Source organism: Natrix helvetica (genome assembly GCF_964273705.1).
Source record: "Natrix helvetica genome assembly, chromosome: 7".
NCBI lineage: Eukaryota > Metazoa > Chordata > Lepidosauria > Squamata > Natricidae > Natrix > Natrix helvetica.
Genome location: NC_138558.1, coordinates 49,067,470 through 49,189,365, shown reverse-complemented (window position 1 = coordinate 49,189,365; position 121,896 = coordinate 49,067,470). Strand labels below are relative to the sequence as shown.

At 41.6% G+C, this 121,896-nt stretch overlaps 3 protein-coding genes across 6 annotated transcripts; 1 reads left to right on the top strand and 2 right to left on the bottom strand.

Annotated features, from left to right (window-relative positions):
* Positions 1-454: 454 nt before the first annotated feature.
* Positions 455-10,447, bottom strand: SPATA4 (spermatogenesis associated 4). 2 transcript variants are annotated; one of them, XM_081960137.1, is made up of 7 exons: positions 10,268-10,447; positions 8,883-9,048; positions 7,409-7,538; positions 6,915-7,033; positions 4,825-5,045; positions 2,792-2,908; positions 455-641 (listed from the first exon to the last, which is right to left on the bottom strand). In XM_081960137.1, the coding sequence occupies exons 2-7, from the start codon at positions 8,981-8,983 to the stop codon at positions 463-465; spliced, it is 867 nt and encodes a 288-aa protein (XP_081816263.1). In that variant the 5' UTR covers positions 8,984-9,048; positions 10,268-10,447; the 3' UTR covers positions 455-462. The 2 variants fall into 2 exon arrangements, with proteins under 2 accessions (XP_081816263.1, XP_081816264.1); XM_081960138.1 differs by lacking the exons at positions 8,883-9,048; positions 10,268-10,447 and adding an exon at positions 7,630-8,790.
* Positions 10,448-15,767: 5,320 nt separating this feature from the next.
* Positions 15,768-59,222, bottom strand: ASB5 (ankyrin repeat and SOCS box containing 5). Of its 3 annotated transcripts, none has more exons than XM_081959529.1 (7): positions 59,005-59,222; positions 27,441-27,520; positions 24,042-24,149; positions 22,862-23,012; positions 22,634-22,768; positions 20,380-20,571; positions 15,768-19,932 (listed from the first exon to the last, which is right to left on the bottom strand). In XM_081959529.1, exons 1-7 carry the CDS (start codon positions 59,198-59,200, stop codon positions 19,805-19,807), a joined length of 990 nt encoding a protein of 329 aa, XP_081815655.1. In that variant the 5' UTR covers positions 59,201-59,222; the 3' UTR covers positions 15,768-19,804. The 3 variants fall into 3 exon arrangements, with proteins under 3 accessions (XP_081815655.1, XP_081815656.1, XP_081815657.1); XM_081959530.1 differs by lacking the exon at positions 59,005-59,222 and adding an exon at positions 38,376-38,657; XM_081959531.1 differs by lacking the exon at positions 59,005-59,222 and adding an exon at positions 31,171-31,278.
* A 47,191-nt stretch (positions 59,223-106,413) lies between these two features.
* Positions 106,414-114,603, top strand: SPCS3 (signal peptidase complex subunit 3). The gene is made up of 5 exons (XM_081959277.1): positions 106,414-106,845; positions 108,233-108,308; positions 109,551-109,625; positions 111,737-111,852; positions 114,194-114,603. Exons 1-5 carry the CDS (start codon positions 106,703-106,705, stop codon positions 114,324-114,326), a joined length of 543 nt encoding a protein of 180 aa, XP_081815403.1. The 5' UTR covers positions 106,414-106,702; the 3' UTR covers positions 114,327-114,603.
* Positions 114,604-121,896: the final 7,293 nt, after the last annotated feature.

Sequence of the window (121,896 nt, the reverse complement as noted above, 5' to 3'; positions counted from 1 at the left end):
TGGTGAATTAATGTTGTACACTAATGTAACTTACAAAAGATAATTTGACTGGTTCTAAAGTTCTGAAAGATCCATTCTAAGAAGCTTCCTTGGTTGATGATAATGTTTTACCGTGTTCCATTGATTTCCATCAATTTATAAATGTACTCTAGAGTATATGTTTAGCTATATTGAACATTTTACATTGTTTCTAAGCAATTAAGAAAACACTTGACAATGAGACTGGAGCTGATTCATTTTATTAAAATTATATTGACTAAGAATTCTAGGTTCTGCATTACTGTATAATAAAAAATTACATTATAGCATGACAAGGAGGTAAACTTCCAGTAATGGATAAAATTATTTGGATTTATTGCATTTTGTTATACCTGTATAAATAGCATGTTAGCAATATGTCTTTTATGTCAATATTAATTTTTGCTGGCTTATCTGTAAGGTTTGTGTTTCTCAAAATAGGACTCATATTTGATTATAAATCTTCTTTTGTATTTCTAAACTTCTTTTCTGTAGTTCTTTAAAATGTGTACTTGAACCTTCAGTATTCATGTTCACATCAAATGCGAACTTCTCAGGTTGTTTCACTTGAATAGTTTTGAAATGAACATCTGTTTTACCTCTGATTTCCGTGGATGGTACACCTAAGAAAGGGGGGGGGGGGGATTTTAAGCACACAATTTCATTAATAACATAAAAAACTGTTTTAGCTTCTAAAACATTTTTTTAAATGTGAATTATTAAGATTCCTCTACCTGTGAATAGTTGAGAAAATTAAATACTTAGGCACACATTTTCAGCAATATATCAGTTTCTAATTATTAATGCGATCCATTTAAACTCAAAAATGGCTCATTGAAATATGCTAAATATTGTTTAAAAAGTGAAAATGTAGGACATAATTTCAATAAATACATTCAGGTGCAGTTCACTCTAAGAACATTAGCAGGAGAGAATATAAAATGCAGTAAAATATTAATTTAAAAAACTGTCAGAAAACTAAGTTTCCATTTCAACCAAGATTATTTCTGATTACTAATTAGTCCTAACAATCCAATTGCTGGTAAGACTGGGTAAACAATTTGATCTAAGAAGTGAGTAGTGCAACTTACTTTACATAATGATAAATAGATATTAAGCATTAACTAGAAGAAGATTAGAGAACAAGAAACAAATAGGAATTCTATTTCCCTTTACTTTCAGTAAAGGATGAAAGGGAATTAATATTTACTCATACATTCCTGGGAATCTCTTCTCCAACCTCCAAATAGTGCCGTTTGCTATCAATTGCTGGTGTCCAAGAATAAATAAATATATAGGCAAGAAGAAGTATCAGCTTCTTTTCGGAAACTGGCATGGAGCAGTTGGCTAGTTGAAGTGACTACAAGATCTGTCTGCTATTTAATATCCACACAGAGAGCTCACACTGAAAAAGCAATTTCTTCTTCCTCTTACCTGCCTGAAACTATCCTTCCAGGGGTTCAACACAACTAGTGGAAGTAACCCTTTTTATGTTTCATAAGAATGTACAAGGGGCAACATGCAAGAGAAAGCAGTAATTGCTTTGTCTCCTGCTTATATCTCCTGACATGAAACAAATAGGTTCAACCTGTGAGGTTGCCTGAAATGATATTCAGAAGACAATTCTGACATTTCACCCAACCTCCTTTTCCTTTTCTCCCTAATAATACAAACGATAGTGGCAGTTATGGAAGGTGCAGCTATATTTTTCTTCTGCTGGAGAAGCAAGAGATGAACTCAAAAGAGGTTGCAGATGCTTTTTTGTGGTAACAGCCATTGTCTCAAAACTACTTTTGCCTCTTTTACCTTCATAGTCCGTGACATTATACATATGTTTGTAACCTGTTATATGCAACAAGGAAGACTTTGCTTTATAGGGAAGAGGGAAAGTGACCAAGCAAAAAGGGCTTATCACATTTCCAGCTGATTATTATTCTTTCACTGAATGGCTTGGTAGATAAGATATTGAGGGACAAAAGAAGGCTGATTTTCAAAAGAAGAAGTCTTACTAATAGGCTCATTATTGTGGGTAATTTGAGACTTGTATCTGCTTTCCAACAAGTCAGAGGCAGCCTTAAGATACTTTAATGAGAACAATCTTTTCTGCTCCACCTATAGGGTATGCATAGATATAGGTGCGTGAGCAGATATCAGTTATGCAAACTCACTTCAGGAATCATTATGGAACCAACACTCCCTATTTTGATGCCGACAGAGGATGAATAACATAGAGGCAATAGTGGAACTCACTCTTCCTCAGCTTTCAATATTGCTCCAAGAAAAAGGCTCAGAAGAGACAAAATGGGAAAAATAAATTTGTAGACATTTCCTAAATGGTTGTCAGGGGAAAAAAAAGATGAAAAGCAACTAATTGTAAATTAAATTAAAAAATGAAAGAAGAAATATGACACGGTAGGAAAATAAACATTCTAGAAAGGAAAAAAGAGTATGATAAGTATAGAATGCAAAAAGATGGATAAATCAGAGATTAGTATAGAGAAAGAAAGACAGAATTAAGAAATGGGGAGATGAATTATACAAAAACAAAAAAACGGAGTATATTCTGCTCAGAGTTTTGTTACACTGTTAACAAAAGTTACAATTCGGTTAAACGTCTAAAAGGAAAAAAGACATAAGCGTGAATCAAACCATGTATATTCAGTAATAACTATTTCAACAGAACTTATTCCTTAAAAAGTGTTTCTTAAGTTTATCTAATCCATTTGAATAGAACTGTAACCTTTGAGTTTCAGATCCGAAAAAGAATGCTTACTCTTTGGCACAGGAACAGATTTTTCCTTTGGAAGATTAGTTGTACCAAACGAACGAGTCAAAATAGAAGAGTGATCAATGGCAAGTTGTCTCAGTGTTGCTTTAATACCAAACCGTGCTATAAATCAACAGAATCATTTATCGTAAGCAACAAGTATGTTATTACATATTCCAGCTACATTGTATAAAATTTATATTTCTAAACCACCCATCTCCCTCATAAATGATTAAATTCTATTTATGATTATTAAAGAAAATATTTCATTAATGAGACAATTGAAAAGGATATAGCTGGAGATTTTGCAGACATTGATATTCTAAGAGGTCTTATAAATCTATTCAAATTTAAAAATAAAGCAAGTCTAAAGTATGTACACGGTGACAATATTTTTAGGTAAGATCTGCTCTTTTAATACACGAACTTTAAAATAGAAAACAACAATAATTGCAAAACAAACAGTTAATAAAATGAGGTGATAATAAAACAGTTACTTACAATGCAAGTAAATAGTCAACTAATCAATATTAAATATTTTCCCTTACAAGGGTGGGCCTTCTCAAAACAAAACTAACAAACTAGAAAACCTGTACCCTGTTGTGTCATGGTTTCAGAAATATGTCATTACCTAAACTGAAAAAGAATGATCAACAGATGGCCCAGAAAAATAAGAGCAGGAGCGACTTCCAACTTCCCCACTGATTTTCTTTGTGGGTAGCTGACAGGGAGCATTGGAAATCTTCCTTCGTGTTCCTCCCTCCCTCCCCTTGCCAAGAGGCTGGTAAGTGGCTGCTGCCAGGTAAGGTTGGAACAAGGAAATGCATGAGTGGTCAGTGTGCTGCAGGTTCAAAGGGACTGGTGGTGTATGCATCATTTCTCAATTGGCTTTTTCCCTGCAAGATTGGAAGATGGCAAGGAGCATCAACAATCATTATCAGTTCCTTCCCAGTTCTCACTGACTTGTGGAAAGCTATCAGGAAAGCATCAAAATCATGTGACCACAGCCAAGTGCAGCCGTACAGCGTCAGAGCTGAACCAGCAAAAAATATTCCCAAATTTTATTCCCTCAAGACTAATTGGTCCCAGTGTTCTGTAAGTTGGCGTATTTGAGCTATTTCTTGAAAACATTTTGCCTTATGTAGCGTTTCAAAGAATTGAAGCTTACTAAGTTTCAAACAGACAAAAGAGTTTTTGCAGTATATAGATCAGCGATGGCGAACCTTTTTTGGCTCGCATGCCACAAGTGGGGGGAGCGCAGGGGGGGTCGTGTGCGGGGGGCCATAATGCAATGTGCGACCCCCAGTGCGCTTGCACGCTCAACAGGCGCAACCCCCCCATTTTTACATGCTTTTTTCGCACTCCTCAGGCTCCAGAGGCTTTGTAGGAGCCTGGGGAGGTCGAAAAGAGCCTCCCGTGCCCCCCCAGAGGCCCTCCGGAGGCTTCAGGGACCTCCCGGAAGTGACTTCCGGTTTGCTCGGAGGGTCGTTTTAAGCGCTCCGAAGGCGTCAGGGAAGCCTCAGGACGGTCCCTGAAGCCTCCAGAGGGCCTCTGGGGGGGTGGGGGAGGCTCTTTTCGCCCTCCCCAGGCTCCTATAAAGCCTCTGGAGCCTGGAGAGGGCGAAAAATGCCTTTTAAAAACGGTGAACTCAGCTGGCCAGCACGTGCATGCGCGCTGGTCAGCTGACAGGGCAGCGCCTCGCATGCGCGCTGGCCAGCTGACAGGGCAGCGCCTCGCATGCCGTGACAAATGGCTCCGCATGCCACCTATGGCACGCGTGCCATAGGTTCGCCATCACTGATATAGATGAAAAGCAAACTTGGTCTCCTGCAGGAGGTAGCCCTGTAACTCTCTGAGTTCTTATCAAATTGATTGTGGATAAAGGGCAAGCCATGGAAAGTCCTTTTAAGGTGAGTTTGAAAAGTGCAGCTAACTTTATTGTTTGTTTGTTTTTGAAAATACATGTATTCCTATTAAGTTACGCAGACAGGGAAATATTCTTATATTATTCAAAAAGATGTTCTCAGAAAGATACTTACATGGATGTTGTTCCCTCTCCATTAACCTTCGCTGCCTATGTATATCAAGGATGGCATTTATTTTTTGTTTATTTTTATAAATATCAGGTTCTGCCATTATTTCAGTCAGACCGATATTGTTTTTAATAGCCCTTGAAGCAGTTGATCTAGCAACCAGTGGTAAATTGTCCTGGTAAATACGATCAGTAAAATCAATCTCTTCATCTTGAATATGTTTTATACTACAAGAGAAAAAGAGAGCATATTACAGTTTCTTTCGCTAATCAAGCAATAAAGCAATGCTGAGCTGTCTGTGTGCTTATATGTACAGGTGAAACTCAAAAAATTAGAATATTGTGCAAAAGTTCATTTATTTTAGTAATGCAACTTAAAAGGTGAAACTAATATACGAGATAGTCTCATTACATGCAAAGCAAGATAGTTCAAGCCGTGATTTGTCATAATTGTGATGATTATGGCTTACAGCTCATGAAAACCCCAAATCCACAATCTCAGAAAATTAGAATATTACATGCAATCAATAAAACAAGGATTGTACATAGAACAATATCGGACCTCTGAAAAGTATAAGCATGCATATATACTCAGTACTTGGTTTGGGCCCCGTTTGCAGCAATTACTGCCTCAATGCGGTGTGGCATGGAAGCTATCAGCCTGTGGCACTGCTGAGGTGTTATGGAAGACCAGGATGCTTCAATATCGGCCTTCAGCTCTTCTGCATTGTTTGGTCTAATGTCTCTCACCTTTCTCTTGCCGATGCCCCATAGATTCTCTATGGGGTTCAGGTCAGGCGAGTTTGCTGGCCAATCAAGCATAATAATCCCACGGTCATTGAACCAGGTTTTGGCGCTTTTGGCAGTGTGGGCAGGTGCCAAGTCCTGCTGGAAAATGAAGTCAGCTTCTCCATAAAGCTCGTCTGTGGAAGGAAGCATGAAGTGCTCCAAAATCTCCTGGTAGACAGCTGCATTGACCCTGGACTTAATGAAGCACAGTGGACCAACACCAGCAGATGATATGGCTCCCCAAATCAACACAGATTGCAGAAACTTCACAATGGACCATGCATCGTGCAGTGTGTGCCTCTCCATTCTTCCTCCATACACTGGGTCCTTGGTTTCCAAATGAGATGCAAAAGTTGCTCTCATCAGAAAAGAGGACTTTGGACCACTGAGCAACAGACCATGTGTGTTTGTTGTTCAGGAGCGGCTTGATAAGAGGAATACGACATTTGAAGGTCATGTCCAGGATCCGTCTTTGTGTGGTGGCTCTTGCTGCACTGACTCCAGCCTCAGTCCACTCCTTGTGAAAGTCCCCAACACTTTTGAATGGCCATGTCCTGACAATCCTCTCCAGGATGCGGTCATCCCTGCTGCTTGTGCACCTTTTTCTTCCACACTTTTCCCTTCCACATAACTTTCTATTAATGTGCTTTGATACAGCACTTTGGGAACATCCAACTTCTTTTGCAATTACCTTTTGAGGCTTTCCCTCCTTATGGAGGGTGTCAATGATGGTTTTCTGCACAACTGTCAGGTCAGCAGTCTTTCCCATGATTGTGATTCCTGCTGAACCAGACTGAGAGACCATTTAAAGGCTCAGGAACCTTTTGCAGGTGTTATGGCTTAATTAGCTGATTAGAGTGGGACACTTTGAGCCTAGAATATTGCATCTTTTCACAATATTCTAATTTTCTGAGATTGTGGATTTGGGTTTTTCATGAGCTGTAAGCCATAACCATCACAATTATGACAAATCAGGGCTTGAACTATCTTGCTTTGCATGTAATGAGTCTATCTCATATATTAGTTTCACCTTTTAAGTTGCATTACTGAAATAAATGAACTTTTGCACGATATTCTAATTTTTCGAGTTTCACCTGTATATTCTTAAACTGAAACTCAAAATAACTTGAAATTCTATAGATTCACAAGTCAATGATGACATTTGTTTGGTTTTTTCCCCCCTTCCCATCTAATTTAGTTTTTCCTCGGAAAAAGTATAGTAGTTGATTATCTTGTCTTCTATATTACTTAATGCTAACATTTAGGTATTAACATACAAATTTCAAATATAGCACTGAAGAAACATACCGACTGTTTGTCAGCATTGTATAAATATCTTGTACAAACATTTCTGCAGCTCCTGGTTTACAATGAATTGTCCCATCTATTAGCTCTCGTGTGGGCTTCAGGTTTCTTTTTGTAAAAAACTTTAACAAAGGGGAAAAATATATGAATTCATTTTCTTATCCTCAGTTATTTATCACAAAGGGATAAACAGTTTACTTTACATAATGCAACAATTGCCATCAGTATAGACTACAATGCCTGACATAATATATATGTAACAGAAATGGAAAGAGACCACTAAAAAAAATATAAATATGTAGTACTTCCGTGGAGTCGCTACAAATACCATTATTATATTCCATTTGAAAAACAATCGCATAAATTTATTTGTCGATTACTACTGACTGTATACTGATTGCCAGTAGTCTAAACAAGAAATAAGAAACCCGTCTTTTATTGTAACTTTTAAATACATTAAAAATGATAGAAGATTCATAATTGCATTTATTATTCACCTTTTCAAGCATTGTCCAATTACTGAGTTTGATACTTAGGGAGGTTCCATTTACAAAGGAATGCATATGAATGTCTTCTGGGAAGTACCGAGAGAATATTTCGGCAATCAGGTAGCCATTTGAAAAATCCCTATTTGAAATAAAATTTAAAAATTGAATGAAAGACTAATTTTTGTAGGATTTTTCTTAAATTATATCATTCCCTAACTGTAGATTCTTACCTAAGAAGGATGATTGTTTTGGGTGACTTGTTCAATTTTTACACTTATTTTCTTTTCCTAAAGGAAATCAACCTTGACTGTTCTTTGGAAGGACAGATACTGAAGCTGAAACTCAAATACTTTAGCCACCAAATGAGAAGAGAGTCTTTGGAAAAGACTCTGATGTTTGGGAAAGATTGAAGGCAACAGAAGAAGGGGATGGTAGAGAATGAATAGTTATTGTAGATAGTTTCATTGATGCAGTGGGCATGAGTTTGGGCAGGCTTGGTGAGACAGTGAGGGTAAGGAGGCCTGGTATGCTTTGGTCCATGAGGTTGCAAAGAGTCGAACATGACTGAACAATAGCAAAATACTTCCTTTTAGAAAAAGGACTAATAAAAATCCTTTCCCATTGTAGTCCTCATATCTCAGATAAATAAAACAATTTATTTTGTTATGCAACACCAAATTCAAATTTCCCTTCCTCAAAAAGGATCAAAAAGCAAGAATTAAATGATAATCATAAGATATAACCAATTTCCATTTTTTCCTTCCTAGCATTTTCTTACAAGTGCAAGGTCCATTTTTTCTAGATCAATTGAGTTTTGATCCAATGTTTATAATAGGAACTGACCAACTGGCTCGGTATCTAAGCCCTTTCTGTGTCTCCTAAAAGTTCACCCTTTGTCTTTGGAGTTTAGACCTGCATTCATCCGGAATCAGTTCAATACAGGTACAGGGTTTAATTTGAAGGAAAGAGTTCTGGAGTCAGTTTTTCAATAACTGCACAATGGTTTCAATAAAAGTACAAATTGCCTTAACACCACAAGTCTCAGGTCTTAAGTCACACATTTTAAAGAAAACCCGCTTTTTAAAACAGCCAAATTGTAGAAATTCGATAACTAGCTAAATAAATTTCCAAGTAAACAACTTAAAAAGTCACTATGGTTCATTCAATTAAGAACACAATGACACTGTATGCAAGGTATAAATCAATGTATTTCTTTGTTAAAAAAGATAAAGTATATTGGGGTCAGAGCACAACTATGGGGCATATGTGAATTTTGTTGAGATTCTTTGGCTATTTCTAACAAACAACCCTATTAGCCATTCTGGATTTTTTTTAAAAAAAAACCTGGCATTTAAATATATATTTTCTATTTCCTCAGTATGCCAAGTACCATCAGATTCTTGGCCATCTGATCAAGAGCAAGGAAAGTCTTCAAGAGGAAGAAAAATAATGCCAATCCTCTTCCTGAATGTATTTGTCTTACCTACGGAAGTTCCTTGGTGAAAAAGTGAGGTCAAGACTCTGAAGCCATCGCAGTACTGTCAGGGGCAATCCAGTATGCCCTGGACATGTGGAGTATGACATGAAGGCAAGAGAATTCTTCTAAACTGAGAACTCCTTAAGTTTGCAATATTTTTCCACTTGTTCACCTGTCACATTTTACATTAAAACACCACAAGAAATTAAGACACTATTACAGCCACCTATTTTATCTTATCAATCAATTTTGTCACATTAGTTAAAAACACTTATAAGCTATAAACTCTCCATAAATTGGGCAGCATTGATTCCCAAGGTTTTTTTTTTATTTAAACATTGTCTTGCATATGAAATTGTATCTTCCTCAGCAAATGTTTAAAGAAAATAGTATCTCTCTACTTAGCACTACCACTCATTACAGTGATTCTGAGAATTACAATTGCAATATAGCTGATCATTACCACAGTACCTTAGAGAGGACCAGGCAGCCATTCCTGTCTGACTAGAAATACTTCCTTGGTACCCACTAGACTTCTTTACCCCATTAATTTCTTTTTAGAAAATCATTTAAAAAAATTGAAATGCTGTAAAAATAAGACAAGACTAAACTAGTGTGTGGTTTTCATTTTTCTTCTTCTTTCCTTCATATACAGATGTTCATCTTTAGAGCTGTCATTTCAAAATAAAAATGGTGATTGGCTACAGCACAGGGCTTTGTTTGAGTATTTGTCCAATTGCTTAGCAAAAACATAAAAGATTAAAATGTGGTGATAGAAAATGTCCTGAATGTTAAAAAGAGCCTTGGGAATAACCTTGCTGATTTATGTACAATAAAAGGAAAAAAATAGAGAAAAATAATAGAAGAAAGAATGTTTTGAGATAGGAGTGGCAATGGGAAAGAATAAATATGAGAAACATTTTTATTTAGAAATTATGGATTTGTTCATTCTGTCTAAAATTGAGAGCTGAGACATTTTACTCTCTCCTGTATTCCTTAAACCAATGACTATATTTAATTTGGAGAACAGTGAATTATGGATCCCTCCAACATGTGAAAATAGCTGCAGCAATGAATTCAGCAAGTTGCAAATTTGTATTAGATCACAATAGAAAAAGCTGCTACGGTAGCAGGAGTTGCTAGCCAATTCTGTGAGCCCTTCCTTTATCAAATGCTAGTTTATCATTACAATATCACTGGATATTTTCAGCTCTTTAAACAACTAGAGAATCAAGTGCATTTCACCTGTAAGTTACCTGATCTATTATTATGTACTTTACTGTTATTATTCCTTTCAAATCATTCCAAGAATTTCCTAGACTTATCCCATCCATTGAAAGCTTGCAACGTTCTCCAAATTGTAAATGCCCACCAAGCAAAGCTTAACAGACCTTTGTTGAACTCCTGAATCTTGCCAGATCAAGATCCACTTATCATTTGCAAATCCTAGTGCTGTAGATTAAGCTAGAGACTTTAGTCGGGGGAAAAAAAACCCGGAAAAAGGCGATAGTAAATCACGTCCATCCCAGGACTCGAGCTGGATTATTTGAAATGGGCTTTCTCCCCTCTCCCTGTAAGGTTGCCGCGTCTTGGATTGCCATAACAACCATCACCAGAGCAACCTCTGGAGCGAAAGTCCCACCCACCAACGCTAAAAAAAAAAAAAGTCAAGGCCAAGTGCGCATGCGTTTCAATGACGCCTGGGCTGGTATGTACTGTTTTGAACCATAAACGTTTTTAGCCGCTCTGGCCTCTTTTTCATAGTAGTGGGTTCGTTTCCGATGTCGTGTTGTACTACATCAGGAGGTCGCTTATCAGTAGTGCGAAGTTAAACGAACCAACCCACCCACCCGTACCGCTTAACACAAACTTCCCAGCCCCTTGTGTTCCAGTTATCTTTTCTCGGGGTTGCGTGTTTCTTTTTATTTCCAAATCTAAAAAGCGACTTTTCCGACTATATATATAGTCGGGGAACTATATATATATCGATCTGACGATGCTCTGGTTCCCCTCCTTTTCTGTATGTAGGAATAACCTGTTCGCAGTCAATTTGATAGCTGTACAGGCTGTTCCAATTCCGTTTCTGCGTTGTCTCGAAATACCGAAAGCGAAATACTTCCCGTAAAGAAAAGGAAAGACGAAAATTGGCCCTGGGATTCATTTTTTAAAATCAGTTTCGGGGGAATTGAAAGCAGAATTGTTTCTGTGACGCTTTGCTTTTTTTTAACTTTGGGAACTAATTTGATAAGTAATATGATACAAAAAGTTTCATTGTACATTTTAAATGGATAAAAGGACTAAAGTTATCCGAATTTTACTGCCCTTCTCCGAAGTTTCACATGACTTCGGCAAAATATTTGCTCTTGAACACACGCATTTCCAGCTGTGATGCTTGTAGGAATTATTTTTAAAAATTATTTTCTATGGGTGTGTCTGTCTGTCTGTCTGTCTTGACTCAGGGTGAAAAAAGCCTTTCTTTGACAATGCAAAGGATGTGGAATTATGCATACTATTGGAGGTTTTTTTGAGAGTGTTGCAAAAAGAAGAAAAAGCTGCACAAAGCTTCTTGAAAACCAGTTTCTAATTGATGGGAACAAAAAATTATCACATTTCAAACCAATCTGCTTGGGGGGGGGAGGGGGTTAGACTAGATGACCTATATTCCTACAAGATCCCTTTCAGCTCTGTTAATTTGTATCTGTATCAGACTAAAATGTCATAGATACAGCAGGTGAATTTTTTTTTAGAAAATATTCCTGAAGTTGCAATAGATCAGGGGTGTCCAAACTTGGGAACTTTAAGACTTGTGGACTTCAACCCATGCTGGCTGGAGAATTCTGGGAGTTGAAGTCCACAAGTCTTAAAGTTCCCAAGTTTGGACACCCCTGCAATAGATGATATAAACCATGTGTCCAAAGGTTCAAACTGGGCCACATTTTGTTTGTATTGTTGGAAGGTGGCGTCCCGCAGTTTCATGAAATTTTTAACCAGACATTCAGTGATTACTGAAATGTTCTTGTCCTGAGGGATAAACTGTTGGAAAGTTATAGCATTATATTAGTTTAAAAACATGCAATTTTATATGAATATTATATTTCATCTGATATTAAAGTGCAGCACTGATGTAATTAAATTTGGGGTTGAAGAGAAACTGTTGTTTTTGTTTTAATAATGGGAGATGATAGGCATAATGGGTGGCATTAAACATTAGTCTCCATAGAGCAGTGATACCTAACCTTTTTGTCCTCGCGTGCCGAAAGCATGTGACAGCTCCCCCCCTATGTACACCCATAATGCAGAGCTCTCCCTGGAGGCTCTGCCCCCTTGAGCATGCCTGCTAGGCCCCTTTTGGGCCTAGCAGGCCTCTTTAAAGCCTCCTGGGACTAAGCACAGAGGCTCCCCCCATGGTCCATTTTTGGTTTCAAGAGGCCAAAAATGGGGTGCCGGGCAAAGTGCTCCACCCCACCCACACACCCGTTCTCCCCTACCCCCGTGCATGTGAGTGTGACCCTCACACGCATGCACACGTGTCTCCCGCATGCTGGCCGGCAGGAGATGCAGTGGAGCTGAGAGAGGGCTCTGCGTGCCACCTGTGGCATGCGTGCCATAGGTTTGCCATCACGGCCATAGAGCATGACTGAACCACACACCCTTTGGCCTTAATAAATTTAGAGGAAAAGCTTGAAAATGAACAAGAATCATAGGTATGGAAAATAAAAATAGAAAGTACATCCAGGTAACATTAACAATAGCTGTCAGGCTACAGGTCAGAATCCATTCTGTCTTAAGCAAAATATTTCAATAAAGGTGGATTGGATGGCATAACGATAGATGTTAGTTCAGAATACATAATTCAAGTATGCTAATCAGTAGTTCTTCATGAACTTAGAGAGAGCTATGGGGCAGTCCTGGATCATATATTCTTCAATATTTTCATTAATTATTTGGAGAAATATGTGTCAGCCTCTACTTTCCTTGCCTGCTATCGGCTGCTATAGAAACGGGGAGTGGGGAGCGTGAGATATTTGGGAGAGGGAAATTACTGGTGCTGGAGGAGTTATGAAGAAGGGAGTTTAGTTGTCACCATCTTCTGTGCATGCTGGTGGCCTGTGTTTGGACTTGGTCAAGGCCAACCGTCTTGCATACCAACTTGATGAGGCTTTTTGAAGATGCATCCCACACGACACCTTTGGGAGTTGCAGATTGGACATTGGGTTGGGGAATTGTAGGGAGGGTGCTGGGAAACATTTGATATGTACATGTTCACGCCTTTTTGGCTCAGATCTTGCTTTCCTTTTCGCTGCTTTCAATTCATATCTAGTAAAAGTACTTTATTCAAATGGAGTTGAGGTTTTTCTTTCTTGGATATTGAAGGGGGCATGCCTGCCATTAAGCAAGATCTAACTTCGCACCCATCCCGAGTTAAAAGCTTCCGTGGGGGGAGTACCCAAATGTCTAACCCCTGCAGCAAGCAGGAGAAGACAATGGCAGGGTTCACAACCACCCGACAACCAGAGGATGACTGGCAGGCAGCTGAAAGAGAGGATCTCATGATGACCCATGCTTTACACCTTCAGGCAGCTTGGGAGCAATGCCACTTCCATGTAAGTCTCGCGGAAAGGGAGAGAGTATTAGCTGAGCAGGCGGAGCGGGGAGCAGAAGACCTGGCTAGCCCTGAAACATCCCAGGGAACAGCTACCAGAGCTGGGTAAGAGGAAGGGGCCCCAGCCGCAGCAGCTCCTCCAAGAAGGGGGGAAAAACCCCGAAGGCACCGAATGCCAAAGATTCCTCCTCTTGGGGTGAAGTACAGAGGAGATCCCAAAGAACTGGGTTTTTTTTTTTTAGTGCAAGTTTGGGATTACATGCAAGAGTATGGTGAGGATTTCCTATCAGAAGTAGCCAAAGTGAGAAGTGTTACTATGGCTTTGGAAAGCAAAGCGGCTGCCTGGATGGTAGCTTTGCGTGATGATTCCCCCCTGCTGAGGGATTACAAGGTGTTTATGACAGCCCTGAGGAAACGCTTTGATGGCCCCCTCTTAAATCAAAAGGCAAGAAGCAGGATGCAACCCTTAACCCAGGAAGGGAGGCTGAGTACACTCAGAAGTTTCGTGAGCCATTTGTGCATATGCGGGGGTGGTCCAAGGAGGCACCAAGAGCAGGAAAGGAGGGGCATTGGAAACCCAACTGCTATGCTAGACATGGCCCAAAACTAACCCCGGCTGGTGGGAAGGAACCTGACTGACAGCTAGGGAGAAGCTGTGAAACCGCCCTGGAAGGCGTGGAAGATGCTGATGTCCTTCATCCAGACCAGGACAAGAAGAAACCCTCCTTTTCTGTGGGAGAAAGTGAAATGGATTCAGATTATGACCACTTGGTAAGTCCCTCATTCGCTAGCATTGCATTGCCAATTACAAATCTTTTAAAATCAAAGGGGGAAGCAAAACCAAGGCCTGGTAAGCCTTTGAAGTGGACTATGGAATGTCAAGCAGCCTTCGATAAGTTGAAACAACTGTTTGCCGCTGAACCCATTTTAAAACACCCTGACATGGATGCATCTTTTGTGGTCCAAGCAGATGCAAGTGACGTGGCAGTGGGGGCAGTGCTGCTCCAGGCAAACACAGATGGAAAGCTGCAACCTTGTGCCTACATGTCTCGTAAACTAACAGAAATGGAAAGATAATGGGCAATTTGGGGAAAAAGGAAACTTTTGCAGTCCGGGGGGGCCTTGCTAACTTGGCGGCATTTCCTTGAAGGAGCTAAGCACCCATTTGAGGTATGGACTGATCATAAAAACCTTGAAGTGTTGAAAACCCCGTGGAAATTGTCACCTAAACAAGTCCACTGGGCACAACATTTTAACTGGTTTAACTTTACACTAAAATACATCCCTGGGGGAAAGAACTTTATGGCTGATGCCTTATCCAAGCTTCCCCAGTACAATGGGACCAAATCGGTGGTGATTCATCCAGTCATTCCAGCCAAACACCTAGCTGCTCTGGTGATCACCAGGAGCCAGGGAAAAGTGGACTTGGAAGTGCCATCTGATTTGATAAAAAGACTGAGGGAAAGCCTTACATCTGATGAATGGTTCAAGATACACTCTGATGAGTACACCATGCAGAATGGCCTTGCGTGGGTTGGAGCCAAACTATATGTTCTTGCTAATCTAAAAAGTGTTGTCCTTCAGCAGGTCCATGACTCAAAATTGGTGGGGCATTTTGGGTTCGTAAAGAGATAACATTTGGTTAAAAGACAATTCTGGTGGCCTTCATTGAAAAAAGACATAGAATCTTATATTGCTTGTTGTCCCGTATGTGCAGCTGCAAAGAGACCACCAGGGAAACCTCAAGGACTGCTTCAAAAGTGTTACCCGACCTGGTGCCCCGTGGAAGGAGAGATCTATGGATTTTATTGTCGAGATACCAGAAAGCCAGGGTCAAGGCCAACCGTCTTGCATACTAACTTGATGAGGCTTTTTGAAGATGCACCTCACATGACACCTTAGGGAGTTGCAGACTGGACATTGGGTTGGGGAATTGGGGGGAGGGTGCTGGGTAACATTTGATATGTACATGTTCGTGCCTTTTTGGCTCAGATCTTGCTTTTCTTTTCGCTGCTTTCAATTCATATCTAGTAAAAGTACTTTATCTCTATTCAAATGGAGTTGAGGTTTTTCTTTCTTGGATATTGAAGGAGGCATGCCTGATAATATGCTTTTAACTGGAGATGACACAAAATAGAGTGGAATAGCTCATGGACTGCTGGACAGTAGCTACTGGACAGAAGTCCAATCCAAAACGATCTTGCTAGGAAATATGGGCTATCCGTACAAGAACTAAATAGAGACATATGCAAAGCTCTTCATATAGGAAACATAAATCAAATGTAGATGTATAAGATGGAATACTAAAAATTTAAAGGTTTCCCCATCCAGTCATGACCGACTGAAGGGTGCAGTGCTTATCTGATTCTCAGCCGAGGGAACCTGTATTGTCTGAGAGACGTTTCTATCATCATGTGGCCAGCATGAAAATATGGAATGAACCTTCCCACTGAAGTGGTACCTATTTATCTACCAGCATGATTTCTAACTGCTAGATTGGCAGGAGCTGGGGTGAATAATGGGAGCTCTTATTCCAGAGCACAGAATGATGAGTTTAAGAAAAAAAAAATCCAATTGAATTTTAATTTCTGCCTGGAATAAGGGCTTGCATTTGATAATGTAAATGTTGTGTTTCGATTATATAATTATATCAATTGAGAAAGCTTCCTTGGAATTTTCATACAAAGTAAACCAAAAGAGTCATAATCCTATAAAAACCCCAGTCTCAATATATTTGAAAATAACTATTACTATTGTACTATTGTTGCCATTGTTATATATTAAAATCCAGTGGTATCAAATCTGCTTTGCGCTATTTAATAATAATAATACTTTATTTACAGTCACAGACCAAAACACGAACAGTACAAAAGAGACACAGCAGCCAGTCACCAAAAGCCCAACTAAGGGAGGTTACAGCTCTCTCCTCTAATGGTCACAGCTCTCAAGAAAAACCTGGAAACCTGAGAGGTGATGTACGAGGAGACATCCCCAAGGCAATGCACAAACAAATCACAGCCATCAGGACCAGAAGGGACGATTTCAGGAAGAGACAGTAACCTAGATTTGTCCGCGCTATACATAGGGCAAAATACAAGGACATGCTCCGCTGTCTCAACCTCGGCTCTGTCACAAGGGCACAGTCTCTTATTAATCGGGAGCCTTTTGTAACGACCATCCAGAAGTGCTGAGGGCAAGACATTGAAGCGAGCTAGAGAAAAAGCTCTTCTATACTTGGGAATGGTTAGGGTATAAAAATAGGAAGCCATCCTCAATCCATAGTTATTAACTTGGTTGAGAGTCAGGGGGGAGCAAGTTTTATTGGCTCTGGCTCGTAGATATTGTAAATCAATGTCCACGAGCCGTTGGACTATCCTAAATTGGGCATCCTTGAGGTCGTAGTTTCCCAAGGCATCCTCCGTGAAACCTAGCAGATGAAGTTTCTTCAGCAGCTCTTTCTCCCAGCGAGAAATATGGGAGTCCGTGAACACCAGGGAGAGGTAGCTGCCAGGAACTGCCAGAAAGAGCACCCGAAACTACCATTTAAAGATGTTTATCCAGGCCATACATTCCACCGATCGAATGCCTAGTTCCAGGTATATCGGGGCAAAACCAACACAAGGGGGAAGACCCAGAAGTTTTCTAAGGAAAGCAGCCTGGGTTCTTTCAATGCAGTCCTTGAAGCCCCGTATCCATATGGGAATGCCGTAAAGAGTTTGGGCCAGCGTTTTGGCTTTGTAAATACGTAGGGCTGAAGGAATGTATTGAATGTATTGCTTTGCGCTATTTATTTATTCTTTTATAATAATCTTATTATTTATAAGTGCCCATCTTTAATTTCTGTGCATTTTAAAGTAATATGCAAACATTTATGATATTCTTTTGTAGTGACTAAGGTAGTAGTAGTTAAATCCCTGTTTTGTCCTGAATTTCCTTGGTGATACCAGGGCTAGATAACAAAAGAAAAACAAACACATTTACAATAGTAGGTCTTCATAAAGTACGTACGCCAGAGAAGTCTGAAAATAAAATGACACTTATTTGTTTAACCAGCTTTCAAATTTTATATATGTGTATCAGTTTTAGAGAAAGAAAAAAATAAAATGTACTTAACACATAGACAGTCATTCATCTTTACTCAGTATACATCAAACAATAATTAAACTAAACAATAGATTTTATGCAAAATTTACAAGTTCTAGACATTCTTCCCTATTCCCATTATCTACATTATTACTTACATAGCATTTCATGAAATTTTTAAAGACGGGAATACATTGTAGGATGATTCCATTCTAGCTCTCAAAAGACCAAAAATCTCCTAAAAAGCAGTTAATCTCTCATTCTTTCAACTGCAGTAGGAACATAAAGAAAGTAGCTTCTGTGGGAACAGCAGTATTTAAATAGGCAACCTGCTACTAAGAGCTGCATATTATTTCTTTACAAATGAAGTAACTGAATATTTTTCAACTAAACTTAATTCTTACAGAAAATGATGATCTTTATTAGGCCAAAAGTTTGGGCATATAGCAGAAAATGGGCACACCTAGGACAAAAATTGAATGATCTGATTTTATTTAAATTTAAAGGTAGCCTTCTAGATATGAATGTTACTAAATGGCTGTTCAAAGTTACGACAGACCCCCTCCCCCCGAAGCTACTTATGACCCCTTTTAGAAGTTATGGCCATTGCAGCCCCTGTGGTCATTCACCCTTATACCCAACCTCAGAGATATTGCAGTGTCCCCCCCTCCGACTCTTCCCCGCCCCATCCCACCGGGATCACACAAGCCTTGGGCCTATTCTGCACAAACCCATCATCCATTGCACACTTAGCTTTTGAAGATCTCCAGATGACAGGCTATGGAGATCACATTAAGAAACAAAATGGAGCAGTTTGTCCCTTGCTCATGGCTTTGTGAAAGCAGTGGAGAAAACGATGGCCACTTCCGGGAGGCATGGCCCACCCTCTTTCTCCAACATAAAAAATAATGGAGATCTTCAGGGGACAGCAAGCAGAGCATAAGATGACTTATTGGGGGGGGGGGGCTTTGGGACGCCCAGGGCAGGTAGGCCTGGGCGTATGCTAGACCTCCAAAGGCCACTCCCACCTCTGCTTAACAACCCAGGTGTTGATTTAATGGCCACATCAGGGAGGACAGGGGGTGTTAAGTAAGGCCATCTCCCTTAATGGCCATCACCACTTCCGAGTGTAATGGGCAGGCTCCGTTACAGCAGTATTTCAAGGATTACCTGTATATATAATTGCAATTAAATTATTAAATGAAATTAGTATAATCATCTCCCAATATTGTTATGCCTATAGCCTCTCGCTTCAGTTGCAGTTTAAGAAAAAAAAATAGTCTGGAACTGCATCCAAATCTTGGAAAGTTCCTTGTGAGCTGGGATCACAAGTTGGGGAATTTATACAGAGAAGAAATATGGAAAGGGTTTGGAGGCATTAATTTATTTGAAATCCCACTTCTCTTTCTCTCCACTGCCATTCCAATACTTTTAAGAAAGAAAGAAGATATTCACACAGAATTTATAATTTGCAGTGCAATATACAGTCTCCTGGAAATAGCAATAGCACTTAGACATATATACCGCTTCACAGTGCTTTACAGTTTTAGAGTCAGCATATTGTCCCCAACAATCTGGGTCCTCATTTTACTGACCTTGGAAGGGTGGAAGGCTGAGTCAACCTTGAGCCATTTAGAATCAAACTCCTGGAGTGAACAGTGAGTTAGCCTATAATACTGCATTCTAACCACTCCACTACCACAGATCTTGGACTGAGCAAAAATACATTTTAAATGGAGTGATTAATCAGTAAGGACTATATTGTAAAAACAAAAAAATACAACCTTTTCAAAATATTAAGTCTGTGTAAGTCCTTCCTAAAACATGCTTTGGAACAGGCAAAGGAGTGCACAAATCCCGACTTTTTAAATTGCTAAGGTAGGTGTGGAGAAAGTTGCTGCTTCCTCAGTCTGCATACGTGTGCATCTATAGCCACTGCATAAGTGGAAATGGTTGAAAGCAGCTTCTTAAATATTTGGTTGCTATAGTCATTAAAAAAAAGGCCTTCACACATATTACCTTGCATTCCAGAATACTTTTTTCAAAGGATTTGTATAGCTCTGTAAAATATGAACACATTTATATTTCATTTTAGTAGTACTTCAAGGAATTCCAAATTATGTTTGGCATGATTTTAAATTTTAATGTGCAGGCAAGCTTGTTTAGGCTGCTCCCTATCATATAGTTTTCATGTGTAACATGTTGTAGAATATTTCTTCAAGTTCTGATTCGATTCACTATTTTATTGGTACTGTAAGAAATTTTTCAAGATGTTTGGCAGTTGAAGTTGTGGTACAAGATGCAACCTAGACTTTCCTATATAATTTCGGATTCGTAGTCGACATAGCTGGCAAAGAGAACATGGAGTAACTGCAATTGAATAAAAAATGACATTAGGTATCATTAGATAATATTCTCAAGAACTTACATATTATACTTATTACATTATATATTTTTATCATATTCAAACAGACATTTTAGTTGAATAGATTTATTGGGTGCACTGACATGCATCTAAGAGATATGTAGTACATATGTATATTTTTCGTAAAGAAAATTAAATAATGTTTGCAAAGTTCAACAAAACTTTGAATGATTTGGGAAAGAAAATATAGATTTATGGTAAAAAAAAAATATTCCCAGAGAAAGTGCAGCTTACAACCTGCTATAGTCAGAGAGGAGGATGAAAAATTCTTCTCCCCTCATTCTAAATCTAATATATGCGCTTCCTCAGCACTGAGAGAGAGAAAAAGGAGCAGCTTGGGCTTGATGCTTTGAACACAATAGCAACAAAGAAAGAAAAAATACAAACTTTACCTTCATGTAATAGCAATATTTTTTCCACCAAGCTGCTAGAAACAGCGACATCTACGGGTCGTTCAAATTCAGAATTTTTGGCATTTATATCTGCTCCAAAGTCAAGAAGTATGTTTACTATTTCAGTATTAGGTAGCCTTGCAGCTGCATGCAATGGAGTTTCCAAAAACTTTCCTTTTTGAACATTTGCCCCTATGGATTTATAATAAGAGCACATTTTACATTAACCTAAAGATATTTTAACAAAGAATCATAATCAAATCACAGTGTCTAATTTTTGTTTCTCAGAAATAAACATTTAGCAATTTATTTCATTTATATTCTCTTTTTCCACACCAGTGAATACTAAAGACAGTTAATGTAACTTGGAAATAATAGTAAAACTAATTAAAGTATAAAAGCCCAGTAAAATAGATGCACATTAGTTGTTTTTCTAAGGCAGAAACTAAAGAGAGCTTTGCCAAAGTCAGATAATACATTAAATATCTCGGGAAAACTGCAGGAGTAAACCTCCTGTATGTCAGAGAAATGAGTCTAGCTAGTGGGGACATCTTTAGAAGTGTGTGTCTTATAGATATTACTAGTCACATAGTTTCGTATCAGAGGTACTTACTTCAAGAATCTAGGTATACATCACATCAGACTAGATTACATTAGACTAATATATCTAGCGTTTAAATATATAATGATGAGTAGAATGTGTGCAGTGGTGAGATGAGGGGTTGAAGAAATATGGTACATGTTTCTAGATGAATTCCATATTGATGGAAGTGGGGAACTAATCACAAAAATAATGGGTTCAGGAAGATATGGAAGGGGACACATTGGTGACAGGTCCCACTTCTGGACCTGCGGGCTTGATGTTTAGAACACTGATAACCTTAACTTCTTGCTGCTGTTAGTAAATAATAGGTCTGACTGTAGATATTGTTCATCCATACCTTGATGAATAAAGAAAGTAATTGGTGTGTATATTTCTAGAACCTGGTTGGGTTAAGGTAGCAATGTCACTCTTTTGGAGATATGGCCCAACTCACATTAAGAATACATGTTCAATTCCTAATTTGTTAACTGGTCACCTTGAACTTAGATTGTTGGACATCAGTTAACTTAGATCAGGGGTGTCCAAACTTGGGAACTTTAAGACTTGTGGACTTCAACTCCCAGAATTCCCCAGCCAGCATGGCTGGCTGGGGAATTCTGGGACTTGAAATCCACAAGTCTTAAAGTTCCCAAGTTTGGACACCCCTGACTTAGATACTGCTGCTGCTGCCAGACTGCCAGACAAAGGCATTCTTCGGCTATGAAATATTTTGTTCCTGTTTTTTATTTTTAACTCTTATGTTTGTTTTGATTTTTGCCTTGATATTTTATTTATCACACTAGCTGGCAGCATTTATATACTTGATTACATTTTTAAAAAAATAAATAGGATCAGACCTGATATTAGATGGGAGGTCAGCATGAATTCCCAAGAGTGTATACTAAACTGGGAAGTAAAGAAAACACCCTAAAAATGTATTGACAAATCACTTAGAAATTATTACTGAGGAAGTTCTTGTGCATGTCCCTGCAATCTCCAAGAACCGAATTGAAGGAAGACTTTGCTTTTTTGTTATAGAAATAAAATATAATCAGTCAATCAATGTGTAGCCTGAGCTGATTTTGCAGAGATATAACAATCCTATCCAGAGTGATCAGACAGAACAATGCAAGTTTATTTATAAATAAATAATCAATGAATCTTAAAGAAAAATGACACTCCGTTAATAAGAATTAAGTTATAAAAGTATGGGTCTTTAAAACAAGGGACCTCACTATATTTTTGTAGATATAATATGGATAGTGAGCCATGTATTGCTGAGTTGTATATATGAGTGAATTGAAAAGTGGCTAAATTTGAAATATACAGTATATTTGATATAATAGAGATTAATTATGACAAGTATCAGTTGAAACATATTAAAATAATACATTCTTTTATAATCTTTGTAAATTAATGACTTCCAGAAATCTCCTGATAATGTTGATCATAATGAGAAATAAGTAATATATTTTTCAGGAAAAAAACTACACTTAAAAATAATGTTCTTTTTTGTTTATCTGAAATTATTGCAGAGCTACTTAAAGTGGCCTAATTTAAAGAAACGTGTTGGTTTTATTTATAGCAAATAAACACCATAAGAGGTATAGTGAAAGCCTGGTTGAGTTCAAGAAGAAATGAACTAAAAATACATCAAACAATATATATTACCTGAATGCAGAAGTTTGTGAACACATTGTTTCTGCTGTGAAAAGCAAGCCACATATAGAGGTGTTCCTAGGTGAGGAACATCTAGATCAACTTCTATGCCCCAAGAAATCAGCAATTCTAGACAATCATTGTGACCTTAAGAAAGCATAATGTAATTAATCCCTAAAACGAAATCTTAAATTTTTTAATGGCTGATACATTTTGTAATGTACCTATTCTAAGGCTTACCTCTACTGGCTGCTTCATGAGTTGGTGAAGGAAAACATGTCTCCCATTGAATTTTTGCCCCATATTCCAATAGAAGTTGTACACAAGATGCACTTCCTCTTGAGCAGGCATTAAATAAGGGTGTTATCCCATCAATAGTTGTGGCATTCACCTAAAATATTGGTTACATTTATTGGTGGGGATAAAATACATGTTTACAAATTATACTTTGTATCTACTGCTCTCTTGCATCCAAATTTGATTTGGAGATACGAAAAGGCCAGGGTTTGCAGGGTGACATTTTGATAACATTGCATAATTTTCTCATGTCAAGATGCACCAAACATCTAGGTACCTCTTTTCCTATTCTCAAACAATTCAGAATGCAATTAAGTAAAGATTACATATACTTAATTGTTGTGGCCCAGCAGGAGCCGTTGGAGCTGCCACCAGACTCTGACAGCGAGGGTCCCTATGAGTCGGCTCTGGAGGATGTGGAGGACCCTGGCCAGGGTTCTGACTCCGAGCAGGGATCAGAGAGGCTGGTCGGCCACCAGGAGGCGCCTGAGGCATGGAGCAGTGGTGAAAGCAAAGGGGGGGTGCTCCTAATGTTATGCCTTGGAGCACTGGGGAGGAGTCACGGGACAGCAAGTTAGACATCAGCAGTGAGTTATTAAATGCTCATTACCGGTGCGCTAAGCGGCGTCAGGAGCAATTGCACAATTACCGGAGGAGCAATCGCACAATTACCGCTGATGATAATTAGACTCCTCTCCAGACTTTAAAAGGACTGCTTGTGCACACGCCCTTTTGCAGAAGTCAACGCAGGAACTATTGTGGGAGTACAGTCTTGTGAGCGTGACAGGCTGGATAGCTGCTATTGCGTATCAGTGCCGGAGGGTTCTGAAGGTCTAGTCGTGTTGGATTGCTGCCAAGAATCTGTCTGTCTGTCTGTACAATAAACCTCGTGAAGTATCTTTGGCTCGGAGTGTGTCTATGTTGGCGGGGGAAGAGGGGGGTCAGAACACTTAATTACATACTGATGTATGTAATTTTAGTAAAATGTCATTTTAGTAAAAAACAAAAACAAATAGTAATAAGTCAGACTTCCAGTAGGTATGAAACATTTTACCTAATGTTTCTAAGAAAAGCTTTCTAGCTTTTAACCACAGTTTAAAGTAATATCAGTGTGATCACTTACATTTGCTCCAGCTTCGAGAAGTATCCGAGCACAACCTACATGATCTCCAAGGCATGCCTCGTGCAATGGTGTCACTTGATCAATGGTTAAAGCATCTATATTGTATCCCTAAGCCGAAAACAAAAAAATTAACATTCAAAACAAGTCTCCTAACTATTCAGTTTCTTAATGAAAGACCAATTATATAACAAGAAGTCTTTATTCAATATTTGTGTAACATATACATTTAACAATTTTTCAAGAGCAGGGGTGTCAAATTCAATTTCATTGACGGCCACATCAGGGCTGTGGTTGACCTCGGGGGGACCGGGCAGGTTTGGCTGACTTGGTGGGTGTGACCAGCTTGATGCCACTTCCCAAATTGCTGAATGTTTCCTCTTACATTGGATAGACCGGGACGAAGTGACGGGCTGGCTCCTTATATTTTCCAGGATGGTCCCGTGGGCCAGATCCGACATCACAGGCCACATCCGGCCTGCAGGCCTTGTGTTTGACACCCCTGTTCAAGAAGAATGTAATTACGAAAAAAAATCATATACTTCAAGACATTTTGGGGTTTGATTAAATACTGGAAACCACAGTATAAAAACCATGTTGTTTACCAGCTAATTGCAATTACTATTTTTACAGTTATTTGGCTTACTCTTTGTTTTTTGTCCCATGCCAGATTTCAGAAAAAATCTGATAGAGGTTCAAAGCAAATCTGTCTTTTAATATGTGGAAACAGAATCAGTCGCACAGGGTCCAATTGCTCTGCCTGTCAAAAAGACAGTCTGGGTTGTGCTACAACATGATTTATTTAACCACAGATTATAGGAGAAATCAGTGATTCAGTTCAGGATTCTCAAACTTTTTTCTGAGCTCATTTATTTGTGGCTTCCCCTCATTGTCACTGATAGCTGAACACAAGCAATTTTACCATTTGCATTGCTTATTAACTAAATTGTATCGTATAAAAACTAGAAATGCTCCGAGGCCCACACTCACCACTTCTAGTTTCTAGAAGTTATAGAAACAGATTCTGCTTCATGTATAATGCCAAGTCATAAATGTTGGTTTATAAATCTGAGTCCACAGATTGTGCTAAGCCAAAAGTAAACCACTTTAGGACTATATGTGAACCCAGCCATACTGTCATTTCTGGCTTGCTCAATAAATCATGGCGCATATGAATGCAAATAGCCAAAGGCCTTGATTCTGCATTGCTAAAATCTAAGTCACAGCAACAAAGAAAGATTCAGCAGGGATTCTCAAACTCTTGGCTATGACTTCTAGAAAAAAACAGCAAATATGAAGGGAGTTGTAAGTTTTTGGGTGACCAGGAAGATTGAAAGATAGTTGAGCAAGGAGTACAACGTCTAAGAGATCTGATTCCCAGAAAAGATAGGAGGCAAGGAATTTGTGTCATATATAGCACATGACTGACAGGGAGAAGCAGCTCATCCCAAATGGGGGCCCATTGTTAGAATTAGGAAGAGAGGACACTACCAAGCTCACCTCTAGGTATCTCTAATTAAAACACTGCCAGGTGATGCAGCACTGGAAGCCAAATGGCTTACTCAAGACCAAGGTTTCAACAGCCGCTTTCCCCACATTCAGCTGGTTCAGACATGGGGAGGACCTCAGATCCCATCATATTTACTCAGCTGGCTGGAGGGCTTGGCCTGTGGAACCTCTAGAACTGCAATGTAAAAATCCCAAAACTACTGAAGAAATGGTAATTCTGGCAACAGATATCAGTGTTGTTGATGATAATGTAGTTAGCGGCATCATTACTCATGGAGGTAATTACATACATTTTTGACATCAGGGGAGTTCCCAGCACTGCAAATTTGGAGATCCTCTGAAATATAGAAAATTCTAAAGTTTTACTGCCATGGGCACTTAAAGAGGTTTTCAAGCTTTTAGCTATCTTAAACATGAAAAGATGGCAGTCTATGCTTAGAATATTTTTGAATTGGCTTGTGGCATGGGGATATGCATGCTGAAATTGTTTTAAGTCACCTTCAAGATTTTCCCATGCAGAAATATGGGATGTAACTTTAATAAGAAAAATAAAAATGCAGTGAAAAATCTGTTTCACAATTTAAACTAGCCATAAGTTGCACAGAATATCTACAGTTGATATTTAGTATATGAAGCACAGTGTCTGGGTATTAAAAGATTCAGTAGTAGAAGGCAGAGGGGTAACTAACATATCCTTCCTCATCCACTTTAACTACTTCAACTTGGAAGCCATTCTTGGATAAATTGGAGTAATAAGCAGTTCTGGGTTATGTAGCCTGCAGAGTCATATTAGAGTCATCCAACCTGGGACCACATTGTGGTTAAGATAATCTCATTCTGTAACCATATCATGATTTTGGTTACCTACAGCCTTGTACCTGTTGTGTGTGTGGTTATTTAAAAATCATGTTGGGTGGCTATGCCCTGCAAATGTAGCTAGAATACTGATTGTAGAACAGAGATACGTATAAATATCTATCACAAAACAAAGCTCATGTGCACAGTTATCATAGAACCTTTAACAACAATAAGAATTAGATGATTTTATCACCTGAGCCTGGATAGCAGTTACTTGATTGGTTTTTATATTGTAAAATTGATAGTGTTCAGAACCCCTAAAACACTATGCCTGGATATTTATTACTTCATTAAAGTTGGGGCTAGGAGGCAATGTATCTACCGTATTTTTCGGACTATAAGATGCACCAGAGTATAAGACGCACCATGATTTTGAACAAGTAAATTAATAAAACGTTTTTGTACTCTGCAGGCCTCCCAAATCCTCTGCAGGCCTAGTTTTTTGCAAAACAAAATAGCTGGGGGGCATGCAGAGCTTTGGGAGGTTTGTAGAGTGCTCCTGGGGGTTGGGGGGGGCAAAAATGAGCAAAAACAACCCTTTTTGCAAAAAAAAGGGGAGGCATGCAGAGGCTTTGGGAGGCTTGTAGAGTGCTCCTGGAGGCTACAGCAGAGCAAAAACGGCCCATTTTTTGCTCATTTTTACTCTCCCCCAGTTTCCAGGCGCACTTTGCAAGCCTCCCAAACCCTCTGCACATCCATTTTTGCAAAGGGGGCAGGGTTTTGGTAGGCCAAAAATTCTGTATTCAGTGTATAAGATGCACCTAGATTTTCACCCTCTTTTTTTGTGGGGGGGGGGGGAAAGGTGCATCTTATACTCTGAAAAATGTGGTAATCCTGATCTGTATGTCACCATCACTGTCATATTTACTGTGGCGAGATTCTTGGAACTGTATAAACAATTAAAGAAACCACAGAAACCAAAACTTGTGATTAATGAAGAATGAAGTAATATCTTTTTCATGTTTAACAAAGCAGTAAAATGCTTTTACAGTTAACAGAATGAACATTGATTTTAGTTACATTTTCACATTTTACCTGTGCAATTAATGTTTTGAGAGAAAGAAGGCGCCCTTGGCTTGCTGCTTCATGCAGGGGTGAGCGATCTGCCCAAGAGCCTATGGAACAATACCATGGCATAGTTTAAATTAAATAATTTTCATTAATATAAAACAACTAATACAAACAATGTACCATACATAACTATATGAATCACATTAAATGAACAAGCCTGCTCCCTGCTCTCACCAATTCATTCATTAATCGAATGTGTAGGTCGCTAAGTGCATATGGGATACCTCAGGGGTGGGGAAGACCATGGGGGGTCCTAGTGCAGGAACAAGACCACTTGCCTCTGGTCACCCATCTACTGAAATACCTCATGCTCCTCTTCCCATCATTTGGGGTTCCCACAGCTGCTTGGAGCTTCTCCACACAAACGCCTTATCATCAATCACTTACTTACTTTTCGAAGGTCTCCAGAGCTCCAGAACTTGCTGGGCCACGACAGAAAAGGCCTTTTTTCAGATGCTGGCAAAGCTGTTTTCCTTAAATCTCGTATTCTTACACACACTCACATTTGTTCAGAGGATGGTATCGTCTATAAGAACACAAAATCTATTGCATCTCTGAAGGCCTTGTCTGGTCCCAGCCTGGGCGGTGCACAGGCACCCTCTGTACACTGCTGGGCAGTTTGAATGAACTGCTTCGGGGATTGTGGTGCAAAGGCGGCAGCAACAATCAATGCAGGGCATTTTTCACGCTCGTTTTGACTGCAAGGTGGATGGGCAGCTGTAGCAGGAGAGTGAAACGGAGCAGCAGCACTGTCACTGGGGATGGCTGAGCACCTCATAATGAGCCAGTTGAGGGCAGTTGTAGGGCGCCATGCCTGGGAGCTCTATGCCGTCTGTTCTCACTCACCTCCTGCAGTGTCTTGGGTACCAGAGCCTTGGGCATACTCCCCGTCTGGTGGGCGGGTCCCCCCACAAATGCCAGTATTGCCAGAAAAGTCTTCTTACTCTGGGTAACCCCTGCAGCCTGTAGGCGTCTACCTGTCCAACTGATCTTCCCCGGGGTGCACCTGGCAAGCGTGGGTTTGCTGGTGCACCAAGCTGTCCATCCATCTCCATGGTGGCCAGCATTTGAGAAAAAGATAGCTGCTTTTTTGTCATGTGGCCCAGTCTTTTCTGGAGCTCTAGAGATCTTTGAAAGTGAGGGACCAGAATCAGGTTGGGGAGGAGCACGTGGAACCCAGTGGGCTACCAAAGCAGATTGTGGAGACTGGTGGGACAGGATAGAGGGGGTGACTAGGCAGGGGGTATGTTGTAGTGTCTCTGTGGTTGGTTGCAAGGGCAAATGATACATAACTTAGGGACTTTGAGAGGGTTATCATAATTTTGAACTGTCACTGTCATAACTCAAGGACCATCTATGCTACCAAAGTTCTCATTGTCACGACCTTTAACTGGTTGAAACAGTGCATCATAGGGCAACCATGTTTGAACCAAGTACCTTCAAAGGACTAATTTACAGAATATATCTAAAATCTGGGACCTGTGACTCCCTAGGGAATAACATTTGAGAATATTTGAGGTACATTGTTCAAACGTTGCCCTGCTTCAGTGCTACTAACCTGCTGCTGTGCTCACATCATTTTCATTTTCATTATTCCATTTCCCAGCCAGTTTTGCAATCCTTCAATCCTTGCTCCATCTAGCAGAAGCTACTTATTTGCCTGCTAAAAGGGGAAGGGAAGAGGAGGGGAAGGAAGGATTTCTGATGCTCCCTGCCAGATCCCTACAAGGAAACTCAATGAGGAAGCCGGTGGGAAATTGGAAGTTGCTCCTGCTCCCACTGCTTTTTTGCGCAATCATTCAGTTTCTTTTTTTAGGAAACGAAGTATCTCTGAAACAACGATCCAACGGGCCATGAGGTTGTATAGGTCTTGCTAAATCTAAATCTCATCCCTCAGTGAATCATTCTCTGAATAGAAAAAACTGCTAATGGTATTCTCTTTTTTCATTTATCCACACATGGAAATGCTTTCAAGTTGTAAACCTAAGAATGAATGAAATATTAGAACTGAGCTGCAAGTTCCATGAACTGCAAGTCAATTAATGGAATTCACTTAATATAGTGCTGCAGCCAGGGGGAAATGGCGCCTATTTCTTTTACCATATCAAAATACTGGTGTGTTATTCAGCTCTTGCCCTATTGCGCAAACTAAGCAATTCAATGCATGGGTTCAAAACATATTGCTCAACAGCTGAAGAGGAATCCAGAAATACATATGAGCTTTCCAGTGTTCATTCCCTGCCGTAAATAAACTTTCTGATTTAAATTAGATGTACATGTGTACATAGTATTTGATTTTAGCACTGCACAAAATTCTACCACAGGTTATGGTAAAAGGAACAATATACTATTTATATCAGAAAATGAAATATAAGCCACGTATCTTGCAACAAGTTATTGTGTGAGCAACGGACCCCAAGATGTATGGTTGCTATTTACAACTTCCTTCATCCATCCTCTGCAGAGAATTCATTACACTTTTGTGCCAATTTGTTTTGCTGCCAAATTAGCTTTAAGAGCTGCAGCATTGGGGGAAGTGTACCAAGCATATAAAGTGCCTGATTAGTATCCCTAAGGCATTCTGAGCTTGCACTGGTACTATTAATTTTGTTAAAAGCAGAATACTGCAGTCAAAATCTTTCCTACTGTTAGTTTTCATTTTCTCTTGCAAGACATATCGATTCACATCCTTGCTAACTTTCTGTTTTCTTCCCTTTAAATGTACATGCTGTGCTTCTTAGAAAATTGTGGCATGTGCTATTATTGCAAAGCCATGACATTCATTATCTCAATGTCAGGATAGAATCCAAAACACTACACTGAACTAATCCTCCATGTCCAGGGTCTCTATTGTAGCTATACTAAGAGCAAATATAGACTAGTTAACATCTCACTTCAAAAGTACTCCCTGTGGGCCTCCTTTTCCTATTTATTAGAACTAAAGGTTATCTCCCATATTTTATATTGGATTTTAATCTATCTTGCAGTACCCTGTTACGTTTGCATTTACAAAGAAAAAGGGATTGTAAAATGTTAACATAATTAATTTGAAAATATAGTAAGTTACTTCTTAGAGGAATGATTTTTCCTGCAATCCCTCCCCCTTCTTCCATTTAATTTCTACAGGCTATTGGAAAAAATATGAATATAAAGCTGTACTCTTAACATTTTAAAACATCATACATAAGACGCCAAAACAATCATGATTTCTAGACTTCTACACCAAAGTGCAACAAGAGACAGATTTCATCAGTTATGTAATGAATTCTTGTATTTTAATTATTGGTGGCAGAATTGCAAGTACCCTAGAAGTAATAGATATGATTTTTATATACGAAAGCCTTTCAGTACCTTACTTCACTTTATCAAGTTTTCACAGCACGGCATGCACTGTATAGTAATGGAAAGAGAATCAAGTTCCAATTTAATCTAGCTCTTTAAATTTAAGGAGAACATATTAAAGGTTAGTTGGAGAAAAAAGTACAACCGCTAACATTTCCTTATGATTTTTTTTCTCTCAGTGACTGAAATGCAAAGTACTAGTGTCTATATTTAGATTCTGCATTGCAAGTCATATGGTATCTAATTTACCAGGAACAAGAGCTACAGTTCTGTAAATATTGCAGAGATCAAAGTTAAAATGCTACCATAAACAGACAAAAATAAGGAAAGTTTTAAACATTGTATACAGTACCTAAATCTCCATCTCCCCATGGCATTTCCAGCCAATTATGACTATAAATCCTGCTCATTTTAAATAAGAAAAACTCTCTTTAGCTGATTCTTGTTAATAACACGTCAGCCATATTTGGAAAGACCTTCTTGCACTCAGTATAAAATGAACTTTCACCTGTAAAGACACTGCAGAAAACAAATATCCAAAGACCTAAGTTTAATAATATTTCAGCTTTCATTGCCAAGTCCTGTATAGTAGAAATGCTATTTGCAACATTGCATAATTTAAAATATATACAGTATTTCATTTTATAATCAACTATGTGATCTAAACTTTAATGATTTGAATTTGGCTATGAATTCAAATATCTTCTGTGAATTTATATTGAATTTATTAAGTAAATTTTGCACAATAATCTCTTAAACTCATTTACATCTTTAAAAGAGAAAGATGTATTTTATTATATACAACTTTGTAATAAAACAACTAATCATTACAGAAGTTAAATGTTTAATTAAATTTAAATTTTGCAATATCATGTTATGAACTCATAGACTAGACCTCTATCATGTACTGTGAAGATGGTCACATGTAATTGGACAATAAACTCAATTTCCTAAAAAATGTCACTTGGATAAAAGTATTTCTGAAAAATTCCGTGCCCTCATATTATTACACAAACAACGATCTGCAGTATTATCTTTAAATATTTTGTAAGAAATTACTCTAAATTTCCTGACTTATACAGAAGATATATTTTTTCTATACTTCAGAGATTGATGTAAGGCTTTGTGATAACTTATATGCTCTGCCAATGAAACATTACTTGTTTGAATAGACTTTTTTGACTAAAATATCTGAATCAGTTTAAGAAAGCAGAGAGAAGGGCATTTTCCCTACAATCCCAAAAAAATGGAAATGTATTTAGTATTTTAACAGTATTTTAAGAGGTTACAAAACTTTTTTCTTTTTTGCTTTAAGTGATCTGACACTTCATCTGAACCCAGATGAGTTAGTTTACAATAACAAAATGGACATACTGCTTACAATCTTCAAGTTTTCATAGTAAAACCTCACTTCTCAAGTAGAGTAACTCTTGCTTCTCTTTTTCAGAGTTCTCCTTCCCAGGGAAACATTAAAAAATATTTGACTAGAACTTAATTTTAGTGTAGATCTTATTACAGACCTACAAAATAATAACCCTGACATCTTTGGGAAGTTTTGCAACAGCATAAAGAATACATTATGAATGTGATAGAATTCTGGTTTTTCAATGGACTTTCAGAATGTTATTGCTAATCATTCAGTCTCTTTTTTTATTGATTGAATATATGTTAAAAGAGAAAACATTACAAAAACACTCTGAGAAATACTCCCAGTCCTACCCAGGCAACATTTTAAAGATACAGAAAATAATTCATGCTAATATTTAAATACATTTTGACCACATAAAATAATACTGATTAATGTATCTATTATGTTGACAAAGAGCAAGTCAGAAACATAATGCATATACGTATTATATATCAATGATTCAGTTAAGCATCTGGGATTGCACTGTCTTTCCAAAATTGAAGGATATAGAAACATAACAGGAAGCTGACAGCAGAAAAAGTCCCAGTGGTTCACCGAGTCTGCCCTTTTTGTTTTCTTTTTAATTTATGCATTTATTATTTTTAATTATTATTTATTTATATTTTTGGATCATCACATAATCACCCAGATCTTCAGACTGGATTTGGCATTTTTGTCTACTATCGAGTTCTTTCCAAGGACCTCGGATAAGCAGATCTGGATGTCTGATGGGTTAAGATATTGTCGCAGGATGGAAGCTGTTCCGAGTAAAGCCACCTTTTGCAATTGACTGGTGAATTTTGTCAATGTTGATGGTGCTCAAATGGTGCTCCAGTTGTTTTGGGATTGCATCCAAGATGCCCACTACCATTGGAATTACACATTTGCTTGCTTTTGCCAGAGTTTTATTTCTTTTTGCAGTTCTTTGTACTTTGTTATCTTCTCTGGTTCTTCCCTTCTATTCTGCTGTCCACAGGTACTTTTCCATCCACTAGCCAAACTATTTCATCTTTGGTTCTAGCATTATACCCTCTCTGGTGCTGGATGGGATTGTATTGCCCCAAACAGACCCTATGCAAAATCTGGGGGTCCTCCTGGATTCAGAATTCCTGTTCAAGGAGAAGGTGGCAGTTGTGGCTAAGACGGCCTTCATATCCTGTGCGCTTGCATCCATTTTTTACAACATTCTCCAGAAAGGGAAAGTTAGAATCTGGACAGCAGCAATCTAGATAATGGAAGGTCTGCTGGTGATCACTGTGTCCTTCAAAACCAGGGAAACAATCCCCTCCTTCAAAGAAACCAATACAATCACATAAGCCTATCAACTAGTCACCTTATTGGCTACGTAATAATCCAGAAGGACCAGACTCTAACAAACTGGTGTCTGAACTTACAATTGGAAGGATATTGTCCACTTCATCATAAATGTGTGAGACTAAGCTGAAGCCATCATATATAAAAGTGATGAAAGAGGAGATCACTTCTGGTTCCTGCAGGCGATGGACGCGCTGTCTGCCGCTCGTCTCCTTTGTGGGCTCCGTAAGGAGCACAGGGGGCCTTGGAGGGGTCTCCTGCTGCAGGGCGGCTTGCTAGAAGCTCGGCGGCAGCCGGCGGGAGTGTTTTTCAGCCTCGCCCCAGGAGCCGGGGAGCGGAGGGGGAGCATGGTACAGCTTCTGGCTGTCCGCCCTTTCGCTGAATGGGCTCTGGGAGGAAGGAATTAACCCAAGGAAGAGCAGCTGAATGCTGGTGGTGGGGGAGCCATCCTGATCTCCTTAATCGTCGTTAAAGGATAAGCAGCAGACTATTGTAAATTCGTGTTCAACTTATTTGAAACTGAAGATTAGAGAGGGGTGTTTCTTCTCTTTACCCCACCCCCTCGGATTAAGCGGCATTTGAATTAGCTCTCTCTATATTGGAATGGAGAGAGAATAAAGGCTGACTCGTCACTTGAACTAACTATGTGAGAAAGATTGCTATCACAATTGCAAGAGATGATTGCTGAGCTGTTCTTTTTAAAAAACTTTATGGAGATCTCCGTTTTTCTCCCTGTGAAAGGAGGAGCCAAGATGACACCCTTCTGTATTTGTTTTTGCACTTACAAATGAAGTCTGCCTTTTGAAACTACCTTCGGGGGAAAAAAATCCCTCTGGTATTGTTTTATTACCCTCTCTGAGGGAAACCTGGACCTCTCCTGTTACGTGGTCTTCCTGGACTTTGATTATTTGACTTTCCCCTTTCTGGTGTGCCTCGGTGCCTTGGAACTGTGAAGGAGAATTAACTTTTCCCTTTTGGATTTGCCTGCCTCCTTGGACCGGCACAGCTGCGCACTCCGCTGACGCCATTTTCTTTGTAAAAGACTTATACCATCTCTGAACTCAGACAAATGGGGCCTAAGAAACCACCAACGGGCAAGTCATTTTCGGCTCCTGCATCTGCCACCTCCAGTCCAAGCATGCAGCAAACCAAAATTACTTCATTGTTACAACAAGAAGGGTCTGGAGAGAGCTCAAAAGAACTATCTGTTACCCAAATGTTTCAAGAAATAATGAGGGGTCAAAATGAGTTGAAATAAGAGGTGACAGATCTTAAAGATGAACTCAGAGGTGTTCAACATCATATTTCAGAAAACAAACAGAGAATTGTGGTGTTGGAGGAGGGGGCAGCTGGGCTGGGGGAGGAGGTTAAGGCAGTCCAGAAGGGAAATGTAGACTTGGAAAACTTTATGGCAAAAATAGAATTTGAAAGAATGTCCTTTTTTCTCAGATTCCAGAACCTACTAGAGACAGAAAATGAAGACCTTAAGGATATTATGAGTACAATTTTAGCAGAATACATTAAGAGAAATAAAGAACAGTTGTGGTGGGATCTGGATCTGGTTTACAGGATTAATTCAGCATATGCTAGAAGTCATAATGTTCCAAGGGAGGTACATGTTAAATTTCTCAGGAGGACCACAAGGGATGAGGTGCTAGGGGCCCAAAGGGAGGGACCACTAAAATATAAAGATGAAGAAATCACCATTCTTAAGCAAATTCCGAAAAAGATAAGAGAAAGAAGGAGGAAGTATTCCTCCTTATCAAAGAAATTATACAATAAAGGAGTTTGGTTTAGATGGTTATTGCCAGAAGGAATGTTGATCTTCTGGGAGGGAAATAGAATTAGAATTAATACAATGCAGGAGGCTGAAGCCTTCATTAAAAAACACTTTTAGCATTATTGGACAGTGTGTTATCTTTTTATTTTATTTTATTTTTTTCTATGGATGGAAGTTTTGTAAACATTTTTTACTTTTTAAAGTGAAAGTATCGGATTTTCTTCTTTTTTTTAACCTATGGATTAAATCTTTTCCTTTATTTCTACAATACTTGTTGGGATTGATTTTTTTCTTTTTCTTTTGTTTCATTTAAGAATTTTGTTTCTTCTAAGCCTGAAACATAAAGAAGATATAAAAGGAATATAAAGAGGGTTGTAATCTTAGAGGGAAAAGAAGTTACACTGCCACTTGGAGGTTGAGACCTGGAAACATTGCTTTTTCTTTTTTCCCTTTGATCATTTTGACCTTGCACTTCAAAGGCTTTGGCTTGTTTATAGAAGAAATAAGGAGAAGAGCATGGGTTGTTTACACAGGTGCTTTTTGGATGCTTGTTGGTAGCTGGAAAGAAGTGAAAACAAAGATTTGTTTTTAAACCAGAGTGGCAGTGTTTACTAATTGGAAGGATGGTACGACATCAAAAAGGAACCATAACATTACAACAGGTTATGGTTGGAATTCAAAAATTATTAGAAACAACAGAGAGAATTGAGAAGAGGTGGGAAAATATTGAAAATATAAATTGTAATGTGGTAAAACCTAATGGAAAAATGGAAGATATCCAGCAAATGGAAAAAGTGGAGGCTAGAGTCCTAAAAACCCAAGGGAAAAATGAACAAAGAGGCAAGATAACTGTGGATATTGACAGTGAACTGAGTGCGGTTGGAGATGGAAAGAGTGGAACAAGGAAAGGGAAGATAGATGGAAATGTACTTTACTCCAGATTTCAAGGTATAGAAGAAAAAAAAGAGAAGAATTGATGGACTTAAGGAGAGAAACTTTGACAAAAACACTACTGATAACCAAAGATAAGCTGATTAAAGAAGCTGATGGAGGGTTCCGAGATTTTACAAGATATGTAACAAGCAACAAGTTGCGAAGAGAAGTCCAAATACATTTAATTAAGGAAATAACCAGAATACTAATTCCACAAATGGCAAAAAAAATAGGACTACACTATTACTGGAAAGACACAGGTTGAGATATGAAAATTAATAATAAAACACTAGTTAAATTTAGTTAAAATTAGAGCATTATGTTAAAAATGTAGCGATAATGGATAAAGTTAGATAAATAATTGATAATGATAACAATGTATACATATGTATTGGTTTGATTGGTTCCAGCCTAGTCCCAGAAAACAACAAATATCAACTAAGGTTGGAAATGATTTGACTGTGACAGAAGTTTCAGAATAACATCCTCCATCTTTAAATCAACTGCTCTAAGGTAATGATGAGATCTAGCATATGTTCAAAAGTTTCAGAGAGCCAGGCAGTGGTTACCAGGAAAGCAATTAATTTCTAAGCCTTCCAGGTGCTACCTTTCAGAATGGAGGTTGAAGCTCCCAATACTAGTAAATGGGGACTCCAATACCAATCCAGAAACAACACCTGGAGTCTCAGTAAGGGGCTATGCTGAAAAGCAGGTTGGACTGTACTGTACATAACCAAGATCTCCATCTGACAAACTACAGTTTGAGTAATCCCTCCAAAACAAAGATTGCAAGTTGGGACCAAATTGTATTTTGCAATCATGATTTAACATTGGAGGGAGTGGGGGAAGAATCTCTGCATTTAGCTTTTCATCAACCCTTAAACTATGATTGATGTCAGTGTCTTTACATTTCCGTATTATTCAGTTTATGCACTTTAAATGATCAACTTGCTAAAATGAATGAATATAAAGTATTAAAATGAAAACATGTTTTTCTATCATTTCTTAATCTTAATCAGTGATAATGTAAAATATTAAAAACAACTTCTTTTGAGGTGAAAATATTACAACGCAATTCTATAAATATCAGTTAACAAGTAATTTGAGTTCAGTGGCATTCTTGGTGAATTTGTGCAATTTTAACCATTCTTTGGATGAAAAGGAGTATCCATATTAATGTCTTAAATACAAAATTTATTTATTTATTTATTTATTTATTTGCACTTCTAGACCGCCCCCTCTCCCAAAAGGGACTCGGGGCAGTGTGTGATCTCTAAATTAAATATACTTCTACTCTGTATAGTAAAAGGAGTATCTTCTATACATAGCTTTTACTTTAAAGACAAAAAGTAGTGGCAATATCTGATTATTGTAAGGAAGGTTTCTATCAAGAAAATGGCATAATGGAAAGTATTAAATCTGTTTTCTTTTGCAGGTTAATATTTCTCTGGATCAAAATCTGCTTTTAAAATATAATCATTCAGCTATATGGTTAACATATCTGGTTTTAATCCAAAATGAACAAAGTCTGTAATAATCTTTATATTGGGATAATGACTATACAATTTCAGAATATCTTAAATCAGATCAGTTGAATTGTGAAATACAAGGAGGTAGATTTGTTGTTATTGTTAAATATGTAAGCAATAAGCAGTGCAAGATGTATTGTTTAGAAGAGGTTTCACAGCTCCATGTTGTAAGACTATTTTACAGAACAGATTAGATATTGACTCATTTCTGCAATTATATTTACCTGCAGTCCTTCTTTTCATTTGCACATAAGATATATTTATTACTATATTTGTATTTACATATAAGCATTCTCTTTCCTTCTTCCCTCTAAATATTACTTAGCAATCTTACTTAGCTATATTATATATTAATGCACATGGACATACATAAACACACACAAATACACATTTTGCCTATTGCAAAACCATCTCATACAAAATGCACATGGCTTGTTTTTAAATAGTCTGCTAAAATTGCACAAAAGCATTTGTCCTAATATATACAATAAAAATCCATATTTACATTGAAATTTTACTTGAGTCTTAACAAAAAGTGGACACGCAGCAAACACTAGTGTCCTACAAGCTGCTAAAACAATGAGTTTACTAACCTTGACTGGTGAGAATGCCCCAGTTAGCCTTCCGTTTCACAGGGCGCTCTTCTGTGCATTCTAGGTTTCTCTTTGAGAGATTCTGTTTAATGCTGCTCCTCTCAACAGCAGCATCTGTGGACATTTTCTTTAAACTCCTGCCAAGGCCTGTGTCATCAACGCTATTCCCTGCAGAACATTCATATCTGCTAACTAATTTCTTTCTTCCTTGACATTCTGGCTGTACTTATTTTAGAATAGCTTCCCGTAGAACAGTCACTACAGTTAAACCCATTCAGCAACATTTACTAACAGAACAGGCAGCTAGAGTGAGGGAAAGAAAAGATTGCATTGGCATGTTCTATTTATAAAGTAAGAAAAAATCAGCTTAGCTATGACATGGGTCTGTTTACATTATTTAAATGGAAGACACTCTTGGTTTTTATTCAAAGCTGTGCTAGAAACACTGTCCCATGATGACTCTAATAAAGACCTATCTAATCCCAAATATCCTTTGAAAAAAAATGGGATTAACACCCCCCCCCCACCTAAATACATGTTTGTATACAGTATACAGATACTGAGCTTCTAACAGTTCCTTAACACTTGGTTATGCCAGCAAGGCTGGGGGCCCCAGGAGGAAGCTGAACTTGTAATGTAGCTCTGCTATTATTAAAATCTCTTTACCCATCATTTTTCTGTTTGTTCTGTTTTTATCGTTTTAATATTTTCATAATTAATAATAAACATTTTTGTATTTATTCGGTTTTAGCTTTGTTACACTATCCAGAGTTGCTTTTGATGAAATGAGCAACTAGGATGGATGAATAGATGTATGTATGTATGTATGCATGCATGTATTAATGCATGGACGTATGGATGGATGGATGGACAGATGAAGGTAGGTATGGGAGAAGAATAGATCAATTATCTCTTCCTTGAATTGTTGCTGTTGGTATGTAAATTTCCTAAGTATTGTCTGGTTTTCAACCTATCTCAAATATTACATATATTTAAAATATATTTTAAAATATATGCTTATCCTGACTGGGCGGAGGGACTGAAAGGATATATGCATATTTGTAATCCCAACATTAGAACAGATTAAGTGAAATGATTTATATACTACAATCCCAAATTTTCTAATTTCCCAACAGAATGTCATGTTCATTGTTGTACTGCTAAATGATAAATAAATAAATAAATAAATAAATAAGTAAGTAAATAAATAAATAGGCAACATTAAAAATAAAAATATGGTTTTCTGCCTGGATGGTCTTCTGTGATGAGACGAATGACAGAAGAGGGAGTAGCGAGCGAGCTCCCATATTTGGGCATACCAGGGGTTGTAACACAAATACATACCTATTTCCCTGGCTCAGCTGATAAGGAGGAGAGCCTGTGGCTTCGTGGCTAATATAACTGCCTAATATGTAATACAGCCCTGGTTCGAATCCCAGTAAGGGTATGGCTAGCTGATGAGAGCTAAATAGCTTGAAATGGATCTATACTAGTCTCCCTTTATTTATTTATCAGCACAAATACAACATATATACCAGGGGTTGTAACACAAATACATATACATATGCATATACATACATACATACATACATACATACATACATACATACATACATACATGTATTTAAAATTTTTAAAAAATGTTTTTGGGAATAGGTAGACAGACTTCAAATGTTAAATTCAAGTCTGCATTCCAACAGCCAGAGCCAAAGGTCAATATGGTGTTTAAGAAAGAAAAGCAGACATATGTTTAAAATTAAGGAATATGGCCTCTCTGCAATGCATCATAGCCTAGGAATTTTCCATAGCAGAATTCTTTTGTAGTTCCTTCTCATAAACACTCCCTTCTATTTTTTATTACAGCATATAGGGGCGACACTTATTTTTATTATATTTAGAACAACCAGGACTCAGAAATAATGAGTAATCTAGTTTAAATAACTCTTGAGGTCTACTAATAGATTCCAATCTAGCTCTTGCCCTCCATTCTTCTCAAATACACTCATAGTGCTTACTTATGAATAATATGTGGCATGGATTTGCACTATATGTAGGGCTTGAGACAAATTACTTGTTTGTTTAAAGCATTTATACTGAACACTTAGTTACACATTATTAGAACAAATTTAAAGATCTAATTTACTATCAGACCAGTCAGCCCCATGCAACCAGGACAGTCTGGGGTAATATAGCTATGGTTGTTTCCATGGGTTATCACTGTACCACCTTTTTTCACTGCACCACCTTCCTCCAAACATGGAGAAAGCCAGAAATATAAAACATGAGAAATATCTTATATCTCTTATGCAAAAAAGGAAAGAAAAAAACCTAAACAGCAATTTAAACTCAGGCATCCATTTAATCTGGGGAGCATTAGGACATTTAATATATGTGGCCAGATGAGACCCTCCAGGGGGTAACCTGGCATAATAATTGTCTGATGGAAAGTCTTAGGCCAGTGATGGCGAACCTTTTTTGGCTCGCGTGCCACAAGTGGGGGGAGCGCAGGGGGGTCGAGTGTAGGCGTGCCGCACCCATAATGCAACGCGTGACCCCCCAGTGCACATGCGCGCACAACGCGCGACCCCCCCCATTTTTACATGCTTTTTTCGCCCTCCCCAGGCTCCAGGGGCTTTATAGGAGCCTGGGGAAGGCGAAAAGAGCCTCCCCCGACCTCCCGGACGCCCTCCGGAGGCTTCAGGGACCATCCGGAGGGTCGTTTTAAGCACTCCGAAGGCATCAGGGAAGCCTCGGACGGTCCCTGAAGCCTTCGGAGCGCTTAAAACGACCCTCCGAGCAACCCGGAAGTCACTTAATGGCCTCCGGACGGTCCCTGAAGCCTTCGGAACGCTTAAAACGACCTCCCGAGCAACCCGGAAGTCACTTCTGGGTTGCTCGGAGGGTCGTTTTAAGCGCTCCGAAGGCATCAGGGAAGCCTCGGACGGTCCCTGAAGCCTTCGGAACACTTAAAACGACCCTCCGAGCAACCCGGAAGTCACTTCCGGTTTGCTCGGAGGGTGGTTTTAAGCATTCCGAAGGCTTCAGGGATGGTCCCTGAAGCCTCCGGGGGGGCGGGGAGGCTCTTTTCGCCCTCCCCAGGCTCCTATAAAGCCTCTGGAGCCTGGGGAAGGCGAAAAATAGCTTTTAAAAAGGTGAACTCAGCTGGCCAGTGCACGCATGCGCGCTGGCCAGCTGACAGGGCAGCGTCTCACGTGCCCTGGCAAATGGCTCCGCATGCCACTTGTGGCACGCGTGCCATAGGTTCGCCATCACTGTCTTAGGCTATCCTAATCATCTTGTCACAGTATAATCTCCAAGACACAAACTGGCACCAAAATGGTACATCTAAAATAGTGTATGCTTTATTAGAAAACACAGCAGCAGGAAAAAAAATACAGATGGGTGACGTATGAGCCACGATGGTGCAGTGGTTAGACTTCAGTACTGCAGGCTACTTTTGCTGACTGCTGGCTACCTGTAATTTGGCAGTTCAAGTCTCACCAGGCCAGTGGTGGGTTTCTACCGGATCGCACCGGATCGCGCGATCCGGTTGAAGAATGAACCCGGAAGTAATTTCCTGCCCCGCCCCCTTGGCATTTTTTGCATCGGGGCTGACTCCCCGCCGCCACTGCTGTTCCTTGTCTTCTGGCCGCGGCCCCACGCCGTGGAAAACATAGGCGCAATTACAGCCCGGAGCAGGAGCAAAGCCCCTTTCCCAACTGGCCTTTCTTCGCTTGGAGGGCTTTGGAGGGAAGCTTCTGCAGAAGCCCGGGTGAGTGACAACAAGTTCCCACCGTTACGAAGTCTCGGAGACTGTAATTTTCTGAGCTGTGCGCGCGCGCCTGTTTTCCACGGCGTGGAGCAGCGGCGAGATTCTGTGTGGCCGGCAATGACTCAGGATGCCATCCGGGAAGACGAGGAACGCGAGGGGGGACCATTGACGGCCTCCGCAATCATCGCTCGCCTCGCAGAGCCTCGCTGCTGCTCCACGCCGTGGAAAACAGGTGCGCGCGCACAGCTCAGAAAATTACAGCCTCCGAGGCTCAGAACGCTTCGGAGGGAAGCTTCTGCATAAGCCCGGCCGAGTGACAACAAGTTCCCGCCGTTACGAAGTCTCGGAGGCTGAAATTGGAGGAGGAGGAGCTTCCGGTGATGGCGGTCACCTCCTGAGCTCCAGAGAACGCCGCGGAGCTCCCCGATGGGTTAGGACTGCTACCGGGCCTCATGTCATCAGAGGCCCGAGGGTCTGATAGCCTGTCCACCCTGGCTTGTTTTGAGCCCGTTTTGGGCTGCCAGGGTGGTCGGAGTAGTCCGGAGTCTGGCGGAGAGTGCGGAGAGCGCGGAAGGAAGGCTGTTTAGAACGAGGAGAAGGCGGGGCTGCAATGGCGGCAACAGCGGCAACAGCGATAACAGCAGCACAGAGCAGCACGGAGCAGCACGGAGCGGAACAGCAGCTCAGAGCGGAACGCAGCGTGGTGGACTGCGGGTTGCCCCAGGGCGAATGATGCAAGGTGAAAAAGATTCTGGCATGAATAGCGCTGGGGAGAATAACAACAAAATAATAACAACTAAAAAAGGTCGGATGGGTGTGAGGCTTGAGGCACAAGAGATTTGCATTGCTGCTGGCAACTGGCCTAAGACCGGGGAGGAGAATAAAGAGACCAAGATATGGCTAGGAGTTGGTGAGTTAGCCAGGAGAGACCAATTGGAGGCGGCTATGGCGACGGGTGAGGGAAAGGAAGGTCGCCATTGCCTGGACTTCTGCTGCTTTTTCTATCATACCCTGGCTGCTCCCAACGTTCCTATGCCCCCCCCAGGCCCTGCCAACGCCAGCAGGGGACACCAAACTCTAATTATAAATCTCTGTGGACCTCTAGGAAGGAACCATCCTGAACCAGTTCGAATAGTTTCCCACCTTTGGGTCATCCTGCCATGGAACATCTTGAACATCTTGAACAATCTCTCACCTTGTGGTCATTTTCGTCGTTTTATACAATTTTATGAAATTAAGGGTATTCGATCATTCCCACCCCCTTCTTCTCTATCTAGATATTTTTAACATATCCTTCCTCCCTCTAAGACCCCGACTCATAAGCCATCAACTTTTATTAACTTTTAACAACTTTCTATCAACCTTTATTAGCATCCTGATTCCCATTGGACTTTTAACGAACTATTTATTCGAGGTTGGACCTGCTCCGCCTGCGGGAGGCCCCTCTCTCGCAGGTGTGGCCCTTGGCTCTTTCAAGGGCCTGCCTTGATGACGGGTTTGTGAACCCCGAGAGGTGGAAGAAACGGAGGCTGAGGGGCTTTTTAATTAAATGTTTTTTAAAAGTTGTAAGGGGTTATAAGGATGGGGGGGAGGGGTTGTAGGGATGTGGGGGGGGAACTGGTTAGGAGGGATGGAAGAGCCAGGCACCTAGGTGTGGTCGAAAGAGGAGGGAGCGGAGTGGGGGAGGAGAGGGAAGAAAGCATTCCTGTGCAGGGCACCTTAATACCAACGGTCGTGGGGAGGGGCGGGTGCGAGGACAGTTTAAGAGCACGTAGTCGGTTGGGAGACCGGGGTTTTTGGTCATTCCCGGTCGTTTGTACCAACCCCTGCATACTAGGTGGTCAGGATCGACAGACCCAAGGCCTGAGACTGCTGTTATGCAATGCGAGGTCCGTTGTCAATAAGGCCCCCCTCATCTACGATCTAATTTTGGAGGGGGACCCGGACCTCGCCGGAATAACCGAGACCTGGTTGGGCCACGAGGGAGGTTTACCCCTTGTGGAAATGTGCCCCCCAGGTTATCGAGCATTTCACCAGCCTCGGGCCCAGGGAAGGGGCGGTGGGGTAGCAGTGATTATCCGGGAAGACTTAGAGCCGAGAGAGTTCACTGTGCCGCAGACATCCGGGTGTGAGTCCCTCGTCGTGAGATGGGGCCCAGGGAGGCAGTTGGGCCTGCTGATAGTATACCTGGCTCCTCGCTATACTTCAGCGGCCCTGCCCGAATTCCTTGAGCTGATCTCATCGGTGGCGGTTGAGACCCCCAAACTTTTAGTGATGGGGGATTTTAATCTGCCGTCGATGGGAGAAGCGTCTGAGGGGGTTCGGGAGTTCATGGCTTCCATGACAGCCATGGACCTGACCCAGTTAATTCAGGGCCCTACTCACGAGGGAGGCCACACCCTGGACCTTGTTTTTGTCTCTGGCCAGTGGACGAGTGATCTGGGAATAGGGGATCTAGACACTATTCCCCTGTCATGGTCGGATCACTCACTTCTCCGGCTGGACTTCCCTGGTGCTACCCCCCGCCGCGAGGAGGCGGAACTGGAAGGTATTAGATGGTTCCGCCCCAAGCGCCTGATGGAACCGGATAGGTTCCAGACGGAGCTTGGGCCACCTCCTGTGGACCTGACCCGCCCCCGAGTGGAGGACCTGGTAGTCGCATGGAATAGTGCGACTACCGGGGCCCTGGACCGGGTGGCGCCTTTGCGGCCTCTCCTGCGGCGACGAACCACCCTGGCACCTTGGTTTACCGAGGAGCTAAGGGTGATGAAACGCCACAAGAGACGCCTAGAGAGTCGTTGGAGATCCTCCCGCTCCGAGTTTGACCGAGCACAGGCACGAGCCTATTTGAAGACGTACCTTGTGGCATTAAGAGCGGCCAAACGTCAACATTGTGCCGCTCTTATTGCGTCTGCAGATAACCGCCCTGCCGCCCTGTTTCGGGTGACCCGTTCCCTCTTGTTTGAGAGACCACGGGAAGCCCCTCTACAGGGCAGAGCAGAGGAGTTTGGGAATTATCTACAGGACAAAGTCGCTCAAATCCGGATGGGATGGACCCCTTTCAGTGGCTCAGTAGAGACGCCCGTCGCGAGTCTTGAGGGACCGCTTTGGGAGGAGTTTGACTCGGTTGCCATCGAGGATTTGGACAGGTTGCGTGGACGTCTGCGACCCACCACATGTTTATTGGACCCGTGTCCCTCCTGGCTTGTACTGGCATCCTGGGAGGTTACGCGCGACTGGCTCCTGGGCCTGGTGAACGCCTCGTTGGGTGAGGGGTCTCTACCGGCCGCCTTGAAAGAGGCGGTGGTGAGGCCCCTGCTCAAGAAGCCTTCCCTGGACCCAACGGACCTAGTCAATTATCGTCCAGTCTCCAACCTTCCTTTTTTAGCGAAGGTTGTAGAGAGTGTGGTAGCACAGCAGTTCCCACGTCACCTGGAGGAAAATGATTATCTAGACCTGCGCCAGTCCGGCTTCCGACCCGGGCACAGCACGGAGACGGCCTTGGTCGCATTGGTTGATGATCTCTGGAGGGCCAGAGATAGGGGTTGTTCCTCTATCCTGGTCCTATTAGATCTCTCGGCGGCGTTCGATACCATCGACCATGGTATCCTGTTGCACCGGCTAGAGGGGCTGGGAGTCAGGGGCACCGTTTTACGGTGGTTTGGCTCCTACCTCTCTGGTCGGACGCAACGTGTGTTGACAGGGGAGCAGAGTTCGACCCGGAGGCCACTCACATGTGGAGTGCCACAGGGATCGGTGCTCTCGCCTCTCCTGTTCAACACATATATGAAACCGTTGGGCGAGATCATCCGTGGTTTTGGAGTGGGATATCATCTGTATGCTGATGACACTCAGCTATACATTTCCACTCCGAACCACCCCAATGAGGCCGTCGAAATGATGTCCCGGTGTCTGGAGGCCGTACGGGTCTGGATGGATGGCAACCGACTAAAACTCAACCCTTCCAAGACGGAGTGGCTGTGGCTTCCGGCCTCCCGGTTCAACCAGGTGCTCCCATCTCTGGCCATCGGGGGCGTCCAACTAGCCCCCATGGAACAGGTGCGCAATTTGGGCGTCCTCCTGGATGCCCGGCTGTCCATGGACAACCATGTAACAGCCGTGGCAAGGGGGGCGTTCCATCAGGTCCGCCTGATGCGCCAATTGCGCCCCTTATTGGACCGGGATGCCCTACGCACAGTCACCCATGCGCTAGTGACGTCTCGCCTGGATTACTGCAATGCTCTCTACATGGGGCTTCCCTTGAGATGCACTCGGAGACTACAGTTGGTCCAGAACGCGGCCGCGCGGGTGATTATGGGGAGGACTAGATACTCCCCTGTAACACCTCTCCTGCGCGAGCTGCACTGGCTGCCTGTGGTCTACCGAGTGCGTTTCAAGGTTTTGATTATGATCTTTAAAGCGCTCCATGGCACAGGGCCTAGTTATATGCAGGATCGCATCCTGCCCCACACATCCCTACGACCAATTCGCGCACACAGAGAGGGACTTCTCCGGGTGCCGTCCGCCAAACAGTGTCGGGGGGCGACACCCAGGAGCAGAGCCTTCTCTGTGATGGGCCCAGCCCTGTGGAATGACCTCCCCCGTGATATCAGGATTATTTCCGACCTCCGCTCCTTCCGTGTACAGCTGAAGACCCACCTCTTTCAATTATCCGGCCTGGCTCAATCGCAATCGTAATCTTCCCATTCCTCCAAACTGTTTTTAAACTGTCTGTAAATATTAATTTTTTGGGTTTCTACAATTGGGGTATTTTAAAGCTGATTTTTAACTGTCTATTGATGTAATTTGTTTCCTCCTCCGTGTATGTATGTGTGTATGTATGTGTGTTGTATATGTATGTACATTTGGTGTTGTTATATATTTTTTATGTTTTATGCTCCATTGTACGCCGCCCCGAGTCCTACTTGGAAAGGGAGCGGCTAATAAATCCAAATTTATTATTTATTATTATTAATTTTCTGAGCTGTGCGCGCGCGCCTGTTTTCCACGGCGTGGAGCAGCAGCGAGGCTCTGCGAGGCGAGCGATGATTGCGGAGGCTGTCAACGGTCCCCCCTCACGTTCCTCGTCTTCCCGGATGGCATTTGGAGTGATTGCCGGCCACACAAACCTCGCTGCTGCTCCACGCCGTGGAAAACAGGCGCGCGCGCATAGCTCAGAAAATTACAGCCTCCGAGGCTTCGTAACGGTGGGAACTTGTTGTCACTCGGCCGGGCTTATGCAGAAGCTTCCCTCCAAAGCCCTCCAAGTGAGGAAAGGCCAGTTGAAAAAGGGGCTTTGCTCCTGCTCTGGGCTGGAGGCTTCCCTCCGAAGTCTTGGGATGTTCTGAGGAGCCCCCCAAGGAAAAACGCCGCTGCCAGGTAGTTAAAAGTACCTCTCTGATTCTGTCAGACTCTGTCAGTCTCTCTCTGATTCCCTCTCTCACTCCCTCTCTCTGTTCCTCTCTCTCTCTGTCTGTCTGTCTCACTCACACACACACACACACACACTGTGGTCACCTTGTTGAGTGTTCCAATCACATTTGAAACACTCAACAACTGGCCTGCATTTATGGTATTTTGCAGCATTCTGTAGTCATAGGACCAAAATATATGGTTAAAAGCATATATTTTGGTCCTATGACTGCAGAATGCTGCAAAATACCATAAATGCAAGCCAGTTGTTGAGTGTTTCAAATGTGATTGGAACACTCAACAAGGTGACCACAGTGTGTGTGTGTGAGTGAGACAGACAGACAGACAGACAGAGGAACAGAGAGAGGGAGTGAGGGAGGGAATCAGAGAGACTGACAGACACACACACACACACACACACACACACACAGACAGAGAGGGGGAGGGAGGGAGAGAAAGATAGACACACACAGAGTGAGTGATTAAGTGAATGAGTGAGAGACAGACACACCCACATACACAGAGTGACAGAGAGAGAGGAAGGGAGGGGAGAGAGACAGAGGGAGAGACAGAGACAGACACACACACACACACACACACACACACAGAGTGAGTGAGAGACAGACAGACACACACACACAGAGTGACAGAGATGGGGGAAGGAGGAGAGAGATACAGAGATACAGAGAGAGAGACAGACAGATAGACACCCAGAGAAAATGACAGAGGGAGACAGAGAGGGAGAGAGGGAGAGAGAGACAAAGAGCCAGAGAGAGAGAGAGAAAGAAAAAGAAAAAAAGAAAGTGGGAGAGAGAGATGAAAGAAAGAAAGAAAAAGAACTTATGACCACAATTGAGCCCAAAATTTTGGTTGCTAAGCAAGAGCATCGTTAAGTGAGTTTCACCACATTTTCCAAGTTAGCCATGCCCACCTGGTCACATGACTGCCAAGCCACTCCCGCCAGGTCACATGGCTGGCAAGCCACTCCCACAAAGGAGGCCACACCCACAGAGTAGGTTCCAAAAAAATTTGAAACCCACCACTGCACCAGGCTCAAGGTTGACTCAGCCTTCCATCCTTTCAAGGTGGGTAAAATGAGGACCCAAATTGTTGGGGGCAATATGCTGACTCTGTAAACCGCTTAGAGAGGGTTGTAAAGCACTGTAAAGCGGTATATAAGTCTAAGAGCTATTGCTATTTGCAGAAAGGGTTTGAAGTTCATTAGCAGAGGACATAAAGGGACTATAGATAGTTTCCTCAAGAATGGAGATGGAGCTTCTGGAAAAATAGTTGTGAGATGAATCATAGGAGGCTTTGTACACATCCAAAATTATCTAACATAAATTAACACTCTTTCCCATTGGCTCCTTACTACCTATGGAAGCCAGAGTAGGTTGAATTTATTCAGCCACTCCATCTTCGATTGGGCTATTTTTCTTCCCACTACCATGTTGCTCTCAGAAAGACTCAAGAGAAATATCTAGCAAGGTCCTCTTTCCTGTTTTACTTGAGGGAAGAGGAAGGAGATATGTTTTCTCAAGCTGCACAACCAACTATATCTCTTGGGCTTCCTTCCTAGAGGTAGAACATGCTAGGATACAATCATTGTGTGTGTGTGTGTGTGTGTGTACACTGATTTAATAGAGACTTGATTCTAGAGACTTGCCTATGCAGAGGTGGCCATTACAATCAGACTTAAAATCTTAACTGAGACAACAAAAAAATAAAGAACTAAGGAGAAAAAACAAAAGCAAAAATTCTCCTGTGTAAAGTCTCAGTATTAAGATAAAACTGACAACAGCTAGCTATAATTTTAAAGCTATCATTCCAATACTGCCAGCAATAGGTCCCATCATTATGAGAAAGGAAAAAGCTAATGGGTTTGCTTAACAAACCCAGTGATTGCTTTACAATAGCAGTATTCACTTAACAACCACCACGAAAAAGATTATAAAATTGGGTGCCATCATGTGTTGGCCTGCTTTATGTCTCTCATTATAATACCACTGAAACTACGTTTGATTTGATTTGAATGATTTGAGGTAATCTATTGACCATCTTGCAGCCTATTCTATTTCACAGGGTAAAAATATGAAAGGAGGATAAAACTGGAGGGTAACTGTTAAAACTGTAGTAACAGTACAATATGCTCTAGGGATTAGCCTCACAGCTGTGTAGGCTGCCTGAGCACCTTGACTTCATATGTAGAGCTTTTGGTGTCCTTCTTGTCATGGTTAGATCACATCCTCATTACTATGGGATTATTTGGTGCTATTACCCACTACGGGGAAGCCTATTAGTTTGATCCACCTGCAGCTACCGATAGATCTGGATTTCAGAGAGAACTGGGGTTGTTCTTGTTGGTCTGTTCCATGATCTATCCAAGGCCTTAATGGCGGTTTGGAATGGGGGAGGGCAGTGGAGGCTTTTGATCAGATCCTTATGGGATTACTTTTTCCTCTCGTGGAACAGATCCCTCCCTGTAATTTACAGAGGAACTGAGGTAGTTGAAGTGATACAATAGACATCTAGAGCATTGCTGGTGATCTGCAAGGGATGAACTTGACTGTGCATGGGTTATTGCCATGATTAAGGCTTTCACCTACCTCAGAGTGTTAAGAATGGTGAAGTGCCATTTTCTGCCCTTATTACATTGATGGCTAGCTGTCCTACACTCCTGTTTGACACAGTCTCTCTTGGATAAAGGAACTCAGAGAACCCTTTGTAGGGCCCTGTGTAAGAATCTGTCAAAGTTTCTCAAATTTGCTCACAATTGGATGCCAGCCTTGTTATAGCTCCAAAGCTATAAAACTTTTTGACAAAGTCTTGTCAAATTATCTGAACCTGTTGGTCCCAATAAAGCGGACAGAGGACTGTGAGTTCAGCCACTTCTCTTTAGATCAAAGCCCCTAACTTGTTAAAGCAAGCTGGGGAGTGGCATGTGAGTAAGCTCTAGTGGTGAAAAACTCTTGAGTGAAGGGTTGATCCTTTGCCTCTTAAGAAAGTTTTGGTCTTCTCCCTTCTCAGGAAGCCATTGCTGGGCCCAACAATACTTGATAATTTGGATTATCATTGGCATGTGTGGGACATGTTAGACTCGCACCATCACTCCAGACCTTCCAAAGGTTCCTCAATACATTGTTACACTAGCATGCCAGGTGAACCCAGGGAACTAATGAACTAGTGAGGAGACTCTGTTATTATTAACATTCCTTTGTCTATTATTTCTTTTTAAATATTTTTTATAGTTTTTAATGTTCATCATCATCAGTGCCCTGGAAGACCTACAAGAAATATCATTTGCCTGCAAGCAAGAACTGGTGGGACCATAAATAGAGAAAGTCATAGAAAATGAAAAAACTAAATTGCTCTACCTGCCACGTAAAACCCCAGACTTAACAACTGTCAATAAGAAAGACCAAAAAAGTCTGCATAGTGGACATGGTAGTACGTTGAGAAAGGAAAATAAAAGAGAAAGAACTGGAGAAGATAACAAAATACAAACACCTGCAAACAGAAATGGAACAACTGTGGCAGTAGTAGGGGTCTTGAGTACAGTCCCAAAACATCTGGAGCACCACTTGGACACCATTGGCATTGACAAATTCACCATCATTCAATTACAAAAGGCAGTTTTACTCAGAACAGCTTACATCCTGGTATGAAACATTATCAAACATCCAAGATCTGCCCATTCGAGATCCTTAGAAAGGACCTGACAGGTAGACAAAAATGGCAAATCCAGTCTGAGCATCTGGTTAACTTGCAACAAACAACAATAATAACAATAATAATAATTAGAAACTTTTCCAGAAGTTTGGGTTAGAATGCAGCAAAAATTACTGGGCATACCAAGTTGACAAAGTTCTTGAAAATGAACAGGTCAAGATTTTGCAATACCAGAGAAACAACTAGAAAAAATAACGAAATACCACAATCTGCAAGTTGAAGTTGAATAATTGTGGAGCAAAAAAATCAATGGTTGCAACCAATAGAAGTAGAAGCCCTTGGAGTAATACCCAAAGGGCTGCCTAGATACATGGAAATGTTCAACTTATCAAATCTTAATATTCTGACTTTGCAAAGAACCACCTTATTCAGACATTACCTTAACAGCTCTTAGGTTCTTGGTTAAGACTTGAACTGTTATGTTTTTACCAGTCCTAGATTGTAAATCAAATCGAAGATTAAATCAATAACAACAACAAACATCCAGATCTGCCTATCATAGCTCCTTGGAAATACTCTATGTGTAGATAAAAGTGTCAAAACCAGTCTGAATATCTGGCTTAATAGCGGGTGCAGCAAAATTTCACAAACTGACTATCTACAATTCTATGACCGAGTTGCTAAGATCATTCACTAGAAATTGTGCCAGAAGTTTGGATTTGAGTACAGCAAGAACCACTGGGAACATCAGGTTGAGAAGGTTCTAATCTAGAGAATGAAAAAGTCAAGATCTTGTGGGAATTCAGACTGACAGGCACTTGGCCTACAACACACCTGACATAATAAGAAGCCTCTGACTTAACACATAATAAAGTCAAGGAATTAACTTCAGCCAAGTAGATTCGATGAATTCGCAAGATAAAACTGAGTGGAGGAAACATCAGAAAAGCCATAAATACCTGGGCTATACCTGTAATTCGATACTCTGCAGGAATAATTGACTGGACCCAGATGGAGTTGGACAATTTGGACAAAAAAACAAGGAAGCTTATGACAATGAATCATGCTTTGCACCCTTAAAGTGATGTTGACGGATTGTATCTACCAAGAGCAGAGGGTGGTCGAGGACTCCTACAAGTAAAGCAGACTGTGGAAGAAGAAAGACACAGCTTGAATGATTACATCCAGAAAAGTGAAGAACCAATAATTAAGGAAGTAAATAAAGGAGGTCTTTTGAAGACAACTAAGTCAAAAGCTGAATATAAGAAATAAGTAATTGAGAAGCGAGCTGAGAATTGGAAAAGCAAAGCTATGCATGGCCAATACTTGAAAAGTATTGAAGGCAAAGCTGATCAAAAACTAACTTGGAACTGGTTAAGATCAGGAGTACTGAAAAAAGAAACAGAAGGCTTTATTTTGGCACCTCAAGAACAAGCCTTAGCCACAAACTGCATGAAGGCAAAAATTCAACATGTTACCACCAACAGCAAATGTCGCCTCTGTAATGAGAAAGATGAGATAGTCGACCACTTGATCAGCAGGTGCAGCAAAATTTCACAAACTGACTACCTACAACACCATGACCGTGTTGCTAAGATTCACTGGAAATTGTGTCAAAAGTTTGGATTTGAGTACAGCAAAAACCACTGGGACCATCAGGTTGAGAAGGTTTTAGAGAATGAGAAAGGCAAGATCTTGTGGGACTTCAGAATCCAGACTGACAGGCACTTGGTCTACAACCTGACATAACAATAATTGAAAAGAAAAAAGTATGGTTCATTGACATAGCAATACCTGGTGATGCACGAATTGAAGATAAACAGCAAGGAAAAATCACAAAATACCGGGACTTGCAAACTGAGGTTGAGCGACTATGGAAAAAGAAATCATGTGTTGTCCCATTTGTAATTGGAGCCCTTGGAGCAATACAATACAATACAATAGTAGAGTTGGAAGGGACCTTGGAGGTCTTCTAGTCCAACCCCATGCCTAGGCAGGAAACCCTATACCGTTTCAGACAGATGGCTATCCAACATCTTCTTAAAAACCTCTGGTGTTGGGGCATTCACAACTTCTGGAGGCAAGATGTTCCACTGATTAATTGTTCTAACTGTCAGGAAATTTCTCCTCAGTTCTAAGTTGCTTCTCTCCTTGATTAGTTTCCACCCACTGCTTCTTGTTCTACCCTCAGGTGCCTTGGAGAATAGTTTGACTCTCTCTTCTTTGTGGCAACCCCTGAGATATTGGATACCTAAAGAGCTACCTCGCTATTCGAAAATTCTAAATTTACCTGACTTGAACATTCTGACTCTACAAAAACCACCCTACTTGGAACAACTTATATCCTCCGACATTACCTTAACAGATCCTAGGTCCTTGGTCCTAACTCGAGTTGTTGAGCTACCAACCAGCCCAAAGGCTGTGAATCTCACCAAAGATTAAGCAAATAATAACAATAATAACAATAACAATAACAGCAATAATAATAATAGCTGTTCCAGGAGATGCCAGAGTCGAAGAAAAAGAACTAGAAAAAGTAATGAAATATGTCGATCTGGCCATCGAAACTACATGGCTATGGATGAAGCATGTAACAGTGATACCCATTGTCATCGGGGCACTTGGCACCATGTCCAAGAATTTTACAAGATACATCAACAAATTGCAGCTTCCTACAATAACATCAGCGGAACTGCAAAAAATGCGCTACTTGGAACATCTTATATTTTAAGAAGGTACTTGGTTGATACCTAGGACGCTAGCAGCAAACCGTATCAACCATTAGCACCAGTCAATGGTATTTGTGATGCATTTTTGAATGTTGAGTTGGCTGAGTTTCATGTTTAATGAATAAAGTACATAATAATAATAATAAAATTAAGAAATTGCAGCTTCCCGCAATAACACCCGAACTGCAAAAAACTGCGCTACCCGGAACATCGTTTATTTTAACAAGATACTTGGTTGATACCTAGGATGCTGACAGCAAACCGTATCAACCATTAATACCAGTCAATGGTATTTGTGATGCATTTTTGAATGTCAGTTGACTGAATTTCATGTTTAATGAATAAAGTATATAATAATAATAATAATAATAATAATAATAATAATAATAATAATAATAATAATAATAATAATAATGATGACAGCCATTTATTTTGTGAGAAAGACAACTAAATAATTTGAAACATAAATAAAAAATATGCAGTTTGGACTTGGGGAATGGTGGCATTTAAATACAATAAATAAATGATACAATAATAAAATCAACAAAATAACCCCATATTGAAAGGAAGGGATAGTTATCCAGAGATTATATCAAAAACATTTCTTAGGCACTTGGACTAGATACATCATTTGGCATGCATACTGTATGCTAGTTTAGTAGCTCAACAGTTCACCATAATGCTAGAGAAAAAATATGCTGAATCCTTAGTATCACATATATTGAGTTGAATAGTCTATATGGCATTCCTTTTATAGCCATCAAAACTTATTGTACCTAGAAAGCTTGGGTGAGTTGCTATTGTTTCTATTAATAGAACTCTGTTCCTTCTGGAATGTGAATTGTGAAAACATGTACTATTTTCATTCTCCAAGCAACTGTTGTTGAGTGACATTATCAGTTGCAATTATTAAATGGTACACTATGAAAACATTTAGAGCTGAAGGGTCAGATAATTGGGCATGACCATCAAAGGGAAAAATGGTAGAGAGGGCAAATCTGATCCTTTATCAGCACACTTCAATACTTTAATATTTCTAAATCCCTGTGACAAAAAAATACCCAGATTTAATCAAGACTTTTAAGTTTCCAATTTAAAAAAAAATAAAGAACAGTAAACATTTTTTTCTTACATATCAAATCTAACAATTAGTCTGAATTTCCAAGCCTTCTCTGGCATATCTCCTCTGTCATTTATTTTCCTGATAAGGAATAGTTGGGAAAAAACTTGAGCAGAGTTTATTTTTCCTTCCTGCCTATATTTCAAACCAGTACATGAACAAAAAACTGTAAATAAAAGAAAGGGAACAGAAAAAAAAATCACACTAGAGCACTGCCAGAGGAAAATAAAGCTTGGGAATATAGAAGTACATGTGCAATTTGAAAACTGTAAACTTCCATATTCAATATTTATGGCTAGAAAGATTAATAGCATGCAATTTATAGAAATAATTGTAAATTATTCTTATAAAAGATTTGAGGGATCACACAAGGAATTCCATATATATCATACAAGGAACTCCATAAGTCCATATCTTCTCACTAAGTATGTTCAAGAAAACACAGCTTATATGTCTTTGTATGTGCACATTAAGTTTTGTAAAGATTCATTTGTATTCACTATTATATATTTGTTAATATACATTGTTTATAACTTGTGATATTATTAATATATTTATGAACTTGTGACCAATTCATTTATATGATGTATGTATTTCCAAAAGATTTCCCACCAATAATCAAATTGGGAGATCTGCTCTTCACTTTTAGTGTTCATATTGTTGTTAAGCCACTTCTTTTACTAGCTAACATAATAAATATGTGCATGACTTAAATTTTAGACTACGTAAGTTGTGTTTGAACTGCATGGTCTTATATCTGCCAATTTTTCAAAATTTTTCACTCTAGGACCCACAACATTTTTCTACCCATCACAAAAATCTTCAGGTATGAAATGAATTAAGTTCACTTCCATAATTAGTCAAAATAATGTATCTTTAGGGCTTTCTTAAAGGTCACCAGAGATTCTTAGACCTCTTATTCAGCAGTCCCCAATCTTTTTGATAGCAAGGACCAGTTTTCTGGAAGACAATTTTTTTATGGACTGGGGGTGGTGGTTTTACTTTTGCTTGTTTGCCCGCAGTTCACTTCCAGCTGTGTGGCCTGATTCCTAACAGGCTAAGGACCGGTACCAGTCCAAGGTCCAGAGGTTGGGGAACCATCTTACAATATTTTGGTTGAGTACTCACAGAAGTTCAAACAGCAACTATAAGCAGCTCCCCCCAAAAGTCTTAATGAGTAGTAGTGATCATGTAAGAACAAAGTACTCTCTGGGCTGCTTTGGATGGAGGCTTCTAAGGGCGTTCAAGATAATTATTTATATTATGCTGCAAAGCAAACTGGCAACCAATCCAATCATTTTAATAGTGGAATGATCAGCCTTAGTCACTCTAGAGATCAATAATAAACTAGCATTAAAACTCATTGTAAGAATACATACCTAAGACATATCTCAGCTGAACTTCATAGGAATATGCTTTTTCAAGAATTCACACCATAGAGTGGCATTGTTTTATAAGAACAGTGATGGTGGACAAGCTTTATTTTGCTTGTATGCACATTTTTAGCAGATAAGCGCAACACATTTAAGTGGTATCATAAGGCATTCAGTTGTTTTTAAAATGGAAGAGTATGGGGAAGGAATCACTTGAGATATCAATTATGCAATTAATACATTTACAGTTAATTGATATCATTGCATTTAGTATATAGGACTATCATATCTGGGCTGCAAAACTCCAGATGGTCACTAGATGGCAATACATAATAGGTTTTTAATCTGCATATTTGCCACCTAATTCTGGTACTCCTATTATTAGATTGGAGAAAATACCAGGATCAAAAGCCAGAGTTGAACGGAACCTCAGAGGCCCTCTAATCCAACATAGTGCTCAGTACAGATCCACTGTGCATTTCAGACAGTCACCAACCTCTTTTCAAAGTTCTCCAGCAATGAGAAACACAGCACCATGGAACACAGCTCCATGAAACAACTTATTTGATTGGTTAACAGTTCTTAACATTAGAAAGCTCTCTAATATCTAACCTGAATTTATTTCCCCTTAATTCCAACATATTCCTCTTAATCTTTTGCAGGCTAAACCTATCCAATTCCTCAAGCTGCTCTTCACGTTACTTTATGCCAGCCTCCTCAGCAGACATTCTTGGTCACCTTCCTATTGTGAATCAAATATTAGCAGATCCCTTTGTTTCTTCTTTCACCTTCTGACAAATGAAGTTGTCAGTAAGGGAACACAAGACTTGTTGGACCTCCGTCTCTTCAGAGTTAGATTTCCAGCTGGAATTTGGAAACCTTTCATTGTTGTCATCATACGTCTTCTTTGAAAGTGGGGTCATCTATTAAAGAAAGGCCATATCTTCTGCTTGCCCAAGCCATCTATAATAAACTTACAGAAAAAAATACTTTTGTTTCTCTAGGAGTATCTAGATGGAGTCTGATATGAGTTTTATTCTGTTCATCAATTTGATCCATTTCAAATGTTTTGGGAAAACTGAATCAACTTGATTCGTCGCTTCAGTTTGATATGACATTCTGTTTTGCTTCAGAAATAACATTTAATTTGGACATTAAATTAAAGCATTTTCAAATTGAACGAGAATTTTCCATAGCCTTATAAATAATATTTCCTGGCTCGTAAAAATATTTTTGCATGCTATGGAGAAATTTGTATTTTTAAAGGCAAAGTGTTGATTATAAAACAGGCATATACACAGAAATACTCTTGCAACATTGATGACCAATTGTGCATGTATTGTGTACAAAACAATATAATATATTATTAATGGAGACATATAGTTTCAGAGCAACCATGAGTAGAATCTGGGATGTATGATAGAAAATTTCTCCCCAAATTGACATTCCTCTTAGGAATCTTTTCATAAAGGTTAAACAATCATAAATTCATTATATTCTACCAAAAGATATGTTCTCCACATTTCAGCATTTGCCCATACTGTTAATTATTGCTGTCAGTTCCCAGGCAACACTTGTTCGTAAGAACCTGCATTAAGTTATATTTGCACCTTGAAGACAAATATATGGAGCAGAGGGTCATTATCACACAAATATTAAATATTTGTATCCTACATTTTATATTATTATTACATATAAATTATCCTATTTGTAAATTTACTGTCTGTTTTTGATTGCCCAGTATTTTTTTAAAAATTATAATCTTGCTAATTGAATCATTTTGCTATATACTTGCCAGATCTTTTTGAATATTAGAATATATACTTAAACTATTTATGATTTGTTGTGTTTTTAAATCATAAGATAATTTTAACACAACAGACAAAATAAATGTATATTTCCATTGGTTTATATCATAAGGTTGACTCCTCAATTCAAAGGTTTGTGCGGGGAGTTTATTTGGCAATAATAAGAAAGCCCTGGCATTCCCCCCCCTCCCCCCAAGATGCATAGACTACAATGCAGCCTATGAGATTTCCTCGTAGTCTTCTATCCAAGTACCTACAAACAGTTACGGGAGAAGAGACTGTCAAAAAGTCAGCTATAAATCTAGTATAAAACTATATGGCTATTTATTAGAATGAAATAATTGGCTATTCTAAATTCAGCACTTACTAATAATTCTGAAAGATTACAGTATTGCTTGCTATATATAGAAGTCAGACTTGAGGTGGATATTAACTGAAAAGGAGATTAATTAAATTTTGGAAAATTTATTAATGCCAATTATTAGTATATTTTACATAAAATTAATAAATATATATTTACAATACACAAAGAATAGACATATTAGATTCCATCAGTTTCATTTAAGTTCTTTCCTATTAAATGGTCTGGACACTGCATGAAGACAACTGATACTTCTGAGTGTAAAAACAAATGTATGAATGCAGATAACAAAAATCGACATGGGTAGGATGGAGAACAAATGCTTAACAAGGTATTTTTATAAACCTGGCAGATCAGTAACAACAAATAATAGAAAGAAGCATACCTTGTCCTTGAGGAATTCCATAAAACTCAGCAGCTATTCTTGCTGCCTCTTTACGATTCCCCTTTACAATATAGAAATGACTGAGTATTGCAAGACTGATTTTTACAAAAAGTTTAAAGCAGAAAAGTGAAAGTATTGTAAAGTAGACATTGTATAGTTGTTGGGCAAAAGGCCGATTTTCCTCTACAACAGTCATTGCTGCACAAGTGTCTTTGTCAGTGTTTAGAAACAGCTCTGAAATATGTTGCTAAGATCATATGGCTCCAGCCAGACACTCCTAGGGAACAGCTGGTCCTGAGGAAAGAAAATATCAGCTGGTCATGATGTATGCAGCTCAAAATATGAGGATTATTTATACTGTAAATAGCATTGAGTTCACTAGCACTCCCACTAGCTTGATGGTATTTAACTGAAGAATACATACAAACAGCTTTAAAAAATCAATTATAAGGGGCTGGTTTAAAAGGATCAATAAGTGCAAGTTTTGGGCTGTTGAAGAATGGATCTCAAATTGTATTATTTACATTATATAATGTCAGAAGGAAGAGCAGCCAAAAAAGTACCACTCAGTCACAGTTCAGCTAGCATTCAATTCTGTTTGTCAAGATATTCTAGCTCCTGTTGTTCTTTTTAAGTATCCTGTATCCACGAGAACTTCTGCTTCATCAATCAGCTATACTCATTTGAATAGCATAAAGCATATTAAAATGCCCCTTATGAGCTGTCACTGCTGTTTTAAATCTTTGGCCTGAATGAGAATGTTCTCAATTATAGTTACTCATACAGATACAAGTATACCTACTCTGATACAGGATTGTCTATTCTTATATGCCAGCGATGGTGAACCTTTTTTGGCTCGCGTGCCACAAGTGGGGGGAGCGCAGGGGGGGTCGTGTGCGGGCGTGCCGCACCCATAATGCAATGTGTGACCCCCCCAGTGTGCATGCGTGCACAACAGGCACTCCCCCCCATTTTTACATGCTTTTTTCACCCTCCCCAGGCTCCAGAGGCTTTATAGGAGCCTGGGGAGGGCGAAAAGAGCCTCCCCCCTCCCCCCCGGAGGCCCTCTGGAGGCTTCAGGTATCGTCCGGAGGCTTCCCTGAAGTCTTCGGAATGCTTAAAATGACCCTCCGAGCAAACCAGAAGTCCCTCCGAGCAAACCGGACGGTCCCTGAAGCCTCCGGAGGGCCTCCGGGGGGGGGGCGGGGGAGGCTCTTTTCACCCTCCTCGGGCTCCTATAAAGCCTCTGGAGGGTGAAAAATGGCTTTTAAAAATGGTGAACTCAGCTGAGAGGGCAGCACCTCGCGTGCCCTGACAAATGGCTCTGCGTGCCACCTGTGGCACGCGTGCCATAGGTTCGACATCACTGTTATATGCTGTGCATAGTCATGGTTTTTCTCCATGGTCTTAATTTTACTTACCAGAATTTTAGACAGGATTCCTTAATACCCTCAAAGGATGGTATGGCACTTGATGCTGAGTAGATCTTTTTTTTTTTTTTTTTTTGCTACATTCTACTGCTTATTTTATTATAATTTTAAAATGTATATGGGATCCTTTAAATGAAATTTTCCTTGCAACCTAAGCTGCTGAAAACTCCAATAACTAAGGTTATTGCACAGTAAAAGATTAAGGAAAAATTAAATAAAAGAAGACCAAACTAATGACAAAATATATAGTTACTGGCTTCAGAACTAATAATAAAGCTATTGTGGTGGATATCTTCTGCCTTTGGGATTGACTATCAACAGTAAATGAATCAGCAGTTAAGAAATATGCAGCAGATTAGCCCTTAGTTTCCAAGGCCTAGCAATGAAGGCCTTGGAAAAGATCAACATGTCAAGAGGTACCTATGCCAACAAAGATCAGGATCATGCAGGCAATGTTTTTTGTGTAATGCTATATGGAGGCAAAAGTTAAGACTTTGGAAAACAACACAAAAACAATATTGGCACTTCTGCAGACTAATGAGGATTCATACTGACAGCCAGTTTGATCTAGTGGTTAAGGCACTGAAAGTAGGAAACCATGACTTCATGTCCAATTTAGCTATGAAAGCCAGTTGGGTGACTGCACCAGCCACTCTTTCGAAGCCCAACCCACCTCCCAGATGGTTGTGGGGAAACTAGGAGAATGAAAGAGTATTAAATGTTTGCTGCCTTGAGTTACTTTATAAATAATAAAAATAAATACATACATGCTACACATCTCTAAAATAGTGGGAAGAGCACGGTAGCAGAGATAGATGCCACATGGTGAATTTTGGCCATGGAAAATTCTCTGGAAAAGGAGAGATAATGAGATTGCCCACATGTAGCTTCTAATGTAGCCTGTACGGATAAGATTTGCTGAATTTCATTTCTTAATTGCTTTTAAAAGTTTCCTGTGCTTTTTAGACACTTGGAACATTTGAAATAACTAGTTCTAGAACACCAGGGGAGTTTCCTTCAATCCTTAGTGAAAGTAATTTTAAATAGAAGGTTAAGAAATTTTTTAAAAAATTCTTTATGTTAAAATGAACAACAAAAGGGTATTTAGAATGCTGATTTTAGACGGTTATAAATGAACTAAGACTCCAGATGAATTTGAAATAATTATAAAATAAACTAAGTAGTCATTAATTATAAGAATCTTCTAATGAAAAAATGATGTTGTTTTGAATTCTTTTAAAAAAAACATAAGATGGGACTTTGAAGTTGGATACTAGAAGGAACCAGAAGGAACTAAAGAGTATAATTAAATTTTACTTACTAATATAGAATGGAGTAGATCAGATGTATTAGAGGATATTTGTGAATATGGACCTATGTGTTAATTTTAAAAATGTCTGCCACTATATATACTGTAGATTGTGTTTAAAAGATATTGTGGAAAAGGAACATGTTTTATTGGAAAGACTGAAACTGATCTGAAAGCAGATGTAAAAGTGACAGGTACAAGAATGATACAGAAAAAGACGACGGGATAATTTCCTCCAGCTAACTTGCTGTGGTTAACTCACCAAGGCCAACTCGCCGCAGCCAATTCACCATAGCCATTTCACCTGGGACAACTTGCTGAGGGACAATTTAACAATTCTATTTAATTATTTAAAATAAAACATTTTAATTTTTGCCATTCAAATTTCATTCTGTCCCTCCTTTTGCAACCTTTTTAAAATGATTCTATTCCACCATTTCTTTGATATTAATGTAACTCTTGTCCCGCAGAAACTTGACCATGGCAAGTTGGCTGCAACAAATTGTCATAGACCCGGAAAAAGATGCTACAATGGATATACAAATGAAATTTGCTGATAACTTAATAATTGAAATAGATTTATTCTCATAATTGCAAATACAAGCAAGATATGAAAAAGATAAGAGAATGTATGATTTTAATATGGGAAGCAGAGCTGATACTCATGGGAATAGAAGAAAAAATGACCAAGAAGTTATTTAGCTATCTATTACAAATTAGATTGGAAGAAGAGGTTAAGGAAATAATGATAGCATAGGCAAAAAAAAATTGGTTACATGATCAAGTTAGAAAAAAGGCAACAACTATGGGAAAGGAATTATAAATTAACTATGTCAACAGCGTATAAAGAAAATTTGTATAAATGTTTTACAGATGACACATGGCACTCGAAAGATTAGCAAAGATGTTTAAAGATAAATCAGCAAAATGTTGGAAATGTCAACAACGTCCGGGCTTGTACTATCACATGTGGTGGACATGTCCAGAAGCAAGGAATTATTGGATTGAAAGAAGCACATGGTTAGACAAAACGTTACATTGAAGTATAGAGTTAAGACTAGAGACATTTTTATTGGGTATCTTAGCAGAGAAATATAACAAAGAAGATACATATTTGATTATACATATAACAACGGCAGCAAGAATTGTATTTGCACAATTGTTGGAAGTGTAAAAAAACACCAGGCACTTTTTATCATGTGTGGTGGACATGCAATGAGGCCAAAAGATATTGGAAAATGATTCAATCATGGTTGGGACAAATGGTGGGAGATCAAATTTTGTTTAAACCAGAAATTTTTCTCCTAGGCATAATATCGGAGGGGTTTAAGAAAAATGTACTCTATCTAATTATACATGTACTAACTGTGGCGCGCATAACTTTTGCGCAGTATTGGAAAAAAGAAAATACAAAAAAAGCCTTTAAAAGTCCTGAATAAAAGCCCCCAAAAGCGTGGAAAACAGTAAAAAAAAAAAAGCTCTGAAAACAGGCAGAAAAAAAGCCTAAAAAACGGCCTGAAAAAAGCCCCCAAAATGGTCTGAAAACAGTCCTAAAAACAGGGCATGCAGAGGCCAAAAAATGTCTGGCGGGTGGGCGGGGCTTCAGCAATATTTGGTCTATAAGACACACAGCCATTTTCACCCCCTTTGAGGAGACAAAAAGGTGTGATATTAGGTTGAAAATATTCATTTTAGTGGACAGCATAATTGACAGCCAGGCTGGAATTGATTAAATCATGCAAATAATAGCAAACAGGGAAAATCCCTTATAATACGAATTTCTCTGATCGTACAGATGTGACACTCCAGAATCCGCATAAAGACACACACCAAAGAAAAAATATTTGCAAATCAAGCTAAGGGCATCCTACTGGAGCTACCTGTCCACCAAATTAAATATTGCAAAGGGCACATTTACGCACACCTCACCAAGGACTGTCGTCCTTATAAATATTACCAACCTCTATACCCAAAATTGTTGCTACTCCAAGGACTGTTTCCATGCTCTCGAATAACAGAATAGCAGAATTGGAAGGCTCCTTAGAGGTCTTCTAGTCCAACCCCTTGCTCAAGCTGGAGACCCTATACCAAGAATGGCTAACCTGTTCCAGACCCGGTGCCCAAAGTGCACATTCGTGCAATTGCGTGGGCGCGTGCCCAAACCCCCAAAATGCAATGTGTGTGCACCCCCACGCCTGCACCCTGGCCCCTGCGCATGTGTGGCAGAAACGCGAAGACCTGCTGGCCAGCAGGAGGTGCGTGCAAATGCACAGCAGAACTGAACTGGGGTGATGCCTCGCATGCCCACAGAGGGCACTCTGTGCCACCTCTGGCTCGTGTGCCCTAGGTTCATCACCACGACCCTATACCATTTTAGACACAAGTGGCTGTCCGGCCTCTTCTTAAAAAGCTCCAGTGTTGGAGCACACATAACTTCTGGAGGCAAGCTGTTCCACTGGGTAATTGTTCTCATTGACAGGAAATGTCTCCTTAGTTCCAGGTTGAATCTCTCCTTGATTTGTTTCAATCCGTTGCTTCTTGTCCTGCTTTTTGTGGTTTGCAGACTAGGTTGCTGCAACTGTTCCTGCAACTCTTCTTCACAAGTTTTAGCCTCCAGTCCTGTTATCAACTTTGTTAGAAACAAAGAAAAATGAAATGCACAGGTACAGTATAGGTGGTACCTGGCTCAATAATAATAATAATAATAAGTTTGAATTTATTAGCCGCTCCCTTTCCAAGTAGGACTCGGGGCGGCGTACAATGGGGCATATAAAACACAGAAAATATATAAAACACATAGGCGTACATACAGAACATACATACAGATACACAAACACGGACTCGGAGGAGGTAAACAATTTACATCATATAGACAGTTAAAAGACCCGCATTAAAATACCCCAATTGTAAAAACCCGATATAAAATTAAGATTTAACGTTTAAAATACAATTTAAAAACAGTTAGGAGGAATAAGAATAATTACGATTGAGCCAGGCCAGATAATTGAAAGAGGTGGGTCTTCAGCTGTACACGGAAGGAGCGGAGATCGGAAGTAATCCTGATGTCACGGGGGAGGTCATTCCACAGGGCTGGGCCCACCACAGAGAAGGCTCTGCTCCTGGGTGTCGCCCCCCGGCACTGTTTGGCGGACGGCACCCGGAGAAGTCCCTCTCTGTGTGAGCGAATTGGTCGTAGGGATGTGTGGGGCAGGATGCGATCCTGCATATAACTAGGCCCTGTGCCATGAAGCGCTTTAAAGATCATAATCAAAACCTTGAAACGCACTCGGTAGACCACAGGAAGCCAGTGCAGCTCGCGCAGGAGAGGTGTTACAGGGGAGTACCTAGTCCTCCCCATAATCACCCGCGCGGCCGCGTTCTGGACCAACTGTAGTCTCCGAGTGCATCTCAAGGGAAGCCCCATGTAGAGAGCATTGCAGTAATCCAGGCGAGACGTCACTAGCGCATGGGTGACTGTGCGTAGGGCATCCCGGTCCAATAAGGGGCGCAATTGGCGCATCAGGCGGACCTGATGGAACGCCCCCCTTGCCACGGCTGTTACATGGTTATCCATGGACAGCCGGGCATCCAGGAGGACGCCCAAATTGCGCACCTGTTCCATGGGGGCTAGTTGGACGCCCCCGATGGCCAGAGATGGAAACACCTGGTTGAACCGGGAGGCCGGAAGCCACAGCCACTCCGTCTTGGAAGGGTTGAGTTTTAGTCGGTTGCCATCCATCCAGACCCGTACGGCCTCCAGACACCGGGACATCATTTCGACGGCCTCATTGGGGTGGTTCGGGGTGGAAATGTATAGCTGAGTATCATCAGCATACAGATGATATCCCACCCCAAAACCACGGATGATCTCGCCCAGCGGTTTCATATATGTGTTGAACAGGAGAGGCGAGAGTACCGATCCCTGTGGCACTCCACATGTGAGTGGCCTCCGGGTCGAACTCTGCTCCCCTGTCAACATATAGTATATGTGAGTAGTAATAGCAATAGTAGTAACTGTGAGAGGGATCTTGGAGTCCTCGTGGACAACCATTTAAATAGGAGCCAGCCGTGTGCAGCAGCTGCCAAAAAAGCCAATGCAGTTCAAGGCTGCATCAACAGAGGGATAGTATCAAGATCACATGAAGTCTTAATACCACTTTATAATGCCTTGGTAAGGACACACTTGGAATACTGCATTCAGTTTTGGTCGCCACGATGTAGAAAAGATGCTGAGACTCTAGAAAGAGTGCAGAGAAGAGCAACAAAGATGATTAGGGGACTGGAGACTAAAACATATGAAGAGCGGTTGCAGGAACTGGATATGTTTAGCTTAAGAGAAAGAAGGACTAGGGGAGACATGATAGCAGTGTTCCAATATCTCAGGGGTTGCCACAAAGAAGAGGGAGTCAAACTATTCTCCAAGGCACCTGAGGGTAGGACAAGAAGCAATGGGTGGAAACTAATCAAGGAGAGAAGCAACTTAGAATTGAGGAGAAACTTTCTGACAGTTAGAACAATTAATCAGTGGGACAGCTTGCCTTCAGAAGTTGTGAATGCCCCAACACTGGAAGTCTTTAAGAAGATGTTGGATAGCCATTTGTCTGAAATGGTATAGGGTTTCCTACTTAGGCAGGGGGTTGGACTAGAAGACCTCCAAGGTCCCTTCCAACTCTGTTATTCTATTCTATTCTATTCTATTCTATTCTATTCTAAATGTTGAATAAACTTCTTCCTCTCCAAGCAGTGACTTTAGTATCATTTTTATGCAAATCCAATGTCAGGGCAGCCTCCATCAGTAACCAAGAAGGAAACCACTCAACTTCATTTTTCAGAATTAAGAGTACTTTTACTGGTTATGAGTAGATAGCAGCTAGCAAAGCAAGATCTGAGGCAAAAGCACGCGCAATCATAGATATCAATATGTGACCCAGCTCCCTCCCCATAGTGATCCCAACCCCCAGTCCAATCCCCACGCCCCACAGGTGTCATGTGGGCTGCACTTTCAAAACCCATCATCAGGATGGTATGCCGGACGGTTGGCCTTGGCGGCAATTCCACTATCTGCAGCATGCGCAGTAGATGGTGAGAAAACGACTCCCTTCTTCATTCACTCCTGTGCTCAAGCTTTCCCTCCCAAATACCATATATCTCCCCCCTCCCCGTTTCAATGGCAGCCGAAAGCGAGCAGCAAAGCAGAGGCTGACATCCGGCCCTCCGTCAGGAAAGGACATCACCCCTGGAAAATGTAGAAAGAAAACAGGAACAAGATAGATAAGTATGGCAATATGAGTTAGGGCTTATCGGGATAGGCAGAGTAGAATTTTCGCAAAAGCCTAGGAGCTCTAACATGGGACTTATCAACCCATTCAGCTTGGGATGGGGGAAAATGTTTCCAGGAGACTAGATACTGAATCTGATTTCTACGTCTCCTGGAATCCAAAATCTCTTTGATCTCAAAATGTTGCTCTCCTTCGATGAGAAGAGGGGCAGGAGGTGGCGGTATGGGTGTCCGAAAAGAAGAGGTGTGCACTGGTTTCAAAAGGTTAACATGAAACACGGGGTAAATGCAGTTGAGATACTTTGGCAATTCCAACCGTACAGAAACAGGATTAATGATCTTCACAATAGGAAACGGACCAACATACTTAGGCCCTAATTTCTTCGACTTTTGGGTAATTTGGAGAAATTTGGTAGACAGAAAAACTTGATCTCCAATCTTGTACTCCCTTTCTTTCACCCTCCTTTTGTCAGTTTGTTTCTTGTGTGCTCGATGAGCAGCTTCCAATGTCTTTCGGGCTATAGGCCAAACCTTTTGGAGCTGGTCACTCTACCCGGAGAGGGACAAGATTTGTGGTTTTTCACAGGGCAGTTCTGGGATTGGCACAAAGTCTTGCCCAAAGACAAGTCGAAATGGGGTGAAACCGGTGCTGCTGTGCACAGAGTTGTTGTACGCTACTTCAGCATGTGGTAGCAGTTCAGTCCAATTATCTTGCTGATAATTGATAAAACACCGGTGGTATTGCTCCAAAACAGAATTAGTCCTTTCACAAGCACCATTAGTCTGAGGATGGTGGGCAGAACTTATCCCTTGGGCGGAGCCAATCAACTTCAAAAATTCCTTCCAGAAGAGGGAGGTGGACTGTACCTCTCTATCTGATATTATGCGCTCTAGCACTCCATGCAAATGGTAAACATGTGTAATAACCAATTTAGCTAAGGACTTACCTGAAGGGATCTTGGAACAAGGCACAAAATGAACTTGTTTAGAGAACAAATCCGTGACTACCCAGATCACGGTATTTCCTTGACACTCAGGTAATTCAACAATGAAATCCATTGATATTTTCTTCCATGGCGATTCAGGACGGGCTACAGCTTGAAGCAGGCCTTGGGGCTTCCCTGGAGGTCACTTAGCAGCAGCACATACAGGACAACTGGCCATGTATGATTCAATGTCTTTTTTCAAAGAGGGCCACCAAAATTGTCTTTTGATGAGATGCAGAGTTTTCACAAACCCAAAATGGCCAACCATGCAGGAATCATGAGCTCGTTGTAACACCAAAGGCTTCATGCTTGCAGGAACATATAATTTAGGGCCTATCCAGGCCAGTCCATTTTTCATGGTGCATTCATTTGAATGTTCCTTAAACCAGTAGTCGGACTCAAGGCTTTCCTTGATTTTGCAGATGGGGTCCATTGTGACCTCCAACTTAGGGTCGCTTTGGCTTCTGGTAACCATTGGAGCAGCAAGAATTTTCGCTGGGATGACGGGAAGTACCACGCTCAACTTGGAGCTGTTGTATTGTGGGAGTCTGGATAATGCATCCGCCATAAAATTCTTCCCTCCAGGGTTGTACTTTAGGGTGAAATTGAACCGGTTGAAATGTTGCACCCAGCGCATTTGTTTAGGAGAAAGTTTTCGAGGGGTCTTTAACGCTTCCAAATTTTTGTGATCAGTCCACACCTCAAAAGGGTGTTTAGATCCCTCAAGGAAATGTCGCCAGGTCACCAAAGCCCACCCGACTGCAAAAGCCTCCTTTTCCCATATAGCCCATTGGCCTCTCCGTTTGACTTAAGGAGATTTGTAATGGGTAGCGCAATGCTGGCAAAGGATGGAATAAATTGACGATAAAAATTCGCAAATCCCAAGAAACTCTGTAATTGTTTGCGGGTGCGGGGGGGGGGGGGGTGCCCATTCCATTCCATTCCTATTCCTATTCCTATTCCATTTTATATCTTCTATTCCTATTCCTATTCCTTTCTATTCTATTCTATTCTATTCCGTTCCATTCCATATCTTCTATGCTATGCTATGCTATGCTATGCTATGCTATGCTATGCTATGCTATGTTATTCTATTCTATTCTATTCTATTCTATTCCAATATTCTAATTAGTCTAGTTTAGTTAGTCCAGTCCATTCTATTCTTTATTCCATTCCATATTCCATTCCACTCAACTTCACTCCCTTCTAACAGGCATAGAATCAAAATCATATGAAGTATTAGTACTGCTTTATAAGGCCTTCGTAAGGCCACACCTGGAATACTGCATCCATTTTTAACCACCGCATTACAGAAAAGATGTTGAGACTTTGTAAAAAGAGCAGAGAAGAGCAACTAAGATGATCCAAGGCCTGGAGACTAAAACATAGGAAGAATGGCTGCAGGATTGGAGTATGGCTAGTCTAGAAAAAAGAGGGACCCAGGGTGACATGATTTGAGTATTTGAGGGGTTGCCACAAAGAGGAGGGGTTCACATTATTCTCCAAAGCACTTGAAGGCAGGACAAGAAGCAACGGATAGCGACCAGCCAAGGAGAGAAGCAACCTAGAACTAAGAAGAAATTTCCAGACAGTGAGAACAATTAACCCGTGGAACCGCTTGCCACTGGACCTTGTGGGGGCTCCATCACTGGAGGCTTTCAAGAAGAGACTGGGCAGCCACTGGTCTGAAATGGTATAGGGCTGTGATGGCAAACCTATGGCACATGTGCCACAGGTGGCACGCGGAGCCATATTGGGTGGCATGCCAGCTGTTAGCTCCGGCAAGCATGCACACACCGGCCAGCTGATTTTTCACATTTCCAGAGGGCCTGGGGAGGCTGTTTTTCGCCCTCCCCAGCCTTCAGGAAAGCCTCCAGAGCCTGGGGAGGGTTTGCGTATGCACATGTGTGGGAGGAGGTCACGCGCGAATGCGCAGTTGGGTGGGGAGATTGGGCACGCGTGGGCGCAATTTTGGCACACCATAAGAAAAAGGTTAGCCACCACTGGTATAGGTTCTCCTGCTTGAGGAGGGGCTGGACTAGAAGACCTTCAAGCTCCCTTCCAACTCTGTTCTGATTGATATTCTAAGGTTCTAAACTCCAGGTGATAAACCTAAAGACATGCGTGGAGCACCGTGAATTCTAGCCAGGGGCTGAAGCGATGTGCAAGTGATAGAAAAGACTTGGCACTTTCCAGGAAGAGGGTCATGAGAGACTTTTGTGAGATGGGTTTGGCTTGGTGCTGCAGGAGGCCTTTATGACGCGCTGAGAAGACATCATATTAAGGCCCTGTTCATGTTAAAAACAGCCCAGAGCCTATTCGGGGTTTCTCCCAAGATGGAGCTGTCAGCTCCGTGTCTTGGGTGTTGGGCTCTTGAGAAGTATATTATACTTCTCTGCAAAAATTCCCCCTTGATCTTAGTCTTCTTTATTATCTGGAAGATCCTGAAAACATTCACAGTGGTACAGGTGACTTTCGGATGGCTCCAAAGAAGCTTGAGTTACCTCTTCAACCCCTTTAAATGGTTCTCCAAGGCAGAACCGGTAAGTTTTTGAGACTCCTATCCCAGAGGGAACAAATCGTAGGGAGGGAAAATGGGACTTTCCTTTCTTTTTTTAAACAAGGTTTTTATTAGGTAAACGTTAAAAACATTGGACATAGTGCGACATTTCTGGCATAGACATTTCCATAGAAGTTTTTTGATCTTACAACAATAACAATTTATATTTTTTACATAGGTAGGTGTAATCAGTCAAATTACCTACCCATTAATTCCTTTCGTTATATAGTTACTATCAGTACATATAGATATCCAATTCCTACCTATCGTACAATATTAACACCACATTTTCCAGTTCTTATCCGTGTTTTTCTGTCCCAATTTTTTTCCCTTGTCTCTAACCATCGGTATCATTTTGTCCCAGATTTCATGGTATTCCGATGTGACTTTTCTTAATAAGGTGAATTCAAGACCTGAGCTTTGGGACATTAATTCAGTCTGATGAAGAAACTTGGTGTTTAACAGAAGAATAGAGTTGGAAGGGGCCTTAGAGGTCTTCTAGTCCAGCCCACTGCTCAAGCAGTTATATCAGTTCGGACAAATGGCTGCCCAGTCTCTTCTTAAAAGCCTTCAGTGATGGAGCAGATACCACTTCTGAAGGAAAGCCATTCTACTAGTTAATTAGCAGAGTAATGGAATAACAGAGATAGAAGGGGCCTTGGAGGTCTTCTAGTCCAACCCCCTGATCAAGCAGGAGACCCTATACCAATTCAGACAAATGATTATCCAATCTCTTCTTTAAAACTTCCAGTGTTGGGGCATTCACAACTTCTGTAGGGAACTTCTGTTCCACTGATTAATTGTTCTAACTGTCAGGAAATTTCTCCTCAGTTCTAAGTTGCTTCTCTCCTTGATTAGTTTCCACCCATTGCTTCTTGTTCCACCCTCAGTTGCCTTGGAGAATAGCTTGACTCCCTCTTCTTTGGGGCAACCCCTGAGATATGGGAACACTGCTATCATGTCTCCCCTGGTCCTTCTTCTCATTAAACAAGCCATGCCTACTTCCTGCAATCGTTCTTTATATCTCACTTAGCAAAAGAAATTTTGGGCTCATTTGTGTCCGGAAGTCGAGGACTACCTCTACTTGACATATATGCCTAGCAAGAAAGATCTTAGAAAATGATTGTGAAGTTTGGAGGCCAGCTTGTCCATGAATGACATTGGGGGCCATAGCCATCTATTTAAATCATTAAAAATTAGAGATATAATACCATCTGATCAGAACAATACTGGATAGCTGGACTGCATTTATGTAGGGCAGAAACGTGGCCAATCTTCCTTGTGAAATAGGAAATGGTAGAAACTTGGAACATTCCATTAGCTTTGTTGTCCAGTGTATTGTATGAGCTTGGTAACGTTCTCCAGGATGAAGACAACCGCAGAGGCCTTTGGTGTGTGGCTGTTTTGAGAGACAAGTCAAAAGAGTATCAAATGAACATCACCTCTTGGACAAAAAATATTCCTTTTTCTTTTTTCTGTCTCTGCAGGTCCAGCAGAAAAATGAGATCGGCTCACAGGAAACCATTAAAACCATTGGAAAAGGTTTTAAGTCTTTCCAAGCATTTAATCCACCAATTTGTACTTTTTTTGTCATCTACCTACCTACCTACCTACCTACCTACCTACCCAATCTACCTATCTAATCGACCTATTTATCTACCTACCTAATCTATCTATCTATCTATCTATCTATCTATCTATCTATCTATCTATCTATCTATTTATCATCTATCTATCTATCTATCTATCATCTATCTATCTATCTATCTATCTATCTATCTATCTATCTATCTACTATCTATCTATCTATCTATCTATCTATCTATCTATCTATCTATCTATCTATCTATCTAATCTATCTAACTAGCTATATCTGTCTGTCTACCTCTCTAATCATCCTACCTACCTACCTTACCTATCTAACCTAATCTAATCTCTCTCTCTCTCTCCCCCTCTCCCCCTCTCTCTCTCTATCTGTCTACCTACCTAATCTATCTATCTATATCTATCTGTCTGTCTGTCTACTTCTCTAATCTACCTACCTACCTACCCCCACACACCAACACACCCATCAATCTAATCTAATCTAATCTAATCTAATCTAATCATCCATCCATCCATCCATTCTCTATCTGTCTTTCTGTCTGTCTGTCTGTCTGTCTGTCTGTCTATCTATCTATCATCTATCTATCTATCTATCTATCTATCTATCTATCTATCTATCTATCCTAATCTAATCTCTATCTCTAGCTAATCTAATCTCTAGCTATCAATCTAATCTAATCTATCTATCCATCCATACATTATCTATCATCTATCATCTATCTATCTATCTATCTATCTATCTATCTATCTATCTATCTATCTATCTATCATCTATCTATCTAATCTATCGATCTATCATCTATCTATCTATCATCTATCTATCATCCATTGTATCTATCATCTTTCTCTATCTATCAATAGTATATCATAGAAGTGAGTACACTCCCTCACATTTTGTAAATATTTAAGGATATCTTTTCGTGTGACAACAGTGAAGAAATGAAACTTGGCTACAATGTTAAGTAGTGAGTAAACAGCTTGTATAACAGTGTAAATGTGCTGTCCCATCAAAATAATGCAACACACAGCCATTAATGTCTAAACTGCTGGCATCAAAAGTGAGTATACCCCTAAGTGATAATGTTATGTTTCAGCCTACAGCGCTGCCCTGACAAATAAACGGTGCTAGATGAAATGAAACGACAGACAGACCAAGAAAGGCAATAATTTAATGGTGTTTTCCCAATGCAGATCATGGTGATTTCCATGGTTCAGATTTGCTGCCCTCTATTCATTCATTCATTCATTCATTCATTCATTCATTCATTCATTCATTCATTTTCTATAGTCAATGACTCTGGGTAGCTTACAATTTTTGGTGATCTCTGAGTTTGGTTGTTTTTTTTCCTTACAGAGATTTCATGACCCAACTAGCTAATGTCATCAGTGCTAGAAGGGAGTGGGCTGTGTGGTTAGGAGGAAGGACTGTGGGGTTCTTGGTCCTCTTTGAGCTTAGTTGTTTTCTTTTTTTAAAGAGATTTTTTATTGTTTTTTCCATTTATAAAAACTTTCAATCATCACATTAACATTGCTGCATCATCATACCTATATATATCGATCTTATATCGCTTCCATATTTATATACATTCATTTACAGTTCTATAAATTTCTCTATTGCTTCTTGGCTAAATTAATTTTATTTCTGTTATACAACCATTTATACCAATTATCCCAAATTTCATAGTATTCAGAATCTTTTTTTTGTCCTTTAATCTTAATGTTAATTTATCCATTTCTGCGCAATCTAGAATTTTCTGAATCACTAATTCATCTGGGGGAATATTACTCTGTTTCCAACGTTGGGCAAACATTATTCTGGCTGCCGTCAACAAGTATATTAATATATATTTAGTTTTCTTTCTATGTTTCCCCTTAGTTATCCCCAGCAGAAAAAGTTCCGGTTTATATTCAATTGGTTGTTCTATAATTGGTTGTATCCATTTCCAAATTTTAATCCAATACTTTGGCTTGGTTGTTTTCTCGCACACATTTCGTGACCCATCTAGGTAACATCACCAATGCTAGAAGGAGAAGGAGGTCTAATGTTAGAATGATTCTTCTCCTCTGCAGGGAGCACTGAAGATGCTGCCCACCAGATGCCCTACCAGCGTCTTCGTCAACTGCTCGACGAACAGGAGTCCTACCTCTGGACCTACAGTGTGACTTCAGAAGTGGGACCCGATTCCTTCAGCTCAGAGGACACTGAGTCCACCGATACCAGTCAGCATGTGGCGAGTGTCCCTGTGGGGCAGAAGGCCTCGAAAGCCACCTCCCAGGACCGAGAGACATGGGACAGTTTCTCTAGGGAGCTGGATGATTATATGGAGGACGTCTCAAGTTGGTCATCCAGCACGTATGAGACCTCTTCCATCAGTACCTGGACGGACTCTTCTAGCCACTCCACCCTCGTCTTCAGCAGCTTGAAGAGCCACCGGTCCAGTAAATACCACAAACGTGTCCTTCAGAAGCAGAAGAGCAGCAGAGGCTCATCTGAGCGAGCTTCTCCTGAGGCTGCCAAGGTAGAGGAGATGCGCTTTCTGCCTGTGCCCGTACCGTTCATGAAGGAAACCATGATTCAGGGCTTAGAGTCTCACTGGGTAGCCAAGAGGCTCCAGCATCTTCTGGGGATGCCCTGGGTTCTTCTCAGGTCCCCCAAGAGCTTCATGCCCTCTGCTCCCGCTTCCTCCTCAGAGAGGCCCCTGGGGGTCACAGTTGTGGTGAGGAGGCCTCGAGTCCTCGCCTTTGTGGCCGCCGAGACCAAAAAGAAGCTGGAGCTTCACCTGAAGAAGAGAGTCCAACTGAAGCGTTTGCAGCTGCCCTGGAAGGTCCAAGAAGCTCTCAGACACCTGAAGTCATCTCCTCCTCCTCCTCCTCCTCCTCCTCCTCCTCCTCCTCCTCCTCCTCCTCCTCCTCCTCCTCCTCCTCCTCCTCCTCCTCCTCCTCTGCCCAAGATTGAAACTTCTCTAGTGCAGAAACTGGAAAAGAAGGCCAAAAGTTCAGTGGTCACAGGTTCACCATTGCTCCAGAGGTCGCTGGAGGTCATCCAGATGAAGTTGAAGCTTCACCTGGCAAAGAAGTGTGTCGAAATACACGCAGAGGCATTTCCAGAGGTGGTCCTTCGTTCCTGGAGGTGCTCAGACTTGGCCAAGCAGGCTCTGCCCAAGCTGGCACCTTGTGTGGACAAACCTTCGGAAGCTCGCCTGGTTTTCCTCCCCCAGGATGCTAAGATGGAGCTGGCGGTGCAGAGAAAGCATCTGAGTTCCTGTTGGGACCCGGGAAAGCAGTATGTAGAGTCCCTGTCTGGAATGGCCCCTCCTCCAGTTTCCGCCAAGCCCCTCCTGGGCAGGAAGGCAGCTTCCGAATTCTCGGGGGCGCAGACCCCGTTTCTCCAGCAAGGGGGGCGAGAAACCTTGGAAGCCCACGTGAGAAGAAAGAGGCTGCACCATGAATTGGGCCTCCCCAGTGTGGTCAGGAGATCTCTGAAGGCTTTCCTGCCAAGCGTGGCCCCACGGGGTTCAGTAATCCGGCAGACTAAGAGCCGCGTCGAAACTCTGCCATGGAAACTTGGCTTTCTCCCTGATGACACCTGCCTTCTCCTGGAGTTCCACCTTCAGAGGATGAAGCTCCAACAGAGGTGGGGCTTGCCCAGGAGAGTCCTCGAGACCTACCGACGGCTGTTTCCAGAACTTCCTTATAAGGGGAAGAGAGGGGCAGTGAACGGGATAAGACCACTGCTGGGACGGCCCAAGCAGGAAGAAGAGAAGGCTAGAGAAACTCAGGGCCTTCCATTATGTCCAGCTCAACCACCCCTGGTGTTAAAAACAAAGGTCTCGGAGAAGGTGCAGGCCCAGCTGACTAAGACACATCTGGAGGTGTCCTTGCAAAGCTTTCCTGCTGCCCCAGAAATCTCCTGGAGATCTTCTCAGTGGTCTCAATCACTAGTTCCGGAGGAGAAACCTCGAGCCAGGTTTGGCCTTGGAGAAACTCTGATGGGCAATGCGAGGCAGGAAGGAAGCAGTGCTCTCCTGCCAAAGAATGTGGGATGTCTGGGAGATCCCTTTAGATCTACTCTGGAGACCCATTTCAAGAAAAAATCCCTGGAGATTAGATTCCAGTTAATAGGATATGAGATGTTTTCTGGGCCCACCAAATGTGTTTTTCTTCCTAAACTTTCTTCTCTCTCCTCGGAAATCAAACCCAGAACATCTTGTTTGTATTTTGTGGAACAGGACATTGTGGAAAAGATTAACTTGAATATTAAACGCAAGCATTTAATGCATCTTTGGGGCCTTCCAAGTATCTACACTAAATCCTTGAATAAGATGTTTGGCAATGTTGTTGCAGGAGGACCGCCACTAGAGATGGCCAGGCTCAAGATGCGGACTCTGGAAAAGTACATTGGCCGGGAGAGTCAAACAGCCAATGCAATGGGTTCCAGAGAACAGAGATTCTCAAGGAAAGGTCCATGTTTTGTCCATATGGAGATTCTGGATCTTCTGGAGAGGCATGTCCAGCGCAAGAAGCTACAGCACGAATGGGACTTACCATCCATGGTTCAAAGATCTCTTCAGGCCTTTGCCGCACTCTCTTTAGAACCAGAACGTCTCTTGAAGGGGCTTGGCATGGCCACTCCCAGCTCATTCAAGGTGACAATTAAAATAACCGAACGCTTGTTATTCTTGGACCTTGAGACGCAGAAGCTTCTGGAGGCTCACATGAAGAGGCAAACTGCAGCCCATCGATGGGGTCTCCCCAAGCGTGTCCAGGTATCATTGAAAATGTTTCTGCACCCTGGAACTTCCCAAGTTGAGGCCGACCAGGGTGAAGCCGAAGCCCCGTGGAACGCCTACAACCGACTCTTCCAGACTGCCTCAAAGCAACGGCACAAAGCAGAAAACATACGTCGTGTAACCACAGTCAAGGAGGCTCTGCCCAAAGCTGGCCTTCTAGGACGAATGTCCCAAGGAAAAATCTCGATGTCTGGAAGAGAGACTCAGAAGATGTCACCTGGCCAAGAGACCACCCTGGCGTTCCTTAAACAAGAAGAGTTGGATTTTATGGAATTCCATGTACAGCACAAGAAGATCCAGCATGAGTGGGGATTGCCAACTCTTGTGCAGAGATCTCTGCAGGCTTTTACGCCAGTCCCTTCTGAGCCTCCGAGAAGGTCCTTGCCAGGTCTGGTTCTGAAGAGGTTGGGAGAGGGAAGAAAAGCAAGTAGGCTGGTGCATGCGCCACAGCCTATGATAAGAGTGGTGGTCCATTACCTGTACTTTTTAAGTCAAGAGGCAAAGGACCGCCTGGAGTATCATGTGAGCCGTCAGATCCAGGAACACACGTGGGGCCTTCCTCTACTGATCCAAGATTCGTTGAGAGCAATGGTCCCTCCACATCAGGTCCCTGTCGAAAAGGCCCACCGTGAACGTCGTGTGGGATTCCACCTGCAAGAGGGAGTTCATGCTTCCCATTCCAGAAGAGAAGGACCACCCTGGTGGACCTCATCCTGGAAAGAAGCCACCGTCAAGCCGGTGAAGAACATCCACCAGAGGAAACCAGAGGCAAGATCTAGTTCCAGCTTCCCAGAGGCTGCCGTCAGATCCCCTGAGGTCAGGCAGCTTTCCTACATCCATACGTCCTGGGACCGTCTGGAGTTTCACGTCATCCAGAAGAAGATCCAGCATGCCTGGGGCCTGCCATCTGTCATCTTGAAATCTCTGGGCATTTTTGCTCCCTTTCCACTCAACCTAGAGAAGCACACTGGAAGGAGGCCCCAGAGGCTTCCAGGAGACAAGGCAGATGTGGAAACGAAGGCCCAGCAGCTTTGGTTCCTTGACACAAACATACGGCAACATCTGGAGAGCAGTGTGAGGACTATGGTCACAAAGCATAGATTGGAGATTCCAAAACGGATTCAACACCTGTTTCATCCATTCCCCCCTCCTCAGCCCTCTTCCCAGGTTCCAGAACGACTTCTCTGGTCTCGCAAGTATAGACAGCCTCAGGACACATCACTTGCTCCCCAAATTTTGGCACCATTGCAAAAGGCAAAGCACCATTTGGGGGCAATGGAGACACCCCAAAGAGCATTAGAGGTTAATGCAGGGGAGGCTACTGAAACAATAAGGTTCTTTAGTCCCAAAATGATGCCCTCTTTCCTCCCTGTTGAGGAGGGGGATCTTCTGGAATTCCACATCCAGTGGAAAAGGATCCAGCACGCGTGGGGTTTGCCGTCAACGGTGCTACAGTCATTGCAAGCTTTTGCCCCACATCTCTTTAAAGCTGAGAAGTGCACTAGAGGGATGATGGCCAAGGTTTCCCCATGGGATGGAGAAGTGCAAATCATTAGTCAAGACCTCGATTTCTTTAGCGTTGAGGAAAAGGAACGCTTGGAGGCCCACCTGAGACATCTTACATTGAAGCACCGATGGGGACTTCTCGAAAGGGTTCAGCGATCTCTGAGGGCCTTCCTGCCACCCATATCGCCTCCTCCTCACTCTGAGATGACTGGATCCCTGCCGCTCTTGCCCTATCGACCCACAGCCACCTACATGCAGCCTTTGTGGACTTCTAAGGAGACGGAAGATCCTCAAATCCTGCCACCTTCCTCTCCTTCTTTATACACCACCAGGAATGACGTGTCCAATGTTGGTAAGCCTGAAAGGAGAGCCAGCTTCCAAAAAGTGACGTTTGCAAATGGAGGGACCACGCCGAGAGGGAAAAACAGGATGCCTATTCCAGGCGTTAATGCAAAGATGGTCAGCTGGCAGATGGAAGACAGTTCTCCAAGGACAACCAAGCAGACAGACGCTCTAGAAGGACTGGATTCTCCTCCAAAACCTTCAGCGGCTACCAGGGAACTGAAAAGGTCTCCTAAGATACCCATCAGTCTCTCCTACCATTCACCAGTCCCAAAGAAAAGCTCCATGGCCTCGTCAAAATGGCCAGAGGAGAAGAAGAAAAAGAAGAAGAAGATAGTCCGATGGAAGCTAGAGGAAGATCTGGTAGATGATTCCTCTCTGCTAGCAGAAGACAACGAAGCCCAGGATTCTTCTTGGTCCTCAGAAGATGACATGGAAGGGTCAGAAGGGTCCTCGGGAGATGTCACGAGCAGTTCTTCTCTCCAAGAGCCAGAAGCTGCCAAGATGTCTTGCAGGCCTTGGGAGGGCCAACCATATCATTCTTCCATCCCTCAACAAATCTCCTATTTCTTCCCACACTGTGTTCATGTTCCCAATTCCTCCTACGAGGATGTTGTAACGAGACATTATGGACAAGTCAAGAGGAAGCATCATGCAACATGGAGCAGCAGGCTACAAAGGAGAGGAAGGAGGCTTATGTGGAAAGAGTTCCTTGGTCACTCTCTGGGAGAAGCAACCAGGTGCCAAGCCTTTTGTAGAACCCAATTGCCGGAACAGTGGTCTTCTGAATGCGAGAGATTCCTCTGCCTGCCACATCCTTCATCCTCTAGACAAAGCAGGTCCCCCATGGGAGGCCATGATGTTCAATCTCCCAAGGAGAGTAGAAGGGGCCCACTTCAAAAGCTAGACGCCATAAGGACAGATGTTGAACTTCAGGTCCATCATGAAAGTTGTACCTTGACCCTGAAGACAGACAGTGAGGAAGAGGGGAGAAAGGAGAGTGTCACTTTTTCCATTGCTAAGGAGCAGAGCCTTTTGTCCCTGGAGACCAAGTCCCAAGGCGGCCCAGAAAGCATGAGGGGAGATGATTGGGACCAGGGGAGAAGGTCGGAGGTGAAGTGGGAAGACCAGAACAAGGAGGCAGGAGAGTCCCTCAGAGAAGAGATGGGCAGCTGGAGATGGGCTAACTCCTCAGCAATGAGACAACCCCCAAATTTAGCTGAGGGTCCTGCCCTTTCCTTGGTGGCCCACTTGGAAAAAACAAGTGATCAGATCTACAGCACAGTGGTGGGATCTGGAGATCATGGCATCCTAAAGCCAAGTGAGATTCCAGACCGTAAGGACAAGGTCCTCTGGCTGAAAAGACAGGCTCCAGTAGACCTTATGCAAGCAGGAGATATGGGGCAGGGCGGTGGGGCCCAATGTCCTCATCCTAGAGGGAGGAGGCCTATCGACTGTTCCCCAGGAAGGCACCCAGAAGCTGGGAAGAAGAAACAGGTGAAGGTCAGCAGGTCTTCGATGGAAACTCGCCAAGAACTCCTCGACTTCCGGAGGCTGGCCTTTGACCCGAAGCTCAGCCAGGGTTTGGAGATTCCTAGACAGGGGCTCCACAAGATGCCCCAGGAACAGAGGTCTCCAGAGAGCGAGAAGATGACCATTTTAGGTAACATCCTGGAGAAGAAATTGAATCTGCAACAGGGACTGTTCATTTGGAGGCAGAGCTCAAGACCAAAGGAAAAAGAAGGAAGGGGGCGAAAGAGAGAGAAAAGGGGAGGAGGAGGAGGAGGAGGAGGAGGAGGAGGAGGAGGAGGACGAGGAGGAGGAGGAAGAGGAGGAGGAGGAGGAGGACGACAGGCAGGGAGACTACCACAACCATTGTCGTCACCCATGGACAAGCAGAGCTCCGCCCTCTGCACCATTCTGCAGGGGAAGCTCCATCTCTGCAGAGAGATCCTGAAAGGAAAGCTTTGTTTCTGGAGGAAGAGCCAGGAAAAGCCAGGAGGGGTTCCCAAAACCAGGAGAACTGGGAAATCCGGTGGGGCGAATGGAATAAAATCAGGGGCGGTGAAGTAGGAGATTTGTATTCTGCAGTACCTTTTCACTAATAAATCTTCATTTTTGGCAGCGTTGTGTCTAGGGTCTGCCTGAAAGAACATAGAATAAAGGATTGGAAGAGACCTTGGAGATCTTCTAGTCCAACCTGTTAAGTAATTAAGCTCCCCATTAGAAGAGCGAGTATGCAGAGAAGCGTAATGAGAGTGATATGGAATAACATGCACAAGCCAGCATACAGAGACACTGAATAGTATAAAAATATAGTAGTTTATTATGTAGAAATATAGAGGTATTCAGAGTCCGGTTAACAGTCCAAGTCATACACGGTTCAGTAATTCAGTTATCAAAATAGTCAATCTAACACACAAAGTATAGCTAAACAGTAGCAAACCACAATACCTCAAAATACACCGATCAGCTTCTAACAAAACAGAGAGCTAACAGCCATTCTGACTCCCTCTTATGGCTGCTTGAGGTAACAAACCAAGTACATCTCTTTAGCATTTAAAGTAACAGTAAAGTAATCATAGCTTATATACATTGCCAAGCTTCCAGCAGAAGGAGATCTTATACCATTATGGACAAACAGCTGTCCATGGCGAAATCTGTGTGCCCAAATTTCACCCGCATCCCTACCCCTTGTGCAGCCTCCATTCCTTCCTCTAACTCGTGAGGCTCTGGAGGCGCCTGTCCCCGTTCTCTAACTCCCCAACCTAGAAGCCACAGCCCACTACTGGGCCATGAGCTGTTCACAACCAGGCTGCCTGAAGTGACAGGCAAGCATTTGCATGAGCAGTGGGCAAGCTCACACATGCATGCTCCATTTCTACGTGTGGCAGACGTGTGTGCCACTTGTGCAAATGAAGCTGTACACGCACTTACCTGTTATCTGACCAAGAGCATGAAGCAAATTCCTTGTCCCAGCAAAAACTCCAAATCTTTCAAGGGAGGATTTACAGACCTTGTCTGGCTTGGAGAGCCACCAGGCGAATATCTGCAGAACTTGGGAAGGAGCCTCAGAGAGTCCCGAACTAATGAAGCGAATTAATGGTCTCCTGCAAACTCCACTCCCCTTTCGCTCTTCTTTTATTCCCTACGGGAGGGACCATTCATCGTCCTCCTGTGGCCTTACTCCCAAGTCGACTCCTGTTCTATAGCTGTTCCCTTTGTCTGGCAACTCTGTGCATGCGCACACCGGGAACAGGCTCCAGTTGTTCCTCTGTCTCACTGATGTTTGACTCTGAAGGCAGCTGATAACTGTCAGACGGCCCTGGCCCCATCTCTGCCTCTGACACAGAGCCTTCCCCAGACTCCAGGACTGGCCCAGGTTCCTCCCCAACCTCCTCGCTGTCCGAATCTGCTGCCAGCTCTGTTGGCTGCTGGTGGGCCATAACACTACCTGTCACCCGCCTAGAACCATCTCTTCTCCTCTCCCCCACCCCACCGGTCCACAAAGCTAGAAAGTTTGGCGAAGTCTACTCTAATTGTTTCCTTTTAAGCAATTTAAATAATAATGGAGGAGTTTGCATGACCAGCCAGATGGAATTCCTTGACCGATGGAGTCCACACCGTGCCCCTTCTGCTAGAAAGAGTGGGGCAGGCCGAGGCTGTTGGGGTGAGATGGCTCCTCATAATTTTGCCTAGTGTACCAGCTTCATTCCTATTGGTCCAAAAAACCTTGGCAAGAGTAACTTAACGGTTTGCGTGGCCCACAAGCTGGACTACTGCAATGTATTCTACATAGCAATAAACTTATCACTTTTCAATGCTTTACAGCCCTCTCTAAGCGGGGTCATCATATTGCCCCCAACAATTTGGGTTCCCAGTTTAATGACCTTGGAAGGATGAAAAGCTGAGTCAACTTTGAGCCTGGTGAGATTCGAACTGCCAAATTTCAGGCAGCCAGCAGTAAGCAGAAGTAGCTTGCAATACTGCGCTCTAACCACCGTGCCACTGTGGCTCATAGGACAGTCTTTGGAGGTGACCCAGGAACTCTTCAGGAACTACCGTACTTTTCTGATTATAAGACACACCTAAATTTAGAAGAGGAAAACAACAAAAAAAGGTTTTTGGCCTCTGTGAACTGCATTTTCAGCCCTTTGGGGAGGGGGCTTTCTTTGGCCCCTTTCCACCCTTTTTCCTACCCACTTTCAAGACTTTTGGGGGGCATTTTAAAGGCTCTTTTGGGCCATTTTTTCCAAAATAAACCAAGCCAAAAGAAAAGCCTCAAAATGGGCCAAAAATAGCCCTGAAAACAGGCCAAGAAAAGCCTTGAAAACAGGCCAAAAACGCCTTTAAAAGTCCTGAATAAAAGCCCCCAAAAGCATGGAAAACAGTCCAAAAAAAGCTCTGAAAACAGGCAGAAAAAAGCCTCAAAAATGGCCTGAAAAAAGCCCCAAAAATGGTCTGAAAACAGTCCTAAAAACAGGGCATGCAGAGGCCAAAAAATGTCTGGCGGGTGGGCGGGGCTTCAGCAATATTCGGTCTATAAGACACACAGCCATTTTCACCCCCGTTGAGGAGACAAAAAGGTGTGATATAAGGTTGAAAATATTCATTTTAGTGGACAGCATAATTGACAGCCAGGCTGGAATTGATTAAATCATGCAAATAATAGCAAACAGGGAAAATCCCTTATAATACGAATTTCTCTGATCGTACAGATGTGACACTCCAGAATCCGCATAAAGACACACACCAAAGAAAAGATATTTGCAAATCAAGCTAAGGGCATCCTACTGGAGCTACCTGTCCACCAAATTAAATATTGCAAAGGGCACATTTATGCACATCTCACCAAGGACCGTCGTTCTTATAAATATTACCAACCTCTATACCCAAAATTGTTGCTACTCCAAGGGCTGTTTCTATGCTCTCAAATAACAGAATAGCAGAATTGGAAGGCTCCTTAGAGGTCTTCTAGTCCAACCCCCTTGCTCAAGCAGTCCACACAAGTCCAATGGAAGCTAGAGGAAGATCTGGTAGATGATTCCTCTCTGCTAGCAGAAGACAACGAAGCCCAGGATTCTTCTTGGTCCTCAGGAGACGACATGGAAGGGTCAGAAGGGTCCTCAGGAGATGTCACGAGCAGTTCTTCTCTGATTAATAAAACTAAGAAGGATCTAGAAAGATGGAAAAACCTACAACTGTCCCTGATGGGCAGGATCGCAATTATAAAAATGAATATATTACCAAAATTTGTTTTCCTATTTCAGAACATACCCATTAAATTAGAGAAAGGTGTCTTCAAAGATTTGAATCAATTGGTTTCGAAATTTATCTGGCAGGGAAGAAAACCAAAAATAAAACTTAAGGCTATGCAAGACACTAAGGAAAAGGGAGGATTTGGTGTACCAGATTGGGAACTCTATTATACTGCGGCCATATTAACATGGCTAAGGGAATGGATAATGCTGAGAAATAAAAGATTACTCAAATTGGAAGGTCATGACCTCCAAGCAGGCTGGCATGCCTTCCTCTGGTATGAAAAAGGATCTGCACACAAATATTTTAGTAGACATTACATTAGACAATCTCTGTTAATAATATGGAACAAAATTAAACATGACCACTATACCAAAATACCTATTTGGCTATCTACGATGGAAACATACATACACCCAAATTTAATTAACGTGGAAAATATAGTCACATATAAAGAGCTATTGAACAGGCAGGGGGAGATCAAAACCAGATCAGAACTGACATCACAAGGAGTACAAGTAGAATGGTGGTCTTATTTACAGATACAATCAAGGTATGCACAGGATAGGAAGAATGAAGGTATTGCCAAAGACTACACAATATTAGATAAACTGTTGATACAGACAGAAAACAGACTGATCAAAGTGCTGTATAGATTTTTGTTGGAATATAAACTAGAGGAAGAACATGTCAAAGAAACCATGGTTGCCTGGGCGAAAAATTTCGGTTACAATGTGGAATTGGCTAAGTGGGAAAAACTTTGGATACTTAATCAGAAATTAACATTGGCTACGGCGTATAAAGAAAACCTTTACAAGATGTTCTACAGATAGCATCTCCCGCCAGCACGGCTTTCTAAAATGTTCAAAAATCTGGCCCCAAATTGTTGGAAGTGTAAAAAAACACCAGGCACTTTCTACCATATGTGGTGGACGTGCAATGAGGCAAAAAAATATTGGAAAATGATTCAATCATGGTTAGAACAAATGGTGGGAGAACAAATTATGTTTAAACCAGAAACTTTTCTCCTAGGCATAATACCGGAGGGGTTTAAGAAAGATACACTCTATCTAATTACCAGTGACGTGCGGTGAGGTTTATGACTGGTGAGGCACTGACACAGTGCTGAGTTTCAAATATTTTTAGACTTGTGGACTTCAACTCTCAGAATTCCACAGCCAGGCATGCTCAGTTCCAATTTAAAGCGACAGCATTTGTTTTTCTCCTTTGCTCCTTCTTACTTTTTCTTTTTCTTCTCCTTCCCCTCCTTCCTCCCTCTCTCCCTTCCTCCCCCTCTCTCAAACACACACACACACACACACACACACACACACACACACACACACACAGAAGTTGGATTGGACTATCTCTCCTACCCCTTCCCTCTCTCACTCACTCTCAAACAAACCCCCCCACACACAAAAGTTGGATTGGATATCTTTTCCAGTGGCTTGAAAGCAGCTCCTCTGCCACCACCACCCCATTCCCCTGCTGCCTTTCCCAAACACCTCCACCATTGCAAATGCAGCCTGCTGTCTGGGTGGGAAATGCCTGGAACACAATAAAGCCCACCCACCACCTCCTGCTGGCAGGCTGGGGTGAGAGGAGAGGCAGAGAAGCCGGAGGGGAGCCGAGCCGAGCCTTCCAAAAGAAAGAGGCTGGGGGGAAGTGTGTGTACTACAGCATGGCTCTTTGCCTGGCTTCCTGCCTCCTCCTGTGGTCTCCTCAGTGCTTGATTGTGCTCTCCCTCCCCAAGTGTAGTTTGATTGCAGGTGGAGCCACATTGCCTTTTCAAACTTGTAATCAGTGAAGCTGGGCTAGATTTTTATATAATTTTATCCAGCTGTGTGTGTGTGAGAGAGAAATGAATGGGGGCCTGGGGAGGAAGTCACTACACTTGGGGAGGGAGAGCACCAGTGAGGTTAAACAGAGTCATCCAGGGTGAGGCAGCAACTAGCTCAGCTTTTTCCTTTTAATTTTTTTTTTCATGATGAGAGTGGTGAGGCTGTGCCTCACTTGCCTCACCTGACTGCACGTCACTGCTAATTACACATATACTGACTGCAGCGCGCATAACCTATGCACAGCATTGGAAAAAAGAAAATACACCATCAGAGCTAGATATAATCAGAAAAGTGTTGGCCTGTGCAGAAGCAGATAGGCTCACTTTGGAACTTAAAAATAAAGGGGAATCAGAACATTTTGAGGTATGGAACAGATTTTATGATTGTTCCATACTTATGAAGTTAAGATGACAAGACTGGAACAAATGTATATATTGTGATCGAACAGAAGGACAGACAATGTATTAAGTAGAATAACTGTTAATGGTTGAAACTAGCTGTACATAATGTGAATATATGATCACCCCGACTCGACGGCATTGCATTGTTTTAAATGTATAAATATATATATATATATATATATATATATATATATATATATATATATATATATATATATATATATATATATATATATATATATATATATATATATATATATATATATATATATATATATATATATATGAAGACTGGCTTATGAAAAATAAACAAGGTTTGGTTCCTCCTTAACCATGAAACGTGGTTTAACGTGACTCAATTTTTACCCCATGGTTCAGCTGGATTTAAAGCTTTTGTTTGGGGATTGCTTATAGTGCGGTGATGGCTTTCATCAATATTTTTTTTACTTTTTTGCAGTCTAAAGGCTGTTGCAATTGCACTTTCTGTAAAGGTGAAAGGATGCAGCTCTCTTGCAACACGGAATGATGGGGAAAGCCTTTGGTTTTCCAGCATGTCTGCAAACTGCAAAAAATATAGATGTTTCTGTCAATGGAAGGAGTCAGAAAGTTTAAAAAAAATGCTTTTTAATTTATCATAGAAAATAAAATACAAAATTTTCAATTCCATTCCATTTCATATTTCCTATTCTATTCTACTTTCTGTTCTATTCCATTCCATTCCATTTCATATTTCCTGTCCTGTCCTGTCCTTTCCTGACCTGTTTCCTTCCGTTTCATATCTTCTATTCCATTCCATTCCATTCCATATCTCCTGTTCTGTTCTGTTCCGTTCCGTATCTTATATTCTATTCTATTCTATTCCATTCCTATTCCTATTCCATTTTATATCTTCTATTCCTATTCCTTTCTATTCTATTCTATTCTATTCCGTTCCATTCCATATCTTCTATGCTATTCTATTCTATTCTATTCTATTCTATTCTATTCCAATATTCTAATTAGTCTAGTTTAGTTAGTTCAGTCCATTCTATTCTTTATTCCATTCCATATTCCATTCCACTCAACTTCACTCCCTTCTAACAGGCATAGAATCAAAATCATATGAAGTATTAGTACTGCTTTATAAGGCCTTCGTAAGGCCACACCTGGAATACTGCATCCATTTTTAACCACCGCATTACAGAAAAGATGTTGAGACTTTGTAAAAAGAGCAAAGAAGAGCAACTAAGATGATCCAAGGCCTGGAGACTAAAACATAGGAAGAATGACTGCAGGATTGGAGTATGGCTAGTCTAGAAAAAAGAGGGACCCAGGGTGACATGATTTGAGTATTTGAGGGGTTGCCACAAAGAGGAGGGGTTCACATTATTCTCCAAAGCACTTGAAGGCAGGACAAGAAGCAACGGATAGCAACCAGCCAAGGAGAGAAGCAAACTAGAACTAAGAAGAAATTTCCAGACAGTGAGAACAATTAACCAGTGGAACGGCTTGCCACTGGACCTTGTGGGGGCTCCATCACTGGAGGCTTTCAAGAAGAGACTGGGCAGCCACTGGTCTGAAATGGTATAGGGCTGTGATGGCAAACCTATGGCACATGTGCCACAGGTGGCACGCGGAGCCATATTGGGTGGCATGCCAGCTGTTAGCTCCGGCAAGCATGCACACGCCGGCCAGCTGATTTTTCACATTTCCAGAGGGCCTGGGGAGGCTGTTTTTCGCCCTCCCCAGCCTTCAGGAAAGCCTCCAGAGCCTGGGGAGGGTTTGCGTATGCACATGTGTGGGAGGAGGTCACGCGCGATTGCACAGTTGGGTGAGGAGATTGAGCACTCGCGGGTGCAATTTTGGCACACCATAAGAAAAAGGTTAGCCACCACTGGTATAGGTGCTCCTGCTTGAGGAGGGGGCTGGACTAGAAGACCTACAAGCTCCCTTCCAGCTCTGTTATGATTGATATTCTAAGGTTCTAAACGCCAGGTGATAAACCTAAAGACGTGCGTGGAGCACCGTGAATTCTAGCCAGGGGCTGAAGCGATGTGCAAGTGATAGAAAAGACTTGGCACTTTCCAGGGATAGGGTCATGAGAGACTTTTGTGAGATGGGTTTGGCTTGGTGCTGCAGGAGGCCTTTATGATGCGCTGAGAAGACATCATATTAAGGCCCTGTTCATGTTAAAAACAGCCCAGAGCCTATTCGGGGTTTCTCCCAAGATGGAGCTGTCAGCTCCGTGTCTTGGGTGTTGGGCTCTTGAGAAGTATATTATACTTCTCTGCAAAAATTCCCCCTTGATCTTAGTCTTCTTTATTATCTGGAAGATCCTGAAAACATTCACAGTGGTACAGGTGACTTTCGGATGGCTCCAAAGAAGCTTGAGTTACCTCTTCAACCCCTTTAAATGGTTCTCCAAGGCAGAACCGGTAAGTTTTTGAGACTCCTATCCCAGAGGGAACAAATCGTAGGGAGGGAAAATGGGACTTTCCTTTCTTTTTTTAAACAAGGTTTTTATTAGGTAAACGTTAAAAACGTTGGACATAGTGCGACATTTCTGGCATAGACATTTCCATAGAGGTTTTTTGATCTTACAACAATAACAATTTACATTTTTTACATAGGTAGGTGTAATCAGTCAAATTACCTACCCATTAATTCCTTTCGTTATATAGTTATTATCAGTACATATAGATATCGAATTCCTACCTATCGTACAATACTAACACCACATTTTCCAGTTCTTATCCGTGTTTTTCTGTCCCAATTTTTTCCCCTCATCTCTAACCATCGGTATCATTTTGTCCCAGATTTCGTGGTATTCCGATGTGACTTTTCTTAATAAGGTGAATTCAAGACCTGAGCTTTGGGACATTAATTCAGTCTGATGAAGAAACTTGGTGTTTAACAGAAGAATAGAGTTGGAAGGGGCCTTAGAGGTCTTCTAGTCCAGCCCACTGCTCAAGCAGTTATATCAGTTCAGACAAATGGCTGCCCAGTCTCTTCTTAAAAGCCTTCAGTGATGGAGCAGATACCACTTCTGAAGGAAAGCCATTCTACTAGTTAATTAGCAGAGTAATGGAATAACAGAGATAGAAGGGGCCTTGGAGGTCTTCTAGTCCAACCCCCTGATCAAGCAGGAGACCCTATACCAATTCAGACAAATGGTTATCCAATCTCTTCTTTAAAACTTCCAGTGTTGGGGCATTCACAACTTCTGTAGGGAATTTCTGTTCCACTGATTAATTGTTCCAACTGTCAGGAAATTTCTCCTCAGTTCTAAGTTGCTTCTCTCTTTGATTCCACCCATTGCTTCTTGTTCCACCCTCAGTTGCCTTGGAGAATAGCTTGACTCCCTCTTCTTTGGGGCAACCCCTGAGATATTGGAACACTGCTATCATGTCTCCCCTGGTCCTTCTTCTCATTAAACTAGCCATGCCTACTTCCTGCAACCGTTCTTTATATCTCACTTAGCAAAAGAAATTTTGGGCTCATTTGTGTCCAGAACTCGAGGACTACCTCTACTTGACATATATGCCTAGCAAGAAAGATCTTAGAAAATGATTGTGAAGTTTGGAGGCCAGCTTGTCCATGAATGTCATTGGGGGCCATAGCCATCTATTTAAATCATTAAAAATAAAAGATATAACACCATCTGATCAGAACAATACTGGATAGCTGGGCTGCATTTATGTAGGGGAGAAACTTGACCAATCTTCCTTGTGAAATAGGAAATGGTAGAAACTTGGAACATTCCATTAGCTTTGTTGTCCAGTGTATTGTATGAGCTTGGTAACGTTCTCCAGGATGAAGACAACCGCAGAGGCCTTTGGTGTGTGGCTGTTTTGAGAGACAAGTCAAAAGAGTATCAAATGAACATCACCTCTTGGACAAAAAATATTCCTTTTTCTTTTTTCTGTCTCTGCAGGTCCAGCAGAAAAATGAGATCGGCTCACAGGAAACCATTAAAACCATTGGAAAAGGTTTTAAGTCTTTCCAAGCATTTAATCCACCAATTTGTACTTTTTCTGTCATCTACCTACCTACCTACCTACCTACCTACCTACCTACCCAATCTACCTATCTAATCTACCTATTTATCTATCTACCTACCTACCTTATCTATCTATCTATCTATCTATCTATCTATCTATCTATCTATCTATCTATCTATCTATCTATCTATCTATCATCTATCTATCTTATCTAACTAACTAACTAACTAACTAACTAACTAACTAACTAACTATATCTGTCTGTCTACCTCTCTAATCATCCTACCTACCTACCTTACCTATCTAACCTAATCTAATCTCTCTCTCTCTCTCTCTCCCTCTCTCTATCTCTCTACCTACCTAATCTATCTATCTATATCTATCTGTCTGTCTGTCTACTTCTCTAATCTACCTACCTACCTGCCCCCACACACCAACACACCCATCAATCTAATCTAATCTAATCTAATCATCCATCTATCCATCCATCCATCCATCCATCCATCCATCCATCCATCTATCCTAATCTAATCTAATCTAATCTAATCTCTATCTCTAGCTAATCTAATCTAATCTCTATCTATCAATCTAATCTAATATATCTATCATCTATCTATCTATCTATCTATCTATCTATCTATCTATCTATCTATCTATCTCTAATCTAATATCTATCTATCCATCCATCCATCCATCCATCCATCCATCCATTATCTATCATCTATCTATCTATCTATCTATTTATCTATCTATTTATCTATCTATCTATCATCTATCTATCTATCTATCATCTATCTATCTATCTATCTATCTATCTATCTATCTATCTATCTATCTATCTATCATCTATTGTATCTGTCATCTTTCTCTATCTATCAATAGTATATCATAGAAGTGAGTACACCCCCTCACATTTTGTAAATATTTAAAGATATCTTTTCGTGTGGCAACAGTGAAGAAATGACACTTGGCTACAATGTTAAGTAGTGAGTAAACAGCTTGTATAACAGTGTAAATGTGCTGTCCCATCAAAATAATGCAACACACAGCCATTAATGTCTAAACTGCTGGCATCAAAAGTGAGTATACCCCTAAGTGATAATGTTATGTTTCAGCCTACAGCGCTGCCCTGACAAATAAACGGTGCTAGATGAAATGAAACGACAGACAGACCAAGAAAGGCAATAATTTAATGGTGTTTTCCCAATGCAGATCATGGTGATTTCCATGGTTCAGATTTGCTGCCCTCTATTCATTCATTCATTCATTCATTTTCTATAGTCAATGACTCTGGGTAGCTTACAATTTTTGGTGATCTCTGAGTTTGGTTGTTTTTTTTCCTTACAGAGATTTCATGACCCAACTAGCTAATGTTATCAGTGCTAGAAGAGAGTGGGCTGTGTGGTTAGGAGGAAGGACTGTGGGGTTCTTGGTCCTCTTTGAGCTTAGTTGTTTTCTTTTTTTAAAGAGATTTTTTATTGTTTTTTCCATTTATAAAAACTTTCAATCATCACATTAACATTGCTGCGTCATCATACCTATATATATATCGATCTTATATCACTTCCATATTTATATACATTCATTTACAGTTCTATAAATTTCTCTATTGCTTCTTGGCTAAATTAATTTTATTTCTGTTATACAACCATTTATACCAATTATCCCAAATTTCATAGTATTCAGACTTTTTTTTTGTCCTTTAATCTTAATGTTAATTTATCCATTTCTGCGCAATCTAGAATTTTCTGAATCACTAATTCATCTGGGGGAATATTACTCTGTTTCCAACGTTGGGCAAACATTATTCTGGCTGCCGTCAACAAGTATATTAATATATATTTAGTTTTCTTTCTATGTTTCCCCTTAGTTATCCCCAGCAGAAAAAGTTCCGGTTTATATTCAATTGGTTGTTCTATAATTGGTTGTATCCATTTCCAAATGTTAATCCAATACTTTGGCTTGGTTGTTTTCTCGCACACATTTCGTGACCCATCTAGGTAACATCACCAATGCTAGAAGGAGAAGGAGGTCTAATGTTAGAACGATTCTTCTCCTCTGCAGGGAGCACTGAAGATGCTGCCCACCAGATGCCCTACCAGCGTCTTCGTCAACTGCTCGACGAACAGGAGTCCTACCTCTGGACCTACAGTGTGACTTCAGAAGTGGGACCCGATTCCTTCAGCTCAGAGGACACTGAGTCCACCGATACCAGTCAGCATGTGGCGAGTGTCCCTGTGGGGCAGAAGGCCTCGAAAGCCACCTCCCAGAACCGAGAGACATGGGACAGTTTCTCTAGGGAGCTGGATGATTATATGGAGGACGTCTCAAGTTGGTCATCCAGCACGTATGAGACCTCTTCCATCAGTACCTGGACGGACTCTTCTAGCCACTCCACCCTCGTCTTCAGCAGCTTGAAGAGCCACCGGTCCAGTAAATACCACAAACGTGTCCTTCAGAAGCAGAAGAGCAGCAGAGGCTCATCTGAGCGAGCTTCTTCTGAGGCTGCCAAGGTAGAGGAGATGCGCTTTCTGCCTGTGCCCGTCCCCTTCATGAAGGAAGCCATGATTCAGGGCTTAGAGTCTCACTGGGTAGCCAAGAGGCTCCAGCATCTTCTGGGGATGCCCTGGGTTCTTCTCAGGTCCCTCAAGAGCTTCATGCCCTCTGCTCCCACTTCCTCCTCAGAGAGGCCCCTGTGGGTCACAGTTGTGGTGAGGAGGCCTCGAGTCCTCGCCTTTGTGGCTGCCGAGACCACAAAGAAGCTGGAGCTTCACCTGAAGAAGAGAGTCCAACTGAAGCGTTTGCAGCTGCCCTGGAAGGTCCAAGAAGCTCTCAGACACATGAAGTCATCTCCTCCTCCTCCTCCTCCTCTGCCCAAGATTGAAACTTCTCTAGTGCAGAAACTGGAAAAGAAGGCCAAAAGTTCAGTGGTCACAGGTTCACCGTTGCTCCAGAGGTCGCTGGAGGTCATCCAGATGAAGTTGAAGCTTCACCTGGCAAAGAAGTGTGTCGAAATACAAGCAGAGGCATTTCCAGAGGTGGTCCTTCGTTCCTGGAGGTGCTCAAACTTGGCCAAGCAGGCTCTGCCCAAGCTGGCACCTTGTGTGGACAAACCTTCGGAAGCTCGCCTGGTTTTCCTCCCCCAGGATGCTAAGATGGAGCTGGCGGTGCAGAGAAAGCGTCTGAGTTCCTGTTGGGACCCGGGAAAGCAGTATGTAGAGTCCCTGTCTGGAATGGCCCCTCCTCCAGTTTCCGCCAAGCCCCTCCTGGGCAGGAAGGCAGCTTCCGAATTCTTGGGTGCGCAGACCCCGTTTCTCCAGCAAGGGGGGCGAGAAACCTTGGAAGCCCACGTGAGAAGAAAGAGGCTGCACCATGAATTGGGCCTCCCCAGTGTGGTCAGGAGATCTCTGAAGGCTTTCCTGCCGAGCGTGGCCCCACGGGGTTCAGTAATCCGGCAGACTAAGAGCCGCGTCGAAACTCTGCCATGGAAACTTGGCTTTCTCCCTGAGGACACCTGCCTTCTCCTGGAGTTCCACCTTCAGAGGATGAAGCTCCAACAGAGGTGGGGCTTGCCCAGGAGAGTCCTCGAGACCTACCGACGGCTGTTTCCAGAACTTCCTTATAAGGGGAAGAGAGGGGCAGTGAACGGGATAAGACCACTGCTGGGACGGCCCAAGCAGGAAGAAGAGAAGGCTAGAGAAACTCAGGGCCTTCCATTATGTCCAGCTCAACCACCCCTGGTGTTAAAAACGAAGGTCCCGAAGAAGGTGCAGGCCCAGCTGACTATGACACATCTGGAGGTGTCCTTGCAAAGCTTTCCTGCTGCCCCAGAAATCTCCTGGAGATCTTCTCAGTGGTCTCACTCACTAGTTCCGGAGGAGAAACCTCGAGCCAGGTTTGGCCTTGGAGAAACTCTGACGGGCAGTGCGAGGCAGGAAGGAAGCAGTGCTCTCCTGCCAAAGAATGTGGGATGTCTGGGAGATCCCTTTAGATCTACTCTGAAGACCCATTTCAAGAAAAAATCCCTGGAGATTAGATTCCAGTTAATAGGATATGAGATGATTTCTGGGCCCACCAAATGTGTTTTTCTTCCCAAACTTTCTTCTCTCACCTCGGAAATCAAACCCAGAACATCTTGTTTGTATTTTGTGGAACAGGACATTGTGGAAAAGATTAACTTGAACATTAAACGCAAGCATTTAATGCATCTTTGGGGCCTTCCAAGTATCTACACTAAATCCTTGAATAAGATGTTTGGCAATGTTGTTGCAGGAGGACCGCCACTAGAGATGGCCAGGCTCAAGAGGCAGACTCTGGAAAATTACATTGGCCGGGAGAGTCAAACAGCCAATGCAATGGGTTCCAGAGAACAGAGATTCTCAAGGAAAGGTCCATGTTTTGTCCATATGGAGATTCTGGATCTTCTGGAGAGGCATGTCCAGCGCAAGAAGCTACAGCACGAATGGGGCTTACCATCCATGGTTCAAAGATCTCTTCAGGCCTTTGCCACACTCTCTTTAGAACCAGAACGTCTCTTGAAGGGGCTTGGCATGGCCACTCCCAGCTCGTTCAAGGTGACAATTAAAATAACCGAACGCTTGTTATTCTTGGACCTTGAGACGCAGAAGCTTCTGGAGGCTCACATGAAGAGGCAAACTGCAGCCCATCGATGGGGTCTCCCTAAGCGTGTCCAGGTATCATTGAAAATGTTTCTGCACCCTGGAACTTCCCAAGTTGTGGCCGACCAGGGTGAAGCCGAAGCCCCGTGGAACGCCTACAACCGACTCTTCCAGACTGCCTCAAAGCAATGGCACAAAGCAGAAAACATACGTCGTGTAACCAAAGTCAAGGAGGCTCTGCCCAAAGCTGGCCTTCTAGGACGAATGTCCCAAGGAAAAATCTCAATGTCTGGAAGAGAGACTCAGAAGATGTCACCTGGCCAAGAGACCACCCTGGCGTTCCTTAAACAAGAAGAGTTGGATTTTATGGAATTACATGTACAGCACAAGAAGATCCAGCACGAGTGGGGATTGCCAACTCTTGTGCAGAGATCTCTGCAGGCTTTTGCGCCAGTCCCTTCTGAGCCTCCGAGAAGGTCCTTGCCAGGTCTGGTTCTGAAGAGGTTGGGAGAGGGAAGAAAAGCAAGTAGGCTGGTGCATGCGCCACAGCCTATGATAAGAGTGGTGGTCCATTACCTGTACTTTTTAAGTCAAGAGGCAAAGGACCACCTGGAGTATCATGTGAGCCGTCAGATCCAGGAACACACGTGTGGCCTTCATCTACTGATCCAAGATTCGTTGAGAGCAATGGTCCCTTCACATCAGGTCCCTGTCGAAAAGGCCCACCGTGAACGTCGTGTGGGATTCCACCTGCAAGAGGGAGTTCATGCTTCCCATTCCAGAAGAGAAGGACCACCCAGGTGGACCTCATCCTGGAAAGAAGCCACCGTCAAGCCGGTGAAGAACATCCACCAGAGGAAACCAGAGGCAAGATCTAGTTCCAGCTTCCCAGAGGCTGCCGTCAGATCCCCTGAGGTCAGGCAGCTTTTCTACATCCATACGTCCTGGGACCGTCTGGAGTTTCATGTCATCCAGAAGAAGATCCAGCATGCCTGGGGCCTGCCATCTGTCATCTTGAAATCTCTGGGCATTTTTGCTCCCTTTCCACTCAACCTAGAGAAGCACACTGGAAGGAGGCCCCAGAGGCTTCCAGGAGACAAGGCAGATGTGGAAACGAAGGCCCAGCAGCTTTGGTTCCTTGACACAAACATACGGCAACATCTGGAGAGCAGTGTGAGGACTATGGTCACAAAGCATAGATTGGAGATTCCAAAACGGATTCAACACCTGTTTCATCCATTCCCCCCTCCTCAGCCCTCTTCCCAGGTTCCAGAACGACTTCTCTGGTCTCGCAAGTATAGACAGCCTCAGGACACATCACTTGCTCCCCAAATTTTGGCACCATTGCAAAAGGCAAAGCACCATTTGGGGGCAATGGAGACACCCCAAAGAGCATTACAGGTTAATGCAGGGGAGACTACTGAAACAATAAGGTTCTTTAGTCCCAAAATGATGCCCTCTTTCCTCCCTGTTGAGGAGGGGGATCTTCTGGAATTCCACATCCAGTGGAAAAGGATCCAGCACGCGTGGGGTTTGCCGTCAACGGTGCTACAGTCATTGCAAGCTTTTGCCCCACATCTCTTTAAAGCTGAGAAGTGCACTAGAGGGATGATGGCCAAGGTTTCCCCATGGGATGGAGAAGTGCAAATCATTAGTCAAGACCTCGATTTCTTTAGCATTGAGGAAAAGGAACGCTTGGAGGCCCACCTGAGACATCTTACATTGAAGCACCGATGGGGACTTCCCGAAAGGGTTCAGCGATCTCTGAGGGCCTTCCTGCCACCCATATCGCCTCCTCCTCACTCTGAGATGACTGGATCCCTGCCGCTCTCGCCCTATCGACCCACAGCCACCTACATGCAGTCTTTGTGGACTTCTAAGGAGACGGAAGATCCTCAAATCCTGCCACCTTCCTCTCCTTCTTTATACACCACCAGGAATGATGTGTCCAATGTTGGTAAGCCTGAAAGGAGAGCCAGCTTCCAAAAAGTGACGTTTGCAAATGGAGGGACCACGCCGAGAGGGAAAAACAGGATGCCTATTCCAGGCGTTAATGCAAAGATGGTCAGCTGGCAGATGGAAGACAGTTCTCCAAGGACAACCAAGCAGACAGACGCTCTAGAAGGACTGGATTCTCCTCCAAAACCTTCAGCGGCTACCAGGGAACTGAAAAGGTCTCCTAAGATACCCATCAGTCTCTCCTACCATTCACCAGCCCCAAAGAAAAGCTCCATGGCCTCGTCAAAATGGCCAGAGGAGAAGAAGAAAAAGAAGAAGAAGAAAGTCCGATGGAAGCTAGAGGAAGATCTGGTAGATGATTCCTCTCTGCTAGCAGAAGACAACGAAGCCCAGGATTCTTCTTGGTCCTCAGGAGACGACATGGAAGGGTCAGAAGGGTCCTCAGGAGATGTCACGAGCAGTTCTTCTCTCCAAGAACCAGAAGCTGCCAAGATGTCTTGCAAGCCTTGGGAGGGCCAACCATATCATGCTTCCATCCCTCAACAAATCTCCTATTTCTTCCCACACTGTGTTCATGTTCCCAATTCCTCCTACGAGGATGTTGTAACGAGACATTACCGACAAGTCAAGAGGGAGCATCATGCAACATGGAGCAGCAGGCTACAAAGGAGAGGAAGGAGGCTTATGTGGAAAGAGTTCCTTGGTCGCTCTCTGGGAGAAGCAACCAGGTGCCAAGCCTTTTGTAGAACCCAATTGCCGGAACAGTGGTCTTCTGAATGCGAGCGATTCCTCTGCCTGCCACATCCTTCATCCTCTAGACAAAGCAGGTCCCCCACGGGAGGCCATGATGTTCAATCTCCCAAGGAGAGTAGAAGGGGCCCCTTTGAAAAGCAAGACACCATAAGGACAGATGTTGAACTTCAGGTCCATCATGAAAGTTGTACCTTGACCCTGAAGACAGACAGTGAGGAAGAGGGGAGAAAGGAGAGTGTCACCTTTTCCATTGCTAAGGAGCAGAGCCTTTTGTCCCTGGAGACCAAGTCCCAAGGCGGCCCAGAAGGCATGAGGGGAGATGATTGGGACCAGGGGAGAAGGTCGGAGGTGAAGTGGGAAGACCAGAACAAGGAGGCAGGAGAGTCCCTCAGAGAAGAGATGGGCAGCTGGAGATGGGCTAACTCCTCAGCAACGAGACAACCCCCAAATTTAGCTGAGGGTCCTGCCCTTTCCTTGGTGGCCCCCTTGGAAAAAACAAGTGATCGGATCTACAGCACAGTGGTGGGATCTGGAGATCATGGCATCCTAAAGCCAAGTGAGATTCCAGACCGTAAGGACAAGGTCCTCTGGCTGAAAAGACAGGCTCCAGTAGACCTTATGCAAGCAGGAGATATGGGGCAGGGCGGTGGGGTCCAATGTCCTCATCCTAGAGGGAGGAGGCCTATCGACCGTTCCCCAGGAAGGCCCCCAGAAGCTGGGAAGAAGAAACAGGTGAAGGTCAGCAGGTCTTCGATGGAAACTCGCCAAGAACTCCTCGACTTCCGGAGGCTGGCCTTTGACCCGAAGCTCAGCCAGGGTTTGGAGATTCCTAGACAGGGGCTCCACAAGACGCCCCAGGAACAGAGGTCTCCAGAGAGCGAGAAGATGACCATTTTAGGTAACATCCTGGAGAAGAAATTGAATCTGCAACAGGGACTGTTCATTTGGAGGCAGAGCTCAAGACCAAAGGAAAAAGAAGGAAGGGGGCGAAAGAGAGAGAAAAGGGGAGGAGGAGGAGGAGGAGGAGGAGGAGGAGGAGGAGGAGGAGGAGGAGGAGGAGGAGGAGGAGGAGGAGGAGGAGGAGGAGGACGAGGAGGACGAGGAGGAGGAGGAGGAGGACGACAGGCAGGGAGACTACCACAACCATTGTCGTCACCCATGGACAAGCAGAGCTCCGCCCTCTGCACCATCCTGCAGGGGAAGCTCCATCTCTGCAGAGAGATCCTGAAAGGAAAGCTTTGTTTCTGGAGGAAGAGCCAGGAAAAGCCAGGAGGGGTTCCCAAAACCAGGAGAACTGGGAAATCCGGTGGGGCGAATGGAATAAAATCAGGGGCGGTGAAGTAGGAGATTTGTATTCTGCAGTACCTTTTCATTAATAAATCTTCATTTTTGGCAGCGTTGTGTCTAGGGTCTGCCTGAAAGTACATAGAATAAAGGATTGGAAGAGACCTTGGAGATCTTCTAGTCCAACCTGTTAAGTAATTAAGCTCCCCATTAGAAGAGAGAGTATGCAGAGAAGCGTAATGAGAGTGATATGGAATAACACGCACAAGCCAGCATACAGAGACACTGAATAGTATAAAAATATAGTAGTTTATTATGTAGAAATATAGAGGTATTCAGAGTCCGGTTAACAGTCCAAGTCATACACGGTTCAGTAATTCAGTTATCAAAATAGTCAATCTAACACACAAAGTATAGCTAAACAGTAGCAAACCACAATACCTCAAAATACACCGATCAGCTTCTAACAAAACAGAGAGCTAACAGCCATTCTGACTCCCTCTTATGGCTGCTTGAGGTAACAAACCAAGTACATCTCTTTAGCATTTAAAGTAACAGTAAAGTAATCATAGCTTATATACATTGCCAAGCTTCCAGCAGAAGGAGATCTTATACCATTCTGGACAAACAGCTGTCCAGTTTGTTTTTGAAAGGCGAGCCATTCCGCTGATTAATTAACAAAATAGCAGAATGGGAAGGGACCTTAGAGGTCCTCTAGTCCAACTCCCAGCTCAAGCAAGAAACATGTATCATTCTGGAGAAATAGCTGTCCAGTTTATTCTTGAAAACCACCAGGGGTGGAGCATCCATGACTTCTCGAGGCAAGCTGTTCCCCTGATCAATTAACAGAATAGCGGAATTGGAATTGCCCCTAGAGGTCCTGTAGCCCAACCCCTTGTCTGAGCAGGAGACCTTATACCAATGATGGTGAACCTTTTCGGCAACAAGTGCCCAAACCAAAATACGTGTCCATGTGCACATCTCGGAGTGCCGGAAACCCAAAGACCAACTGGTCAGTGAACGCATGCCTGTTTTTGGGCCATTTTTGAGCCTTTTCCAGGCTGTTTTTGGGCTGTTTTGGGGGCATTTTCAGGCAGTTTTTCAGCTTGAAAACAGCCCAAAAACACCCCCCAAAAGGTCTGTTTTTTAAACCAGAAGATCAGCTGGCGACAGAGAGTGCCCTGTGTGCCATAGGTTCACCCTCACAGCCTTATACCACCCTGGACCAAGGGCTGCCCAGTCTCCCCTTGAAAAGCCTCCAGAGAGGAGCAACTGGTCGCTCATCTGCTGCTCAAAAAAGGGAGGTCATTTTTTTTACCACTGGTTGGGGCTGGTTTAGGTAGTCCTCGACTTACGACCACTACTGGGACCAGAATTTAGTTGCTAAGCAAGGTGGTTGTTAAGGGAATCATGTGGTCATTAAGCGAATTGGCTTTCCCCATTGACTTTGCTTGTCGGAATCTGGCTGAGATGTTTGCAAAAGGTGACCCCAGGATGTTGTGAGTCCATGGCGAAATCTGTGTGCCCAAATTTCACCCGCATCCCTACCCCTTGTGCAGCCTCCATTCCTTCCTCTAACTCGTGAGCCTCTGGAGGCGCCTGTCCCCGTTCTCTAACTCCCCAACCCAGAAGCCGCACCCACTACTGGGCCATGAGCTGTTCACAACCAGGCTGCCTGAAGTGACAGGCAAGCATTTGCATGAGCAGTGGGCAAGCTCACACATACACGCTCCATTTCTACGTGTGGCAGACGTGTGTGCCACTTGTGCAAATGAAGCTGTACACGCACTTACCTGTTATCTGACCAAGAGCATGAAGTAAATTCCTTGTCCCGGCAAAAACTCCAAATCTTTCAAGGGAGGATATAAAGACCTTCTCTGGCTTGGAGAGCCGCCAGGCCAATATCTGCAGAACTTGGCAAGGAGCCTCGGAGAGTCACGAACAAATGAAGCGAACTAATGGTCTCCTGCAAACTCCACTCCCCTTTCGCTCCTCTTTTATTCCCTACGGGAGGGACCATTCATCGTCCTCCTGTGGCCTTACTCCCAAGTCGACTCCTGTTCTCTAGCTGTTCCCTTCGTCTGGCAACTCTGTGCATGCGCACACCGGGAACAGGCTCCAGTTGTTCCTCTGTCTCACTGATGTTTGACTCTGAAGGCAGCTGATAACTGTCAGACGGCCCTGGCCCCATCTCTGCCTCTGACACAGAGCCTTCCCCAGACTCCAGGACTGGCCCAGGTTCCTCCCCAACCTCCTCGCTGTCCGAATCTGCTGCCAGCTCTGTTGGCTGCTGGTGGGCCATAACACTACCTGCCACCCGCCTAGAACCGTCTCTTCTCTCCCCCACCCCACCGGTCCACAAAGCTAGAAAGTTTGGGGAAGTCTACTCTAATTGTTTCCTAAGCAGCCTGTCAGCCTGGCCATCGCTGCTTTCCTTCAAGCTGGCTGCCGTGGAAGCGGGGCGGAAGGGAGCAATGGGCATTTGGGAGGGTAATTGTGCAGGTGGCGGGAGGGTGGAATTGCCGAGAAGTGATGGGGACTCAGAGAGGCCAGCTTGGGTGGTTTAACAGCTTCAAGGCCAACCGTCCTGGGAAGAGCATGCACGAGGGGGTTGCTCCTCCATCCTAGTCCTATTAGATTTCTCAGCGGCTTTCGATACCATCGACCATGGTATCCCACCTGTTCCGGCTAGCAGGCCTAGCCTAATCGGAATCTTAAGTACAATCTATTACTGCCCTTCCTGGATGGCTTTTTAATATTGTAAATTTTGGGGTTTTAATTTGGTTTTAGACTGTTTTTAACTTGAAATGAGTTTGGGTACGTCACAGACCGTATGTTTATGTTGGTTGTCTAATGTATTGTTGTTCTTGCTTTGTTGTTTTATTTGTACTGTCTGTACACCGCCCCGAGTCCCTGCGGGGAGAGGGGGGCGGTATATGAATTTAATAAAACTTAAACTTAAACTTAAACGAGGGCAGCGTGGAGCAACTGGACCAGAGATGTTCTCAAAATGTCTTCTTGGCTGATGATTGGACTACGTTAGCCTGACTACTGGGGCTATTTTCAATTTGTCTTTTTCGTGTGCATTTGCTTCAGACCTTCCCTGACTTTTGCTGAATTCAGTTCTTTCTTAGTAAAAGCACCTTTTCTCTGAATCTATGGAGTTCAGGGTTTTCATTCCTAGAAATTGATTGGAGGCAGCCCTGAGACAGGCTTTCCACTCAGATCAGAGGCTACCTCCGCTAATAAAATCGAGATTTTCAGCCTGTCTTGAAAGGGAGTGGCGGATTCGTAAGGCTGATGTCAATCCCACTAGATCAGGGGTGCTAAACTCAAGGCCCGGGGGCCAGATCCAGCCCACAGGGGGCCGGGGGCCGCCCTGGAAGCAGCAAAGGACTGGCCCACGGTGCCTCTGCCAGCGAAAATGAAGCTTGGGAGGGTCACGCTGCCCCCCATCTCCGTTTTCGCCAGCAGAGAGGTGCAGGAGGCCATCACGGCTAAAAACCTGGCTCGTGTGTGTGTGTATGTGAGCACCCCTGAGTTCCATTTTTGCTGGCAGAGGGCTAGCAAAACAAACGAAAAACAAAACCGAAGGAGAATGGTTTCCCCTTTTGCATTTGAGCATGCAAGAAGGGAGAGGAAGAAAGGAGAAAGAGAAAGAGGAAAGAAGGGAAGAGAGCAAGGAAAAATAAGGAAATGGAGGAAGAAGAAAGGAGAATGAAGAGGAAAGGAAAAAGAAGGAAGGAAGGAAGGAAAGAAGGAAGGAGGGAATAACAATAGCACTTAGACTTATATCCTGCTTCACAGGGCTTTTACAGCCCTCTCTAAGCTATTTACAGAGTCAACCTCTTGCCCACAACAATCTGGGCCCTCATTTGACCCCCCTCGGAAGGAGGGAAGGCTGAGTCAACCTTGAGCCAGTGAGATTTGAACTGCCAAACTGCAGCTAGCAGTCACCTGAAGTAGCCTTCAGTACTGCACTTTAACCACTGCACCACCTAGGTAGGTTGGTAGGTAGTAGGTAGGAAGGAAGGAGATTATAATGAGAATGAGGGAGGGTCTGAGGGAAGTCCTGCCTTAGTACTTGGCCACCCCAGGCATGAGTGATATCAAGCTGGCCACGCCCCCTCCCAAGGTCACACACAATCCTGATGCAGCCCTCAGTGAAATCGAGTTGGACACCCCTGCACTAGATAGATTCTACCGAAGGAGACCATCAACTGCAGGAGATCCAGAAACATTTCTTTATGGAGAATAACTGAAATAGCTCCATCATGACCACTAGGCCAAAGTTTATTAAAACTGAGACGTCACCCAAGAAACTTCTATCAAAATGAAAATTTGGGAAGCCAAAAGGCATTGGAAAGAACCAACTCAAGCCATATAGACCGCAGGGGGTAGAGCATCCCACCTCTGGATAGTTCTAATGTCTCTGATGTCATTCTCCTTTATCCCAAGCTGTCCTTTATTTGACATATGTTTGCATAATTCTGTCTTGGAGCAATAGTTACCAAGCATTCCAGCAATATCAGATCAGACAGGTGACTTATCTATACAGATAATCCTCAACTTCCAACAGTTCGTTGAGTGACCAAAGTTGCACTAAAAGTGTAACAGGATCATTTTTTACACTTTTAACTATTGCAGCATCACCATGGTCATGTGATCAAAATTCAGACACTTGGCAACTGACTGATACTTATGACTGTTGCAGTGTCTCAGGGCCATGTGATCACCTTGTGCGATTTTCTGACAAGCAAAGTCAATGGGGAAGCCAGTTTCACTTAATAACCATGTTACTAAATAACTATAATGATTCACTTAACAATTGTTAACAAGAAAGGGTGTCAAATGGGAAAAAACTCACTTAACAAATGTCTTGCTTAGCAACATAAATGTTGGGCTCAATTGTAGTCACACGTTGAGGGCTACCTGTATGTGGTGAAGGAAACAGATATAGGTCCTAGAAGAAATAAATTTAGACTCTTAGCTACCCTTAAAAAAAGCATGACACCAATTCTATTTTGGACTTATCTGCAAATTTCATGGTGGGAAAGAAGCAGCTGAAACATGGGAGAATAAGTTAAAGACAACAATAAAATTGTCTCACACTAAGACTGTAGTGGAAAAGATAATTAATATTCACCAGAATGAAGAGGAAATTGCTCCAAGAAGAAAACTAAGTGAAATACCACAAGGAGAATTAGCCAATTTCTTCTGAAACTCCATGGATATGTTTTCTCTAAATATATTTTAATGTTCATCCCTCTTCCTACAAACTTTGGAAAAGTCTTTTTGAAAGATTGGACTGAATTATTTCTTACAGATACAGAAAAGGTACTATTGTGTTCTTGGACACTCCGCTGCTAGCAAAGAAGGAACTTTTTTTTTTCTTGCCGAATTACCTCATAAACATAATTTGTTGCAGAATCACACACCCAGATAGGTTGTGACTATAGCCCTAAGAATGTACAAGTCAGCTGTCATCAATATCTTATGTCTATTGTTCCACTCAGTTTCCATCTGTTGCTGGCTGGGTAGCAAAGAAATTGTTGACTGGTGTATCATGCCACATGGAATTTTGTGAGAGCTTTCTTTCCCCCTAGCAGTAGTTTCCTCTCTACATGTAAAAATGTTGGAATATTTTCTTTTTTAGTGGACTTCAGTTGTACTTCCTGCTCTGTACTCTGATCTACCAGATATTATCAGTGTGCATGTGAAATTATGTTTGTTATATACTCTGGCTCCATTTGTCTTTTTAGTAAAAGACAATTCCTTTCAGATGTTATTGAAACAGATTTTCCAGTAGTTTGGTCAATATGTAATCATAGTCAGATCTTCAAAACCTATAGCTAAGAACTATTGCTTTAATTAAATAAGAAGCCAAAGTAATGTGTCTTTGTTGACAAAACCTTAGGTATGTTAAGACAATCTGAGCTGTCCAGATCAACAGGAGATGGCAATTAATAGTTTTCTGGATTTCTTTGCTACCATCTGGTGTTTATTTGGAGTTATTCTGCTAAAATATGTTTATATTAATTCAGCAATGTCTCACATTTCATTACTGCAGGATCTTTCAGATTTTCTGGGTAACTTCTAAACCAGTTTAGTGAGATTGACAGGAGTTCCCCTTTGAAGCATATGAAAGGTTGAGAAAAATTAGAGTAAAATACAAAATCCATTTTATATGAGCCATGGTGGTGCAGTGGTTAGAGTTCTGTACTGCAGGCTATTTCTGCTGATTGCCAGCTGCTGGCAGTTCAAATCTCACCAGGCTCAAGGTTGACTCAGCTTTCCATTCTTCCGAGGTGGGTGAAATGACCCAAATTATTGGGGGCAATATGCTGACTCTGTAAACTGCTTAGAGAGGGCTGTAAAGCAGTATATACGTCTACGTGCTATTGCTACTATAACTGTGCTTTATATTTGTGAGATATACATGCCCCCCCCCCCTAAATCTTTCAGCTCATGGAGTTTTTCTCCCCCCAAAGTATTTAGGATTACATCTATAGTCTTAACACTTATTTTGGCAAGCAGAAAGGTAGCACCACCGGCTCCTGGAAAACTATTTGCCTTCTTACTCGAGTTCCATCGTTACTTTTGACATCATTCTGAAAAGCCGAAATGCGCATCTGATTGTGCAGTATTAATGCATTACAGTACTGTATTGAAAAAAAAATCTTTTCAAAAGGAATATATAGTTTCATTATTTAGTAAGCTTGCAACCGAACTCTCCACACCGAAGTTGGAATCAGATTTCTTTTCTCTTCAAAACGCATTTTATTGTGCTGAGAAAGACAAGTAGGTGCGTTCCCTGTCGAAAACTTGCCATTTCGATGCCTGCACGTTAACTGGGTTACTGCAGCAGAGAACATGGCCGGGAGGGGGGGAAGCTCAACCACAACGTCACAATAAGGTCCTCCTCGCCATTTTAGGTTGAGGCAGGTCCTCCCCGTAGTTCCAATAAGCTGCGCCCAGGGTCTTTCCAGTAGCGTCCCAGAAATAAACGAGATCGAGGCGGTTAAGAGCCTTTTGCGTCGCAAGGGGGGGGGGGGGGACTTTCCGCTACGACCCTGCACGCGGCAACAACCCTTCCCGAGGGAGAGAGGCCGTTCACAGGCGATGCAGTCGGTGTAGAGAAACTAGAGCTCTCCAACCAGCGCCTTCCAAATGAGTTAGGGTAAAAAAATAGCCTCCGGTGAACCTTTAATGCGTTTGGAGTTTTTAGTTTCCTTAGCAACCATTCCGAAACGGCTTGACATTGTTTCTCCCCCCTCCCTCCCGGTAAAGGCTCGGGGAATGCTTGTTAAGTACTCCATAGCACCTAACTAAGCTTGAACGCAGTGTTTCGCCTCAGGCGGACTTCCGGTCACTCTAACTTTCCTATCTCTATGGAGGAAGTGGAGCGAAAGATGGATGCTGAGGCTCATGGGACTTGTAGGCAGTGGAATCGAGAGGGGATTTCCGCTTATGGGCGGGCTGAGGCGGACGGGTGCTCTTTGGGCCCTCCTCTCGCGGGGTGGTTGGGCGGGTTCGTTACCGGGGAAGGTGCTACGTTTGGCCTCCCTTTCTCTTCAATCGCAGGCAGCGGCGGTCCCAGCGGCAGCCTTTTCCTTTCAGATTCAGGTCCTCGTGCCTCTGCCTAACTCGAGCCTGCCTGCCTGCCTGCGTCCCTCCCTCTCCGTTACTCCGGAGCTGAGGTCTGGCCTGCCCGGAGGGCAAGAAGCAGCAGCAGCGGGCAATTGCTAGCTCGTACGCGTGTGTGTCGTGAGGGCTGGAGGGACGGCGGGGAGATGAACACCGTCCTAACTCGAGCCAACTCGCTCTTCGCCTTCTCGCTGAGCGTGATGGCGGCGCTGACCTTCGGCTGCTTCATCACCACCGCTTTCAAAGAGCGCTCCGTGCCCGTCAGCATCGCCGTCTCCCGTGTCATGCTGTGAGTGTGTGGATGAGGGAGGGCGGCCTTTCTCTGTCCCCCGGAGACGGAGATCAGCAGCCCTTGTTCCCGCGTGAAGAGGGGGAAATGGAGGAAAAAACACAATCAGATGCGCATTTCGGCTTTTCAGAATCCTTTAGGGCGTTTGTGAGCCTTTGTGGAACCATGATGCTTCGGCTGCCCCAGCTGTCATAGAGTGACCCGAGTTTGCCGGGTGCTTTAAAACAGCTGCGTAATTTAATGTTGCATTGTGGAGTAACGCCCCCCCCCCCCCCCCGGTTTAACCCGTTTTCTAAATTTCTCGCCTTGCTTGCTTTTAACATAAATCCTTTATATAGTCTCAAAGGAGTTGATGGAGAATAATACTGAGAGCAGCCTCTCCTCCTGTTTGATTGTTGACTGTTGCATATTATTCCACTCCTTTAACATATAGCTGCTTAGTTCACATTTAAAGGAACTCTATATATTTGCCCTTGCAAACTTCTCTAGCTCTTTATTTTCTGTCAGTTAGGTCTTTAATCTAATTTTTTCCCCTCCAGATTGTCAGTTTCAGCAGTGTGGCCTTTCCTTCCTGTTCTGTCATTTCCTTTTTCTTTAAGCCAATGAACGAACAACACGAACCCTCCAGTGCTGTAATCTGCCTTCTGGCAAGCTCCCTTGGGAGTGGATGCACAGAAAGGCAATTCAGTTTAAACATCAGTTGCTGTTTTATATTGGCAGCTTATTGGCTAAGCACATCCCAGTAACTAAGAAGTTAGGAAAGTGTAAGATGAGTGTTATTTTGTAATATATTGTTGCACCAGCAAAATAAATCCTATTTAGATACACTTTTCTGAAAATTTCTGTAGATACCCTTTGAACTATGGATTTCAGATCTCATATATATATATAACATGGTTAAAGTGTGTCATGCTAACTCCACTGCATGAATGAAATGATGGAAGTACAGAGAAAATACATTTATGATCTCCTCTTATAGTGAGCCATTCGGGTGAAAAATGTAAAAATATTCTGATTGTATAGTAATAGTAAAAATTGTAAGTCTAAGAAGATTAAATTATATACTTGGCTATCACAGATGTTGAATTCACGTTTACTTGTTTTGAATAGTTTTTTTTTAAAACAGCTGCGTAATTTAATGTTGATTCCTGGTTAACTAGCAATTTACATTGTGTTGATTATACTGGATATTTATAATTGCTTACTTGTTGATTATAAGAAATATTTAAGATATTTTACAAAAGCATAAATTATTTTTGCCTACAAATCTACAAATAAATGTCACGCTTTTTAGGGTTATTTAACAGAATAAATTACATCTAAAAGGGACAATGTTAGAAAGGAATACATGAATAATATTGAATAATACTTTTATTTTATTTCATAGAAAAAATGTAGAAGATTTCACTGGACCAGGCGAAAGAAGTGACCTTGGAATCATTACTTTTGACATTAGTGCAGATATCCTTTATGACAAATATTAGCATTAAGAGAGTAGAATGTCTTGTTAGCTTCAATAGAACAGGTAAACTGACATAAACTCTACCTCCTTCACTTGTAGCAAGCAGTGCGAGGGACACATCCTCCAAAATTGACAGATGTGAATATTAATGTGTGAACAAAACTCTACATTGTTTTTAATTTCAAATGTGATGGTCCATTCAGATGCTTATGAAGTTTCAAATTGGTTGTACTTTAAATCTTATATTGAGTTTTCTGCAATATGTAATAATGGGAACTGAACACTTGAGTTTTGCTTCCTCATTTATAAGAAAAAGTGGAAACAATAGTTAAGCATAATTCTTTGAAGTCATAACCATAGAACTGAATATAGCAAAGATGCAGTAGTAGTAGATTTATTTCTATGCAAGTTTAGGGAACAATATAACACCAATATTCATTTCTTTGGCTATTGTTTTGACACTTTTTTGATGAATATTCTTACACTGCATACTTCCTGCATTTGACTGTCTGCTAACAAAGTTCAATGAACAAAGTAACACGGTTTTGCACATGGCAACTTGAAAGTTCAGCAACATAATAGCACTGTTATTAATCATGTCTGGAAAAAAGGAAGAAAAATAGTCAGTTGCATTCATTGGAAATGGCAAAAAATGCAAAAAAAAAGCAAATAGCACAGAATTTAAAAAGCAGAAAAAATGAAAAATAATCTTAATACCATATAGATAACAGTCTTTTTTCTTAAGTACATAATAATTCTCATGCTTCCCCCTTTTCCCTCCAACTAGGTCTAATCAGTGACAGGAACAGATCTACTTGCTGTTTTATTGGATAATACCAGTCTCTATGGCATTGAGCTTTTTTTTTTTAAAAAAGTTAAGTACAGGATAGTAGAGTGCTCAAAACACTGTGTAATGAAATGGTCTTTTTCAGTTCCCAAATCAAAGTAAACTTGTGGACTGTATGTTCTGAACTCATAACATTTAAAATTAGTTCAGAATATTTTGTATACTTCTAGTGAGCACTTTCTCTTTTTTCATTTATACTCTACCAGCTTGTAACCAGCAGGGCTTTAAGGCCTGTTGGAATGCTTTGAGTTTGAATAATGTTCTGGCTTGCCAATCTGTGTGTATAGTTTTTTCTTTCTTTAAATAGCAGCTTGGCTTGTTGAGATTTGTACTGAATGTGAATGTTTGAAAAGAATCATATTCTGAAACAGCATATGTTCCTTAACTTTTTCACATCTGCAAAGTATATTTGATTGGAACGTGAAACAGTTATTTCTATATTTATCAGCAGAATATTCAACAAAAAACAATGTAAGTATAAATGGGAAATCATACTAGATTTCATGCTATTAGAATTACTGATCTGCATAACAGTAATACATGGACATATATTTTACTTCTTACATTCTCAATCATTAAAATAAATCTTAAAACATATTCTGTCAATAACTAAAAAGCAGCAGTTGATTATATTTTCAGGTTGTTGTTTGATAGGGTATTACGTATGATGCATTGTAATTTGCACCATTTCATTTTCCTGAATTAACTATTTATTTATTTAAGATAATTTATATGGCTGCCCACTCACCGTCAGTGACTGGGTGGCTTACAAAGATAAACTATAAAATGTGTATAAAAGTTTATCCATATTCTGAAAATTAATTTACCTGACAGCTCTAGCTTGAATACTGTTTGAAAATTTCTCTTAATAGAAAGGAAGCAATTTGGATTTCATGTATTGGCATTACAATACCATCTAACTTCTTTTTCCAAAATTTAACTCTATCTTATTCAGAAAGAACAGCAACATTTTATATGATAGAGATTAGCCATTTAATCCTTCAAATCAGGGCCCCCCAAGGGATCACCACAGCCTGATGCCGGCCACAGTTTATTCAGAATCGGTCCAAATCTGGATTTGTGAAAGTAGCGCACACACACGAAACCATCCCCTCTGCATCCCCTTGCACTGCTACCACTACCAGTCTGCCAAGCCAAAAAGTTTGGAGACTTTGCTTCAAGTGGTCTTATAAAAACAGACTTCTGCATAGTTTTAATTTACATAGTTTTAAATTTTTAACTGCTTTTCTATATTTTTTTAACAATCTGTAGTCCACCTTGACTTATTAAGGAGATGAGTGGCATATCAATTTAATAAATTAATTAATACCTAATCTTTCTGTTTACAGTATTATGGCTTGAATCATGATATTATCCATAGGATCATTGCAACTATTTATAATTTTTCTTCATTTATTACAATTTTCCCATGCCACTGTTTCTTTATAAAAAATACCTTTCCTTAGAAAAAAGTTTCTAATATGATACTTCCATACTTTTGTACATTTTGCCAGATACTGCTGTATTTGCATAGTAAACGTGTAAACATTTATTTAATTTTATTTTCTGAATAATATTGTAAGCAACCTTGAGTAAGGTACACCTACTGTAATAATGTTTTTAATAGTGCTTACTTTTATACTAATATCTCAAAACAAATAGGCTTTAGCATTAACCATTTAGTTTATTTCTTTATTGATTTTTAATGCTTCCAGGGAAATTATATAGAAAAAAGTATGGCTACTGTTGTTATATGTAGATTCAACCAAATCTGTATATCCAGAGAAAGATAGTACATAACAATGTATATGACACAACAATGTATGCTAGATGAAACAGTTTTAATCTCTTTGGTGATGCTACAGTTTTGGTGAAATAAGCAGTAGTTGCTTTTTGGCTCAGAAAAACAGTTCTAATTCTAGAAACTTTTAAGATAATATTTTCAAGTATTACTTCCAAGCTTTTAATGGTCCTAGAAAATGCTGCACTTCAAGAGTGCAAGAGTAACCTGCAAATTGCATGTGGCCTCCTTTTTTTAAAATGACAATTTTATTGATTTTCATGTAGAAGACGCACATAAAATCAGAACTTATAAAAAGTATTAAAACAATTGAAGGTAAACCAAGCATATAAAAAGTATAAAATAATGATACTGCAAAGAAAAGCAAGTGAGAAAACAATACATTAGTAATGAGATTTTTAGCAGTGCATTTTTTTCTTCTATTTAAAGGTTTTATGTACCTATTTTTAATCATTATTTAGAATATGTCCCTTCAGCTCTCATTTGCCTGTGGATATGTGAATAGGAAGCCCTTTTCTGCCTCTGTTTCAGTGGTTACATACAGCTTGATATTAAACATATGTGTTTAATTTACCTGAAATTACTTTATATGTTGCAGAAAAGATTTAAAAATTGCAGATTAATGTTCTACTTCCAAGTGTACTTCTGCCTTGTACTTACTAGCTGACTTTATTTAAAATTGTACTGTGAACAAAATCATCAAATGTTTCTATATTCGGCTTTCTTAAGATATATATTTTATATTCGTTTGTTGATAATAACCTTTTAGTTTTTATTGTAGGCATTGAATCAAGTTGTCCTTTGGGACAAAATTATCTTGAGAGGAGATAGCCCAAAGCTGCTTTTGAAAGATATGAAATCAAAATATTTTTTCTTTGATGATGGAAATGGCCTCAAGTGAGTAAATTTCCCCTTACATTATTTATTGATATATATTTGTGAAATGACTGCTTATAGTTTTATTCTGGGATAAATATATATATATATATTTATTTGTTTTCGTAGATTTTCACGAGTGTAGGTATGCTGGTCTTGTTGTATTCGGGTTTTTTCCTGTGTAAGATTGAGATTGTTTTAGCAACGTTTCAGCGAGGTCTCACGCACCATCTTCAGACTGGGTTTTGGGCTTAAAGTGTGATCAGAGCTGCCGTCTTTATAAATCTGTGTATGTGTGGAGTGCTGGCTTTGTTTCAGTAAGTGGAATGATGATTGGTAGATTGGTGCTGATTGGTGCTGGCTGTGTGTCTATTGTTGTTTCGTGTTGTAACGGCCTGGGTGGTGGGTGGGGCTTGTTTGTTGATTAGGGCTGGTTTCCAGATGTCTGGTAGGCGGGAGGTATCGTCACATTTATTCACGTTGTGGGGGTGTTTCTCTATTTCGATAGCTTCCATAATTATTCTCTTGTTGAAGTGTTCTGTTTTGGAGATTAACCTGGTTCCTTCAAAATTAATTTCATGTCCTGTAGCTTTAAGGTGCTGGAAAAGGGAGGAAGTTTTTTATTTTTTATTTTTACTGCGTTCTTGTGTTCTGCGATGGGTGCATTTATTCTCCTGTTTGTTTGTCCTATGTATGTTGCAGGGCAGATTTTGCATGGTATTTCGTAGATTCCTTGGCTTTCTAGCTGGATTTTGTCTTTGGGTTTTTTTAAGATGTTGGCTATTTTTTGGTCAGTGTTGAAGATCTTGATATTGTGTTTGTGGAGAATTTTGCTGATTTTATCTGTGGTGCCTTTGATTTAAGGGAGGAGGGCGATGCCGTTGTCCTGTTCTGTGTCTTGGTTTTTGGGGGGAGTCTCCCTTTGGATTAGGTTGGTAATTGTTTTTCTTTGGACTCCGTTGGAGATATATATATATATCCCAGAATAAAACTATAAGCAGTCTTATACAGTCTTCAACAGTATATTTATATTACATCTGAGCCTCTTCAGTAGAATATATGGAATTCTCTAACAACAATAATTGGGACTGGAATTTTCATTGCTAATCAATGCACTTGTAAAGAGCAACATCATGCAATTGTATCACTTAACAATGCCAATTCTGGCAGTCCCCATTGCTGTGTTTAAGCAAGGATCACAAGTCATTAAGCAAGGACCTCCTTGATATTTCCTGCCAGCTTCTAACAAATGAAGTCAATGGATAAGCCGGCAGAAAGTTGCAAGCATAAGCATAGCTGGGCCCCATGGGAATGACTGCTGCTTCCTGTGGGAAGTTGCACAGGTACCACAGTGCTGCAGACTCGTGTAATTCATAGCCAGCTTTTCAGCAGATAAAGTGCAGGAGAGCAACTTACAAGAGTAATTTCCTGCCAGCTTCCCCATTAATTTTGCTTGTGGGAAGCTGGCAGGAAAGTCACAAAATGGTAATCATGTGACCATGGGACACTGCAACTGTCAAAAGTGCAAGCTGGTTGCCAAGCACCTGGATTTGAATCACATAACAGCTGTTGTGCTGGAATGCCTAGAACTTTGAGGACTGGTCATAAGTACCATTTGTTCAGTACTGTCATAATTTTAGACAGTTATTGAATGAGTGGTCATTAACTGAGGACTATCTGTAAATAGATACTTTTTCTTTCGAGATAACTCACTACATGTTGACCATCTATTTATAAATGCTGCAAGTATCTACTGTATCTCTAATATAATTTACAGAAGTTCTCTTTATGTATTTGATAGATTTGCTTATGAATATTAAACTGACTATAAGTCTTGAATGTCTAGTGAATTCCCCCGCATTACATGACCACAATAAAGAGATGCAGGTTTCATTGTTTCTCAATATGAAAACTGAACATTACAGTTCACAATCAAATTCTTATTGAATGGAATTAATTATTTTTTTATGATGACATGCATATCAGGCTATGCAAAGCATTTAAAGGCATGTTTCATGAATTGTAAAGACACAAACAAGGTGCTTCTCAAAGGTCTGACAAAGGTTGAGTTGCTTCAAGGACATTCCTGGGAATATGTACTTGTTTGTATACAGGCAGAAGCCTCTGAGAGAATGTGCATGCATGTGCATGAATAAATTAAGACCCTTGAATCAGAATCACCAAGTGTTCTAGAAACATTGATGCCTCAACACTTTGAGGAGGGGCCCTTACACAAATGCCATTTCATGACACACATCCTTTAAATAATTTGCAGAGCAGTTATGCATCATTTTACTTACTGTAGCTTTTCTTGTAGCTTAAAGTAATTAAATGTTTTTTTAACTCTTTGTTCTAATTGCAGGGGCAACAGGAATGTCACTTTGACTCTCTCATGGAATGTCGTACCAAATGCAGGAATCCTACCTCTTGTAACAGGAGCAGGACACATATCTGTTCCATTTCCAGATACTTATAAAACAGCCAAAAGCTATTAAATTATTGGTCTGTACCTTGAGTCACATATTTTTATACTTGTACATTATAAATTTTATCAATTTTTAGTCTCTTGCCCGCTGCAATTCAAAGGTACTGTACTTAATTTCTTTAGTCTTAGCTGAGAGGGAGGGACATTTTGTCAGATTTGTTTTCTGTTAAAAAAGATAAAATTCCAATCTCGAGGAAAGGTGGTTGTTTAAATTTGAGCAAATGGTTTTATGTTTACTATTGGGACAAAAATACCTTTCTTATGAATAAATTTTTTGAAATCAGAAACAGTTTGGTTTTGGTATAGTATGAGTTATTTTTTCTTCCATTCTTCTATCTATCCATCTTTATTTGAAATTCTAGTATTGCCACCATGGCATATTGTTACGCAGAAACAAATTTTGAGTAACTTTAGTCAAACTGAGCATTTACTGAAACTAATTCCTTTGTAAAAAAAATCTTTTGTAAACGAAATGGAACATGAATAAACTTTCTTAAAATGATGCAGCATCCTTTTTAAAAGAAAAAAAAATACTTCACAGTTTTTAGGAGTTGTGTTCCGGATTGATATTTGCTACAAAAAATTCAGATGGTGTATTTTTTTTTTTTCAAAAAGTTTTATTGGTTTTTTAAAACATTTATAAGGAAAAGGGTAAGTGGAATGGTTACACATTTTGGCAGTTGCAAGTGTGGCAGACGCCTCCTCCCTCCAAACTCATAGGTTACATCTAAATATCAAACATTAATACATAATGATAAAAAATCAGCATATTGATTCTAGAAAAAATAATTTTCAATCAATTTATATAGTTATGATATATAGTCTAGATATAATTTCATTATTACTTTCGGTCTGTTTATAACATTGTGGTTTTCTTATTCATTTTTGTGATCTGAGCTTTCTTAGTGTTTCCCCTTCACCCCCCGCTGGCAGAGCTCCGGCCCCTCCCGTGTCCTGTGTGACCGTTGTGGTATCTTCTGTTTTTTCTAGGTTCGCTTTATTTTTTTCCATAAAGGCCTGTGCCTCTATGGGTGTGTTGATTCTGATTCTTGTCTCCTCCCAGAATATCAGCATACCTTCAGGCATCAACCATCTAAACCACACCCCCTTCTGGTATAGTTTATTCGCCAATTGCGAATAGCTTTTCCTTTTTTCCCTAATTTTTTGGGGAATCTGCTTCAGAATGGTTATCTCCCTGTCGTGGTATGTCAATGTTTGCCCCCTTTGTACACCCAGAATTTCATCTCTTGTGGTTTTCCTAAGGAATTTAATATGAACCTCCCTGGGTACATTGTGTGTTCTGGCATATGCTGAATTCACTCTATAGACCAGATCTATTTCCCATTCCATCTGCTGTTTATCTTTGTGTATATATTCAGCTAGAATATTAGTCATAATGTCCCTTATGTTTTCCCCATCTGCTTCTATTACATTTTGAAATCTAAGATAAAAGGACATTCTCTCAAACTCTGTTTTCATTTGTTGGATATCAAGTTCTTTGTTCCCCTTCTGTAAAGCCTCTACCCCCCCTTTCACCTCCGCCACCCCACCCTCCACAAGGTCCAGTCCCTGTGAGTTCTTATAAATTTGAGCTTGATTCTCTTTAATTTCATCTTTCATTTCCCTTAGCTGTTTCTTAATTTCCTCCTGGCCTTGTAAAATTTGTTGAAGCATTTGTTGAAGGTCTATCTCTGTAGTCTTAGGTTGCATCAGTTCTGTTATCTTTGACTGTGTGGCTGGGCTGGATGTTGCAGATGTTGGAGCAGAAGTGGCAAAGCCAGGTTTTCCAGGGGGTGGTCTTTTTGGAGACATGGTTTATGAAACAAAGAGATCAGTCAGTGTAGGAACTGGGCAGCTGGAGAAGTAGAGCAGGCAGGCGAGTCCAGAAGGCAGAGGATCCAAACAGGTGGGAGTTTCTTTAATCACTCTAGCAATAGATGAAAGTTTTTTCTCCAAAGAGTTCAGAAAATAGCAATCCACAAGAGATTCCTCTGGGTGACTCGGAGACAAAGACCGGAAGCCTGAATTTTAAAGGTGGAGTCAGGTTTCACAGTTCATGAAGACAACGGAAGTGTGCCATCTTGCCCTGCCAGCTTTGGGCTCAGAGGCATAGAAAATTTTAAAAGTTCAAAAAGTTCTCAGGTCATCAATAAGTTCTGGATCTAAGTCCCATGAAACGCACTTTTACTGGGGTGAGGCATCGTTAGTTGGCTCTCCCCCCTCCTCCTTCCCCAGGGGGCGAGAGCAGAATTTTAACAAGCCGCTTGTCCAAGGGGGGGGGAATCCCCCTCCCCTCTAGCCGCTCCTCAAAGAATAACTCCGAAAGATTAACTTTTAAAAGTACTGAAAAGCCTTTCAATTCAAAAGTAAGGGGATGAAGAGAGGAAGCATCTCACCGCACCGCCGCTGCTTCCTTCAGTTTTGCATTCTCCGATCGGCATGGGGCGAGACGCAGGCGCGTCCTCCAAAACTGCTCCCCGGTGCCTGGAGCAAAGCGGAAAAGCCCCCACCAGCCGCCGCCGGTGCCAGAGCCTTCCGCGAGCCGCTCCTTCGGCAGGGCGCCTCTTCGGGGCGTCCTGTGCCCCCCCGAAGACGGGGGAAGCCCACAGATGGTGTATCTTTGTGGAATCAATTTTGAATCTTAGGGCAAAGATTAAAGTAGGTTTCCCAAAAGCTGTGGTGGTTGAGATTAGAGAAGATACACCATATATCATTTAATTTAAAAATAAAATTCCAATTCTTAGATAAAACTGAGCAAAAATTTAACTCATGCAATATTGACTATATAAAAGATTTGTTAAGATTTTGTTAAAAAATCTTATATTTTCCATTTTTTAAATTTGTTTCATTCTTGTTTTGCTCTGCAAAGCAGTGATCAAACTATGCATTCTGATTCCTAATCTATTTCGATAGTATTTTTAATTCATCCCTATTGACAAATGAGATATTTAAAAACTACACATTTTCTCTTTTATCAATTGCACTACTTACATTATACTCCACCTAACACACTTCATATAACCCACACAATTAATTAAATCTTAACATATCCCAATCTTAATATAGAGTCAGAGACTTGTAGAATCTCTTTTACCCACATGTAGCTGATAGATCAGAATAAACAATATTTTCTGCATACTTGCATAGATGAGGGACAAAGTATGTGTAAATTCTGTAAAGTATTTTTTCTGAACACTTGCCATGATCTAACCTTTACATTTCTCTAGGGCACTGTTGCTTATTGTTTCTAAGGAAAACCTTTTGGTTGCATAGAATCATTTTATTTCACTTCAGATGCTTCCCAAGTGCCTGCTTTCCTTTTATACAAACAAACAAACAAACAAACAAACAAACAAAGAGTAGGATAGATGTAAACTAATTTGTAGCAAATACTAATCAAACTGATAGGCTAATAGTTGTCAGAGTTTGTTTTATTTCTTTCCATATACATGGAAATTTCATTATTTATATAACCATGAGGAATTTGTCTTATTGCAGGAAGCAAGCTGATAGAATGCATCAGTAAGAAAAGCTTGAAAGTATTTCTGTTGGAATGTATCTTCCTTCTGTATTTTTTCTCCGGCTGTAGTTCGTTGAACCTTTTATTTCCTGTGTTGCAACAGGGAGGGTTCTTTTTAATGATTCTTTCCATTTTATTTTTTCCTGAGAATTCTCTTCTTCTAAAATATTTTGAAAGAGCAAAGCCTATCTTGTGGAAACAACTTTGCCTTAGTTAAGATTCTAGACACTCTATATCCTGGAGAAATTAACTTAAAAATATGCTATACATATGCTGCCCAATTTCTGCTGAAGATGAACTGATATTTCCACTTTTTTCTTAATTATTTTTTCCCTAAGAAAATGTAATGTTTACCTACTAAAATGTTGTTAAGTGTTTTTGGTTTTCTTATAGAGTTAGCCAGATCTGTATTGGCATATCTTCATCAGATCAAATGGCCTTTTCTAAATTGGCTTTTGAGATTTAGTTTGAACAATTTATCACCCATGCATTAATTCCTTCCACTTGTATATTGCCAAAATTATAGCAGTTTCCAGTAACAATCAGCAATGAAAACAACCACAGGAGAAAATCAAAATTACAACATCCAAAATAAAATATAACGAATATACTTACCAATTTGTAAAAAATACACAAGATGATTATCCTAATACTAATTGAATAATAAAAATAAACGTGAATAGAATGGATAAATAATGAAATAAAATAACTATAGTTATAGTAAAATAAAGTTGTCAACAGCAATCTTATAATGGGCTTGAAGCTATCTAAGGGTACATCACTATATGTTTGAATTATTTTTCAATTCCATTTTTCAATTTTCTTTCCTTTAAGAATTTTTGCCTATTTTTTAAATATTTACAATCACAATCATGAGGTTTTGATTGTAGAATTCCACTTGCATCGTTTAACTGGGTGTTAAAGATAAACTTAGAACAATCTGTTGGGTGCAGCAACCTCCAGTATGAAAATTCTAGAAGCTGGGAGCAGAAGGCATAATGACGGCACCTCACCTCACTCCATTCTGGATGCTCTTTCCCAGTAGAACTATAGGAAAATAGACTTTCTCAGCTATTTATTTATTTTCTAATTGTTTAAGGTGGTGATAACTTTTTCATCTGTTCTTCATTGCTTCTATTTGAAACAAGATATGAAAAGCATACAGAGCATGGTATCCCTTCCTCCAAATTCCTTAATTGCAGCTTCACTCTGTTGGAGGTGACTCCAAGGGAGGCAGAGGATTTAAAATGGAGCAGTTAGCAGCTCTCCAATCCATTGTCAAGTTGTCAATAGCTTCATTGATTCAGATGCCTTGACGTATTTTTTTCTGGATCTTTTTCCTCTGGTCCTGTTCTGTACATATGTGTGTGCTTGTATCTGTGTGTGTATACGCACGCGCGCACGTGTGTGTGTGTCTAATTACAGAGTCCCAAGCACTTTAAACAATTCTTTCCAATATTCCCCTGGATAAGAAGGTAAGGAAAACATGTATGACGTCTTTTCAACCCCTGTACCAGCAGTGACCAGTGATCCTCTACATTGGTGTTGCCTTATTGGTGAGGGGACGACATATAAAATAAATATTTTTTCTTCTATGTGGTGAAATAACAGTATGAGTTGTAGTTGTCTATATACAGGCAGTGGCTATATGGTGCATACTGGTCTAGACTATGAAATGAGGGAGTTAGAATGGAGTTGTTAGTGACATTTAAAGTAGCTGCCCAAGTGCTTTTCCCATAGAGTTGTGTTTGATGAAATTATTTGTATTCAGGTAAAATGACTGATCTGTAATCTCTGCTTTACTGGCAGGCAAGTTTACAGATATTGACATTTTGGCACCTGGCGTACCTTATTTCAACAGCTGTGGCAGGGGTGGGTTTCAAAACTTTTTACTATCTATTCTGTGCGTGTGGCCTATGTTGTGGGTGTGGCCTGATGGTCATGTGACTGGGTGGGCATGGCCAACTTGATGTCACTCACCAGGAGATACCATGGATTGGGTAAAATGTGGTGAAGCTCACTTAATGCTGTTGCTTAGCACCAAAATTTTGGGCTCAATTGTAGTCATAAGTCAAGGACTATTTCTGCCTTCCTCTGCAGGGCAGTCTTGTCCTAGTAAACTCCTCCTTTTTTGCCAATTTTCCTTTCTGTTAGAGGCACTAAAATAATCCAGACAATGTAAGTTTTCCTGCTGCAGCAGGGGGTTGGACTAGATGACCTCTCAGTAGCCTTCTAGCCCTAATTGCTGTACTGTTTTTTTTCCTTCCTTCCTTCCTTCCTTCCTTCCTTCCTTCCTTCCTTCCTTCCTTCCTTCCTTCCTTCCTTCCTCCCTCCCTCCCTCCCTCCCTCCCTCCCTCCCTCCCTCCCTCCTTTCTTTCTCTTCCTTCCTTCCTTCCTTCCTTCCTTCCTCCCTCCCTCCCTCCCTCCCTCCCTTCTTTCTCTTCCTTCCTTCCTTCCTTCCTTCCTTCCTTCCTTCCTTCCGTGGGAAGCAATTCCCCCCCCCCCAATAACTGCTGAATGTCACTTTACAAATCTCCTTCTGAGCAGCTTTTCAATTTAAAGCAGGACTCTAAAGTTTGCAGCTTTAAGACTTGTGGAATTCCAGCATTCCACAGCCAGGCATGCTCAGTTCCGATTTAAAGCAACAGCATTTGTTTTTCTCCTTTGCTGAATCTCCTGGCTGAAAAGTGAGTTTCCTTCTTTCTTTCTTTCTCTTTCTCCCTTCCTCCCTCCCTCCCTCTCTCTGTCTGTTACTTTTTAAAGCTTTTTTTCCCCCTTGCCTGAACTGGCCCGGGGAAAAAACTTTTTTAAAAAAGCTTCTGACGAAGCTTCTGACGGGAGAACAGGTTCGGGGTTGTGCTAAGCCACCGTTACTACCGGTCCTATCCAGTACGCCAGATTTTCACTACCTCTTCTGGCATACTGGACCGTACATTTCTGAGCTGTGGTGAGGATAACATGAAAACGAGCAGTGGTAGCATAGTGGTTAGAAGGCAGTATTGCAAGCTAACTCTGCTCACACTGCCAGGAGTTCAATTCCTTTGATCTGAACTGACAGCAAAGAACAGACAAAGAAGAGAACAATAAACGAAGCAACATTGCCATTCCATACATTGCAGGAATAGCGGAAAAGCTCAGTAGGATCTTCAGATAGCACAACATATATGCATACTTCAAACCCAAGAATACACTAAGGCAGAAGGATAAAACACTCAGACACAAACTGAGCAAATGGTATATACAGTACAATGCAGTGAGCCATATGCAGATCTGTACATTGGGGAAACAAAGCAACCACTTCATAAACGCATGGCACAACGTAGGAGAACAAACCCATCAGGACAAGGTTCAGCAGTCCATCTGTATTTAAAAGAGAAAGGCCACTTGCTTGAAGACAACAAACTCCACATTTTGGACAGAGAACAGCTAGTTTGAAAGGGGTCAAAGAGGCCATCTATGTCAAAATTGAACAGCCCTTTCTCAACAGAGAGGGAGGGATACAACATCTGTCTCCAGACTTCCACCCAGTCCTTTCAACAGTTCCAAGAAGTCATTTGCACTATTCAGGGGACCCTGATGGCACAGATAAAGCTTCAGGTGGCCTGAACAACTCTCTAAAAGGATGCAACTGACCAAATGTCTGCAAGGAGTATAAATCCTTCTATTCCCCATGATCCAGTCAGACTCAAAGAAGCTTCTTGGATGAGAAGTGAAACATCTTAAAAACAAGAAAGTCCAATTGCCTCTTGAAAAAGCACCTTTAGAACAACTATGACCTGGATGACAGAATCGTCGTAGACATTTTACACAGCTAGAATTTTCCAATGCTAACTCCTAAACAAAATATAACCATTAGGTGGCATCATTGCATTGCTAAATAAGAAAAGCAGGCAAGGCTTATTTCTGGACAAATTTCTTCCTCTTCTAAAGTTGCTACATTGTTTATTGGGTTGTTTACAGATAAATATCCTTATGATCTGCTCTGGAATTTTCCTAGGTCTCACGTCAGACTGACAATCTCTTGTTGCTGGATCTTATACCCCTCCCCTTTTTTGATAGG

Excerpts from the sequence above, each read along its gene's own strand:
- SPATA4 (XM_081960137.1), bottom strand. The coding sequence starts at position 8,983 with ATGTCATACTCCACATGTCCAGGGCATACTGGATTGCCCCTGACAGTA. Across the intron at positions 7,034-7,408 it reads ATTGGACAATGCTTGAAAAG|TTTTTTACAAAAAGAAACCT; the intron begins GTGAATAATAAA and ends CCTTTGTTAAAG. Across the intron at positions 2,909-4,824 it reads GGAGAGGGAACAACATCCAT|CACGGTTTGGTATTAAAGCA; the intron begins GTAAGTATCTTT and ends GTTGATTTATAG.
- ASB5 (XM_081959529.1), bottom strand. The coding sequence starts at position 59,200 with ATGACTGTTGTAGAGGAAAATCGGCCTTTTGCCCAACAACTATACAAT. Across the intron at positions 23,013-24,041 it reads TTCTCGAAGCTGGAGCAAAT|GTGAATGCCACAACTATTGA; the intron begins GTAAGTGATCAC and ends CCAATATTTTAG. Across the intron at positions 19,933-20,379 it reads AATATTGCTATTACATGAAG|TTACTCCATGTTCTCTTTGC; the intron begins GTAAAGTTTGTA and ends ATTCAATTGCAG.
- SPCS3 (XM_081959277.1), top strand. The coding sequence starts at position 106,703 with ATGAACACCGTCCTAACTCGAGCCAACTCGCTCTTCGCCTTCTCGCTG. Across the intron at positions 106,846-108,232 it reads GCCGTCTCCCGTGTCATGCT|AAAAAATGTAGAAGATTTCA; the intron begins GTGAGTGTGTGG and ends TTTATTTCATAG. Across the intron at positions 109,626-111,736 it reads AATATTCAACAAAAAACAAT|GCATTGAATCAAGTTGTCCT; the intron begins GTAAGTATAAAT and ends TTTTTATTGTAG.